Raw genomic sequence first — 144,179 nt, forward strand, 5'->3', positions numbered from 1 at the left:
CAAAACAAAAAGTAATCACACCGTGCTACAAAAGCACCAAAGTAGAAAAATTAGTTCTTACAAGAGCTACCACTGTCGACACGGCGGGCGACACGGAGCGCTTCATGGAGCCGAGGGAGCAACGCGGCCACGGTAAACGAGTCCGATAGCGACAAAAACGAACTAAAACACACAAAAAATACTCCCACGGCACTTCAAAAGTACCAAAGTATAAGAATAACCCCTAGTTTCGGTCAAAAAGACCCTTTAAAGTTGTAAAATACTGCTAAACCACGCTCAAAAGGTCCGGCCAGATGGCATTCGCGATAGCAAGAGACCTCGAAGATGGCGACCGTGGTGGGCGATGGCAGCGAACCTAGCGAGTGACGTCAAGTGAATGTCACCTATAGTATTCCTCCTGTGTATAGTTATTAATTTGCTAAGCTAAAAGACGAGAGGGTGTCAAAATAGTGCAATGTTCCTTGCTTTGTCTCGTTTAAAATATCAATATTGAAATCTCCAGCAAGAACTATGTATTTATTGTTATTGAACTTGTGAAGTAATTGGCTGAATTCATCACATAATATGTTTATATTTGAATTAGATGGTCTAAACCGCGCACACCATGTACGAAACATTAATTTTATTAATGGTCGCAGCACATACTTCTGCGTGTTGGAATGACGCATCATTTTTTTTTCAGACAAGCAGTGGTCATTTATGTATATTTCCTGGGTGTGGATATTTCCTGGGTGTGAAGAGTGGACAAAGTTGCAGCATACGCTATACTCCTGATTGTGCACGTGATCACTCCCTCCCACCTTTTTGCTCCTCCTCTTTGAGGCGTGGAAAGACTCACTTTCTCGTACTTCCCCTCTTGTTCATCAAGGGACGCATTTTGGCCAACTTGCTGGTGTACGAACTGAAGGAAGCACGTGTCTGTGCAGGGGAGTCGATACCGATCCGTCTGTTCTTGGCTGGCTACGACCTGACGCCGACCATGAAGGACATCAACAAGAAGTTCTCAGTGCGCTACTACCTCAACCTCGTTCTCGTGGACGAAGAGGAACGGCGCTACTTCAAGCAGCAGGTGGGGCAGACAAAACTCATGCGCAGTGTACGACGATAACGAGGCATTTGATGTTGATTAGAAGAAATCTGTATAGAAAAAGCCACAAAACGTACACTATTGCGGTTTGTGTGGGTGGGTTTACGGCCAGGGCACGGTAATATAGTGGGCCATTCGTTACGATAAGTCCGATAATGAACTGAAATTTGTTATAACTAAAATTGTTTAATTAGTGAAAATAAACATATGGTTCCAATTAGAAACTTGCTGAGTGTCATCAAAAACCACTGGACTAGTATATTTTAGAAAGACTTAAAACCTGTGGGAAGCACGGGGGCATGCTAAAGTTCCCACTCATGTAACTGGCGCAAAACTGCAAGTGCAAAAAACATTCCAGCGCAGTTTTTGCATCTCTTGTCGTCTGTGTTTTCGTTCCGCTGGCTCTGCGCCTGTTTCACGAGTGGTAACTTCGCCGCACTACCGAGCTTCCCGCGTCCTAGAAATTTTTTAAAAATGAATTGATTTAGTGGTTTTGGATGACACTCAGCAAGTTTCTGATTGGAACCATATGTTTATTTTCAGTAATTAAAAAAGTTAGTTATCTGACATACGTCATCGTATATCATGGTGTAACCATATATCGTAGTGCAACATATCACCCTGTGCGTGGTGCTGTTGGCAGCTCACAGGCTGCCAGACAGAGGTAGAGAGTTCGAACCCCGTTGGGCTTGGGTCTTTATTTGATCAATCTTTGCTTCTTTGAAAACTTCCAGCCTATTCCTGGCTATCATTAATTGTGTGTTCTCGTTCAGAACGTTCCCCTTGACGCAAGATGCGTGGTACCTTTCTTTTTAAGTTGCCTACTAACAAATGCAAAACAGGGAACATAGATGTGGCAGTTGTATTTTTCCCCCGTTTGTGTTGAATGTGCGGCGTCTCGCTAAGTGACATGAGCCGCCACCTGGATCGAGTTGTGCAGTCGTGGTTGGAAGAGACGTGGATGTGAGAGTTCTGACAGAGCGACATGGAAAACACTGCATAGTGTTTTCCATGTCGCTACCTTTTTCAAAGGGCTGTGATGGAATGATGAATGGTCTGGGAGAGTGTGATAACCGGCGACGCTTTTGGGAGCCTAGTACCGTATTTACTCGCATAATGACCAATATGACACGGGAAGGTACTGTGGCGCGTCTCCAGTGATGGAGGCGCACCCACGGCTGGTCCGGGGAGCGCCACAATAACCATGCTTTATAAATTGCAAACCTTTTTAGGGCGCTTTCCGGGTGCCCTTTCCCGAAGGAAAAGCGCCCTATGAAGCTCACTCAGCACGAAAAGCAACACAACCATTCTTAGGCGATATTTATTGCTAGTATTCGGCAAGCACGCTTGGGTATAGTCCGTGACTACGCGTATAAGAACTCATACGAAGTCCAACCCCCAAAGCCCGCTCGCACGGATCAAGTTTTTTTTCACGAAGAGGCTACCAGACACTCTCAACCTACAGCACGGCGTTTCCTCGCTTTGCTGTTCTGTGGTGGATTAAATTAACGCATTTACCCAGAGTTCGTGAAATTAGGACTAACCACTTTCACGATTTCACTGTCCGAAAGTGGACCACAGACAACGGCTTGTTTGTTGATGTCAATGCATCCGATAGGCAAAAAGTGTCCGGGGTTCGGCAATTCCTCGACCCAAGCTTCGTCAAGTGTGCGCGACACTCAGTTTCACGGTTGATCACTTCCGTAACTACCGCAACTACGCACTTGCGGCCATTAGGAGAGCAGCCTGGCCTGGCTTTACTTGGCCCGACCGCTTGGCGGCAAAAGAAAACTGGCTTGATGGCTTGCTTAATTGGACGCAATTCGACACTCGTTAATCCGAAAATTGGAGGTGCGTTGATTACGGGAGGGAAAATAAAAGTCAAAATATTGATGCCCGTTGGGGAAAGTGCGTTTATTATGTGAGTAAATACGGTATATAGGTAAGGTGAGATGTAACTTTCACACTCCAATTTATTTTGTGTGGACTTCCACGGGATTTTGCTGGGCTCGTCCGTTTCGGGGTCCAGCGGCGAAGCGTGTTAGGTGCACCGCATCTCGGAGCCTGCGGAAAGAAACTTGGTTCTTGGAGTTCGTGTCTGCCGCATCTTCACGGAACGGGATTCTTCGTACGTCAGTTCAGTTCAGGGATACATATAAAACTGAAAATGTTTTATCCCGCAATGCTCTTTCACGACATGTATCAATGTCACACGAAACTGCCAGGAGTCAGTCAGTCCTATACAGTGCAATCCACTTATAACCATAATGAGAAAACCCGAAAATGCAATCGTTATAACCGATTATCGAGATGTATCTGGACTAAAAACTGATTGTTTCTAGTTTAGAAACTCTATGAACTGATTGTTATAAGCAGTATATCGTTATATGTGGTATCGTTATAAGTGGATTGCACTGTTATGCGTTCCCTGTTGAAATCTGTGTTTCACTTGTGCCTTCAGGAAATCGTGCTCTGGAGGAAAGGAGAGAAGACCCGCAAGCCGATCCAGCAACCCGACCAAGCCGCGGGCGACGGCGGCATGTAGTCCGCGACGCGACAGAGGCGTTGTGGAGGTTTTTTTGGAGCGCCCCGAGAAATGGGGCAGCCCCTGCCACTCGAGGCAAATGTAGTTTCTATACGCTGTCTACGTACGGTCGCAGACGCTGCGACTTCGAGCCGCAAAAGACTGGTGCAGCGCGGCGAACGCCGAGCCGAGCTCAGTCTTCTTTTCTTTTTTCCCACATGGTGCGACCCGTCTTGCATCGTAGGCGACCGTACGCTTGTTATATAATCTGTAAGTTTGTACAGGATGTTTTTTTTTTTTCTTTCTTGGAAACCAAAAACAAACAAAAACCCCTTCCCTCGTCCTTTAAAAAGAGTGAGATGAAATCGTCGCCCGCTCCTCCGCTTTTCCCCCTGCACCCAGCGGTGTTAGAGTGACACCTCCTACATAACCGGGCTGTAGTGTTTGCGTTTTGTCTGTGGCCTATGGGAAGTCAGCATGGGGCACAGGTTTATTTTTTTTCTTTTTACTTTGGTGTTTTGTTGTTCCTTTACTAAAACATACTGAATGTTATTTTTATTTTTATATACACTTGTAGAATGTATATATATATTGTTTATTTTAATGATTGTGCACCTCTCCTGCTTGAACCCCCCCCCCCCGCCCCCCCCCCCCCCCCCCCTTTAATCTGCAATATTGAAAAAACAAACAGGAAAAAAAGTGCTGCGTAAGCATTCTGTGCTTTGTGTTGGCCTCCAATGTGGGCACTGTAGAAACTCTAGCACTGCTGCCCCATTATCTAGGATGTGTTGGTTATGGTGTCTCTATGTGTTGCCCCATCTCCTGTGCCTTTTCGAGAGATAGCTTTTACGAAGGAAGCATCCGTTGTTAGTGTTTTGGAAAATACTTTTTTTTTTCATGCCCCTTTTTGGCCCAAGACGAGTTCACCTGCACATAGAAATCCACACTAAAAGAGATTTAGACCTTCTTAAAATGGAGGAAGCCCCGCATCTGTACCACACAAAAAATGTCCAATGTGTGAAGAAAAACAAAAAGTATTTTCTAAAACAACTTATTCCTTTAACAACAGGGTCGGCAGAAATGAACATGGACATGGTGGAGGGTTTTGGAGAAAAGGTTGCTTTGTCGTAATACACAAATCACCTTGCTAGCTCTCCGTGAGGGAAGTGTACCACGACCCCAGTTTTGTAAAAGATACAATCAAAAGTGGCTGCTTCCTCTTTCACTCCCTGCCCCTATATTGAGAACGAATAGGAAGCAGTAATTTCTTTGTTGAATTGGAATGCAACGAGGGAAATTGATCCGTGCACCCGCTAGGGTATAAGAAAGAGTGGGTGTTATGACGCCTTTCAATGAAAAAAAAACAATTAGCAAACAGACCCATGCCCTTTCAATCACCCTCAACATGGGAAAGGTGGTTGCGATTGTAAATGTGCTTTGTTGCATTCCGGCAAAACAAACGGCCTTGTGCTAATCCCACCGAAGACAGGCGAGAGCATATTGAATTGAAGTTTATTTGGATTTTCACGGGCCAAGCCTGAAGGGAGTGATCACATTTTTTTCTATGGAAATGGAGTTAGGGTGCAACGTTTTGTGTGTTGGACTTTCTCGGAGGTGTGTAGATTGCCGTACTTGTCCATTTGGGCGACCGGCCGTTCGGTGCACGTTGCGCCGCTCGTGGCTCTCCGAGCCCGGAAACTTCTCGGGAATTATGTGCAGCGTCGAAAAGGCATGACGGGTGCCTGCCTCTCGAAGGGCTAGTGTTGTTGAACCTGACTCAAAATGAAGTGCTCCCATTATTTCGGTCCTCCCTTTTACTAGGACTTTGAGAATGTCTCAATGTGATTAAAGGAACGATTGCTTTTTTATGGTGGAAGCCCTGTCTGAGTACCCTAAGCATCCTTGAACACCCAAAAGTATGATCATGCGTGGCCTTTTTCCCCTATTAAAAGCACAATCAAACATGGTGACGTTCCCCTTTTTCCGAGATATATCTCGGATGAAGAGGCACGTTGCAATTGGCCCCCTTTCCGAGATGTCTCACAAATAGGAGCAAGTTACGACGAGTCCTTTTTCGGAGATTTGGGAGGGCTCGTCGCGATGTTTAGTCGTATTTTCAGTAGGAAAAAGGGCCACGCTTGACTCAAATTTTGGATTTCCCAGGTTGCTTGTGGTGCGTAGATTCGAGCTTGTGCTATAAAAAGAATCTATAAATCATTCTCGAACTCTACTTGACTCAACAACCGACGACACTTCTTTCAGCGATGCAGCTCGTAAAAACTTCCCCTATTGACCACCACGGGTGAAAAAGCCCGGAATCTTCGCTTTGGGGCAGTTTCGGTGCCACCGCTTTTTCTCGGTTTTTTTCTTTTTCGCTTGGCGCGTGTACATATGCGACATTCCAATCGGCTCTTTGGGATCCCGTCCTCCTCGTAGCCTGTTGTACATTGATGTACATACGCTGCCTGTTCTGTAGCGCGCAAAACGGGAGGTCTATCCAAATAAACGACGATGATGCTCGATTCGCTGCAGTGTCGTTGCTCTTCTGGCGCTTTGCTACAAGTTTGTTGTTACATTTGAAACCTCTTAGAACAGCTTGCGAGACAGAAAATTCTGTTTTACGCATCCTATTTTCATTAGTATCTTCGCTCTAGTTAAATGCGGTTGCAGGGTTACCTCATGATGGTGCCAGCGTAGCAGTGTGTTCTATTGCTGTAGGGCAGGGGTTCTCAAACTTATTCGTCCCAGGAAACCTCAGCAAGCCTCAGAAAGTCCCAAGGACCCCCCCCCCCCCCTTGTTGCCAACCAATAATACTGCACAATAGAAGCGTTTAGATAGCGATCAAGAGTTTATTGCACTGACAGAATAAGACAAAATGGAGGACTACGGACAGAATGAGAAGGCAGAGGTGTTAACATGGGGCACAATGTAAAATATAGACTATACATATTGGTGCGAAGGGCGAGTTTTATTATTGCGTATACAAGCGAATGCAAGCACTGTGTGTTTACGCTAACCTTGCGTGTTTCTTTGCTGTGTCCCCAGCACCAACTCGATGCATGGCTCAGTCTGTGGAAGGTTAAACTAGGGACCCAGTTTGAGAACCCCTGCTGTAGGCTTCAGTGCACTTGGCTACAACCAAACCAAAGTGCGTGAAGCAGCTTTTATAACAAAAAATGTACAAAAGCGAATTTTTTTTTTTTGTAGAACTAATTTTTTTATGTATCGTAACTTTTTTTTTTTTTTTTTCAGCCGTTGCTTTTGTAGTTTTGAGTGTAGGCTAATGGCATCTAAAGAAATAATAGAGATCAAGAACCAATGTTTGTGAAGAATATAGCAATACGTCGAGGAGATGTTACTAATAAACATTATACATACATACTTTGATAGAAAAATGAAGCATTAGTCAGCATGTAGATACTGTGGACTATGATCAAAAGGATTGTGCATCCAAAGAAAAGCAAGCACTTTTTTTTTTTATAGTGCTGCATGTTTCCTTATTCACTTGCCCATTTATTTTTCCGTTTTATTCGATTCTGTGGCTCCAGGTAAATAAGTACCAATAAGTAACGTTGAGAGTTAGGCTACTTGATATTCATTGATCACAGTGTAGGAACGGTGCAAAAAACACGAACGGAGCAGAAGAAATGCGCAGACAGGACAAATGTTTGCATGTTTCTAATGCTCTGTCACCGTTTTTTAACACTGACTTCCATTTAACACCGACTTGTAATGTGGAAATAAGTACCAATAAATTGATTTTTTTTTTTTTTGCTAACCAAACTTTTTTTTATGTTTGAAAAAGAAATTTACAACATGAAAAACTGAAAACCGTGGTTAACATATGCATGCTACCCATTTTACTGTTCATTTATATTCATTCAAGCATAAGTGAACAGTCATTAGAAGAAAGAAAATGGCAGATGCTCCGATGGCATGTCGGCAACGTTCTTCGCAAAATCTGCTTCAAGCGTCTCCTGCGCAGCCAGTGACGAACAAACAACAGAAGGTAACAATCCGTTTATTGACACTTAGAAACATGGCAGCAACCATATGCTGCAAATGCAGCAGTAACCAATCGTTGGGACTAGAAATGATGACCTTGCTACAGACCCTTGGGTGCACATCATGCCGACAAAACATTGTTCAAATGCAGAGGATGTTTTCGTCAAAGAATTTCTCACAAAACCGTTCTCTATAGAAGCGGTGCATGACAGACTGAGAGGGATGAGGTTTTGCTCATAAATTCGATAAATTTATTTGCAGATCAATTACTTCAATACAATCGTGTCCTGCTTAAGTAGACGTAAACAGAACCTGTGCCCAATGAAACGGTTTGGATGAAGCATAAACACCCAATTAACTTAATAATATGTCATCCAGATGGACATTCCACTAACAGGATGTGAATGCATTCAAAAACATGCTTTTTGTTTTCTTTTCAGACAAGATGACACAAACAATTTCATTTAAAACTTATGAATGAAGAACTCCAGTGTTGGTAAAACATGTATTTTTTTTACAACCTCCTACGTTGGCACACTCTAGCTGGAACACTACAAGTTATTTACACCTGCTCAGGTGTTTGCATAGGTAGCAGCACATTTCTGGAACAGGCCAACGAACGACGAGCAAACCAAACAAACCACCGAAGCAGTGGTGCATCAGAATGCAACTTGCGAATCGAGCGACAATGAACGTGAGCACTCGTCCCCAAATATATATGGTAAAGGATGAGGGTAAGAACAGGCTGACACAAGCAGAAATGCCGAAGGTACCGCATCAAATCGGGTAGTATTGACAGTCGTCTGGAACACGCGCATTACTTGGTAACCAACCCTGGAGGCATAGTCTGTATTATGAACGCAACTGGAGCAAATACATCTATGCACAATATATTTTCAGTTCACATGGTGCTATTACGCTTTGGCGTTTCCCTGCATTATAATTCGCTCCTACAGTCTAGCAAAAAGTGTGGCTGCACACTACGTGGTGCAGTGCAAACGTAACATTGGCAGTTTCTTGCACTTTACTTTTTACTACACTATAGTAACAGAATGAGGAGGGCAGGACATGAGCGCCCAGCCTCCAGCATGCGCTTTTTTCCTTCCACCATGCTTTAGCTGCGCGCGCCTGGTCGAAGTGCACGAGATGCCGTAAAGAAGTTGGGAAGGTCACGCCCGAGGCGGGACCAACCGAAGTGCCCCCCTACGGTTCTCATTGTCAGTAACTATGGCGGTAAAGAGGATATTATTTGAATTGTAAGAGAAAAAAAAGGCTATTGCTCAATCGTGCTGCGACACAATCTGCGCATGGTTTTCCTCAAGAGGGAAGCCGCTGGATACCGTGAGCATTCTATCCTGTTGGTGCTACATTGGTACTATTTGCGTCTTCGACTTTGTTATGCGAGAACACCCAGCAACTTTGATGTGTCATAGTTTACTGCGGTCGACGCACATCCTCCGCCAAAGGAAAACTAAAATAGAGTGCACCGAAAAAAAAATAAATAAATAAAAAATAAAAAAGCTACAGCAAAACCTAAAATGTTATTGCACCGGTAGCCTTCCTTCTCTAAATAAAATATGGGGAATTTCACATAAGCACTTCATAATCCGTTGAATAAAACGGAACAAATTCTGCGGTACCGTCTGGCGGCTCCAAACAATGCACGTTTGGGGCAAGGACTACTCGGACAAGGTGGAAGCGCATACTATTGTTCCCACTGAGCAGCTGAAATACTTCCAAAGCCATAGTAGCACTACTCTGGTAACAGACAACTCAAGAAAAGCATGCTGTGGCAAGTTCAGGGCAACCTATCTGCCAGGGCAGGCCGGTCAGATTGGGGCAATGGCCGTAGAACAAATCCCAAAGCAAGAAGTGCAAACGTAATAAAAATTCACAGGGTCTCTTATGTTATCCGTAAGACGACTTGAAGGCGAAAGCCCAAGCGCCAATGCATTAAAGACAGACTCGAGTTACAAATGTCGCGGTACACCTCCGTCGTGGTGGAGGGGTGCAATGTCAGACTACTGAACGAAAGGTTGCTGGTTCAAAGCTAGCCGAGGGACGAGAGCGAAAAGTATTCTCGAAGGAATATTAAAATTCGCAGACGTCACGTAAACGTTTTGGTAGCTTTCGTGTCGCTGGTTTTCAAACCTTTCGAGTCGCTGACATGTTTTCGCTCAAGGACTTTGAAGGTCGACTGAACAATGAAACATACAAGGCTTTCGCCACAATAAGCCACATCCTGCATTTCTCGAGTTCTCGGCGTCAGGCCCAAGAAGGTTTACCGTAGGCTGTTTAATGAGGTATTTTTGGGTAACCCCAAAGCTATTAGGGCAAGTCTGTACAAATGCCTCATCATAATGTGTCCTTGGACAGATCAAACGTGCAGAAAGGCTAGCAATAAATACGGAGATGTAAAAATGGCGCAAGCAATTGTGCCAAAATATTATAACTTTTTTCCTTCGATACCTTCGAAAAAAAAACAAAAAAAACTACACCAACATCTGGCACGACGTAATTGTTATTTGTACCTTTCGTATCACCCGCTTCACGATGGTATTTTGCCGAAAGCCGGGGAGGTGACAGGTGAAAGAATGAAGACAACCGCTTGGTATGGTTTCCGTGTTTTCGGTAAATACCGATAAACCCCAAAAATTGCCCCCCCCCCCCCCCCCCCCAACCCCAGTCTCTTCAAAATCGGGGAAAACCGAGAAACCCCGAATTGAAGCTGCCCTCGAATAAGAAAAACCCGAGCTTCACGCAAAGAGTATCTCTTATTTACAGCTTTGTTTTGCATTGTCCCAGAACACAACCCACACGTCTGCTTTGGAGCCACACCTCTTATGTATTTTTCTTGTTGTCGGTACTGGGTCGTTTACCGAGTATTCAAGATTGTGTGCACGTTCCCTGCAGGTTGTGGAATCCTATTTTCTTCAATGTGGGCCCCGACAAATGCAAATTTTTTGCCCGACATTAGAAATCGACACCGAAAAACAATGAATCTGCAGAGAAAAGCATAGAAGAAACAGCACCGATTCGAAGAAACGTAAACTCCACAAAAACGAAACCCTAGCTACAAGTGGTCACAAATAGCAAGGACTAAACTCTGCAGCGGTAAAATGAATTGGATCCATTTGTTACGCTCGACAAGCACGGCTGAAGCCACCCGAGAGAAAAACCTCACTCTAGTTAAGAACAATCTAGAGATTGCACGGCAAACCACCGAGAAGCACTCTGACCAAAGCTAACAAGGCACTTGCGGTTCCGGCGGCACAAAAAGAAAAGCACTAGTTGTTGCGCACCCATGGCATTAAAAGGTCTTCCCAACATCGAAAAGACAAATGCTTAAAATTCGACGGGCCACGCTGTATCTAAAAATCTGCCTGAAACACCCGCCCTACCCTAATTTCGAGAAGATGTCTCGAAACTAAGAACCTCGATGAAATGTCCACTATTGGTTTGAGACTCGCTTTTTTGGGTTAGAACCTGTGTCATGTTTACACGCTGTTATCAATTATTATATCTCCTATTTCTCCACCCTTGGGCTGAGCTCCAACGGCAGCCATTTCAGGCATGCAGGTTTTGCCGTTTTGCAGTTTGGCAAAAAAAAAAGAAAAAAAGATTTAGTTTGTTTCTTCGGCAAGAGCTTTTGTCTGAGTCGTGAAAAAGGTTAATAAACTGACCTAGAAAAAAAAGTAAGTGGCTTGCAGGGTTTCTCGTTTATTAATGATTCCGAATCTTAAAAACTAAACAAGAAAAACACTGTATGCGACAATGCAATGCACTAGGAGAGCACTTTTGCTAGTTTCTGTGTTAAGAAAAAAATAAAATTCAAGTAGAAAAGCCAGTTATTTTTAGAAGCCTACTTAATTATTTTTATAAGCATTCTGCAATCGTGCCAAGTACTTCTAAAAAAAAGTTGCATCAATATCTACTACAGTGAAATATCCTGGAGAGATGTCCCACCCCCGAAAAGTAACTCGCCCCCTATTTTTGGCTTGATTTGCTACTTTTTTCAGAACACTGAAAGATGGCCCACTTTTAGTAATCATGGTGTTAGGGTAAATGGTGATCTCCGCGAAAACGGGGCGAGTTAGCTATGGCGGAAGATAAGCAAACACTGCTGACTGAGTAGGACAGTAATCTTTGCTTAGTTGTTGCTGTGATAACCAAGTTTGGCAGAGTTTCAGATTTCTTATCATCCCTTTATATAAAATCTCTCAGTGACTGAACCCAGGGATCATGGGTTAAATGCCTGCCTCACATGCCACAAATTCCGTACTGTGCTGACAAAACTTCACATCAAGGGCAGAGGCACACAGATTTAGGGCTGAATTATTTCCCGCCGGCTAAATATATGCAACACAATTATTGAGTGACTTTGAGGCCCTAACCAAGATAAAAATGAAAGCTGTAGTTATGATGACAAAGCAATACAGACATAGTATTCATTTTAAAAATAAAAATAAAGCCTGCATATCTGATATAGCTGCCCAAAGTTTTTGCAATCAGGAAGCCCGACTTGCTATGTGTTTTATGACAGTCGGTGCTGCGGTAATTCTTCCGAGAAAAGAAGCTATGCATAGCATCACGAACCAGCCACGCATTAATGCCTACAATGGCCACACATCCATTTCCACCGTGAAGGAAATATCTTTCACTGCTTATAAGCACAGACAGACTGGTGACCGTGCGGAACTCTCTTTACGTCACTATGATGTTGTGGTTTTTTTCCCCCAAAGTACCACAACACCTGGTTAAACAAAAGTGTTCAATCGTCTGTGTTAGACCACAATGATTCAACATTTCAATATGAAGCAGATGCAGAAACGTGGTTACAGTATCTTGACTAGCAATCCTATTATCTATATATTACACACAAGGAGAAGTTAGTACCTAGTTCGTTAGCAATGTGCCGATTTTGCAATCAGTTAAGGTCAAGCCCCGGATTGGGTGTTGACAAAACTGCTTCGTTCACTATAACATTAAGCAAAGTAAGAAACTAGTAAAATCTATTTACAGTTTTAATTTCCCACCCTTCCAAAAAATAAGCAACACAGAAGTGCTTTCAAAAAGAAAAAAATGATGTCAATCTGAAGTAGCTATACCCGTTTTCACATCAAGGAATAAGCAAGTTTTGCACACTGTTCATATGTGGAGCGAAGTACCTAGTTCTTACAAGATTTGGTTGTCGAAGGAAAAAGTGATGCCTTTGGCGTCTGGAACGTGTATGTCTTAAAGGGACACTGACAGAGTATTTATGCTCGCCGAGGTTTTTAGTTATACGTGACATATGAGAGCCCAACTACCCAGAACAGAATTTGCGGCTCGAAATTCAGTTTCTTTTTTCCTGAAAACCGCCGATCGAGACTCACTCTCTTTTCCATGGTCACGGGCCGTTTTCAAAGGTTTAGACACGACCACCAAATTTAATAAAAGTCATAGATCATTGAAGGCACACAGTCAATATTAAAAATAGAAAAAAATATGAAACCCATTTTTTGTGGCTTCCAAAAAGCTGCAAATATGTTGATTGAAAAAAAAAAAAAAAAAGGGGGAGCACAGACAACCGGAAGCATTCTGCGCGTTCACTGCATAATTCTCCACATGGCGTCGGTTCGCGTAACGTGGGACTAGCGGATGGGAGCGGACGACAGGCGTGGGACCTCTACTTCAGAACTGTCGTTCACGGTACCGGCGAATTCTGCCTTCCTTCGAAAGAGAAATTTTGGACTGATCAAAAGAACTGATATTCATCCCGTACAACACGCCCGACCAGCAAGCCAATTGCACGAAGACGGCACGGAGCCGTCGCCCCTTCTCGTAACCGAAGACATCGCTCGTTCAAACGTCAAGCCCGAAGTGCATACTTCGATTTATATACGCACGCGTACGGTTTCTTTACTAGGTGCGAATGTGGCCTATGCGTGGTGCTGCCTGACTTCAAGCCGGGAGTGAATGTATACTGGAGGAAAATCGGCAGCAAACTTTCCGACATACAGTCGACCGGCTGCATTACTACGAACGAAAGAGTTCCTTCAGTAGCTCAGTGGAAAGACGTCCGCTTTACACGCAGTGGGCACGGGTTCAATCCCTAGTGTAAGCATGCCATTTTTTGTTTTGTCAAACATTTTGCGATGTTTACATTTCTTTTTTTACAATTATCACTGAAAAAAAACATTTGTTGTGGACGACACGTCGCTGAACTAAATGGCATGGGATTCTATTTTTGATACCTGCAAACTCAATGTAGTCACTTCCCACAAAAAGCAAGGAGCATATGAATTGTGTAGCGTCCGCTTTCCGAGCTTCGCGTAACTGTTCTACGGGAAGTGCAGCCAGCCATTGATCCCGATCCGTTGATTTTTCGGAAACTTGTGCACTTTGCCGCACAATGCCACTTTCAGATGCAGGACGTGTGATACAGCTCTTCACGCAACATCTTGGGTGTATTCTTTTCGGAGCCAATCACGGGAATTCACCACGGGCACTCGCTACTAATTACCAACACTTAAATGTACAAAACAACTCGTCTTGAAGTACAGAACAGTGAGCGGAACAAACATAACTGCAAAGGAATCGCACGGCAAAGAGGCTGACAAAATGCAACGCATTTCGTCAGCTACGTGCAAAAAATTTTTTAAAAAATCGCACGGTGGGGTGTAGTTACATGACTTCTGCCACTACCTCTCTCCTCTCCACTTCTCCGTGCAGTGCGGGGGTTTCGGTTTCGAGCAGTTGCATCTTTTGGCTTGATAAAAAAATATGCGACTCTGTACCAAAATATTAATTGGGTAGTATTCCGAAACCATATTGAATCACCTGGCAAGAAATGAAAAAAAATAATTTTTTTCATTTCTTGAAATGAAAAAAAATTTTGGGGGTGTCAGTGTTCCTTTAATAAGATAAGATAACATATACCTAATCTACAATTCACCTACATACATCTTAATTCTCTACATAAAGGGGGAAATCAGTAATGCTCTGCGACAAGCAGGACTTTCTTTACTACAATAGTTGAGGTGAAAACGGGTATACTAGACATATCATTAATCTCAAGGGTCGTTACTGAAAACATATGCAAATAACTAACATACGGAATACTAGCGTTCCTCGCTTGTATGGGTGTCGGCACTATACAGTATGTTTTCGTAGAAAACACGCATTCCGCCATCCCGCCACATCGTAACAGTTACAACAGCAGCGCGCTCAGATGAAATGCATCATTCACAAGTCGTTGAAGAGACACCAAAACGGAGTGTCAAGCTGGAATTGAAAACTGCTGCACGCCAGCAATGAAAGAGGCCAGGCTTAGCCACGCCACATTTGAAGCTTTCTCGCGGCAGCCAACGAGAGAGAAAAACTACCGGGGGTGTTGTGACTATGACTACGCTCCTCTTAACAGTACCAAAGGCTCGCAAATATGTGCACGCTGCCTTGACGCCAATAAATATTTACAGTTGGCAGTTTATAGTCTCGCATTACTTCTACTATTCACACACATCACGCAACGTCTTCATTTATAAGCGTATTTGTACATCGTTCCAAAGAGAAAAGGAAGCCTCGAGACTTAATCACAGGATGCCAGAAACGTCTCGTAGTTGCGTGCCGTCAAATAATTGCTAAAAGTGCCTCCCCCAATAAAGCTGAAATTCTTCTCGGTTATAATTCAGTAGCTACAAATAATCGCCTCGTAAAAAGCTAGAATAAAAACTACATCCAAGTTCAACACACTCCCTGCGATTGGTAATAAAAGGTATTTTTTCTCATCTTTCTAAGCGGAGAAAGTGGCGCTCCTGAATTTCGGCATGTATAACACACCAAAAGCTAATCATTGACAGGTTTAGTATTGTCTAGCACAGTACTTTTTGGACTATAGTCCCGGTGTAGTCTGGGAAGGTTTTTCCTTATACTATAGGAACAATGTTCTTCATATGCCTTGTCTGCACATAAAAATATTTTTCGCAGCAAACCTCAACAAATGCCCGCTACACTAGCTCACAAAGAAGCTCTCATCGCACTTAAATCCTAATTAACATATTTTCACAAAATCTGTCGCACCTTGTCACGAAGAACAACCTAAAAAAAACAAAGTATAGTTCACTAGTAGAGAGTCTGCACCACACAAAAACTTAAAGGAAACTTAAGCTTCGCCTGTAAAAGTGGAACACGATAGCGTTATCGGGCCGCGTTTGCATTGCCTTCTCATTCGCTTCTCATGCTCTTCTTGCCGGTAAACAGGAAGTGCGGTGAACACAGTGGCCAAGTCAGTAACGTGTTTGACTCCCAACCGAAGGGTCGTGGGATGAAATTCCGCCTAAAATTATTCCATTTTTTTTTAAGGCAAATGAATTACTTTATAAAGTGATATCATTTTAGACATGCAGTGACCTTTAATTTGCATTACATGTCGCATCTTTCAATCACTTCATTCCATGCGTGACGTCGCGTTTCAAGTGAGCTTTGTTTGAAATTCCCGCCCGAGGTCGTGTGGCTGAGACGTCGTGACACTATCGACCAATCAGGATTTTCGCGTCCGCAATTTTCTTGTCACGCTACCGACTTTTCTGCTTCACGAGCTCCTTAACGCTATCGCGTTAAAACGTAAACTTCTAAATGCACACAATTCGCGGACTATAGTCCAAAAAATACCGTATTACGACAGAATCGTGCCGATACTCTATGACATGGGTTCTCAAACGGGGGTGCTAGGAATTCAGGAGCTACCCTCGGCCGTCCATGTCCTTTAGTGAAGTGTTCTTTCAGCTTAAGCACTACTGCAGCTAATCCGAGCCATCGATCGATGCGTAACAATGTGTCGGACGCTTCCAATGACACGCATTGATGTTTAGGCTCATAAACTTCGGCGCTACTGCACCGCGTCAACGTCGAGACCGGGAGGGGTACCTTGGCTCTCAATTGAGAGAGATCGCCATTCCTTGACGCGACAGAGTTGGAGAAACTCCGCTTTATGTGACGAAAAATACCCTCCACTGTAGTTGGCTTTGAGACGCAGTTGGCACTGAAACCTGATGTTGTCTGTTACGACGAACACGTATAAATAAAGAATAAACTTTGAGTAAAGGCTGATTCACACATTTGCAACTGCTTACGACAGGGTTTGTTAAAACCTCTCGCGATTTCCCATGATGACAGAACGGGGTGGCACCACCTACCGGCTAATCAAACACTTGCGAGTTCCATGTACAGTCGAATCTCGTTAATTCAAACTTGAGGGGGGCCGAAAATTTGTTTGAATAAAGCAAAGTTTGAATTACCGGGAGTTTCCTTCCATAGAGACACATAGGATGGGACCTGCATGTTACTTTGAATTTTCCGCAAGTTTGAATTAAACGAGAGTCGACTGTATTTCTTACTTTTCCTTGCACATCTTTCTTTCTTCACTAGTTCGAAAACGTTTGGCAAAGTTATAAACGACCGTTTCTCATAGAATGTACATTTCATCCCGTGCATACTGCGAAATCTTCGCTATAGGGAAATGCAGTTCTGGGGCAACCTCAAGGATTGAAAATGCGAAATCTAATTTCATAGTAACCGGCTCCATAAAATTTCGGCATATAAGCCGCAAATATTAAGTCTTTCGATAGTTTCATATTGAAACAATGTTTTTTTTTTAAGGTTGGATTTGCTGCCAAAAAGCTGAACTGAGAAAAATATGTTCAAAGCGCTCTAACCTCTACCTTTCTTTATATGTGTGAGTAGTGCCTGCGTGCTTTAGCATTAGTGGACTGAAAATAATTTATAAAAACTAACTATGCAAGTAGACTAATAAAACTTTTTGGGAATACTCTCTAGATGTTGGTGGATGTAAATATGGCATTTTTCAAATCAACCTTTTTGGCAGAAATGTATTTTTTTGGGTTGTTTCCCTGCTTAAGGAAGTACCTGGATAGAATCTATACTTCCCAAAGCAAACTTTCCTCGAAAAAAGAGAAAAAAGTTATTTTTGAGTGCAACATAAAAGAAGCTGGTATCATAATCACTCCTAACTCAAAAAGAGACTTACAAGGTACATAAACATAGCACTAAATCTTTTTTTTTTTTTTTTTTTTTGTCGGGAAGCTTTTTGTGACGTGCACATATCTCGTGCCACAAAACAAGCTAAGCTTCAAAGGAACGGCAATCAAGCCACCTCGGTGCTTAAGAACATAGTCGTCAGTCACCCGAAATTGCGGGAAATGCCTTTCCTTTCCTCAGAAATGTTACAGACACCTCCGACGGAGCAAAATGACGACATCCGAACTCGTTAAACCTGCGCCTCGAGCTTGGGACGTTGCACTTTTTCATTGCGACGTTCGCCAACTGCGCCCCCTCCGCATCAAGCACCAAAAGGCGGTGCCCGGATGGCAGCATAGTAACCCCTCGCAGTCTCGACATCGATGCGGTAAACCGGTACGGAAGTTTCCGGGCCTCGTAAACAATAACGCGCACACGAGAAAATGCTTGGCACGCAGCTACGCACCAGCGAGTGGCTTAGATCTGCTAAAGTAGTGCTCAATCAGGAAATTCACTTTACCTAGTGGCAGCGACGGTCAAAGAAATTCGGCAGCTCGTACAATAACCCACGCTCCGGACGTAGCTTATGTGACTAGCCCCATCCGAGCACTTAAAAAAAAAAAAAGTTTCTGGGAGTTCAGTTTATGTTTATAGGAAGGGTGTCTTCGAAAAGTCCCACAAAACCAAAAGGCTCTCGCTGGAGTGATCGGTCCCACCCCCAACAGTTCGGAGCGGAGACGGTGGCGCCGGAGAGTCGGCGGAGGCGGGCGGCGCTCAGCCCGTGAGAGGGTGCAGGTCCACCTTCACTTTCTCCTTCCGGCTGAGCATCCCCACCGTCGGGTAGAGACCGCCGCGGGGAAGCGCCACTTCCCGCCGACCCACGTTGACGCCGTTGTGCGTGAAGAACACCTGCGGGGGGAGAAGCAGTGGGTCGGTTTTAAAGAAGTACTCCAGCGATTTTATTTTATGGTCGCTAATTTGCCTCAAAAATGGCTCAGCACACCGATAGACACAACTGTACCAATGCCCCTTAATTTGTAATAAAAAAAAAATTTTTTTTTTATGTTATTAAGTTTTAGAGTTTTATTTTTATTGTGTTTCGCGAAACCAAGAGCCCCTACTGGCTACACTGAAGTGTGACGGCAGAAATGGTACCAAGTGGGCAGTAAATCACATACCCAACTGATTACAAGACGTAGAAAGATGTTTGAACAGCAGTAGAGGCTTTATTACACAACATTTCGGGAAGAGACTTCCCTTCTTCAAGTGTGCAGAAAATACAGTTGCAAAACGTTTTTAGAGAAACCAGAGGAGAGAAGGAACATTGGAGAAAGCGAAAGAAAAATATCATATACATAACAGTACAAGTAAAAACACCTAAGCATGAAAAAAACTACTTCAAGTAGTTTTTTCATGCTTAAGTGTTTTTACTTGTACTATTATATATATGATTTTTTCGGGGCAAAGCTCCTTAGGGTCTAGCCCTGTCCGTCCGGCGTCCATGCTCACATCAACTGCCATCCCATCTGTATTAAAAAAAAAAAAAATATGTTTGCGCAGCGGACAGGATTCGAACCCCAATGGATTTCTAGTCCATCGCCTTAACCACTCGGCCATGACTGCAGGACGAGTAGGGGGCTCTGAGATGTGGTAGGAACTCAAGAGATGGGGTTTCTGTCATGGATGAAACGTTGCAGGTAGCCGCTCAACATCTATACAGGAGAGGGCGCTGCGGTCAAAAGCGTATATAATTGCGTTAAACTTTGCATCCATTGGCTTAGTGTTTATAGAAAAGAAGGCGTTGCGGTCAAATGCTCAAATGCGTATATAATGCAGAACCACTGGCTCTGCATTTCACCGACCATAAAGCAGTAATAATGAAGTCGAAATGCAACCCAGAACTCAGCACTACCTATGAGCAATAAAAACAAAAAATCAGCACCATCAGCACTACCTATGAACAAAATCAGTATCATCAGCACCACCAGAGCTTCGCCATAATCAACATCATTCACCACGTGGAGATGCGGTCATTTTTTCTTTCGCTTTCTCCTATGTTCCTTCTCTCCTCTGGTCTCTCTAAAAATACTTTGCAACTGTATTTTCTGCATACTTGAAGAAGGGAGGTCTCTTCCGGAAACGTCGTTCAACAAAGCCTCTACTGCTGTTCAAACATCTTTCTACGTTTACGACTTTCTGGGTGAAGACTTTGTTCATGATCACAAGACGCTTGATGATGGGAAAAGAATGCTTGAAAGCTCATTCACTGACAAGAACCGAACAACGCTCGACATATATTCTGCTCAAAACTACCTGTACGACCTGAAAGTTTGTAGCATTCGTGACGTCGCACCACTGGAGAGCGTGCGGATATCTGAATGTTGGTTTCAGCTTCATCTTCATTTACGGTTTTCTCAATAGCTATTTTGAATTTCGAGACAATAAATAGCATAGCGTGAAGACTAAAGTCCGGGTATTCGGAAAATGCAATTTTTTTTGGGTAGCTCTAAAAAAGCCGGAGTACCCCTTTAAAATCCGTTGAAACGTCGTCAATCCTCTGGCGGTCTGCTGGCTTTTCATAATTCGACCTACTGGCTTTAGCCGCTACAGTCGCCTCAGTGTTCCTTTGTCTGTGCCGAACTAATGGTGGCCTTCTCGAGCCCGATGAAGGGAGAAGAAAATACTCATGAGTGTAGGACATGCGAGGCCTGTGCGTTCGAGATGTCGGTACAATGCGACGCACAAATTAGGTACGATGGCTGTGTAAGCGTTTATTTCGGAGCTAGTTTGGTTCTAAAACCTTTGGATAATGGAAATTTAATCGAGGTGCTTATGGGTAGGATGCAGTGTCTTCGGAGTTCACTTCTCGTAAAATTCGGGAGGGGGTTTTTGAGTTTATTTTTCCCTGAATATTTGAGGTTTATCGGAATAGTTTTTTGTTGGATTTCCAATTCTCTTTCATTCAAAGTTTATTTTACATTGTCCTTAATTTTTCAATATTTTGTTACAATACAAAAGGTCCACAGACAGGCATACCCTAAATTCATCTGTATCGAATGATACTTCTGCAGCTGCATTTGACATTATTGCCGCTGTCATTGACATATTAACTAACGACAAATATTGCGAGAAAGCTTAGCCTTAATAACAGTCAATTTTTTCAAATAACTAAGTTCCTGGACGTGATTGCATGGAAGCATGGAAGATTCAGCTGCCCTCCCTATCCTTCGAAATCTAGAGTTCATAGCTTTCAATGTTATGAAAACACCACCTCTCTTTCTAAGAAGCACAACTACCGTAAAAGACCGAGGGTGCACCCGCCCCACTTTCACGGAAAACTGGACTATTCTAGACATGGCGGTTGTCCTGTCAAATTGGGTGCTTAGCGTATATTTTCCTGAATTCCCAACTTTGGATCATGTTAATAATGGGTGCCTGAACGAAGTGGACGCTTCAGCGGCATTTTTATGGTAGTATGGTCCAAAATGTAAACCTAAACGATGGCTTTGTCATGACCCAGAGGTACCATGACCCATTTTCCTGAACCAACCTCGACGAGCTCAAAGGTAAACCCCCTTTTGTCAGTAGTCCAAGATTTTAAACGAAACTGACCTTATGCTCTCATTAAATTTATTCGTAAACAAACTCTTTTTTTCTTTCTTTTTTTGATTTGGCTGTAGGGATTTCTAAATTTTGAGATTTTCGGACAAATCCGAATTGATAAAAATATACCGGGGAGTGTTCATAAAATTTTTTCGGATTTATCCGAAAACATTGAACCCTACTTCTGGGTCGCCACTCTGTACTGGTCAGTTCTTGTATTCCCATCATTGAAACTTTAAAAAATCGAGTAAGAACCACGAGGTGATTGGAAAGCAAATTTTTATCTGCACGGATGTGCCAAAGTGACGGTGCCCAATGAGATACAGTCTCATGGCTGCCATTAGTTTGTCAAAAGTGAAACTATTTTTTGAGTCACCAGATGGCACTGAATTTTGAAATTTATACACATTTGAAAGTTCCTGCCTAAATGCGTCTACCCCAGGAGGTTCTGTTATCTGGTACCATATTTTCTCGCGTATAACCCGCATCAAAGTTTATAAGGAATCAAAGGTAAAGTGAGGCTTCACGGCAATGCACATGAAGTTGTAGGGATAGTTTCCTCGGAGTCCCTCTTCCCCGGTCTTTCTTAGGCGTTTTTTTCTCCCCACCTTCTCCTTTTTTCGGGTAGCCATTTTTGCATTGTTTTTGCAGACTGAGCAGCTGTGCTGAGCCGTCAATTCGACGAATTGTGCATGTGTTGCCGTCAAAGCATTGCTCCCAAAGGATTCGGCAGCAAGGCTCTGCTCGTTGCCGTTGAATCGTGTTCGATGGCAACGTGCGAGACGTCGTCGCCATAAACGCGAGTTGCTGTTGACGGCAACGATTTTCGTAGTTTCCAATCTTTTCGGCGAAGGATCCGACTGGCTTCAGATCCGTTGTCAAAGAAATCGGAAATTGAGTGGCAGGCTGAAAATTGAGTGGCAGGCGGTGAGAATGGAGGAAGGACGACCTGCAAAACTGCAAGCCATGACTGAAGATCTTTCCGCGGTCCGAAAACTAACGCTTGCCTCGAGCTTCAAAAAGCGCTTACAAAGGTCACCGAGGAGAGGAGAGGAAAAAATTGTCTGAAGGCCTTTCCCATTATTTGGCAGGCTGAAAATTGAGTGGCAGGCGGTGAGAATGGAGGAAGGACGACCTGCAGAACTGCAAGCCATGACTGAAGATCTTTCCGCGGTCCGAAAACTAACGCTTGCCTCGAGCTTCAAAAAGCGCTTACAAAGTTCACCGAGGAGAGGAGAGGCAAAAATTGTCTGAAGGCCTTTCCCATTATTTGGAAAACATCTACAAGCCTTTTCCACTACTAGCCCACCGTTATCTGCAGGCCTTTCCCAGTATTATCCCACTGTTATCTGCAAGCCTTTCCCAGTGTTTGCCCACTGTTATATGCAGGCCTTTTCGAGCATTTGGTAAAGGCTGTCTACAGGCCTTTCCCAGTGTTAGCCCATTGTTAACTGCAGACCGTTCCTGTTACTTGCCAAACATCAGCAAGGCTTTCCCAGTGCTAGCCCACTTACATGCAGGCCTTTCCGAGCTTTTGCCGAAGGTTCTCTGGAGGCCTTTCCGCAGGCCTTTCCCAGCGTTTGATTTCCTCACCTGAACCAGGATGGCGTCGGGGGGCTCCTGCCCAAAGGGGTCATCGGCCTCCCTCCAGCAGTGGCAGCCCTCGTCGTTGTCGCTGTCCTCGTCGGGTCCCCCCAGGGACCAGGGGCTGTTGTCCAGGAGGCGCTCCTCTGCCCCACACTCCTCCTCCTCGGCCACATACTCCCGGGGAAACAGGATGCCGCAGCCCATCACGTCCCCTGCGGATGCCGCACAATGCATCGAGACCACGTCTAGGGACCTGCTAGAGCAGTGGTTCTCAACCATCAATGCTTCGAGGTCCCCTACATACATGTGCACGGCAGCGGGGCTGAGCATGCTATGACTCCAGAGGTGTGCAAATTAAGTAAGGTTCTATTCTTGCTGTGTAACACAACAAATATAGAACCTTGCTTAAAGGGGTGCTCTGGCAATTTTTTGGACTTCCCCCACTAACTATATTTTCGGCATCACAGGTCTTCACCCTTTCAGATAAGCTATTTAGTATAGATAAATTCAGAATAGTTATTGAGCAATCGGCACGTGGAAATGATGCTAAAACCAACATTCGAATATACCCGCGCTTTTCAATGCTGTGACGTCATGGGAAGGCAAGCTGGTGGGTTGAGCAGGCAGTCTAAAAATGGACCTGCGAGGGTGCTGGATCGAGCTTCGAAAGCATTCATTTGGCACTATGAAACTGCTAGTAATCAGTTGGGAACAAGGTCTATTGGTCAAAGAGTGAACCCCTGCCTTCATTTGATGTCACTTTTTCATTGTTGCCAGTAGAGACTTTCACTTTGAAAAACACGGTGAGGACCAAAATAGTAAATTCAATAACTACGGCAAAAAATGTTATGTTGGCCCAATATTCGGGTCACTATTTTAGCACTGTTTGTTAGTTTGTATAGAAAATTTTTAGGCACATCGGGGATTATAAAGAAAACGCCGGAGTGCCCTTTAATTTGTGCCTCTCCAGAGTCATTGGGGAAGGCCATAGCACAACCCAATGACCCCAACGACATTTACATTGTCCGTTATACTTTTGACATTCAAGTCGGGGTCACACTTGTTTCTTTTTAAAATTGGAAAAAATATAAATACTTTAGCAACACTTGACACTGAGATCACATCATAAATTGGAGCTGACATATGTCTACAATTTTTAAAGGGCAACTTCGCTCAATTCCAAAGATTTCAGGATAATGAGGGATTTTATATTAGAAGCATTAGTAAAAGGCACTGAGACATTTGCTTCATGAAAAATGGGATATATATTGTTAAAACAAATTTTAAACTCGAGCAGAAATCGAAACCGAAACTTCGGCTCCGTCCAGCAACATTGACCTCGGGCTGCCAAGAACATGGCTATCACATGAAACGAGACGTCACATGATCCTCTACGCGACGATGGGCGGGATTGGGGCGGGCGTGTGCCAGGCGCGAGTGTCGTCTGCACTGCACTCTTCGCCACGTTTTGGTGTCTGCGACATTCGACGACGCCTGCACAACTGTGGCATACGTCTACGCACGTAGTGCCCGTAATGCGAACGAAACTCCGCAAGACAATAATCACAAATGTTGAGACGACGACGGCAGTTGTAACGTGGGAGACGGCGGTAACAGTGGGACGGCTGTATGACTCCCAAGAAGTGCGCTGCACAGGAGCGTTACGCCGATCACGAGGACACCGCTGAGTGCCGAGAGGAAACGGTGCTGACGTCACCCGTTACACTTGCTTGGAGAAGTCAAAAGAAGCAAAAATGGGCAATGGTGATGACATTTAGATCAATGTTGGCTACGCCCACGCCATAGTCTTGACTGCGATGTTGGTTGCGCCTCAATTCGCCCGCTCGAGTCGGCCGATTTTGGCAACTAGGCGCGTTGCAAAGTTTGCTGGACCGTTTAACAAACATTTAGACAGAACTAGGTTGTAATATTTGACGTGTAGTCTTCCTAGGTGATACTAAAAAAAGCTGCATTGTTTAAAAAAAAAATGAAGCAAAGTGGTTTTTTAAGTTAAACCTATAAAAGTTTACTTTGCTAAAACAAAAGTTCACACGTTTGAAATTTGTGTGGTAGTTAGCAGATACAAAACAAATGCTGAAATTTCATATAGGATGCAATCTAAACTAATTTTTTTTCTAAAATAGGTTTAATTATGAGAACTTGCAAAATGTTTGGTTTTAGGACACCCTGATGCTATGCTATACAAACTATATTTTAGGAATGATGGGAGGAAGGCATTTCAAAGTTACTTGACAGTCACATTTATGTTTAATTTTCGGGAGAATGACCCTTGAACAAGATGGTACAAAATGCTATTGTATTTCAATGACAATCTGTGCAGCGATTTCAGCAACAATTTTTCTTTATGAGAGTAGGCCTACTCAAGAGAAGCACACGAAATGAAAATGCAATGAGAATCACCCTCTCGCATTCGCATTCTTTGTAAAAAATTGCACTCTTCACTGATTTGACTAATTTTTCACCTTTCCCTTCCTCCGACAGATCGCTGATAGGAGCAAAATAGGCAGCCAACACATTCACCTTGCTCCCATGAGTATTGACTGTTTGTATGCATGCCAAAAAACATTACACAATTAAACTTTTCATTTGATATTTGTAAATGAAACCTGCTTCTAAATCATAATAAAATATGGTAAACTCCTGTGACAATTTTAGGAAGACCACACTAAACAGATGTACGACCCGGTTAAAATGAAACAACTGAAAATGCTTTTGGGAGCTTATAGATGAGACAGGCAGCAACTCCCACACATCAATTTATTTCTATAGGCTTTCACACCTGTGGAGGTCTACCACATTTATTCAATTACTCTTGAATCCCGATACACTGAAATTGATGTGGCACGCAAAATGGATAGGTCCAACATTCAATCTAAATTATGCTTTCTGATGCCACTGGCTCTCGTAAAAAAAAAGCAACAAAACATTAAAAAAAAAAAAGGAAGAGAGGCTGCAAGATCACCTTTTTTGCACCTGGGACCAAAACAGGATCCTTCGCCGCTCCCCACGAAGATCTTGCCATCATCTGCGAAAAGCCATACAAATGTTTTAAGTCTTTAGATTTTGTGCCATTTCAAACAGAGATTTTGCCTTTGTCCCTACGTGGATTAGACAGAGGTTCGAAATTCCAAAGGTGTTTATTCATTTATGTTGGCAGTCACGAGGCAAGAGACCACGAGCAATACAGATATATCGTAAAATCCCATAAGGGCGCCCTCCCCCAAAAGATCGCCCATCCCGTTTTTCTGGCTAAATATCTTTAACATAAAAATTCCGAGACATCACCCACCCCCGACTCCCGTTGGACGTCAAGCGATGTCAGACAGGAATCGCGTACCAATGGCGCGATTGGCAGTACCGGTGTGTCCGAGAAGCGAGTTCATTGTGGCTTCCCGTGTTTTTGTCCGCTTAAGCTTTAGCTGTAAGTAACACGCGCGAGTTGTTCCCGCATGTATATTGCATCGTGAAATGCGATTTTGTTGCGTCCGCGATCTGCGGTATTTGTTTCTATGACATGCGGGTTTGTAGCGTAGTTCCGTGTTTTTGTTTGCGATCTGCGCGTGCAATATCGGTGTCCGGGACAGGCATGATTCTAGCGGGTTCCCGCATCTTTATTGCACCATGGAACTTGAATCTGCTGCGTCCGCAATACGTGGTATCCGTTCCCGTGAGATGCGAGTTCTCGGCAGGTTTCTGCAAGTCCTTCGCACCGTAAAACGTGAATCTGCTGCGTCGGCCACTTGCGGTATCCTTTCCCGTGACACAGGAGTTTGTAGCGAATTCCTGCATGTTTACTGCATCGTGAAACGCGAATTTGCTGTGTCCGCGATCTGTGGTATCAGTTCCTGTGTCATGTGGTTTGTAGCGGATTCCCCGGCACTTATCATTAAGTTTTGATAAAGTTTTGCAGTGGCATCCCCAAAGATAGCTCACCCCATGTTTTTCACCATCTGTCTCCTCATTTTGAGTGGGCCACCTTATGGGATATTATGATAGGTTACCCAATATGAAATACAAGTAGAGGGCAATTGAAGACTGATCGGATGCTTAAAATGAACTAATGATACGAGCGTAGTCTTACAAGTATATATATTGCAGAAAACATTTGGTAACAATGTTCAAGGTGCCAAACTTCTTTCATATTTTGATAAAAATTAGAAGGTAACCAGTCGAACCTAGGGTTCGACAAAAGTTTGAGACGTCCCCGCTTGTGACTGCATTCCATCCTTCCCATTATGCGGACAATTCAAACTTCCAATGAATAAATTAGAACTGACTGGTTTCATAAAGTTCCAATTAAATGTACCGTAAAATACCGGGGAAGCGCCCACTCAAAATTTAGAAATAATCGCGAGAGAATGGGGGATGGGCGCTTGTCCGGTCATCAATTTTACATATCAATGTACTGCGCATATTTCCTCAGATCTTACAAATTTGGGAATGGGCGCTTAATGTGGTATGGGCGGATGCGCAGTATTCTACGGTACCCAGGAAACTCGAAAGCACAAACAGAGATGGACACCAACAAGCGCTCGTCAGTGTCCCCTTCTTTCTATCCTTCTTTGTTTGCACTTACAAGTTTCTTGAAAATGCACCGACTAGCCCGACAAAGATTCTCGTTGAATATTTAATTGTAGGGGGCCTTTTACAACATCACGAGCGTGAAGGGGGCTACAACACCGACGCAGTGGATGCGACAAATCTGCCTCCCAAGCAACGCCAGTTCTAAAAAGAATGAGAGCACAGACCCGCGTGGTAGGCGATGGACCCCTCGTTCCACCCCGGATGCCTGTGCCTTGGGTAGTCCTGCAATGAAAATAAACAAATAAATAAACAAACAAACAAACAACAGCCAACTTGAATTGCACCCCTCTGAACTTGGAGCGACTGGCAACTGTGTACAGCGGTACCACACTCAAACCTTCCCGAAGACGGGATGCGACGGAATGCTACTGAATGTGGCGATCCCTGCTGGCGAAAGTGAGGGACTTTTTATACCACATGACCGGCGGGGGCGGGGGGGAGGGGGGGGCAGAAAGTACCTATACTCGGCGAAAACATTTCTTGGCAATGCAGTGGAGAGGAGGAGAGCCCGCGCACAGCTTTATTCAGTGCTCAAAATGGGAGTGGGAATGCGTGCCTGTATCTTTCACTGCATTGCCAAGAAAAGTTGTCGCCGGGCAAGACGTAAGCCTTGCCCGGCCCATTGTTTTCTTTATTTCTCGCTGAATGCGATGTTCCCCCACAAATTACTTTACATTCCACATACACAAATGCGAGTAATTTCACTTAAATTTTGAGCTTGTTCACCCTCTTTATGCACGCCAAAGCGGACTCAATTATTCAATGTGAGGACGGCCTTCAGGCAACCATTTGCCCATCTCGGCATCGACCATTCCGTGCTGCGCAGTCGAGGCTGGCGCAATTTCCACGAAGGTGCATTGCATTGTATTCAGTTTCCATCTATTAAAACCAAAATTATCCTCCACGACCGTCTACATCGAAAGTCGCAAAGCTTTATCTTTGGCTCCACGGGGGGCATCCGTCCAACAAAAACGGGGAGCAGAAAACTGAGCAGCCGAAGGCAACGACACGTCAAAGGCAAAGGGGCCGATGCCACGTTCGATCGACAGCCTTGAAAGCTCTCGCTCTTCCCTCGACAAAGACTGGATTCAAGGCGTACCTTGTGGGCTAGTCCGATGGCAATGCAGCACTTCTCCCCAGGGTCCAGGATCTCCAGCTCGTAGTAGTGGCTGGTGGTGTTGAGGGGGCACCGAGTTTGGGCCAGTCCCACGTCCACCATGCTGGCCCCCCGGCCAGAGTACTCCAGCACCTGCAGTAAGGTGACGCACGTAGGATCGCAGAAAACCAAATGCACATTTATTGCGGCCTTAGTGCGGTTTTCGAAATGCCCCTTTCTGATTGGGGCTGAATAAAAAGAAAAGAGAAACACAAAATAACAAAATAGACTGCACGTCTGACTTTTTCGGCCCTTGAAAGATTGAGCTGTGTATTGGCACCCAATCTTTTAACAATTTTAGACCGACACAATCTGCGTCTCCCAACTTTATGCAAAGAATTGAGATAAGTTGCACATTTTTCATGTTCAATTGCAATGCAACCTCTCGTGAAGCCACACGACGTGCTCGTGTGAGTGTGATGTAACGTGAAATCATGCAACACGATCACCTTACTTGGTTGAGTAACTCTGGTAAATCACGTGACATCCTTAGGTCACACGATCACATCAATGTAGTTTATTAGATAAGACGATTCACAGTGATCATTTGATCACGAGTGTTTTGCTGCGACACGAATACATAGCAATTGTAATGACACTCATCCAAGTTGTTCCGCAGGTGCAGGCGAGCCTCGGACTATGGAGAGAGAGGTCCAAGGTTTCAATTCCTGGCTAAAGGACGGTCTTCTTTTATAAAGACGTCTGGGGCCATTAGCCGGTGAATGCACCCGTTCCTCCCAGCACGTAAGTGGGATTTTGAGGTCATGTGACCAGTTTTGTAGGGGAAAAAGTACCTACCCAGTGCCATTAGCAACTGTTTTGCAAATGGCGTCAGCGAGGATATAGCCGCGTCCCTTTGAAACTAGGCATAAGCTATGACTCCCGTTAGTTGTGATTTGTGAATGGATGCAACTACAATATTCCGGACAAATCATACCCCACAGCCGCTGTGCTGACTGCTGTTTTTCTTTGTTTCATCGTCGTGCTCCAAGATCGTAAGAATCGCTGCAGGGAATCTTGTGTAAACCAGTCCAATGGGTAGTTGTAAACAGCCTATAGCCAGTCGTCAGTCAGTTTGTCTGTCGTCTGCGTTGAATTGCTCCATGGACTAACTAAGAAAGGCAGTGACCGTGACGAGTTATGGGACGTCGGCGCGACATCTTCAAAATGGCTGCACACGCGATTAGTGTGCAATAACTTTGGCAGTGGACCAGCTCCGCATTGCAAGGGACAGCAGCTGGCTGTAAAGAGGGTGTGGGAGGAGCTTCCCAGTGCATTATAAACACTTCAATAGTCGTTGCTGTACATGTTTGGCGGCAATTACACATTTCAAAGTTCCCGCCTAAATGCCAAACCGCATGCGCCACGAAACGTGCTGTTGTCTGTTATGTCTTTCGGAAACAATAAACCTTGTTTATAGTTTCCCTGTTTTGCCTTGCTGGTGTTACTTATAGATCCGAAATTGGACGCTCCGCACATAAAACAGGCGCGAGATGGTCGCTTCGCGTGTCAGCTGCTCTTGTAGTAGCGACAGTCACGATGCCAGCCCTCAAGATTCAGATTTTCAACGCTTCCCAGAATTCAGTTCAGAAGATGAAAGCTCATCATCCGATGAAGAGCCTCTGTTAAATACCTCCCAGCCCGATACCGTCGGTATGTTGCGAAAGCGGATGCGCCAAAATAAAACCAAATAGAAGAAAGGCGACAACTTTTTGCCCTCAATATTCCTATTCAATGTATCTTGATCTGGACGGCTTGCAAGCACCGTACGTGCTCCCGTTCTATGATTAAACGAGCCCTGTGCACTGACTCTTCGTTTGTACTGTGTATTCCATACTATAGTCTGCACCCGGCAAATAGTCCGCATGTAAAATTCTTATACACATCGCACCTCAAAAAATGCTCGCTTCATTATCCCACAAAGAAGCTTGCTGCATACAAAAATCATCACCAACATAAACCTGCCATTTACAAATTTTTTGGCAATTTGTCATTATAATTATCTTAAAAAAACAACAGATCCTCGCAATCTGAAAATGTAAATAGTCCGCAAAGGATAAGGTTTAAACTTCCAGACATGTATAGTTATTAACCCCGAGAGCAAACACAAGCGTCGCTGCGGTCGCCGCGCCCTGATTGGGTGAAATGTACCGTGACCATCAGGGGAAGGACTCCGCTTCGCTAACTCACATCCGGCTCGCTTCCATGCCCCAGTTTCGTGGTTTAGCCAGTGTGTGCCGCAAGCACTTCAAGGAGCGGTACCTCATTTACCCGGTGTACAAGACGCTGGGTTAAGCCGATACCAACGTGCCTTTTTTTATATATTTTATCTTTTATAAGCCCCGAGAGCGAACACAAGCGTCGCTGCGGTCACCGCGCCCTGGTTGGGTGAGGTGTACCTTGACGTCAGGGCGATGGCTCCACCCCGCGATCTCGCATCGGCTCGCTTCCCAGCACCGGTTTCCTGGTTTGGCGTAGTGTGCCGCAAGCTCTTCCAGGAGCTGGACTTCGTTTACCCGGTGTACAAGACGTTGAGTCTGGCCGATATTGACGTGCTTCCGTACATTTTATAAGCCTACTCGTTTCTTTTACTTTTAAAATTCGGTTACAAATCCCGAAAGCTATCGGCGGAGGCCATACCGCCGATGAACAAAATTTCTTTACGAGCTGACACCCACCCATGTTCATAGAACCAAAATTTGAGATTGCGTGCGATCAGAGCATTTATCGCGGCAAAAAAAACTTGTCAGGAAGAAAGAAAACAATATTGTTTTACTTACTGACAAGATATTCACCGAAATATTTTAAGTTTCAGTTTGATGAATAGTGGGCTCAAGTGGACATTGGCTCATAGAAAAGATTTCTTTTTTTTTTAACGTGACCGCATTAGTGCCTACATGACTGGAAAATCTGATGGCATCCATCTGCGGACAAAACAGTGGAAAGGGAAGCGTGCCGCATGGAGAGGAGCAGGGTAGCGAGGGACAATGATGAGAAGGAGCGACGTCATGGGGTGGAAGCCAATGCGCACGCGTATACTGGGGCGAGCCTGAACTTGCAGCTGTGCGAAGCGCATATGCCTCTGTTGGTGCTACAAAAATTAAAGGAAGATCCTCGGTTTGTGTTAAAAGATTAAAGGAAGGAAAAATTAAAGGAAGAATTAAAGGGGAGGGGATGCATTAGCACGAACCATGGGAAACGCCCAACACATCCTCCTCCGGGAAATGACAACACTGACCCCATGGCAAAGCCAAAAAATTGACCGCACCTGCACATGGTGAATGATGTTGATTGGGGCAAAACTCTGGTGGTGCTTGTTTGCATAGACGCTGAGCCGCAGCATGCCGAGCCTTTCGTTCGTTATCATCCATGTCAGAAAGAGAATGTGTGGTATGCAACGTGGTTATATACGCATTTGAGCATTTGATTGCAGCGTCCACTCGTCCATAAACATTGAGCCAAAGCACGCAAAGTTTAACGCGATTATATACGCATTTGCTTGCAGCGCCCTCTCCTGTATAGACGTTGAGCGGCTACATGCAACGTTTTATCCATGACAGGAACCCCAGCTCTTGAGTTACTACCACATCTCAGAGCCCCTTACTCGTCCTGCAGTCGTGGCCGAGTGGTTAAGGCGATGAACTAGAAATCCATTGGGGTCTCCCCGCACAGGTTCAAATCCTGTCAACTGCGCAAACATTTTTTTTTTTTTTTTTCGTTTTTTTTTGTTTGTGAGCATGTGAGCTCACGAGCACGAGCACGAGCACCAGCAAGATCGATGCGAGCACGGGCGCCGGACGGACAAGGAGCTAAAGAGCTTGGCCCCTAAAAGAGGCGGAAAAAATAGAGGAAGCAAAAGAGAAAGCCGAGAGTGAAGGGGTCAGCGTTAGCGTTTCCCAAAGTGGGACAAGCGTGCCGTTTCTCAAGGGTCATGCTGATGCTTTCCCTAAAGATCCACCAATGAACCTTCCTTTAATTTTTTTTTTTTGTATCTTTCAATTTAGGTAACATTGCGCATTCACACTTTCGCATTTTACCACCACCGCTGGCATCGCATTCTCACAGAGTTTCGGCTTCCTGCAATGCACCGTTCACTCGTGCGGGCCGAAAGACCGTGTTTCATTTTCTCGATCGATCCTCGCAGGTACAACTCCTCCCCGTACTCACGGGTCCGTTGAGCCGGACGTCGTGCAGCCTGAGCCAGTCCTCCTCGTGGGAGTCGACGCACATGAGGGCGTCCTCCAGGCCGGAGCCCAGGCCGCAGGAGGAGGGGTCCTGGCCCAGCAGACGTACCCGCTGGGCCCCCTGCAGCAGCACGGCCGGCTGGAGGCCCCCCGACAGGAGGGACGTCGACCGGGCCACCTGGGCAGGCAACAGTGGCTGTGCACGCTTCCCTCTCGGAGAACCGGGTTGTCGTGGAAGCCCGAGAGCGATCCGGCCCCTATGATCCACTTCCCCTCTTTATTCGCCTCCGTACCACTTCTAAAGGCTGGTTCACACACTTTCAGCTGCTTAGGACAGTCTGCCTTAAAAAATGCATGCAAAGAAAAAAAAAATCTTTTTAACAGCCTAGATGGAAAAAAACAAAGTTATAAAACGGATTTACAACAGAGAAAAAAATTAGAGCCATATTTACAGCGCAAAACTAATTTGTAGTTGGTGCCCACGGGAGCCGCCGTGGGTCACGTGGTAGACCTGTGCGCCGTCGGGCGGCGCCGCGGCCACCTCAAAGTCATGCCGCCGCCGCACGCTGAGCGTGGTGTGCTGTCGGTTCAACGCGTTTCTCGACGCTGCCGACCGGCGCACATGTCTATCACGTCTGCTTGCGCTTTTTCAGGAGCTTCCTTTGAGCTGTAAAAGTTACTTATTGATCTTCGTTTTTTCTTTCCCTTCAAACGAAGATGGACAAGTCAATTTTCGAGACCATAGGAAGCTTCCGAAAGAGCGTAAGCACCACGTGACAGATAGCGGCCACTTTTCTGCGGCACCCGTGGGTGCCAACTACAAATTTGTATGGCGCCGTAAATATAGCTCTAAAAATTTTCCTTTTCCGTTGTAAATTCGTTTTATGACTTCCTTTTTCCAACACGGCTGTTTAAAAAAAATTTATTTTTCCTTTTCATGTGATCTTTAGAGCACCATCGAGGGTCATATTTTTTGTTGTTGTCTTAAACAATGCAAATTATAGTCATCGACACACCTTTTTTTTGTCTTAAACGATGCCAGTTGTAGTTGTAGACATGCAATAAAATACAACACAAAAAAATTTCCCCACACAAGCATGTGCCTTTTTATTTTTTGTAGTTTTCTCCCTCTTTTCACCTCCTCGCTTCTTTATTTGTGACGTAATCGATTATGAAATTTACAAGCTTTGTAAGCGACATTGCTATACTATTTAAAAACGGCACTCGTAAAACATGTTTTTTAACGCAATCACAGACGCCCTACCGCCTTTCTTTTTGAAATATTGAGAATTGGTGTTTGAAAGTGATGTCGCCTCCTGGCTTTTTGTCCTACCTCGGAAAACAAGGCAGTGCTCGACACATGTAGCACTCAGGATGATCGGGGAGTCGAGGAATCGGACAAAGTTCTTTTTTCGGTGCCTGAACACCTCTCAGACTTGGAAAAGGAAATCGTCAAATGGTCAAAACAAGGCTGGAGTGTCATGTTGTCAGACACTGCGATTCTGGTGGTTGGGCGTAGTGCGGCAAAAGCACGAGAGAATGCGGTGCCGCGTTCGTCGAGGGCTCCCAACTCCGGCCGCCTAAGCTACCGTGAACAGTCAAGCCGGAGAGCAACCCGCGGCGGAACAACTTTTTGGGAAGCGGTAATTGCGGCGGTCGGGGACACGTTCAGGGCGTCGTCGAAAGGGAGGTGGAGAGGGAGGGCCCACCTCGGTGCCGTTGTGGGTGACGAAGAGGGTGACCAGGGTGCGCCAGTTGCAGTGGCCGTCCCCCTGTCCCAGGTGCACGCCGCAGCCCACCCTGTCGCCCGTGCTGCACACCACACCCGGGACGCCGCTCTTTCCCTGCCAAAGGCTGCAGAAGAGAAAACCCCAGCATCGTTGCTGTTGACGATGATGACTAAACGGGCAACGACTTTAACGTCGTAAGCATTTGCAGCTTCTACCGTAAAATACCAAGCAAGCACCCATTCAAAATTACGAAAGAATCGCGGAAAAATGGGGGATGGGAGCTTGTCCGGTCATCAATTTTACATATCAATGTACTGTGCATATTTTCTCAGATCTTACAAATTTAGGAATGGGCGCTTAAAGGGCAACTCCGCTTGATTTCGGAAATTTTGAGATAGTGGGTGATATAAACGTGAAAAGTACTTCAAAACAACCCTAGACCGTTTGTCTCGTTAAAAGCAAAATATTTTTCGTGCGATCTTGTTATTTACCACAATTGCAAACCGAAACTGAAACTTCGGCACAGCCGGGCAACATTGTACTCTCAACGTCAGTTGCATACGCACCCACGTGGAATACAAGGGGTCACGTGATCTACTAGCGGTAACCCAAGAAAGACGCGGATGCGAGGGGAAGGGCGAGGAGGGAGGAGGGAGGGCGGGCCTAGCCGCGGCGGCGAACAGGCAATGCAAGCAGCAACGAAGCAGGCTATGTAGGCGGCAACCCAGGCGGCTGGTCGGTTGGCACCGGTTGGCAGGTGTGTCAGCGAAACTCATCCCGTACTACTCTCTCGTCCTCTTTTTGTTTCTCTTGTTCTCGTTCATTTTTTTTTTGTCTGTCTCGCCCACTGATCTCTATTGTAGTAGGCTCGCCTCTTTGCTTGCTCAAACGTAGAGCGCGTCCGTAGCGCCACCCGGTAAGCTCTCCCTGGAAAAGAAAATACCAAGAAAAAAACTGCGTATGCAACAGACGTTAGCCACAACGGAAATACAACGTTGGCTGCGCAGCACGTCGCCCGCTAAATTAGCGGATTTTGGTGACTTCGCGCATCTCGGTTTTTGTCGGCCGGTTTAGTGATCTTTTAGGCGGTATTACGTTATAATATTTGACATTCGGTCTCTCTAGATGACACTAAAGAGAGTCGCAGTGTTTGGTAACGACCAAGAATGAAGCGGAGTTTCCCTTTAATGTGGAATGGGCGGATGCTCGTTATTCTAGGGTAGTTTTTCCTATTGTTTATCTCGGCATAAGTGAAAGAGCACGTGCCACCTTTTCCCAAAATATTGCGATTTCGTTGCGTAATTGAGAAGAAAATAAAAACGTTTCGTCCTGACGTGCAGCTGTGCGTGGTGGTCCTCGGAACCATGGTGGACGAGAGTTTTCATGGCAGCCTCTGTCGGAAGTCAACAAAACTATTTCCTCTCCGTCACTACCCCCTCCCCTCCCCTCCCCTCCCATCATCATCATCATTCCCCCCCCCCCCCACCCCCCCCCCCCCCCCCCCGTCTTTCCCACGGAAGAGTCTTTTGTCTCGATTTCTCGCCACGACCTTTGATGATGCCAAGCAGATGCAGCTATCTATTGTAGCCGAATCGGACCTCAAGTCGACAATTGCAAAGGGAGGGCTGGGCACCCCGAAGATAAAAACAGACGTTGTACTCCAACCTTCGCTACGTTTAATTTTCTTTTTTTTCAAATAAAAACTAGAGCATGCGAGAAAAAATGGTTCTTTGTTCTTAATTCTATAGGCAGTGTACAGCAGGGTCCCGAATCTGGGTGAAGCCTCTAAACTGGACCGAAGTTTCGCGCTCACAAAACAAAGCTGGATGGATACGGGGGACGCTGCAAAACCCAACGACATCACTCAAACAGCGATATCTCTAACGAATCAGCGCATTTTTGCAAAAGAAGTGCGCGACTGAAAATGGCTGACAAGGCCGACGAGACAAGTCACGTCACGATTCTCCCATTCCCTCTCCTCCTCGCTACATCCCGTCGAGCTGGTGAACCGAAGGGAGGAGGAGAGAAGTGAGGCCACTTCCTCTCATTCTCGAATTCTCCCGGTAGACAATGATGTCAAAGACCTCATAAGAATGGAAAGTTGGGCGAGTTGGTGGGAATTCATCGTAGGAAACAGCACGAAAAACAGATGAGGGCGAAGAAGAAACACACAGGACAAGTGCTGATTCCGTGTTTTTTGTCTTCGTCCTTGTCTGTTTTTCGCGTTGTTTCCCACAATCAAAGACCTCGCTTGATCGCGCCCTTCTTTTCCAAAAGTATGGCCATCCATTTGAGATATTGAATGATGTACGACTGATGTTTAAGAGTTCGTAGCGTCCCCCGTTCAACGCTTCTGCGGCCTATAATTTGCGAAATCCATATTTCGGTTCAGTGTCCCTTTAAGGGACCGCACAAATCGGCTTGGTAACGTGTTGTGCTATGATTTACCGCAGAGATGCCCAAGGGTAATGGAGGCATCGCATCAAAATTTCAACAAACAAACTTACTGGCATAAAAAAGTAGAAAAACAATAATTGTCTTTCTATACCTGCAGCTCCCGTCTGCTAACCGCAAGCCTTCTGACCGGCGCGACAACCGACAGCTGGCGGCAATTTACGGTAGCTCGGTAGCTGCCAGGTCGCGCCAAAAGCCGGAATCCTTTACGAATCGTAAATGGCACACTTTTCCTGAGTGCTAAAATGATTAGTGCACGATTTCTTTTTTGTTCCCAATAAAACATATTAAATGAACACAAAACAAATAAAACTGACGGTTCGTCGAGTAATTTCGGCTACACGTCCGCTTTTGACATGACCAGGCGGCTGCCGAGCTGCAGCAAGCCGCAGCCGAGCCCCGAAGGCCGCCATCCGTCGGTTGGTGCACCAGTAAAAGTGTGCAATTAGCAATGCAGAAAGCAGAAAAATCCAGTTATTGATTTTTCATTTCTTACTCGGGTAAGTTTATTGTTAGAAATTTTCATGCCACGCCTCCACCACCTTTGGGCACGTCCGCGGTAAATTGTCGCGCGATACGTCATTGAGTTGATTTATGAAGCCACATTAAAGCATAGGGGTAGGAAGCTTCTAGAGGCGACACGACGCTGCCAAAGGTGAAGCAGGCAATGTGGAGGGACACGCCTCCAACGACGACCAAAATTAGGAGACACTCTATTGGACGAGAAGGAGAGCCGACTCAGCTCCAACTGCTGTTTTGGTCACCCCCAGAACCGCCTCCGTGCTTTAAGGGCTTCGTCCGGATTGCCAAAGTTGGAAAACAGCCGCTCACCGTCCCCGGCTGATGCGGCAGCCGAGCGAAAGGGCCGACTCCCAGTCGGGCCGGTCGGAAGAGCCCTCCGTGTCGGCCGGGGAGAGGAAGCCCATGAGCAGGTCCCCGAGCCCGGAGCCCAGGTCCAGCAGCTCCATCTCGAAGTAGCCGCACTCCGTGCTCGCAGGTTCTGCCCCGATGTACAGGCCGGGACGGCTCTCCGACTCCCGGCTGCAACATGGGGGAGGGGAGTCAACATTCTTCCTCTTAAGGCCCTTTCAAATGCTTGCGTTTCTTTACGACTGAGTTGACTGAGTTCTGGGGATCTGCTGCAGTGGGAGAATGTGCTGTCGCCATCTACAAGGTGACCCTGTATCACGATCCTTCTCGAACGTGGACGAAGGGGGCCGAAGCACCCGCCGAGAAGAGACGACACGCAGCCTGGTTGTGAGGGTGGACGATGACTGACCGGAGCGGCGTGCGCTCAACGGCGTTTATTCGGTGCGGTGATCAATGTTGCCCGCCGAGCCAGGCGGCCGCAGACGGGCGGACTGGAGGGGGCGCTACATACTTGTCACACCCTGGAAATGTATTTCACTGAAGTGAAGGTCTTGCGGTATTTCTGAGATCAAATGTGCCTATCATCTATGAGAAATCTAGTGTCAGGAAGTACTTGAAGTATGTTGCACTTAAAGTACTATAGTTCAAGTAGGTTTAGAAAGCTTCCACTTTACTTGTAGTACATTCTACGAGTCTGTACTTTTACTTTACTTCGAGGTATTTTTTTCCGGTACTTTTCGAAGCAAGTACAACTCCCGACTTAAAAGTACATTCCCCAAACTTATTATCATTAAATTTGTATTGCAAAACAATGTATTTTCGACACTAACGAATACTGGGAAGGACACACTACTCTCACCGGAAACGTGAGCGGACGACGCGTCGCTCCGTTGGTACTGGGGACAGCTTTCCCCCATAATAAAAAAAAAACTCGAGACTGATTTTTTCACTTTCAAGCAGCTTTCCTGCAGCCCTTTTGAACTCTCACTACTTCTCGCTCAGTTGGCGCTAGCGAGGAAGTACAATACGTTAGAAGGGGACGCTCCGCCATGAACGGGTCGCTCGCAGAAGCTACGGGGCTGACTTCGCGCTTTCTCTTAGTCACGTTCTTTCTATCGCGAAAGATTGCGTTAAAAGGTACTTATACTGTACTTTAATAGTACATTGTTTTTACGTTACTTTACCTCAAGTACATTGCACCTGCTGCGCTTACAGTCAAACCCGTTTATAACGAACAGCAGGAAACGCTACGATCAGTTCAATATAGCAAGTAGTTCAATATAGCAAAAACCATTTACAACAAACTTCCACAATGCGTTCGTTGTAAGGCTAGAGCTTCTCTTTCTCTGTCATCTCTTCGCTTCCACCTAGTAACAAAATGCTGAAAAGCTTCTTTTTTTTTTTTTATTGGCATGCGTGCAGATTTTTTTTTTTTAGCTCATTTTCTTTTGTAATTTTTTCTCTTTGTAGGCAACCACTTTGCGATGAAGTTATTTTTTTTTCTGTGCGTGCGTGCAGTGTTTTTTTAGTTTTCTTCCTTTCTGAATCGCTTCTCTTTGTTAATTTTGTTCGCAGCTTGAGCTTTTGGAATTTTCTTTCTTTCATAGATAGTTTTGGGGGGAAGGAACAGGCTAGAAGACGATTGTCTGCACGTTTTTGGAAGCCTTCCCGAGGGGAAAAAGTTTGATATAGCCAATATGTTGTTCATTATAAAAAGTACTTTTTTAAATGCATGTTTATTTAAATTTTCCGTGAGTTTGATATTGACAATAATTCGCTGTATGTGGGTTCGTTTTAAATGGGTTTTACTCTACTACTTTACTCGAAGTACATAACCTCTAATTTAGTTTGTACTTTACTTCAAGTACTTTACCCGACGCTGGAGAAATAATTGTTCATTACATTGTCAAAAGTTAGAAGAAAAAAAACTAATAGTGCACACACAAAAAAAAAGGACAGCGTCTGTCGCGTTTACTGCCGGGATCGTCACTGGCGACGGCGCGACACTTCCACGACGTCGTGGGGCGCTAATCGAGGGACTGCTGCTTTCGTCGCAATAAACAAACCGGTCAGAGATGAGTCCCAGGCACCGCACTAACGCCGACAAAAAAATTCCAGGATTCTGCAGTGCCGTTCGTAAAATATAAAATACCATAGTATTAACAATATTTATGAGGTTTCGTAACGGCGGGTTCATAGAGCGCTAGAAGACCTTCCAGACGCGCCGAATTTTCGAGGTCCCCCGAAGAGGCAAACAAGAGGCACAAATCGGACGAGAGTACCAAGCGCGCGCCCAGCCAAAATTTGTCTTCGATTAGAGGAGGATACCCAAGAATGAGACGGCATTTGTGTCTGATCTAAGCGTACGACCCTCCAGCACAAACAAACGGGATGCCCACGAGGCTGGAAACAGGGATGCGTGGCCACGCACCGGAGGACGTTGCCCTCGACGAGGACGTTGCTGGAGAAGAGCCGGCGCATGTCGAGCATGGGACGAAACACCTGTCCCGCGGCCAGCTTGGGCGGCGGGCGCTCCGGGGCGCCCTCCATCCTCAGCATCGGATTGGGTGGCTAAGGGCAGGGCGGACGGCGACGCATCTGCCCCGAGACCACGCGGGCGATGCTCTTGTTCAGCGTGTTTCCGGGCACCCTCGTCGATTCTGAAAGACGGTTAAGTGGTACTTTCTACAACCGAGGCCGGATTCACGAAACTTCCTTTGCACTCTCGCGTCTACTTATGACCAACTTCTTGTGATCTCTGACTACGAGAGGACCTTCATAGACACCGGAGCCACCTATGAGGGCAGCTGGCTGGCTAGCAGACGCTTGTCTGTACGGGCCCTGCTCACCAGTCTAGCCTCGTGGGTTACCCAGAGTACCACTACTGTAGCTCATAAATATTCTCATTCTTATGAAGTGGCCCTAGAGTTCTTCGAGCCAATGAAGAAAGAATAATGTGCAAAAAAAGTAGAAAACACAGTTACCTTGCAATTTTTCCGTGGCTTCCCGATAGATAAGCCACTTCCTTGTTAAGAGAGATCGCAAGGTCTTAACAACTCGGTCGTAAGCAGTTGCAAGTAGGTGAATTAACCTTTTTGGCTAACTTTTCGGTATCCCCTATGCGGCGTCCTTCTGCCTCGCGCGTGAAGTCAGAGAAAATTCTGCGACAGGAGACTAATTCTTACAAACAGTTTTGCAACCATTCGATTGAAATGCTGCTGATGCGACGCCAGTTTTGTCACCGATAGGGAAAAGTTCAGGCGAATCATCCCCCTTCCCACCATGGCAACGCTTCGCTCTCGAAACTCTCGTTGGTTGCGAGACACCGGAAGCTTCTCTCTTTTTCTCACTCTTTTGCCGTAGTCCTGTTTTGTTTCCAAAGAACTCTTTAGGCATACCAATTGTGGCACATCTTAAGAACTTCTGAAGCTACAAACATAGCATGAATGTCTTAAGATGAGACATTTCTGCGCATTGTTCTTTGTTCCCAACCTTTTCTGGAAATAAAGCACGCGGAAACTAACGGCTGCAATCAAGATCAAGATTAAGGTGTTTACTAAGAACAAAGAATGTCTTTTTTTTCTGAGGTACTCCGCACCTAAACATTTACAGTAAAATTCACTTTTTTGAACAAAACTATAACCTCTTGGCTAAAGGCCCGTTCACACACTTGCGACCTCTTAGAACCGGGTGCCTTGGAACCTCTTAATCTCTCTTACGAGAGGACACACAGACACCCCCTATTGGGTAGCAGTGTAAACTTGGCGGCCCGGCATATTTCCTATTTCTCTCACACAATATCCTTTCTTTCTTGGCTTGAAAAACTTTTGTCAACGTTATAAACGAGCCTTTCTCATAGGTATGACACACATTTGACCTCAGAAATCCCGCAAAAGCTTCGCTCTTGTAAAATGCAGTTCCAGGGTCACCGCGTAGATGGCGCCAGCGTGCCAGTGTGTTCTCTCGCTCTAAGAAACTTTAAGAGGTTTCAACAGGTCTCGACTCTCTCGGTCGTACTCGGTTGCAAGTGTGTGAACGGGCCTTAGGAGACAGGCTGCTTATCACCCACGCAGGGGTCATAGCAATGCGGTTGTGGCCATAGTAAAATGCCCCAATGGTAAACATTTTGGCCTCTGTGTCATCGACGCTATTGTCTGGTGGCGTGCCAAACAACATTAACACTTCGGTCCTTATCCGTATAGAAGCATATATATTTGCAAACAAACATGATAGCCAGTAGAACTCTAAAATAAAAAAAAAATGTTCAGACTGCCAGTAACAACCCAGAAAATATGGCACATTGATGGATAGACCAAAAAAAGTTTGGAATTAAAAACAGCGCGAAAAGACGAGGACCAGACAAAGAAGTAACACAGACGCAGTGCTACGTCCGTGTCACTTCTTTGTCTGGTCCTCGTCTTTCCGCGCTGTTTTTAATTCCGAAGTATGCACCAACTCACCCAAGCCTCAACTTTATCAAAAAAAGTTGTGGTTGCCACAATTTGCAGACTGACAGATTTGATGGCTTTTGCTAGTATTGACAATGAAGCTAAAAGACCGACTGACCCCATCTTATACAGCTGACTGCTCACAGACACGATGCAGGCTCGGTTATACCCCAGCAGCTTGAAGTATAACCTCTTTCAGGTTTCATGCATATTCACGAAAGAATGAAACAAGGGGAGACAAATACAAACATGCGAGCCCCTTCATCCTAAAATTCTCGAGCTGAAACAATGAACGGTGTCTAAAGAACACATCTTACGTCCCTGAAGGCCGCTTTCAAGACACGCATCGAGACTGCCTCAGATGGGGCAGTACGTTTCATCTCGCCAAAACAGAAGTGACCATTGCATCAGCACCTTTTAGATAAAATATTATTGATAATAATATTGTTTATTTTATGTACCCCAAAACAACCACGTGGGTCTTCATATTGGTGCAGACAAGATAACCAGGGCTTAGTGTTAGATTTACTTCAGGTTGTTTATTGAAAGCCAGCATGGGACACAAATTAAACAGACATGTTGCATCAGCATTTACTGGGATTTGCGCTTAATTGCTGAGAACACAAGTTCCAGGCGAACGCAGATGCAGCACTGCTGTTTAATCCGTGCAATGGCCTCCGGTAGCTAGAATGTTCAGCCGTCTTGTCTAGAGTTCCAGTGATGAAAGTGGCCATTGAGCTTTTGTAGCAGGCAAAATATTGGCTTAGAGCAGCCACTCATGCTTTTGGATCCGATGCCGACATCAATTAGCGCATCACTCGAAAATAAAAATAAAATATGTCACTAAATGAATTCTTCTCTGATCACGATTGAGGATTCCTCTTTGATACTAAATCATATTACTTATTACCTCGTTTAATGAAAGTGAATAGGATGCAAAACAAACATAACATTATTTTTAGAGATAGGCCTCAGATCCAAGTAGGTTTTGTTTACAATAAGTACTAAAATAAAATGGTTCAAAAATTAATCATAGCACAACACCTCCGTTGAGACAAAGCCACTTTCCCCCTCCCCCTTCTTCCAGATAGTTTATCTAGAACGCAAATATAATTTTAGTCAAATACCGGCAAAAACCTGCACACTCACTAAATCGCGTCCCGCTAAGCATTTTGAACCTACCAACTGACATGGTAACCCTGGAGGAGCACGGGGAAAAGAAGGGACGTAGGACAGACACAAAACTCCCCATGCTCCAGGGTTACCACGTCAGTGTTGAACCAGGTCGCCTGCACCCTTGCTTTAGTTACATGAACCTATCAAACTCAAGATTTGAATATTATACACTACGAAAACAATTACCTTCAAGTGTTATGACAACCTACAGTTGACACTGCACTTTAGCGGCACTGTATAGATCCACATTGTTTTTCTTCATTCTTTCTTGGCACAAACTTTTAAGATTAGAGATTAATCTCCAATCTCAACCGAAGCAGCCTGACCTGCGATAGTACTGAGCATAATTTCCGAACCCATTGTGCCAGTGGTGGACATTAAGTCTACTCCGAACGCCGAGTGACCAGAGCGTACACAAGGAGGTGAGCCTTCATCCTCCACTTTGAAGAAATGTTACCGCTGCGGGTCATCGGGGCATCTCGCAAATTCCACTACATGCAAAGCAAAAGGGAAAAAGTGTGCTGGATGTGGTCAAGTCAGACATTTCCGTGCTGTCTGCAAGAGTACTGCCGGTCACACTAGCAAAGGTGGTACTATCAGAGAAGTTGCATGCTTGAATGGCTCTGACGAGGATGCTGTTAGTATTCTTCACGTGCACGATAAACCGAAGAGCGGTAACTACATTCCGGTTCAAGTTAAAAGAATGCCCCTATATTCTTGGTTGACACAGGGTCAGCAGTTTCATAATGTCGGAACATACAAAAGAAACTTCAGTTCTGCTTATCAGCTCCAAGGTGCATCCGCAAGTTAGTTAAATTTTTCGCAACAGAACATTGCCATAGCAGGCTGCTTTGTTGCTGCTGTCGGTTACAAGGAGCGCAAGGCTTCTGTATGCTTCTATGTTGTCCCGAACGGTCAAAGTAAAAACAAAAGTCAAATTTGGGGATTTTACGTGCCAAACCAACGACGGGCATCTGGCACGCCCCAGCGGAGGACTGAGGATTAATTTTGACCACCTGGGGATCCTTTGACATGCAACCGAAAGCTCGGTTACCACGGCGCCTTCTCCGCAATAAGCCTTTGTCACATTGCGGGCACCTCGGCCAGGATTCGAACTTGCCACATGGGGATCCGTAGGCCAGTGCTCTCGCCTCGGAGCCACCGAGGCAGCTGTTGTCCCAAACGGTACGGACATACTCAGCATAGACGCCACTGCTTGTTTGTCCCTTGAGATCAGCGGTAGCATGTTGAAATGTTTCAACACCACGTGCATACCTTCTGGACTCCCTTGAAACTTAGTAGATGATGTAGCGCACCTTTTTGAAGGAAGTCTCGGTACCGCGTAGAGGTTCGCTCATAAGGTGTAGGAGTGTCAAGGAGTCCAGCCCGTTCCTGACAAACTGCAAAGATTTTCTTTTTCCGTCAAGGACGAAGTCTCTGAAGAGCTCAAGCAACTTCTACAGGCAGGCGCCATCGAGAGAATTGATGCGTCTGAGTGGGCCTCGCCGATCACGGCGGTGAAAAAAAAGAATAGGAAAGTTAAACTCTGCATCGATTTAAAAGAAGTAAACGAGGGCGTTGTAATTGACAACTTTCCGCTGCGTCACACTGAGGAACTGCTACAAGCACTGGTCGGAGAAAAGTACTTCTCAAGCCTGGATCTATCGAGCGCATACCATCAAGTTCTTTTGTGACCGAAAAGCCGAGACCTGATGGTGTTCATAACCTACGATTGACTTTTGAGGTTCACCAGGGTTTGTTTTGGGTTGACTTGGCTCCTGCTCCTTTCCAGAAAATGATGTACAATCCTGAAGGGATGTCAACAAGTATGCTGCTACCTGGATGACATCATTGTTTTTGGAATTACCGAAAAGGAGCACCTCGAGAATGTGCATGGAGTTCTCCGTCACAGCAGCAAAGCAGGCTTGAAGCTGAACGACAAGTGCACCTTCAACGTTTGGGAACTTTCATTCTTTGGGCACGTTGTCAGTGAGCGGGGAGTGTCACCCATGCAAAGCCATGTTGATGCGATTTTCAAGGCTCAAGCACCTACAGACATCACCATGCTACATTGTTTCTGGACATGTTCGACTGCTACGTCAAGTTCATCCCTCGATATGCAGAGCTGGCAGAACCACCATGTGAGCTACTATGCAAGGGTGAACATTTCTGCTGGGCGGCTGGGTGGGAAAACAGTTTTCAGAGCCTGAAGTCCTTACTTTCCCGCGAGCCTCTCCAAATGTTCGACCCTAAGCTGCCCGTGGTCGTGACAACTGAGGCCTCAGCATAAGGCCTTGGAGCTGTTCTACAGCAGAACGAAAATGGAGACCTTGTGACCGTCTCCTTTGCTTCTCGAGCTCCAACACCACAGGAGCGGAAGTACTCTGCTGGAGAGCATGAGGCGTTGGCCTGCATGTGGGCACGCGAGCACTGGCACGTTTTCTTGTGGGGTCTGCATTTTATGCTGCAGACCGACCACCAATCACTGTTGACACTGTTGGGTTTGCAGGGGACTGGCCAACGACCATTCAGGATTGCAAGATGGTATGCTTGTTTGCTTACGTACAGCTTCACCATGGTTTTCAAGAAGGGAGAAAACTTTGTGGCAGATGCTCTTTTGCGTATGCCTCTTGATGTGCCCGGGGAAACCCAGGAAGACGAGGTTGTCTGTGCCATTTCTTTGTGTGTATCGCAGCAAGAGTTAATCAAAGAGAGTTGGCAGGAGAACCGTCTGCAAAAAGTGATTGCTTTGACAACTGGCACCTGGACACCAAGAAAGGAGCTGCATCCTAACCTGGCACCCTTTCAACTTTCCAAGAGTGGAGACCTGCTGTTTTGGGGCGATTGGGTTGTTGTTCCTACCGCTATTACTACGAAGGTTATGGAACTAGCACACAAAGCTCACCCTGGAATAACAACAAAGCAGCGGGCTTGTGACATGTATTGATAACCTAGAATGAACAAGCACATTGAAGCTGTTGTTAAGTCCTGCGATATTTGTCAAGCAGTTGACAAGTCTGCAAAATCCGTGGTACCAATTCCCTACATTCAGTTGCATTTCCATCTGCTCCCTGGGTAAAAGTGGGAATAGACATTGTTGGGCCCTTTTCCAATACTCCAAGTGACTGCCGGTACGCTGTAATACTAATTGATCATTTCAGCAAGTGACCCGAAGCGTGTTTGACGGCACTAGTAACGTCAAGAAAAATTATTGCGTTTTTACAGGCGGTGTTTAGCCGTGAAGGCTACCCTACTGAACATGTCTGTGCTCATAGTCCTCAGTTCGTTTCTTCCGAGTTTAAAGAATTTTTGACAGAATGGGGAGTGTGAGACACCTTCTCTTCGGTGTACCATCCCCAGAGTAATGGATAGATCGAAAGTATAACCATGTGTTCAAGGACTCTGTGCAAGTCAGTGTCCAGGAGCTGCGTCCCCTAAAGGAAGCCGCGGTGGAGTACCTAGGAGTCTACCGTTACACACCTCATGCAGCCACAGGCGAGAAGCCAGCATTACTATTGCATGGACACCATCCAAGGACAAGGCTGGACACTGTGGGGGGCCCGTCCAAGGATTTCTTCGATCAACCAACAAAGGGTCTGGGAGAGCTGCGACGAGTGACTCAATACCAGCAGAAGTACAAGAAGTATATGGATGCCCACTGGGGAGCCAGAGTCAGTGTGCTGAAGCCTGGAGATAAAATATGGGTCAAGGTACCAGGACGCAATACAAAAGGTAGCCTCAGCTGTTCTGCACCCCTCAAGGTGGCGAAATACCTGGGGGAGAATGCCTATCACCTAGAAGATGAGAAAGTATGGAACAGAAAGTGCCTCGTCGTCATACCACCAAGCAAGCACCCATGGCACCTTCTCCGCAATAAGCCTCCACCAGATTGCTGGCATCTTGGCCGGAATTCAAACCTGCCAACTGGGGATCCATAAGCCGGTGCTGGGTTCAAGGATGAAGCTAGTTCACTGCAAATTCGCGTTACTTCGCTCTACGATATTTATTTTCCCCTGAGTCACACTTACTACGTTGCCATTTTTGCAAAAGATTGAATAACAAATTCTTTATTATTAGCTTCTCCACTCCCAAAACGCCCACCTAATGTTCATTTTGGGTATAGGGTGTCGATTCATACTCAGGAATTTCGATTTTTATCTGGAAAGAAACTGCAAGAACAAAATTTCTATAAATTGAAATTGACGTCCCAAAGACAGAGAACACCATGCGCCGACGTGCTTTACTCATTTTGGGGAATAAATAGCGCACCTATTTTATTTATTCGCAAGAGAAGTTCCTACTTCAAACATGACGAACTTTCTCAGCTTTTGGGGGCAGCGTACTAGGGGCAAAGATGATATCTTACCTGCAGTTCAGCCGCTAGCAATCGCAGAATAAAATATACACACACACAAAAAAAAAAAAAAAAACTGTCAGGACATTTTATAATTAAACAAGATGCAGTTGGCAGCCAACTACTCCACAATATTGCAATCAGATCAGTCGTACTGCTGGAGAGCTTGGTATTAAAAAGCGTTTCTTTGAGCGAACTAGGTTGTCAACACCGTGAAGGCGACTGACTCGCGAAAACGCAGCCGCCTCTAGTAAGGACACTTACGTAGCGCGTGCCAGTCATTTAGGAAGTTTGTCTCGAACGGACACCGAATTCGTAGGTTATAAAGCTATCTTACGAATAACGCAGCTGCCTAAAATAATAAGGTAAATATGGCAACGCGTTGATGCAACCCGCCGCAACCATACGACGGCAAAGACGCGAGGTGCTTTGGCGACGATACCAGTGGCGAATTTTAAGATGGTCGCGGCGCTCTCAGGTATTCCAGCGTTTACTCACCGAAACAGTTGTTAAAATGTCACATCACCGCTGCTTTTCTAACTTGACAATTCAACACGGCAAGTAAAGCAGTAAACTCCGTCGGGCAGACAAACAGACGAGCGTACTACAGCAAAACAAGCAGCAATCCGTCTGCTTAGAAAACGCGAAAGTAGGAACCAACGGATTACACAAATAAATAAAACAAACTAATGAACGCGTAGTAAAATATTCAATATAATAAATACATATGTTATTTAGTTTTAATAAATTGATTTGAGAATGCAGTTTTATTTTTGTCACGCATCACCTGTTCTATCGGACACCTGTCGCTTAGCAACGGCATCAAGATGGCCGTGATGAACGCAGGTTTTCTCCGTGTTCTTAAACTGCCACGCCAATTCCATCTCGTATTTGAATAATACAACGATTTATAGCTGACTAAAAGCAGTGATTTTAACGCAGAGATACAAAGGAGATCATATCTGCTTTAAACGCCCATCGTTTAGTTTAACGACGGAAAATGAAATCGATGCCGGCGCGCCATAGAGGAGTCCGGTTCGGTTAGAGAAGTGATCATAGCACCTTCATGTTTGCTGGCATGGGTTGCGTGCACTGTAAACGGTCACCCTTCAAACCCGGTGGCCTAAAATCGAGAAGCTCACCAGAACGAAAAACGTATTCATGGTAAGAATTTACTGTCATTTGCTCAGCCGGCGCCCTTTGACCTCTACTTTTGTTTGTAAACAAAGCTCGCACGTCCCGCCAGCGGGTCCATATCACAAGAGCGAATGACATTTTAGCGAACGGCGACATTTGAGCGAATGGTCGTTTTAGCGAATAACGGGGGCGCGCGTTAACCCATCCGTCGCGCTGCGCTTTACGCCGCTTCGCGGCGACAGTCTGCGGCAACTCATTACAAAAATAATGAACTCATTTGGCCCACCCGAAAACGCCGCTTCGCGGCGTCCGACTATTCGCTAAAGTGTCGTTCGATGAAACGTGGGCGTTCGCTAAAACGTCATTCGATCAAGTGAGTGCCTCCCCCCGCCAGCAGTGTCAACACAACTTTCGTTTTCTCTCTCTTTTCCAGGGACAAAAGAGGCAACGTAAACGCAGAAGACTACACCGTTGAGAATGCCAAAGGTGCCACGATTGTGAAGTACCCGGGTCGCGTCCGCGGTCAGCAGTTCATCATTCAGAACTGCGAGGTAATTTATTAATTTATTTATTTCAAATACTTTCAAAGTAGCGCAATGACTCTCATAAAAAATGATTACAACGTGTATATATTAGTAGGGGGATAGCGATCGAAGTGGGAAGGCAGTTCCAATCATTCAATGTTTCGGCTGTGAAATAACTCTACAGAATACAACATTTTATAATTGGGAATACGCTCTGTACGTGCCGCTATGGCGCCACTGTTTCTCGCGCCATCAGCGCCTCCCGTGGTTAGTTTGGAAACTAATAGTATGTTCCCACGTGGAAGCGGCAGCTTACAAGTTGCCATCTGGCGCGCTTCTGCAACTCAGTAGAATAAATGACTCTGTAACATGTTTGAAAGCAAAGCGTTTTAGGCTAGGAAATAAGCGTTATGCTGTCAATCATTTGTTTTCTGTGGAAAGGGGGATGATTCACTCCACGGCAACCAGCGGGTTGTCGAAGCTGTGGCGATGTGTTTCGCGCAAGTGATTTTATGACGACCGTTTCCATTGTTCTTTTATTCTTTTAAGCTTGATGTTTCACCCAGGGAATTTTTTTACGCCGCCTCAGCCTGCTAGGTTGTTCAGCTTTTGACACTTTTTTCCCCTTTGCTGCGCTTCCGTATGAAAGATGGTATGTCCGCAGAGTTCCTCATCTCGTTGCAGTGACCGATGAGGGAAGGGTGAAATTATCTACGGATACTCATGAACCTATGCTCCGTTTCACCTTCAGTCCGAGTGCAGCGGACGCTAGGAGCCATCCCAGCCAATCCAGCGTGGAGAGAGTGTCATGTGACCTTGAGCTCCCTGTGTCGCTCTGCCCAACCGGCAGGTCACGCGATTTCCTCCCGGCGCTGGATTGGCTGGGATAGCTCGTGGCGTCCACTGCGCTCGGACTGAAGGTGGAACGGAGTATAGGTGAGAATCGCACTCGCAAAGCCAACATGCATGACTAGCACAGCATGGGATTGCGCTGGCGATTTTGTCAACCACCTGCGCCTCTAGCCTGGGTAATACGCAATCATTGGGCGCGTTCAGTAGCGCCTCCCTTGCCTCCGAACTGAGCGACTCGAGTCGGAGTCATCAGAGCGCCTACTGAACGCCAAAAAACCCGCGGCTCCAAACCTGCTTCTACGCAGCTTCCGCTTCCCCCCCTGTGCCAGACGGTCTCCGAATAAACTGGAAGCAGACGATGGCGAGCACGATCGCTTTTATTTGACGCCGGTATTGAAGAAGTCTTTACAAGGTCGTTGAAGAAAAAGCGGGTGATTGTACACATCAGCGCTGCTGTTCGAAGTGATGCAACGCGATCGAGCCCTTCGCTTGGTGGTGCAAAGGCAGCTACTGTTATAAAAGCCGACAAAAAACGTCGTCAGCACACGCAAGATACAGAGCTCAGCGAACCTACCCCACCGGTTGCGATACTTTTATATGACCATAAGTTTGTTCTGCCCTTCGTAACAAACTTCCTATAAGATGTATTCGTATACACACGGGAAGTTCGGCCGCGCTCGGCGATCAAGGTTTTGTCGGCCGAAGCGAGCCTCAGCCAACGTGCACCCCGATTTAGCTACGCAAACAAAACATTAATCGGTATCATGCTCTGTGTGAGTGTCCAACCGGCTTCCAAAGTCGCGTTCATACCCCGTTTTGCTTTGTTGAGTGCAGACAAGACTATTGTCAATATTACCGAGTTTTCGTGCAACGGTGATCAAGACACGGCGTCAAATGAACGTTTGCATTGTTTTTTAGCATATTCAAACCAAACAAAATACGGTCCAATGCATTTTCCGAAAGAGCCTTACCTGAAAAAGATATTCGAACGCGTTATTTGTCTTACCTTGAGCACTTTTCATTAACAAAAGTGAGCAAACCGCGCACCCACGACAGAACGGAAGCAGCTTATCCCGCCATATTGTTTGTTTTTTTCCTCTTTTAGCGCCGGAAATCGTCACCAGTCAGGAAATTACGTCATTTTAGCTCCTTTGACTCTACGTGCACCGTCTCCGGACTCGGTGCTTCGGAGCTTGACTTTGAAGCCCCGGAGTTACGTGCACCGGAAGTGACTTTTGGCCGTCCAGTGAAAGGAGTCAGTGACTCCTTGACTCCGGGGCCGCTACTGAACGCGCCCATTGCATCCGTTGGCAGTGAGCCAAATATAATTAACGAGCTTCTTGATTACTGCTTCATGCTTCTTGACTTGTCCAACAAATCAGGATTGAAGCTCATAAATCAAAGTCTGAAAATGTAGCTCCAACTAATATTTGAAAGGCAACCCGACGTTTCAAAACCAACTCGGTTTCTTCTTCAGGGGTGACTGAAGGCACACGGGACAGCAGCGGCTCCTAACTTCTTTGTCTTCGAAAAAGAAAAGAAAAGGAAAAGAAATTAAAAGAGAAATTAGGAAATTGAAAAATTGTAACAGATCGTTATGGTTGACGGTCATCCCTTCAGCTTTTTCGTCAGGTCACAGAGGCCATGTGCGTGCACAGAGGGCAAAGCGCCCAGGGACTTGTTTAGGTTTCCTGGCGTCTGCTGGATTTGCCACGATTCCAAGAAAAGTCTTCTTTGAAAATGGGGCTCCGTGTCCACCACGTGCGTGTTCGCGAAGGTCTAGGGCAGGGGTGGCCAGGCTGACCCGGCCTAAGAGCTGCAAACAAAAGCACAAAACTTTTAAGAGCCGTGGGGGGGGGGGGGGGGGGGGGGGCAAACCTTTGTTTAGAGCAATAAACGAAACTGGGACTACTTTCAACCCCTGCGAGTCAAAAGCAGTCCAATTATGCGTAAGGTAGCAGTAGCACAGGAGTACCAAACCGCAACCTGTCTTTTCATTTAAGACACGTTCCATGTTGTTTTTTTGGGGGGGAGGGGGAGGAGAGGGAGCAGCGAGCCGCACTTTAGGAAGCGAAGAGCCGCATGCGGCTCGTGAGCCGCAGCTTGGCCACCTCTGGTCTAGGGTATCGCAATGTTCGGCGATGGCAGTGAGCGCAGCGCCATCGCCGAACATCGCGATACCCTAGACCAGGGTTGGCCATTCTCAGCAGTAAAAGCACAAGCAGCGAGTTCCGTCACAATATGTCACATCAGAACACAACACAACACAAATCCCTTCACTTGTACAGCACTTAGAACTAATATATATATATTTTTTTTTCTAAGGATATCTGCTCCAAAAGCCACTTTTGCTGCTCCAAAACAGTGTTTTGGTTGGTCCAAAAGGTGCTCCAAAACGGCTTAAGCCAATCATATCACTGATTCTGTAGTATAAACGTGACTTTATCAAGAGTGTGATTCTGACGTATGTGGCCCAGCTTCGTTGCGTGAACGAGGGCCCACCACTTTTTTTTGCAGGACTCGACCATCTATGTCCTGTACCATGTGAACACAGTTACCATCGATGATTGCATCAACTGCAACATCATTCTGGGGCCTACAAAAGGCAGGTGAGTGCAGCTAAATGCTGGAGGTATTCGTGGCAAATGGTATACTTGAAGTCAGGGTGGTCTGGGAGGTCCCTGAATCCCCCCTTCTCCACACCAATAGACCGATCTCACGAGGAGTTGCGCGACGCCACCGCCGCTGCTGTGCATTCTGGTATCTGTAGTTCTCCCCAGTTTTCCGGCCGCGTCGGCACGCATTGTACGCCCGGCGTTTGGAAATTTTCGGGTTAGCACGAGACTTTTAGCCAGGTGTTGACTCATGGCTTTCAATCGGTGGCCTCACATGTTGTATGCCATGGAGCTAGAATAACAGCACCATGCAAAAAGGCCTCGGATATTATGTCTTCCCGCAAGAAAGAAGCATGGCAAAGAAAGGTCGACAGAGCCAGACAGAGCGGCAGGAAAAATAGCGTTTTACGATTTGTTTCGCGATTTTCTTCATAATTTATGTCCAATTATTGCACGTCAGCTAAAATATGTAAGATTACAGGGCACGAGGCATACAGCGTGCCGAAGTGTTCCGTAAGCTGGAATCTCTCTGACCATTTGCTCCGTAGCGGCCTATTCGTTGGTCTATTTTAAATAGGACCTCCGCACTGCTTTGTGGAGGCCGTTTTTAATACACTTCTTACTCGGCGTATTTTGGTGGTTATAACTGGTATTGGGACGACATGTTTCAAGCACAACTGTGCTTCAAAAGATCAGGACAATCACCAAAAAAGAGCAGCGATTCCCGATATGCACCACTTGATATAAAACAACTTTTTTTCGGAAGCAGCCTTCAGTTGTTGTTTTTTTTTTTCCATACCTACGCGAAAACATTACATAATGCAATTTACCGTAATATCCCGAGTCAACGCCCACCCCCCCCCACCGCCTGAAATTCTCAAAACTTGTGGGGTGGGCCATGACTCGGGTACCGAGCTCAAAAAGTTTTGAAAGAGTTTAAAAATGTGATTTTTTTTGTCTGTGTATAGCGAAGCTAGACAGGAGATTAACTGAACTCAAATCTCAGGTTGGTATCCTACTTGCGACTTATTTTACTGTCGAGCAAAATCCACTGCTTCGCGGGTAGCTCGTTTCCGCCTCCTCCGAGCAAGTGCAATTCGAAGCCATGACCGCTGCAGCCTTCGGTCCGACGTGAATGGAAAAAAAAAAAAGAAGAGAATCATCGAAAAAAAAAAAGAAAAAGAAAAGAAAAATCGCAAGAAGCCACAGTGACCGAGCAAAGGTGACGAAAGCCGAAAGGAAAGCGGGTCCATGCTTCCTTTTCGACTTCGGAAACAAGCAAACCGGCAGCCTTTAACCGACGCCTAAAACGAACCCAGTACAAAAGCAAAAATAAGATGACAAAAGCGAAAACCATAAAAAGGCTCTCTCCGCGGGCGTGACCGTTGCCGCGGAAAGCACGTGCACGCACAAACTCAATGACCTTTGAGTTTGTGCAGTCGCGCGCGCGGCTCCGGGACAACTTTTTGTGGCAGTACAACCGGAGCTGCAGGCGGCCAAAGCCAATTGGGCACTGACGCCGAGTGCAGCCATTGGTTGTTCTCAGAACGCAGCCACCGGTTATGCTCTGCGCCGGCGCCCGGTTGGCTTGTGGGGGGGGGGGGGGTGATGCTTTGGGAAAGGAAAATGACGCTTTGTTTCCAGGCTTATACTGCCGGTAGGTCAGCGCCATGTTGGGGGAAGGGGAGTGGGAGAAAAGAGCTCGAAAGAGGCTTCGATCGCCTACAGCTCTGACGGCGTTTCAACGCTCAACAATAACAACAATGTTTTCTTTTACAGATAGCGCGGCTTTCGTAAGGTGACGCGTAGAGCGGCTGGCTGCGTTGTGGACGGTGCGTCTGGCATGCCGCCCGAGATAAACGAAGCGTGAAAAAATAGGAAGAAAACGTTTGCGCTGGGGTGTACGAGCATATCTTTATTTACTCGTCGTCCTCGTCGAAACCGTCAAATGACGCATCAAGTCGAACAGAATGTTGATGGCTTCGTCTTCCATCCCCTCTCGCTGTTCCGGCTCCAGCGCCGCAGGTGAAGCTTCTTTGGCGGACGCCAGTCGCTCGTTCAGCTCGCCATCTTCCGAGCCGTCAAGCGCAGTGGAGAGGCCGCATCTCTTGAAAGAGCGGTAGACGGTCAGACACCGCGGCCCATGCCTCCGCCACGAAAGTGATGACGTCCTGTCGGGAGGGCTTCTTCAGGTTCCCCTTCGGTGTCATTGCTCCCACTCTCATGAATTTGGCCCATATGCCTCGGAGGTGATCCTTGAATGGCTTTATCCATGACACATCGGCAGGCTGCAGGATTGACGTGCATCCTCTGGGAATCAGGACGACATCGGTGTCCACCTCGCTGAAGGCCTTTTGAGCCGCCCCGGTCTTGTGGATCGGTGCCTGGTCCAACACAAGAAGACGCCGTACGTCATCCCTGTTGGGCCCCCAGACTCTTGTGACCCATTGTGCAAGCAGAGGAGATGTCATCCAGCCATTCTTTGAGCATGTTACTCGCACGTTCGCTGCAATAGATGTTAAGGCCCGTTCACACTCTTGCGACTGCTTGCGACCTCTTAAACCTGGGTTCCTTAAAACTTCTTAAACCAGAGAACACACTGGCGCCATCTATTGGGAAGCAGTGTAAACTCGGCGGTCCGGCATATTTTTTTTTATTTCTCGCGCAATATCCTTTCTTTTTTGGCTCGAAAAACTTTTGTCAATGTTATAAACGAGCCTTTCTATGGGTATTACGCACATTTGACCTTGGAAATCCCGCAAAACCTTCGCTTTTGTGAAATGCAGTTCTAGGGTCACCGCATAGATGGCGCCACAATGTCAGTGTGTTCCCTCATTCTAGAAACATTTAAGAAGTTGTAAGAGATCTCGTCTCTCTCAGTCGTACTCGGTCGCAAGAGTGTGAACGGGCAATGTTTCTAGAATGAGGGAACACACTGACATTGTGGCGCCATCTATGCGGTGACCCTAGAACTGCATTTCACAAAAGCTAAGGTTTTGCGGGATTTCCGAGGTCAAATGTGCGTAATACCTATAGAAAGGCTCGTTTATAACATTTACAAAAGCTTTTCGAGCCAAAAAAGAAAGGATATTGCGCGAGAAATAAAAAAAAATATGCCGGACCGCCGAGTTTACACTGCTTCCCAATAGATGGCGCCAGTGTGTTCTCTGGTTTAAGAAGTTTTAAGGAACCCAGGTTTAAGAGGTTGCAAGCAGTCGCAAGAGTGTGAACGGGCCTTAATCGACGATTAGGAACAACAGCCTAATAAAAGTCGGTTTGTTTTTAAACATATGAATGCAGATAAAAGAAGTGGAAAGTAAAAAAGGAATACAATACCTGGAATTTTTAGCGCGCAATAGGCGCGGGGTGGAATGCGTCCAGTAGGTTCCTTGAGGACGACAAAAGCAGGAAGCTTGATCCCCGCAGCCGCACAGGGCAACCGTAAAGCCCCGCCGCGCGCAACCGGTGTTGGTGATCCGGATGCTGGACTCGTTGATTAAGTTGTTTGTCCTGGTTGCAGGGGTGTCCATCCTCACCATGGTCTGGTCCATGTTTTCAATGTTGAAGTCGGTGTACTCGTTCCGACGCCGAAACGAGTGCACAGCACTCCGGAATGAGGCGATCCTGTCCGCGTAGTCCTCCGGCAGCTTTTGGCTGTCGTTTGTCGCAACACGGAGCGAAACGTTGAAACGCTTCTTCCATCGGGAGAGGTATTGGTGGGAGGCCTCAAAGTTTCCGAGATTAAACTCCCGGGCAAGCTGCCGCGCGTGCTCCTGAAGGCTTCGGTTACTCACCACGCGTCCCGCTGCTCTTTCAGTTGTCAGAAAATTCATCAGGCCCTCGTCGACTTCTTCGCTGAAAACAGCGCGGCCGCTGTGGATGGAGCGTCGGAACTTCTTGCTTCCGTGGCACTCTTGCAGCAACGTTTCAAATTTAGAGTCCCACTCTCGCAAGCGCTTGCGGTCCACGCCGAAGTGACGTGCGGTTGCACTCCCATTCGATCCATGCTTTTGATGCCATTCGACGATCTCTACTTTCCTCTTCACTGTATAGCTGTTCCGCATCTCGTATAAAAATTGAGCAGCACCGCTGGCAGCAACAGACGGTGAGTGGAAATCAGACCTCTAAACCGAAGCTTAAATAGGGTGCGGGCCGGATGAATAACTCGATACTGCGAATGCAAGTTGTTTAGAAACAAAACAAAGCTGCCTTTTATTCTCATTCGTCTCTCTTTGTCGCGAACTCCAATCGACTTTGCACACGGCGGTCGCGGCATTCGCAAAGAATGCCTGTGTGTTTGCCCCCTTTGCGGTTTACCGATGGGCGTTTTTTATCTTTTGGGCGAACACGGACTTTCAGTTAGGAACAAAAGGAAGCGGCGTTGTATAAACATACTCCGACTTTGCGCGGAGTGGTTGCGACGTTCTCAAAGAATGCCAAGTCGGCCGGAGTAGGTTTTGGACGAAGAAAATCGAATCCAAACAAGGCTTTTTGTTCTGAACCACTTGTATTCGCAGTATTGAGTTAGTCATCCGATCCGCGTCCTATTTAAGTTGAGGTTTCACAACCTGACTTATCTTTTTGGTGAAAACAAACTTTTAGTTATGAACTGAAAAAAGAACATAAAGCGGCATTCTGTTATCTCTTTCTTTCCCTCCTACGATCTTTTTTGACCCTATGATCCGCACGTCCAGGCGCTATATTGCAAACGGACCTTCTGGCCTTTTATATTTATTTCTTTTTCGGGAAGGGGGGGGGGGGGCGTGCGGGCAGGAGAGAAAGGATCGGAAACGTGTCTGCTTTTGTTTGCCAGATAAATATAGGTTCACTTTCTTATCTTTATTGTGTTTCTTCTGCACTCGCATCCTCCGATTTTGGAGTCGTGAAAATGCAAAAGGGCGACCTTTCTTTTCTTTTTTTTTTCTGTTTGCCATTTGTGGGGCTCGGAATTGACCTTTTTCAGGTCTGGGCGATGACTCGGTGCTTTTTTTATGAGATTGATTGCCCGAAACAGGGTGGACGTTGACTCGGTGCTTTTTACGAAATCGATATTTTGCCCAAAACAGGGGGGGGATGACTCGGGGGTAGGCGATGACTCGGGATATTACGGTAGAAGTACAAAATGTACTTACCGCCAAAAATGGAACAAACGAACCCCATCCATTTTGTGGTGGTCTATTAGGATGGTGTTACTGATCCATTCTGTATTAGCACCAGTCGAGACGGCACAAAAAAGGTTCCCCCGTCGGGCGACCGTTAGCGTTCGGATCTTGCGCAAACAAAATAAAACTGAATAGAAACTGTGCACGAAAAATCATTTCTACCCCAAGCTTTCAGGTATCTGGCATGGTTGCTTCTTTTTGATAGATGCCAATTATTACGGCGCGTCAAACATGGCCTTTCTGTAGATCAGTTCTTTGTGTGCAGGCTTCTCCCACTGTTCATCTGTACTCTGTCGCACAGGCTGTCAACCAGAATAAAACAACTTTTAGAAAACTATCGCTGACCGAGAAAGTCTATTTACCTCCTCTTACTTGATGGCTGATTAAACATTATACACAAGATTGAGCCCCACCAAGCTCAGTTTTTCATCACATTTGATGCTGTTCCGTGGTGCTACACCGAGCCGATTGTCCCTCGAATTTTCTTGTTCTTTGCAATTGCACTAGATGTTCACTTGTTTGCAAGCTAATTGAGACGTCCGAGAAGTCGAAATGCTCAAGTAGTGGCACCGTTGTTTTTTTGTTTTGTTTTTTCCGCGGCTGCAGTGGGATTACCTCGTGAACGGCAGTGGGCTTACGCGTTCACGAAGACAAAGAAGCAGACGACGACGAAGCAGACGACAAAGCGATTCTAAAGCGATGAGACGACTGAAACTGCTTTTCTGGACTTGCTGAGGAAAGTAAGGCATCACGAACAACACAATCTTATGAAGTAATAACATGCAAGAGAATCAAGGCATGCCAAATGATAATCTATGATGATATACGTACGCGCAGCCGTATGTAGCCGGGAAGGGATGACTACAAGTAGCATGGCAGCGGCACCACTTTCGGAATACGCGCGCCTGCGCAGTTCGCTTGGTGACATCGGTCTATTGATACGGATGGTTGGTACCAGAGCCCTGTGGCAGTGGCATTGGTGAAATTAGAGCTGACCTCATAACGGGACACCCCACCTTTTTCAACGGCTCGGTCTTTGCAGAGGTAACCAACCATCTGAAGACAAATATTTCATCAACACTCGTAATGCAAGTTGCGCGCTCTAGGGACGTTTCGTCATTCACGCTGCTTTGTGATGACAGTCTGCGGCGGCTCATTGTAAAAACGTTAACCCACACGCCGCTTTGCGGTGACAGTCTCATGCAGCTTATTACAGAAAAAATCTAATCTGAGCTGTTGATGAAACATCGCATGTCGATGAAGCAATCTGTCGATGAAAGGTCGTTCGATGGACTGATTGCCACCGGTCGCGGCGGGACACTGCCCTGGGTGTCGCTGACCCTTGTGACGCCACTGGTTGATAGTGGGCACTTCCGCAGTATCATACGATAGTCAAAATGTATAGCATGATGTAATACACAAATGCACAATGTGTTTTTAACACTTTCTGTGTTAAAAACATGATTGGTCATGCCCAGTTTTACTTGGGGATTGTGATCTGTTGCAAAGAGCACGAGCTAAGGCAGGGCATCCTTGCAGCGTGTTCCTGAGGAAGTGCAGGGACTGCCGACTGGCAACGGCCTGCCAGCAGCTACGCGCTCGCGACTGCTGCCACCTGGACCTCTTCCTGAGCTGTGCCACTCAGCCGTCCATCGAGTCCTGCTCCGAGATGCGCTTCGGCTGCCTCTGCCTCACATACAACCAGCTGGAGGGTGAGTTGTAATGCTGGCAGACTGTAGCCAAAAGTGGCAAGCTGCTGTTGGTGGTGTATGTAAGTGGCGAGCTGTAGCCAATAAACGGTGAGTTGCATTTGGTTGCGAGTTGTAGCCAATAAGTAGTGAGTTGTACTTAGTGGCGAGTTGCAAGCTTAGTTTGAGTTCTAGCCAATAAGTGGTGAGTTGTGCTTAGTGCTGGGTTTTGACCAATAATTGGCAAGCTTTAGCCAATCAGTCATGAGTTGCACTTGGTTGCAAGTTGTGAAATGGTGAGTTGTGCTTAGTGCTGAGTTGTAGCCAATAAATGGTGAGTTGCTCTTAGTTGTGCAACATGCAGCCAGAAAGTGGTGAGTTGTACTTAGTGCAAAGTTGCACTTTGTTGTGAGCTGTATAGCCAATTAGGAGTGAGTTGTACTTAGTGTTGAGTTGTAGCCAATAAATGGTGAGTTGCACTTCGTTACAACCTCTAGCCAATAGGTGAGTTGTACTTAGTGCTGAGCTGCACTTAGTTGCAAGCTGTAGCCAATAAGTGGCGAGTTGTGCTTAGTGCTGAGTTGTGGCTAATAAGTGGTGGGTTATATGCTGAGTTGTAGCCAATAATTGGTGAGTCGCATTTAGTTACGAGCTGTAGCCAATAAGTGGTGAGTTGTACTTAGTGCTGAGTTGCACTTAGTTGTGAGCTGTATAGCCAATAACTGGTGAGTTGCACTTAGTTGTGAGTTGTAGCCAATAAGTGGTGGCCACGGGTATAGCTAGTACGGAGTAGTAGCCAGTAAGTGGTGAGTTGCACTTAGTTACGAGTTGTAGCCAATAAGTGGTGAGCTGGACCTAGTGCTGAGTTGCACTTAGTTGGTATCTGTAGCCAATAAGTAGTGAGTTGTGCTTAGTGCTGAGTTTTAGCCAATGTGGTGAGTTGCACTTAGTTGTGAGTAGTAGATAATAAGTGGTGAGTTGTACTTAGTTCTGAGTTGTAGCCAATAGTGGGAAGCCATAGCCACTAAGTGATGTGTTGCACTTAGTAGTTGTGAGTTATAGCCAATAAGTGGCAAGCTGCTGCAAAGATCTGGTGAAATGTATTTAGTGGTGAGTTGTAGACAATAAGTGGTGAGTTGTTGTTCTGAGTTGTAGCCAATAGTGGAAAGCCATAACCAATAAGTGATGAGTTGCACTTAGTAGTTGTGAGTTGTAGCCAATAAGTGGCAGGCTGATGTTAATAAGAGAGGAGCTGTGGTTAGTGGCACCAATGAGTGGTATTTCTAGTTGGTACTGCATCTTCCTTGTCACAATCTAAACCCTGAGACAAGAACAAAACATTGTCTTGCTCGTTATTTTATTTCTTCTTGCCTCAGGGTTTAGAGTAGGGGTGCACAACATGGGCTCGTGTGCACTTCCTGTGCGACCCGCGGACATAGATGTGCCGAGACGGCCACCAGTGCGATGATGCCAGGTATTGAAAACCTGCGCAGTTCCCAATAAACATTTTTTTGGCCCGCGTCATTTTTGGGTTGTGTGCCTCTGGTTTAGAACATGATGTTTCCTAGCCAGCTCGCCTGCATACTTTCTCTCCTTGCAAATCTTCCTTGCGATTATTATAAATCACAAGAAAAGCTAATTCAGTTAGAAATCTGTGAGCTATATGTGAACACACGAGATGATCAAGTGACAGCTGCAGTGTTATATAGTGGTCAATGTCGCTAGATGTTGCATATTTACGGAGTGGGTCCTCGTGACAGAAAAAGTCGCTTGAAAAATAAAGGAGATGACTGCGGTGTTCTGAAACCGATACACGTCTCCATATTGTCTCGTCAGCTCCAGAGCCTTAGTTCATAACAGTGGCGACAAGCCAGGACAATGAAGACACCCACAGCGAGGAGGATTTTTCGTCCATCCTAAGAGCACACCAGTTTGCAGGTTTTTCAAAGATGAATCACCAGCTGCCAGATTTTTGACAAAGACAAGGACAAATGGAGTACGTACCTCATCAAGGTAGAGGCCTACTTTGAGGGCAATGAGGTTAGAAATGACGCAAAGAAACAAGCATTGCTCGGAGCGGCACTAGGTACAAAAACAGTTTGAGTGCTCTGTGGAAGAGTGACTAGATGTGGACTACGATCTAAAGCCCAACGAAACATCTGAGAGCTTTAGAATTTTCAATCGTTGTCAAAAAGAGGGAGAGTCGATTTGCGAATTCATGGTCGAAATCAGCAGAATAGCGGATAATTGCAATTTTTCGGCGATGTTGGACAGAATGCTGAGAGACAGGATCATCTGTGCCGTTCGGTCAAAGAACCTTCAGAAGCAACTGCTGTCAAAACGGGAACTGAAATTAGCAGATGCAGAAGCGCTAGCCGTAGTGGCTGAAGTTGCAGGATTGGATGTCAAAAGAATGACTCGACACAAACCCTCGGAGGTCCTCAGGATAAAGGTCCAAGGAAAAAGGTGCGAAAAATTTCGGCCACGACAACATCACACGAGGGTTTGTGAGCGCTGTGGAAGACGGGAGCACGAAGGTAACAGCTGCCAGTGCAAAGGAACCATATGTTTCCACTGCGGAAGATGTGGTCACTGGGCCCGGAACTGTCAACATCCTGGACAAAAGAGGTCATATTCTAGGCCGCATGTGCAAGCCAAAGCACTAGAAGCAACAGAAAGCTTGTTGGAGGAAACGGAAACCGAAGACATGCAGATATGGAGCATGAAGACCAAAACTGTGGATTTGGTTCCAGCAGTGCGGCGCAAGTTCTGTTGGGGTGGAGTTGATCTGCTGATGGAAGTAGACACTGGATCACCTGTCTGTGTCATCTCGTGGGAGGTCTACACTCAACAGCGTGAACACTGACCGAGGCTTCAAGCATCGCAATTGAAACTATCCTACTACCTAGGAAAGATACCCGTGCTGGGTGAGCTGCACATGCAAGTCTCATATTGAGGCACCCTAGTAGACTGCAGTTTGACTGTGTTGAACCAGTGCAGACAATGTTTGTGTGGACGTGATTTATTTTCAAGCTGAACAAAGCCGGCACCAGGCAATGTCGTGCCGCTGAGTAGCAGACTAGTCAATGTGGAAGATCTGGAGGCGGTTCTCTGCGAGTTTCAAGATCTATTTACTCCGGGCATCGAGCTGACACGGGACTACCTGCTCGACTGCACCTAAAGGAGGGTACTACACCGAAGTTTTGCAAGGCAAGACCGCTTCCTTATTGCCTGAAAGATAAGGTTTCAGCAGAACTTGACCGATTGTTGGAAGTTGGAATTATTTCACCGGTCACTCGCTCAGACTGGGCTACACCAATCGTCTCGGTGCTGAAGAAGGACGGCTTAGTGCGCATCTGCGGGGACTTCAAGGCGACCCTAAACCCTGCATGTGAAGTCAAGCAGTACTCCCTGCCACGCAACGAGGATCTGTTCGAATGTCTGAACAGCGGCGATTGTTTTAGCACCTTGGACCTACGAGATGCGTACAACCAAGTAGCCCTTGACGACGCATCGAGGAAGATGGCTGTGATCTACACACTTTGTGGGCTCTTCTGCTACAACCGCTTGCCTTTCGGAATATCATCGGCACCGGCGATATTTCCCCGGTTGATGGAGACCATGCTCCAAGGACTAAAAGGCGTGCAGGTATACCTGGACGATGTGATATTGTCCAAACAAGCTGATGGCAATGCCTTACAGTTGAGAGCACTTCTACAATGATTCAGGGATCACGGTGTGAAACTCCGGAAAGAGAAGTGCAGGTTCAATGAACAGGAGGTTACGTACCTTGGACACCATGTAGATGGACGGGGCCTCCATCCACTAGAAACGAAAGTGGCAGCCATCATGCAAACACACTGTGGTCCAAGAACGTAAGCCAGCTGCGGTCCTTTTTGGGGATGCTGACGTTTTATGCCAGATATATTCCCAATATGTCAACCTTGTTGACAAACCTCTACAAATTGCTGGAAAAGGGAGCTCGCTGGACGTCTGGTGAAGCACAGGATGAGGTGTTCCAGAAAGCAAAAAAAGCCCTCAGCTCGGCAAAGGTGCTAACACATTTTAATTCAGCAAAAAAATTGCGTCTAGAGTGCGACGTTTCACTATACGGCATCAGAGCAGTCCTTTTTCACCAAGAAAATTGAGAAGACAAACTCATTGGGTTTCGATCAAGAACTATCAGCCGCCGAAAAGAATTATTCTCAATTAAAGCGAGAGGCTTTAGCTCTGATCTTCAGCGTAACGAAGTTTAGAGGTGACCTGTTTGGCATGGGTTCACCCTGGTCTCGGATCAACAGCCACTCCAGGGGTTGCTGAGATCCGGCTGCCTGACTCCCGCTATGGCTGCGGCACGAATTCAACGATAGGTGCGCTTTTGGGAAGCTACCGCTACAAGCTACAATACAAGCCTGGCCAAAAAATGCTGAACGCAGATGCCCTGAGCAGACTACTGCTACTGGCAGTAGCAACAGCAGGAACAGAAACAGGTGCTAAAGGTGAGCTTCTCGAATATGTGCTTGCTATGAAGCAGTTGGAGAAGGGTGTCGTGACAGCCAGGGAGTTGAAACAAATGACAGCTACAGACTCAGTGTTAGCGCAGGTCGAGAACTACATCATGAATGGATGTCCCAAATGTGAAAAGAGCCTAGACTCCAACTTTGAACTGTTTCGCAGAAGGAAACTAGAGCTGTCGGTGGCACACGACCTGGTATACTGAGGCCATCTCGTCATTGTGCTTAGGGAGGTCAGGGGGCGCCTCCTACAACTTCTGCACGAGAGTCATCAGGGTGCGTCGGCTATGAAAGCGATAGCAAAATCTCAATTTTGGTGGCCTGGACTGGACAAGGAAATAGAGCATACGTCAGCGACGTGTGATGCCTGTGTCAAAATGTTGCCAATGCCAGCGTCAAAGGCACCAGTTAACTGGCCCGAAATATACGAAAACTGGTCCAGAGTGCATGGTGATTTTCTAGGCCCCTTTAAAAAAAATAATCTTGGTAGTGGTCTATGCACACAGCAAGTGAATCAAGGCCGGTCCCGTAAAACAGGCCACAAACGCAAACACTATGTCGTGTTTGCGAGATGTGTTTAGCCACTTCGGGATACCCCGCACTTTGGTATCGGACAATGGTACACCTTTCACCAGTGCCGAGTTCTTGAAGTTCACGTCAAAGAACAATATAACGCACATCTGGACCGCACCATTTCACCCACAGTCAAATGGTCTGGCTGAACGAGTGGTAAGAACTACAAAAGATGGGTTGAAGAAAATACAGAACGACGACATGACAACTAGCCTGGCAAGGCTGCTTTTTAATTATAGACGGACACCATCAAGCTCGGGAAAGTCACCATCTGAATTGCTGCAAGGTTATCAAATTCGCTCGCGACTTGACACATGTTTCCCATCACACTCCACAGCATCTGCACTATATGCAGACTGGACGATTCAACCTGGGGACTTGGTGTACGCCAGAAACCATGGGACAGGAAACGAGTGGATTGCTAAAAAAGTTACGGCGACAACGGGAGCACGCATGGCAACAGTCGAAACTCTGTCCAAAATGCTAGCACGCCATGCTGACCAACTACGTCAGTGGCCGCCAGACAACAACAAGGTCATGCCGGCTCTTCTATGGCTGTCACCAGGCGCATCAACCAAGTCGAAGGATCATAGTGACGCCAGCCCACAGCAATCACCGGATACTTTGAGTCAGGTCTGTGAGAATGCACCCCAACGACGCTCCAGTCGCATCCGGAAGCCAGTCCAGCGCTTTCAATGTTAAGGGGAAAGGAATGTTATATAGCAGTCGATGTCGCGAGATGTTGTATATCTATGGAGTGGGTCCTTGTGTCAGAAAAAGTCATGTGAAAAGTAAAGGAGAAGACTGCAGTGTTCTGAAACCAATACATGTCTCTATATTGTCTCGTCAGCTCCGGAGCCTGAATTCATAACATGCAGTGACAACAAAAAGATACTATCTGTTTTTGCAGCTGACCTCAAGAGTGCGAACCTGAGCGCTTTCAACAACAGCTGGAGTGAAATTCACGACTTCACCCCGAGTGAGACGGGATGCAACTGGTCTTTACTCCCACAGGTAGGCCAGCATGGGGATCTTCTTCAGGTCTCTCTTCTTTAGAAAAACAATAGTCTTTATTTATGAACGGTAGACCGTTCATAATTAAAGACCATAAAGAACCTGAGTTAGACCCTGTCTTCATTGTTCCCAGTAGATGGTCACTTAAAACATACTTCATGCTTCACTGTCCTGATTTCTGACGATGTAAAGATGTTTTGTACAATGTAAGGATATGTTTTCTGGTCACCCTTGTTGAAAGCGAGCCAGCAAAAACAGATTTGGGGGTTTGACGTGCCAAACCGACGAAGCACATCTGGGTCTAGCAGAGGACTGAGAATTTGTTTTGATAAGCAACTGAAATCACGGTTACATGGCGCCTTCTCCTCAATGAGCCTCCATTGGATTGCGGGCACCTCGACTAGGATTAAAACCTATCAGCTGGGGCATCCGGAGCCACCAAGATGACTACTAAACCAACCAAATACAGGGTGTGGCAACTTGAGCTAGCCCAATGGTAGGCCGGAGCAGCCATGCGGAGAGCCCCAGGTACGTTAGAGGGAAGCTGAGGGAGTTTTTAAGAAAACTGAGTTGGGGCAGACTTTTGTAAGTTTCTGTCCCATTGAGTTTGATTACCTTATCACACCTAAATTGAGCAGAGCGAAACACAAGCCACTTTTATTTTGAAAAAAGACTTGCAGCAATCGATGCAGCTTGTGTGGTGAACCTCTCTGCCGCCTTTTATCTGCCCAAAGCATCGTGACATCATCATGGGCATCTCCGAACCATCTGAGTGGCGAGCAGCTTTGCGATTAGTTGCAGTGGCCCAATCGCTGGCGTGCTTCGGTCGCTTCGGTGGCTGGAACAGCTAGGGCATCCTGTCAGCGCCACAATTGCATTGGATGTCACATGCTCTTTGCTGGCTGCTCTGCGAGCACCCACCAGAGGGGCTGTTAATAATGAAAAATACAGCTATCAATCTTAAAATAGAAACACGTGATTGTCGTTTACGGATATTGTGGATCATATTCAGCCTATTTTTGAGCACGACAGGTATATTTCAGATTTTGTTGAAGTATTCCTTTAAGCCATACTATGATATTTAAAAATCCTAAACATACGAAGTGTGCGCCATGCACACCACTATCACTTCTGTAAGTTTGGGAGCTCTAGCTGATATTGCCACTTTGTGGTCCTACAGCAAGTGTGCTTCCGTGGCATCATGCCATTCAGAGATGCCGTTGCAGGCAAAAAAAGCATTTCCTACAGAACACTTGTTTTTTTTTGCTCACAGCCTAGGTTTTTTATAGCACTTCTCTAGCTTCTCTTCTGGTAGTTCCTTTTAGGGCTTCCAGCACACATAAAATGTGCACCCTGACTCAGGACAACCTAGGAAGCCATGACGATGCTCTCTATCAAGCACCTGTCAATATCCTGCACCTCAAAGATGAAACGTTGCTGTAGGAGCTCAAATCAAATGACCCCATATTATTCACAGTTTTCACTGCTGCTATTATCCAAAAAGACAAGCAGCAGAAGCAGCTAAATCATGCAATTGAGGCTGTCTTTTTAGCCATCCCCAATGTCACCGGGGGGGGGGGGGGGGGGGGGGGGTTGGCATGGTTAAGAAGTGGCACTGCCGCGCATATTTTTTTTTTTTTGTGCGGCAGTGCTGCACAGAAATTTGAAGTTGGTTTTTGTTTCAGAGGCGCGTGAAAACCATCGACCACGGGCGATCGATGGCTTAGGGGTGTGGTACGAAAAGAGTTAAATAAAATTTTCGCTTCTAAACGTATTGGATAAATCTGATTTCTGATATCGTGGGGAATATGACATCTCGCTCGTTGGAGTTATATGCATAGGAACGATTTAGAGCACATACTTTTTCCACCTGTGCCGGAACGTCATCCCCAGGATGTCCGGATGGAGGACTTCCTGCCGGTTCCATCCACGGAGCACATGGAGCACTCCCCTTCGATGCAGCTGAGTCTGGACCCTTCCGACAGCGACGTTCCCAGGACTGCCGGCCCACACTGTCAGCTGGGAAAGCAGGTGGGGGCCGAAGCACGCACTCACGACTGCTTACAACCATGTGCCTCACAACCTTTTGTGACCTCTCATGACAAGAGGTCATAACGACCTCTCACGATGCAACTTTCATTAATTTTCTATTTTTTTCGTGCATCATTCTTTCACTACTGGTTCGAAAACCTTTGACAATGTCACAAACGACCATTTCTCATAGATAGTATGTACTTTTGATGTCGCAAATACCTCAGAATGCAAAATGCAGTTCCAGGGTCACTTCGTAGATGGCGTCAGCGTGTTCTCTCATCATAAGAGGTCACAAATTTCGATCATTGAGTACGTTGAGTTTGCATCATAAAAAGGTAATCTCAAAATTCTCTTTAAAGGCTAAAAAACTTGAGTTAAAAGCATACATATCTGCTGCTACGGGGAGTTATACAAGTATTGTGCACAGTTCATGGGACTAATATTTGAAAACGAGCATGTTGGTGAATAGATACGAATACATGCAAGAATAAAACAGGACTAGGACAGAAACAGGACTTCTTTTGCAATGCAGTGGGGCTTATTGAGGTGTCTTGGTTAACTAAAAAAGCAGGAGAAACTCACGAAATTCGCTTTGGAACGTGAGCGTGATTAGATGACATGAGATCGGGGCAATGGATTAATCCACTAAGGAATTTGTACAAACATATAAAATCTTGCTCACGTCTTCTTGAACTCAAAGTAGAGCAACTGTATCATCCCAAAAGTCTCCCATGTGCGTAATAAACCGTACAACCATTATAAGGACCATCAAAATGAGAAAGAAATTCTTTTGAGCGCTTTTTATTATCACTTGACTCGTACACCCTATATAGCTCCAGACAGCAGACAACTTTGGAGAGTAGATGTACTCTACAGGCTGCAAACTTTGAGATGTGAGGTGCCAATATTCATAAAAATATTGTGTTTAAAAACAAATACAATTTATTTTCAACAAAAAAAGTTTTACGTTGCTGAATGCTCAGTCTTCACCCATATATAGTGCTGGCAGTTGAGAGCAGATGTCAAAGTTTTAGTGCTTGCCATGATTTAATTAAAAAGTTAGAGTGAATTTTTGGCAATCTTCGCTGAGGGAATGGGGCCCATTCCTGGTAGCAGACATCATTCCTCTCCACATATTTTCAAACTCCCCTTGCTGCCATTTCTTTGTTAAAATAATGCTTATAACTTGTGATTTAATAAGAGTAAGTTCTAAACCTAGTCCCAACCTCTGTTCGACAATACATAGTTCATTTTTGCAGTGAAAAAAAACAACAAAAAAACGCTTAACTTTTCTTCCAAAAATCCGGTTACGTTATGTAATTGCTGACGTCTCATAGGCATCACTAGAATGTTTGATGTCTTTGAAACGTTGGGAACATCTTTGAGATGTTTGTGGGGTGTTGGAAATGTCCGTGACAACATTCGTGGTGCCTAAAGAGGTTCCCAAAACAATTAAAACTTTCTGCGAAATAATGAAGACATCCACGGGACACCGGAAAAATCTTGGAAGATGTCTTTAGAAGGTTCCAACAGTGTCTATTAAATGTTAAAGTGTGGAATGTCTAGAATGTCTGCAGAATTTTGGGTATATGTCTTTCAAGTGTTGGGGACATCCATTGTCTGTACGAGTTTGCAAATGTTTATGAAGCATTGAAGACATTTGGAGGACATCTGCCATATATATTTAGGAAGTTGGGGATATCTGTGGAACGTTCGGGATGTCCGCAGGATGTTGAGGCACATCTTGGACGTTAAATTGAAAACACTGACTACAAGCATGAGAAATTCGGAACTTCCATATATTCGTAGTGCCCATTGGTTTCCAGACATTTGAGGGGGACTCAGGGTGCATGCAGTTGCACGCAGTGTCATCATGAACGTCATAATTTTACGACGAAACTCTCTTTTACGTTTGCGTGCCAACAGAGCCGTTACTGAAAAGCGCGCATTATATTCAGCTGCCACGCTTTACTTGCAATTGACTCGCATCATTACCGAGGCTCAGTGTCGCCATGCGTATAAACTAAAAGGCAAAAGCAGCACGTAAATCCCCCTTCGATACTGTAGTCACAGACAGGGGCCGCATTCCAAATCTTACCCGAATGGATCCGAGCTACTTCGGCAGATCATGTCACTTGACAAGACAGAGAGAGCAGCGCTGGACATGGGCAAACTTTGGACTTTGAACTTTGGAACACGAGCAAAATGAGATTGAGTCTGTGCTGGAGGTCGGGACGTTCTTGTCTTGTGGGTGACTGCTGAGCGCATGATTGGGGCTGAAGTTCTCAAGCGTGCTTGCGAGGGTTTGGTGGCACTACGTAGAGAGCGAGGCAGACCTCTTCATCCGTACCGTCACTTGCAGAGATGCCTGGTTGTCTTCTTCTCGGACGGGCAGTCGTCGCAGAGGGCGCTGTACTTCGTGCACGAGATGGAGAAGACGCCGGTACGTACTTGTTCGGTGCCCAGGATTCAACCGAAGTCAAATGCAAAATAAATTCTAAATTATGTTGCTTTTTTTTTTTTCAATGTTCTCTGCATTGTTAGAAAGCAAATGTTGGATCCATTTGTTTTCTCTTTCGATTTTTAGAGTTTTTACCTTCTCTTTACAAGCCTGAATGTTTTCTGTGATTTAGTTTTTTTCATGCCTTGACAAATCTTTAACAATTGATTCTTTTATAATGGTAATTCTACCATTACAGGCTTCAGTTGAGCTAGTTGGTACCTATTGGTGAAAGGCAGCTTGAACTTGGAGAAACAGCGAAGAAAGCGCGTTGTCGTTTTGGCCCGTTTTAGTCTTTCTTTCTCTGTTTCTGTAAGTTCAAGCGACCCTGCACCAAATTCTTTAGTTTCATTTTTTTTTAGAGCTCTTTGTCAATCTTTTACACTTTTTGGCAAGCAATTGTGAATGGTGCTTATTCTATTATGTGCAATATTATTGTACATAATACAATAAGATTTTCAATGCATCTCGCTTTTCTGTTTTTCTTTCATTTTTTCTTATTATTTTCGTGTTTTGTTGTTTATGCTGCGTGAAAGTCCAGGCCAGGCGCGCGTGTGAGTGCTGCAGTGTTTGCAGTCTCCGCCAACTACTTTCTACCATATTTAGTGGCTCTTGGATGCTCTATTCAGTAAGCTCCCGTTTGTCGCGACCTTTGGTATTAGCAGAGGTGGCGGGAAATTTCAACTCGAGCTTAATTTAACATATTTCTGTATATTGAATTATTGATATATTGAACTACTTTACGATCCCCTCTGAATTCGATATATTTGGGTTAGACTGTATAGAAGAAGCCTTTGCAATAAGTGAAACATGGCATGTGTGTGCCTTATTTTTTTTTTCGCAACAGTTGGCAAGTTGTTGTGTGTGGTGCGGAGCATGCAGTTGTGGGTTCATGTTTAAAACTTAAACCAATAGAAGGTGTTGCCATTATTGAATATTGTGATATTTTCCCAGTGGTCTACTCGCGTACGTCTTACCACGTATATACGAGTGCTTCGCTGCAGTGAGTGACCACCTTTTTTTTCTCATTTTTATTCTTTGACCTAAATGAAATGGCACAATGTTATTAGTCTGCCCAAAATAAATGTTACGATGAAAAAAAAGTTATATTTCTCTTCTTTTGATCTTTTCTTCTGGGTAAAGTGTCGCAGATTCCCAGGATGGTTTCACAACTGTGATCATCGTTCCACCGACGCGAAGTGTCTTTGAAAGTATAATCGCTTATAATACTGAATACAATAAAACAGAACACGATAGAATGATTTTCACCGTATTTAGTCTCGAAGAGTTTTTTGTATGAAGATGAGAAAAAAAGCTTATAAAATACCATCTGCATACTTTTTTTTTTTTTCATTCACGCTTTATTTTATGATGTAACATGAATGTATGGATTGCAGTTCGGATACGGTTCTGAATTTTCTTGAAATGGTTCGGATGCAGATACAAACTATGTGGATGTGAATGCAAGTGGATGCAATAATTTAAGACCATTGCAGATGCGGTTCGGGTGTGGACACAAAGTCTGCGGATGCGGATGGTCAAACTGTTATCCGCATGAGCTCTAACCATGGTGTGACTAACTTGGGCAGTGTTGCCTGGTTACCAGATGGAAATAATAAACATTTGTAAATTAATGATTGCTATTACTGGAGCTCTAAAAATCTCGAAACTTGGTTAACATACCAGTAGCCCAGGAGTATTCCATTTGAAGAATACTGTAAAACCCTTTATTTTTGCAGCCCTTATTTTTTGCGGATCGGTCAGCGAGGACATAATCGCGGCCACTGAATTTGGCGAATTCCAGATGCCCTTAATTTTTGCGAATTTTTGAATTCACGAATTTTAAGGGTTTACGAAAATTAAGGGTTTTACAGTATTCTGCCCGTCTAATTTTCGTTTCCCTTTATAGGGATACTGAACCGAAATTTCGAGCGCACAAAACAAGGTTAGACGGATAGGCGGGACACTGCAAAACCCAAAAACATCACTCATACAGCGATATCTCCAATGGATTGCCATATTTTCGCAAAAGAAGTGCGCAATTGAACACGGCCAATGAGGCCGACGAGACAAGTCACATCACGATTCTTATTTTCTCTCCTCCTCGCTACATCCCATCGAGCTGGTGGACCAAAGCGTTAAGGAAAGAAGCGAGGCCGCTTCCCCTCATTCTCAACTGTTCCAGGAGGATTGCGCCCTCCTTTTCCAAAAATATGGCCATCCGTTAGAGATATCGATGTATGAGCGATGTTTTGAAGTTCATAGCGTTCCGTGCAACGCTTCTGCAGCCTTAATTTGCAAAATCCAGATTTCGGTTCAGTATCCCTTTAAAGGGCAACTCCACTCAATTCCGAAAAATTTAGGCTTCCATGTGATCCAAATTCACAAAGCACTACTAAACAACTCTATGTCTTTGGATTCGCGAAATGTGGAATATTATTTGTGTAATCCTAATTTAAACATCAGCAGATACCGAAACCGAAACTTCGGTTGTGTCAGGCAACATTGGTCTCGGGTCGTCAGAGTCATGGCCATGTCACGTCGAACCACGTGGTCTTGTGACGTTCGGGAGGGAGCGAGAAACAGGACACGCGACACAAGCAGGTCTTTTTTTTTTTTTTTTTTTTTTTTGATTGGACGCGGGCACGTTGCTTTGCATGGCGTGGACGGTGATGGCCCGGGGGAGAGGGGGAAGGGGAGAAGGGGAGCGGAGAAACAGACCGATAAGCGCACAGGGCAGCGCAAACTAGCGCATCCTTGTTACGGTAATCACGTGAACGCCCGGTCAGCCAACACCGGGAAGAGAAACTCATGACGTCATCGTTCAATTTCGCTCTGAGAAGTAAAAACAAGCAAAATCTGAGAATGACGTAGTCATGCCTCTAACGTAGTGGTTCAATGTTGGCCGCTCCAACTCCGTGGCATTGACTGCGCTGATGATTGCGCCTCGCGTCGCACGCTAGAGTTGGCAGATTTCGGCGACTTGGCTCGCTTGAAGGTTTGCTGGCCAGTTTATTAAATATATAAACGGAACTAGATCGTAATATTTGACATGGGGTCTTCCTATATGATACTGAAGAGGGCTACATAGTTTTCTAAATATCAAAAATGAAGCGGAGTTGCCCTTTAAGCACCAAAAACCTTTCCAAGGTTCTCTCCTCTCCATCCTTAGAGAACATAAAAAAAAGAACTGAATGCTGAAGGTTTAGTAAGAATCAGTCAAGTTGTGTAGACTTAGTGTAAAATGTCAAGTTACAATCGGGGAAAACATTTGGTACTACATCAGTACTGCTATTAGAAAAAGTGCCTTAATAAAACGTTTAAGTTTTTCGTTACTGTAGTCTTACTCTAAAATCTTGTATCTGGATATATATCTACCGTACAGTACCGAGGAAGTGCCCACTCCACTTTCACTGAAAACTGGGTTAATCTAGACATGGCCACCTGTCCGGTAAAATGGGGCACTTAACGTATAACTTGCAGAATTCCCAAGTTTGGGAATTGTTAATACAGTATAGACCACTTACAACGTAACCGCTTATAGTGCAGGACCGGGTATAACGCGTTTTTTTTAAACCACCAGTTCACCTCCCCTAGAACTCCATGTAATTACATACGGCTTAAAATGCAGGCGCACAAAGGGAAATACCGGTTATAGTGCGGTTTTTGGCACAGCCCGCCGACCGCGCCGACGACCGGAGCAGCGAGCTCGCTTCCCTGTGCGACACTAGATAACGGCGCTGACGGCGCGAGCCGCAAGCTGCACTCGCGGGGCAAGGAGGTTGCTCGAAAACGCGGGGAGAAGCGAAGAGAGAGGCTTCAGTTGCCATAGCGACGAAGGGACGCACGCACGAGTCGTTCACGTGCGTGCGTCCCTCCGCTGCATTGGAAACAAAGAAACAAACAACCGCAACGACAGACCAATCACAGGTCGAGGAGAAGTGTTCGCGCGCGTTGCATATTGGCTCTCTCCTTTCCCCCCCAACCTCTATTGCAACGCTTCTCCTCCTCCGGTCGCGGGCCGGCTGCTTCTGTTCCGCAAACATGGCGTCGGTTGTGATCGTCGTCGTAGACGGCGTCCATCTCATCGTTCCGTGTAAAAGCGCTATCCTTGACTGTGAATTTTCGTCGTGTGGCTATGATAACCCAGCACGTACTACAAGGGAAGATCCACCTACTCGTGCGGCGATGTCGTGGCGGCGCTCTCAAGACGCCAGAAACGCCCGTGTCGTCGTGTTTGTTTACTTCGACTACAGTGGTGCTTTCTAAGCATTTGTGTCCTCGAACATCGCCCGGATTTCTTATTTGGCGCATTTCATGCGTGTGCTCATGTTCAAGGTATTACTGGCGCGTACCATATAAAGGATGCGAATTTTCACGCGTTTTCATCACCGGAGAAAAGTGATTAGGGTTAGCAATCCTGAACGCTCGCAACGTCCGTCCACAACCCGCGACGCCGTTAAGGCTGCGCCAGGCAAAAGCCGCTCATTTCTTTCAAAATGTGTGACACACTTGAGACAGAACTGTACTAGTCTGATGAGATAAAGACTTTCCTCAAACTAAGCTTTATTTTTCATCTTAACATAAAATAAATTCTTTTACAAAGGTAAGTTGTCTGATGGCATGTATTTTGGCCTGAAAAATTGATGTTTTGGTTATAGTGCGGTACCGCTTATAGTGCGGATTTTCGCGACTCCCGAGACATACGTTATATGCGGTCTACACTGTAATGGGTGCTTGAACGATGTGAGTGATTCTGCAGTATCTTACAGTAGGTGAAGAACCATCATCTTGTACTCAGGAGATGTGTCTTCTGATGCCAGTGCCAACAGACATGCTTTTCGGCGGCATTCTCGTTCATTTGGATACAGTGCAATCCACTTATATAACAGTATCACATGTAACAATGTTTTGCTTATGACGATCAGTTTCTAGATTTTGCATTTTTGCGTGGGGTATACAATCAAGATACAACAATAATCGGTTGTAATGATTGCATTTTCGAGTTTTTTCTTTATGATTATACGTGGACTGCACTGTATTTTTATATAGGTTCATTCACTTATTTGGTATTGATATTTCCCCTTCAAAATAGTATAGTAGTCAGCTATTCCAAGTCAGTTTATGTTTTGTACAATCTTTTCCACATTGCTGCCTTCATTACATGAGCACCTCAAGCCTCTGTACAACTACTGGCATCACAAGCTTATCGCAACTTTATTTCTAAACATGTGTTGCATGTTTCAAGCATAAGGAGAAGTTTCTGAAAATCATTTCGTTGTCCCTGTAACGCAGAACATCCTGGTGCAAACCAAAGAGGTGACGCTTGACAAAGCCACGGCAGAAAAGATCTTCCGAACCAGTTCCTACAACGCGGTCATTGGGAGCGGTGAGTTTTTGTCTTTTGGTTTCTCACGGTTCAGGTTTCAACCACCCTCAACTATTTATGTGCGCAACGCATTGAGCCTGAAAATATGTCTGCAGGTAACCTAAGTAACGTAATAATTCTTAGCCAAACCGATCAAATTTGAGTGGCTTGTTTATATGTTTCTTTTTCGTCACATCAGTACTATCGCTACTACGACTCTTGTGGCTTTTTTTTTTAACATCTTGTTGATGTATAATATGATTTTTCTGTTAACCTTTTCTACTGCTACTACACTTCTGGGGGTGCGGGACCAGTCAAGCTGTTTTAACAGCTTTTTTCCTAAGCCCCCACCAACACTGTTCCTCATTGTTGGAAATAAAGCTATTATTATTATTATCATCATCATCGTTGTCGTCGTCGTCATCATCATCATCGTCATCATAATTATTATTATTAAATTCAGAGTAGCCATTTTAAAAACTGCACGTAAAACCGACGTCAGAACGAACATTAAAAATTTCTCGCTCTTTTTAGTGGCATGACATTACAGCAGGCACGAGCAGGCACTCTAAGATGTGTCTTGCTCATTTTCTTCATGCTGCTGAGTGAGTGTTGGTGTTCCACGGCGTTCATTTCACCTCATCAAACTTTTTGTAATCACTAGAGGCCCGTTCACATAGTTGCGTTTGCTTAGGACACCCTAGGACCGAGCTCGTGTGATTCCTTACGACGAAAAACATGCTGGCACGCTGGCACCACCTATGAGGTGACCTTGAAACTGCATTTGACTAGAATGAAGGTTTTGCAGTATTTGCCAGATGAAATGTATATACCGTCTATGAGAAATGGTCGTTTTATAACATTGTCAAAAGTTTTCAAGCAAAGAAAGAAAAGAATGATGCTCGTAAGGAATGAGGAAATATATAGAAACCAAGTGTTTTACGGCTACCCGACAGGTGGCCTCAGTGTGTCCCCTCGTCCAGAGCCATACATGGGGAGAGTCTGGCCAGTGGGTGTGGCGACAAGGTGCTGGAGAGGAGACAAGGTGCTGGAGAGGATAACCTCCTTGGTAGAACCTCTATTTCAGAACTGTCGTTCGCGGTACCGTCGAATTCTGTCTACTTTTAAAAGAGAAATTTGGGACTAATTAAAAGAATTGGTACTCATCCCGTACGACACGCCCGACCACCAAGCCGATTTGGACGAAGACGTCGCCGAGCCGCCGCTCCCTTCTCGTTGCTGAAGACATCGCTCGCGCAAACGTCAAGCACGACGTGTCTACTTCGAGTTGAAGATGCACGCGTACGATTTCTTTACTAGATGCGGATGTCGCCAATGCGTGGTGCTTCCCGACTTCGACCCGGGAGTGCTTTTGCTAGAGGAAAATCGGCAGCAAACTTTCCAACTTAGTTTATCGGCTGAATTATTACTAAAGAAAAAGATCCGCCAATGAAGAGATGCCCCAGTAGCTCAGTGGGAAAGACGTCCGCTACACACGCGGTAGGACCAGGTTCAAACCCCCGTGGAACCTTTTTTTTTTTTTTTTTTTTTCAAACATTTTCTGATGTTTACATATCTTGTTTCTTACAATTATCGCTGAAGAAACAAACAAAAAAATAACAAACAAATGTTGTGGACGACACTTCGCTGAATTAAATGTTATGGGATTTCCTTTTTGACACCTGCGAACTCAATGTAATCACTTTCCACAAAATGCAAGGAGCATATAAATCAGGTAGCGTCCGCTTTCCGAGGTGCCCGTATATGTTCTACAGGAATTGCAGCCAGCCATTGGTACCGACCCGTTGATCTTTCGGAAACTCTGTCGCACAATGCCCCTTTCTTTTTCGGACGCAGGACATGTGAGCCAGCTCTTCACGCAACCTCTTGGGTGTATTCTTTTCGGAGCCAATCATGGAAATTCACCACGGGCACTCACTACTCATCTCCAACTCCTCAATGTACAAAACAACTCATATTGGAGTTCAGAACAACGAGCGGAACAAACATGACTGCAAAATGATCGCACGGCGAACAGTTCCCGTACGCCGCATGTCGTGTCGTCTGCTACAAAGAAGAGAAAAAAAAAAAAAAAAAAACGCACGGTCGGGTGTAGTCACGTGACTTCCGCCACTTGCACCTCTTCTCTCCACTTCTCCGCTCTCCGTCAGGTTTCGGTTTCGGTTTCGAGCAGTTGCGTCTTTTGGCTTTATTAAAAAAATACGCAACTCTGTTGCAAAATATTAATTGGGTAGTCCTCCGACACCATAATGAAGCACCTGGCAAAAAATGAAAAAATTTTTTTGGGGGGTGCCAGTGTCCCTTTAAGCCATCGAGGAATAACACTATATCATTTTCTTGCCAGAGCCTACCAAATAAAAAGAGAAAACTGAAGTTTTGATGTTGGTCCCTTGCATTCTGCTATGAATTCCGCCAAGTGAATGAATGAAAATGGCGGCCCTCCCTGCTCGGCTGTGAGCAGCCGGGAGTTCACGCGCATGCGCTCACGCCTCTCGCTCTGTGCCGCAGGCTGATTGGCTCACTCGGGAGGAGGGGCGTTACGGCAGCGAGATGATAGACTGGCCAAACTCTCCCCATATTTTTAAGAGGTTGGCACACGGTCTTCAGCAGTTGCAATTGTGTGAGGATGGGTCTTCAGGAATAAGTTCTACTGCTCAAACAGTGAACCCGTGCCTGCCACTAGCATCACTTTTTTAATGTTGCCAATAAAACCTTTCGATTCATAAAAAGAAAGGTTGAAATAAAAGTGAAAATGAAGTAACTTTGCAAAAACAAAGCCATTTTTACATAATAATTGAGTTACTGGATCAGCCATATCTACTGTGCTAAAAACACTGAAATGAAAAATAAAAAAAATTGTTTTTGAAAGGCAAAGGTGGGACACGCAATCTTTTTTTAAAATTTTTCCAAGAAAGAGAAAATGTTTTGCGCAATATTTACGTTGTTAGACGCAATTTAGGTGGGAGGTCACAGCCCGCTTTAAGCCCCACCCACCGACCAGTGGCCCCGCCCATTACTAGTGGATTGGCTTGGCTGCTCAGCCAAACACGCCAACAAATCTAGCTTCTTCCTTTCACGACATCTGGTGCGTCTAGCCTGGCATCTGACACCGCCTGCTAATCTGGCGAGCAGACGCGCGCAGCCTCCGGCATAGTTTGCTAATTACCACCGTCTATCGTCGTCTTCAATGCCAGTAAGACGCAAACATGAAAGCTGCATTCGGCATCCATTTTCGTCTTTTTCTGTGTGTTATTCCGGCCCCATCTAGAAACCTCTGCAATGAAACCGTCGTTCTAGCGTTCTATCATGCAAGCGCCTGTTCATGTGCGGTAAAAGACGACCAAGTGGACAAAAAAAAATCAACAAATAAATATGCAGTCCTTTCAGCTTTTCGGCTCTTATTCTTTTCGCGTGACATCTGCGAGCAAGGTGGGCGAGCGTCATGACGCACAATTAAAACGCAACCTAAAATTACTCGCTTGGCAGGCCAAGTGCACTGCAAAAGTTGAGAGCTTCTTTCCTTACGAAGCGAAATGACGGGAACATACCTAGACAAACTTGATGCGAGCCAAATGCCCGAATGCCTCCAGCCAAATGGCTCGCAAATTCTTACCTGTGTAGGCATCTTCTCGGTATTAAAACCATGGTTGCAATCATGACGGTTGCACAATTCACAGAGCATGGAGGCTGCTTTTACGGGAACCAACGTCTTTATTCAGCACCAATGCTCGAACACAAACTAATCAAGACAGATCGAGCAACATGGTTGATGGACAGTAGACGTAAGCCAGTCCCGCAACGAAAACAAGTACCCGCACAGCGCTTCCGAAGGCGCCTACTTGCGACAGTGGTTTGCTGCAAATTACTAGGTCGGTTGAGATCTTTCTCTAAATACCTTGGTGAATGCAGAACAACTCGCACTCATAAAAATAAACGAGCTTCCGCAAACGTCGACAGCCTTGTTTGTTATCGTTTGAAACCGGAGCGGAAAGGCAATCGCGGGATATTTTTGAAAACAGTAATGACTTTGTCTACACTTCGTTTCAGCTTCGGTCCAGACGCAGCCAAAGCTACAAGCGCGAGCTCCGGGCTTTCAGCATCCCTGCCAAGCACGCGCGCTCGTGCAGTGCAAGCACTGTTCTGGGCCACATGCTCGCGCTTGTAGCATCGGCTGCGTCTGGACCGAAGCTGAAACGAAGTATAGATTATTTGTTTCTCAAACATAAAAATATTGTCTATAAAAAAAATATTATTATGCCACATAGAAGCAATTTTACAGCTAACAATCTATGCATCAGTTATCTCCTTAACCAATGAAAGCTGGAAAATGGAATGTAAATAATTACTGTGTTTCTGCACGGGGCCTAGGGCAGGCTACCTCCACCTACATTGAGTTTAACAGCGTAAATATTGAGCAAAAGGTTTTTGTTTTTTTCTGTTGGAAAGTTTACAAAAGAGTGTGTCCTAAATAAGCTTTTTTTCTTAATTTTTTTTTTATTTCGGTGTTTTTTTAGGGCAATACTGAGGCAAATCAGCGACCACGAACAAGAACGGCGGATTACTCCTTTAACGACTCTCATATGACATTTTGCGAATCTACCACATTGCCATACCAAATCGAGGTTTTTTATCTTTTTGCCAGGTCCTGTGATAGCTCTGGAGTACACGGGAGATGCCTGCCTCAGCTCGTGCCAGGAGGTGGCCAAAGCCATAGCCACGGAAACTGGCTCCACCGGATTGGTCTACGTCTCGAGCCAGGCCAACTCGGCTTTGCGTCAGATTGAAGCGGTTTTTGGAGCTGCCACTTCACGGGGTATCCAATAGGCCTGCGTTGTTGGTTTTTGCCACCATTACTAGATCGTCTCAGTTGTGGAACTCTCATGGAGGGGAATATCTCCCTCTCCCCCTCAGGTCTGCCACCTGTCGTCTGGAGCACCATCTGTGGGCTGCGTTTCAAAACTGTGTGTTTCACAGAGTACAGTGAGGCACCGTCTTGAAGCTGTGCTTCAAAATCTGTGTATTCCATGGAGTACATTGTAGTTACCGTAGCAGCTGTCCCCAGAACGGTGTTGCGTCGAACGGCAGGAGGTGGAATTTTGGGGAAGAGGGGGGAGTAATGCTCGTGAAAGCAGCGTCTATGGGCAGTTCCAGAACCGAGTTGATCTAGAGTAACATTGGTCTTCACTGAAAGTCAATTTGTCCTAAAAGACTTGTTTGCAGTGCGGATATATATTGATTAACTAGTCAAGCACAATACTTGCATTGGTATGGATGGATGTTTTTTTATTACACCTAATTTATTTTGTTCCTGAGAAGCCCAAAACCATTACAGATGAAAATTATCTACATTGATTAATTTGGATAACTTGAGAAAAAAAATTATGTGTAGGGACAATAATGAAAAGCTGCATGAGTCTCAGCTTGTATGGCATCAGATCATATTTTTGCATTATTCTGTATTTTGGGTTCCTGATTTTTGGAGTTTACTTTTTGCGAAGTTCAGAGGGTCTTTTTCTGAGTTTGTTTTTGATCGCAGCTTAGGCGTTTGTTGGCGTTTGCTTCTGTTAAACTCGGTATCCTCACAAGTTTGGTGCTTACAAAAATGGTTCAATCGACTCTTTTTACCCATTTTTTTTCCTGGATTGAATTTTATTTGTTTTACAAATTTTTACATATGCAGTTCATGAAGTTGAACAAGTAGTAGTGTCATGTAGTAGGAGACATCTGCAAAGATACAATTTTGCTTACAGAAACCTGGCAGAAGCTTGTTCCAATACTGTGGGCCTCATCAGTATTTGTTTTGCCAGTAAATCACATTGTTAGAGAAAGTTCAAGCATTGTTTCAGAAGTTTTTGGATGAATACTGTTCCAGAGACAATGCTAGCAATGATTAAACATCACTCATTGAGTCACTGCTACAGCTGTATTTGGGTCTAACATTATTCATACCGAAACTCTGCTGAAGTTTTCTCTAATATGCATTCCATTGAGCAGCTGTTAACAAACAAATGTCACTTTTGTCAAACAATGCATTGTCAAAAACAAGCTCTTGCTGACACCCATTTCGGTGTTACCCTCATTGTCCACGAATTACAATCAGAAACTTGAGTAAGCCCGTAGAGTGATTACAGACCCACTAGCCTATGACGATTTTGTAATAATTGAAAAAGCAGACTCTAGCAACGACATAAATAGGACGTTCACGAGATATTCCACTAACGTCCTACAAATGTTGATAGGGTCGTGTGATGTCTGGACATTCTCAAATAACAAGGCTTGCCTACCCAGCTCTGCATACCTTGCACTGCTCAGTTGCAATGCACACTAGTGCTCTGAAACAAAAACAACTATGTCATTTTATTTTTTAAGTATGTAGGAGCCATACAGGGAAAAGCGTTGCTCCGAAGTTTTCTACGGTCCATACATTGTGCTGCAAGTTTTGGCCGTTCAGGCAACAAGCAATATTGTGTACACTTGGACATCCTGAACTCTCAAAGTGGTACTGAAAAAAAGTAATGACACCACCAGGTGCTGCTAAACTTTGTTTCACTGTAAGTCGGAGCACAGTCAACAGTACGAGTCAATCGACATAATCAAACGGTGCCAAAAGCGCAACGTCACGGTGTTTGTCGTTTTTTCCTGCATACACCATCAACTAGCTCAACCAATCTAGTCTCATGAATGCACCGCGACATTGCGATTTTAGCCTGCGAGTCTGCGTTTGTATCTTCTACTCTTTGACCGCATTCCGACTTATAACGAAATGAAAGTTTAAGCCACGTATCCATAGCATGTTCAACCAGTAGATACATGACTGGTACTGTGCGAAATGCATTTACATACTGTTCAACGGCTACAAACATAACAGAACCAACTTTACTTTTGTTAATTGTCATATTGCGTAAGCAGTACAACGGTAACTTGGCCGGCGCCTTGTATCATACACGTGCACACTTAGTTGTGAGCGGGCTTTTTGAATCCATTTACAAATCAGTGGTGCTTCAGCCTACAGATTGCTTTATAGCATACCTCCTTTTGCTGGTGCTTATGTCGAAACAATGCAAGTGCACGTGCGTGCGTTGTGATATTGTATGTAGCTGCGTGCCTCGTAAATAATGCCGGACCGATTTGTCAACATTTGTGCCATCGGTCTCCAAGCTTCGATGCTGTGAACCCAATAAAATTGCATAACTGCGTACGCTAGGTTGTCGTGCGTTGCATTTGCCATAACGGAAGTGGAGGTTTTTCTCCACTTCTGGTTTGCTTCGCGACATTTTTTTTACCCAGGGGAAAGCTTGTGTCCGTCCTTGGACAAAGCCTCGGAGCGCGCTCACGACGTGGGCTCGGACGTAGCCAAGGAGGTTAGAAGTACTAGGAGAGGGCCTGTTACAATATTGGTGAAGCCTAGTTATAAAATGTTTAAACGATGAAAATAATCCCTGGAGAAGAGGAACAAAGGGACAAAGGACAAACACAAATCTCCAATCACAAATCTTGGAGATTTGTGTTTGTCCTTTGTCCCTTTGTTCCTCTTCTCCAGGGATTATTTTCATTTTCGTCATTATTGTCCAGCTCGCTTGCACCTTTGCATTTAATTGCATTATAATAATTTAAACGATGTTGTGGCCAACGTGACCGCAGATCTCTCTGGCAATTGGTGCATGTGACATGTCACAAGTGAGACGGATAGTTGATAGTAGAAGGCATATTAACGGCATTAGCGAACACGTATGAGGAAGAGAGAAGGGACAGAAAAGAGCGCCACTCACAACTGTATTTACAAAGATGAAGAAAAGAAAGAACATCGTCCAGCTCCCCATAAAGATGAAAAAGGAAGAAGAGGATTTCTGCTTCCTCTTCTTCCTTTTTCATCTTTATGGGGAGCTGGACGATGTTCTTTTTTTTCTTCATCTTTGTAAATACAGTTGTGAGTAGCGCTCTTTTCTGTCCCTTCTCTCTTCCTCATACGTGTGCGCTAATGCCGTTAATATGTCTAACTACCAACTAGCCCAGTTATCAACCCTTTTACAGTATATTGATAGTAGAAGGATTTTTTGCAAGCTTGCGCGTGCTCCGTTCGGTAGGTTTTATCAGGGACTGTGGTGTATTCTAGTACACCATCGCTAGGCGAAGGCTAGCTACGGTCACGTGATGTGGTCACGTTGGGCTGGGCAAGTGAGGAGAGTAAGGAGGAAAATGAGAAGGAGGCGCGGCGTCAAGGGAGCATGGCTTGTCGAGGCTACGTGGCTGGCGTCATGCCCTCTCCTACCCTTCTATCCTCCTTGGACGTAGCCACTCGCACACCCTGCTGGGTTGGATGGATGGTTGTTAACGGCTATACCCTTTGTTACGGGTGGTAGCTTGTGCCACCTAGCCCGAGTCTAAAAAAAACAAACATATGATTCCTCCAACCCTTCTAAGCCAATTTTGTCCCCCTAACTATCACCAAGTGGTGTGGGATATCACCAGGAAGTCCTTTGGGGGATCAAGCAAAAAAAACAAAATAACATCACCCCCACCACCTCCCCCCGGCAAGGGAGTCGCCAATGGCGAAGGGTGTTTCCAATGCGTTCGCTGTTGCCAGTCCCCAATCTTCCCAAAAGCAAGAAAAGAGAGGGGAAAGTCGCTGTGCGTTTCATGTCCTCGACAAAAACATACGCACACGCCGGGACTTCCACGCTTTTTGAGAAGCATGTGCACTTTTGCGGTGCACGACACTCGCTGCGTCCCGTGTGGACAGCTGTTTAGGAGGTTGCTTTTACAGCGATAGCTGTTATCAACCCTTCCCACCACTGGAAGTGACATCCGTTGTTGTCGTTGTTGGTGTTGTAGTTGGCGTTGTAGAGTGTCTGTCGCCAAATGCTGCCAGATCCTCGAAACAGATCGTTCGCTGCCGGCGGGAATCGAATCTGGGTTTGCCGTGTGTGAAGTGGAAACATTGCACTGAGCTACACTACATCCCCACAGCGTTAACACAAATGCACACTGCACATGCTCGAGAAAAAAGAAAAAAAAGTTGATTACAATTTGTTGTTGTAGCACTGCCAATGCCAAGAGCTCATGCCGGGAGACACACTTTTGCACTCTGGGTCAGAAAAGGTAACAACTGTGTTGGGAACAAGACAGATGTCTATTTCGTTCACGCACCCCACGGAGCGCGAGCGTGACGCCGATGCCCAACAGCATCGTTGCGACGTGTCGCAGCTGTTGCTGTGGCTGTACTGTAGATCAACATGGGACTGTTAAATATTTCTAACGGCTCTTTGCTCCAGACCAGTGCTTCTCAACAATTGATTTTTCGCAGACCCCTTGTGGATCGGTGAGATGGTGGAGGACCCTGTTTGTGCTGAGGGGAAGGGAAAGGTATAGATTAATTTTGATAATGATTTACTAAAGGGATATAACTGAGGGTTCGTGTGAAGTATATTTTTCATTGACACGCACATGAGAAAACTCGTCCGAAAATTTGAACGTTTCTTCTCAATCTGAAAAAAATAAAACTTTTATTGCGAGGCTTGACCGACGAGGCAGGGCTTCGCAGACCCCAATTTGAGAACTGCTGCTCTGGGCTAATTGTTTTGCGAACACAGTGATATGCAAGGTTTTTGTAGATGTCTTTGGGCAGTTTTGTTCGTCGTGCTTGCCTAGAAATGAGGTAATTCAAATGTCAATTTTCAAGGATTAGCGAGCGATTAAAAGTAAGGGACTTTCTTCATATCATGCATTCGTACAAATAGTTTCTTCGAGGCAAAATTCAGCATTTTTATAGGAGTGCCTGGCCTGAACCGTGTACGCTGTTCCAACGTACAGGCCAGCACGCAATCTCCTATACCTATGCTTCGAATCGACGCAACTCAGCAAAAGGCACATGCTACGACCGCCGTGAGCCAGAAAAAGCGTGCGATGGCAATCCACACCAACGGAGCATCGTCGCATAGTTTGCTCCAGTGTCCCAATTGGCTCTTGGCAGCCGCAGCCTTCGCCTTTAGCCATGTTACGCCGAAACGGAGCATGGACGCCCGGATGACCTCGAGGCAACCAGGCATCCTGGCAGAATAGTAGATCCGTTTCGAAATTCGGTTTTGGGAACTTTGATCACTATCATCACCTCGCTGTATGGCATCTGTGCCGAATTAATGGTGGTATTCTCGAGGCAGACGAAGGGAGAAGTTGAAGATGCCACCAGGCAGAGGATATACGAGGCCGCAAGTTTGAGACGTCGGTACAGCTCGACGCACAAATTAGATAAAACGGCTGCGTATGCGTTTATTTCCCGGCGTGATCCAATCAATCTGTTGGCGTAAGAATGGTTTAAACTCCTTTTGGTGGCAGAAATTTAATCGAGGGCTTACGAGTCGCCGCTTTGGAGTGGTCGGTTCTTATGAGGGTCGTTTGATAAGTTTGGTAAATTTCGACAAGATGGAGCTACAATTCGTGCGACAATATTACGGCTGGCAACTATGGCTTTTCAAACTAGATTGGGCCCAATTTCAGCCACACGTGATGCGTGGTTCACGCTCGAAAAATGTTTGAAGTGGGCACTTTGTCAGCTACCACGAAAATGGATATAAACGAGTTTCGTGCGGCGATCAAACTATTTTATTTAAAAACGTGGATGGCTGCACAGATTAAAGCGGAGTTGGACGAAGTTCACGGGGGTTTTGCACCAACGTTGAAGACGGTCTATTTCTAGATCAAAACATGGCCAAACATCCACCGAAAATGAAGTGCTCCGGACGCCCAGCCGAGGTCACCACGAAGGAAATCGTTAAAACAATTTGCAGTATCCTTTTGGAAGACCGTTGAGTGAAAGTGCGCGAGATTGCTGAAACTGTAGGCATCTTAACTGAATGTGTTCACAATATGCGGTACAGAATACTGGACATGAAAAACATGTGCACAGCAGGTGCCAAAACTGCTTACTGTCGACGGAAGATGCACCCGAAAGGACATTTCAATGCAATGTTTGGCGATGTTGAACCGCAATCCGAAGGAGTTTTGGCGTCGATTTGTGACTGTGGATGAAACTTGGATCAACCACTTGACAACCGAATCGAAGCAGTGGACGTCTAAGGAGAGAGCACCGAACAAGACGAAGACCGTCTTGTCAGCTGGAAAAGTGATGGCCACTGTTTTTTAGGGATGCCCAAGGAATTACCTTGGTCGACTACTTGGAGAAAGGTAAAACAATAACAGGGGCCTATTATGCAACATTATTAAATCGTGTTAAAATAAAAAATAAAAATAAAACACTTCAGATAGGCGCACACAAATGCTTTTTCACCGGGACAATGTGCCAGCCCACAAATCGATCGTTGCAATGGCAAAACTACACAAATTCGGCTTCGAACCGATTCCTCATCCCCCCTATTCTCCGGACTTAACACTGCGCAACTTTTTTCTCAAAAGTTCTTTTTTTTTTTTTTAATTATATTTTGCATGTATTGGGAAAGCCTATTTTTCCGACAGAATGAATAAAGCCAAGACTTGCTGGACCAAGTGTGTAGCCCTCAGCAGAGACCACGTTGAGAAATAATTTGTGAAAAACAGTAGTGTTAATCCTGCTTTTTTTACCATACTTATCACACGACCCTTGTAAGTTTGCACCATCGAAACTGAAACAAATTAAGAAAGAATTGAGGTGATCAAAGAGCCAGTTCTCATCTGCCATCAAAGCACAAAAGTGATGATGCCCCACAAAAGAGTTCCATGGTCGCCATTAGTTTATCGAAAGTGAAACTGCTTTTCAAGCCACCAGATGGTGCTGAATTTTGAAAGGGCCTATTGAGTATGATTCTAAAGTGCTTAGACTGGTTTGCAAATTTGCGTGGCTGCCACTTGCAACCGTTTACGACAGAAGAATGCAGCTGGTGCAATCTATCAGGTATACGAGGAACACTTAATGTTTTCGTACATATTTCCCTTTTTTTTTTCACGCATCACTTTAAATTTTTGCTTAGGAAACTTTTGACATTATAAGCAACCACTTGTCGTAGATCACAAATGCTTCAAAACCTTCGCTCCAGTGAAATTCAGTACCGGGGTCACCCCAGAGATGGTTAAAGCATGCCAGTGCATTCTTTTGTCGTAAGAGCTCGCAAGAACTCAGTCGTAAGCAAACACAAGTGTGCGAACGGGCCTCAACACTCAAATACAGATGTGTGGACCGGTCTTTAGTTGGGTCAAAATGAGCTTGCACTTGAGCATCCAACGAACCGCCGAGCAAAAATGCAACCCCCGAACCACCCAGACTCTGTCGAAGGACTTTGTCGACGAAACAAAAAACTCAAACAAACGCCACACCGACTTGCCGGTTGTTGAGAACTTCTTTTATTTTTTTTTATTTCATCTTTCCATTTGTTCGGGCAGAATCGCACGCCCAGTCCTCAACTCCACGGCCAAGAGAGTTTCGCTATACAGTATGTACAAAAGCGCATCCACACCGATTTAGTATCTCACAAGGCGCTCTTTTGCACTCGTTTCTGGAAGACTACGCCCTACTGAAATCAAAAGGAAAAATAAAAAAAAAGCTCCGGGAGATCGAGGCGGCAAACGAAAGAAACGACGACGACACAACTGGCTGGCGATCTCGAAGCCTACGGCGGTCACGCGACTCTCGATAATACCGTGGGAGTATCTTCTTGCGTTGTTACCCGTGCAGCAAAAGAAGCAAAAAAAAAAAAAAAAAAAGCGAATGGCACACGATTTTGGTGACGTCGAGCCACGCACCAGGCACCCCGTCCGACGTTCGCTCTCTAAACTTTTCTCCTGCGTACGGCGGTGGCGAACTTAAGAGTGCGACGTCGGAGACGTGTTCCTCGCTGCTGCTCTTCAGCCGAGCCTCGATTCAAATCTACAGAAACGACACAGTCCTTGCCACGTAAAAACTATCCTGGTAAATACTGTCCGCGACCTCGGTTCTACTCTCAATAAACTTGACTTCGAGCCACTCCTCGCAACCAAAGCGGCTCTCAAGAAAAGACCCAAGTAACACTCTTCGAAAGAGGGGAAAAAAAGAAAAAAACGTGGACAAGGTACGGTAGATTTACGACAATCAAAGCAGTTGTACGGGTAAATTCGAGAGACGTCTCCTTAGTTCGAAGAAGACGCGGTGGGAACTTGGCGTCCCGGCAAAGCACCGAATTTCAAGAGGGGCTGAAAGCGCTGGGCTAGGCTTGCATTTCCGCGCCAGCAAACGCTGCGAGTTCCGGCCCCGTTTCGGTGTCCGAAAGGGAATAAAAGAAATATAAAAAGACCCGTTAAAATAGGAACCGGCGGTGGTGCGCGTTTGCGGAACCAGCGTCGCAGACGTGAGAAAGAGATTAGAGTCGCACGCGCGGTCTTGCGACGCGGGTCGTCGGTCGGAAATAAATAAAGTCTGGAAGAATGTCTCGGAGGGGAAGATGACGAGAGGCGGCGGCGGGGAACGGTCGGTCACTGGGCTTTTCCCGTTTGCGAAGAGTCTGATGGCAGCACGACGCATAGGCGAGGGGAGGAGGAATTTTTTCTTGCTGCCAAGAACCATGCTGCAAGGAGGACACTCCGGACAACACCTCCTGCAAAGATGCGAAGCTCTGCGGTAAAACAAAAAATCTGCGCTGACGAGGTACAAATGAGACAGAGAGCACAAAGCCGAATCCGGCTTCTCACCTGGCATACAAATAAAACTTTGAACAGAAATGAATACAATTACAACCAAGACTGTGACTCCATGAAATGATGTGACATTGGCCCTCACTTATTTAAGTGTATCATACCATATTTTCTGGGCTATAGTTCGCTCCCAGTGTATAGCCAGGAGGGATACATTTTTACCGAAAGAAATCTATGCACCTGGTGCATAGCCTAAATGTAAAAATCTCGTTCATAGAGTTTGAGTTTGATTGGGCTTTTATGGTGCAAGGGCTGCTGAGGCCAAAAAGCGCCGAAGAAGGAAACTATAACATTGAGGGTAAGCAAGAAAAAAGGACTCTAGTGGTCAGGGTTAAAAGTAAAGGAATGAGACAAAACTGGATTATGTCACACACAGCAATGGGCATGAGTGAGAAGCTTTGAAGTTCTCAGTCAATGTAGAAGACTAATAGCATCTAGAAACTTAAAAACCTGCTTGTAAGTCACGAATGGTTCACCACTTAATAACAACATTGGGTGTCATGGAATGTGCTTTCTGTATAACTGTTTGAAGTGAGATTGGCGTTCCTGTTCACAGAAAGGGTACTCAATTAGAAAATGGAGAACGCTTAGAGGTTCATCACATTGCTCACACAACGGGGCATCCTACCCATGGAGGAGGTAACTACAAGTCAGATGCGTGTGGCCAATGCGTTAACGACACTGTATTACTTCATAAAACCGTCCTTGGTGCTGGGCGCTCACCTATTCACCCAGGTATGGCTTAATGAGATGCAGTTTGTTGTAGATCTCCTCATTCCACTCGGCTTGCCATTGTGCTTGTATGCGAGGCCTTACAGAAGGGCAATAGTCCATGTAAGGGATTCCTTTAAAAGGGCCCTGCAAGGACTCTTTTACTGGTTTTTAATTTGCACCGAACCTGAACGCACTGATTGTAGTACCTTAAAGGGAAGATGGGGCACTTCTACATTTGAGAAAAAACGCTTGAATTGCGTTCATTTGGCCTTTAGATTAACATATATCAAAATTGTATTTCAATGCGACGCGCCGTCGAGCCATACGAGCAATTTCAAAATAGGACTGAAGCCCCGCCTCCCTAGCCTTGGGCAGCCAAAAGAGCCGTCGATGACGTCACGGACAGCGACTGTCTTTCGCGTTTTTCTCGCGTTTAACAATACTTACGCAGCAAATGGTTTGGGTATTCGGGTTCACGGGGTAAAAATACACTAGAATTCACTTCTAACTCATTTTTTCCAAGAAGCTCCGTAGCTTCCCTTTAATAAAACTTTTCCTTTCTCGAATTTCGCTTTATTTTAAAAGTTATAGGCAAATTAGAATTACAAAAACAAGCAAAAAATAACTATCGCGCGCTTTCGGCAATGCGGGTCGCCCTCGTAGGTGGAGGAGGTTTCCACGTCGTCCGGTTAAAATATGACGCACTGATATTTGGTTACTCTCTCCGTGCCCGCTGGCTTGCCCGAGCCCCAAGAGACGTGGAAACCGCAAAAAAGGTAGACGCTTAAATATGATTGCAGGGCCCCTTTAAGCGTCAAAAAGCGCGGGCTCTCTTTTCCTTCTTGTAATTTTTCTCTGTCGCCGCTGACGGTCTGGCTGCCAGAGTCAACTCGTAAAACTTAATTCTTTTTTTTTTTTTTTCAGTGCGCAATTTTTTGGGGGTGTGACGTTTAGTTATGTTGCTCTCCGGAGCATGCTTTCGGACACGCGTTTTAAGCGCAGACGGCAGCAGACCATGCGCGAGTTCTTTGGACACTAAAAGGAAGTTTAATTTTAACCGTTTTTCTCTCCTTATTTTAATTCAATCATTCGGATAATTCAACCAAATTTCAAGGACCCGTCGAGGTCGAATTAACGAAAGTTTACTGTAGAAACATAGCCTTGCCAACTTTCCTGTTTGGCTTTTCTTCGGACGTAGCGTGCACGGGCCTTCATTTTCCGAAAGGATATGAGGTTATCCCCAGTGGGGTATCGTCTCAGAATACCCCAAGCCCGATTTTTTTTTCTTGCGTGTCTCTTCACATTCCGAATTCCACCAAGGCTTTGGCCTCCTAGAGAGAAATGGAGATGTCTGCGGGCTGGACAACTTGGCTGCTGCTATGATGTGCTTGATTAAAGGATGATTGAGTTTGTCAGTTGTGAGACTATCCTGACGAGAATATGCTAAAAGCGATGCCTGCTTGAAGAGGCCCCAATCAGCCTTGTCAAGTTTCCAACGAGGAGGGCGTGTATAAATTAAAAGCGGGGCTACACTGCAGGCTAAAAAAGTAGGAAAATGATTGCTTGCACGTGGATTGGGATCCACACTCCAGGAAAAATTTGGAAGTAAAGTAGCTGAACCAATTGAAAGGTCGATGGAAGTTGATGACAAAGATGATGGACTAAAATAGGTTGGCTGGCCCATATTAAAAAGACAAAGACTTTGTGTGGTTAAAACAGACTCAACAATTTTTCGCCTGACATCCTGACGTGTGCTCCCCCATAAAGGGTTGTGACAACTAAAATCGCCCATCAAAAGGAAAGGCTCAGGAAGCTGGTCTAACAGCGAGTTAAAATCTGAACATTTCAAAGTAAAAGCAGGTGGCAGATATAAAGAGCATACTGTAAGAGCTTTATGGTGCATGAACCGAACTGCCACTGCCTCAAGTGGTGTGGACAGTGGAACCTCTGTGCAGGGAACTTCTCTCGGGAGAACCACCGCAACTCCCCCAGAGGAACTGACAGAGCTCGGACGATCCTTGCGGAAAATCTGGTAACATCTGAGGAAATTGGTACGGCTGGGACACAAATGAGTCTTGCAAGCACAGCACTCTTGGCTTGTACTCCTTCAGAAGATGCTCTACATCGTCCAGGTTTCTTAGAAGGCCACGACAGCTCCATTGTATGAGTACTGAAGCCATTTTAGGGACAAAAACCGGAGCACATGGAAAAGTGAGTCACTTTTCACTTCGGAAGAGTAACAAGTTTTTTTTTATTTTTGTTTCTTCGTAGTCTGCCACTCCATCTCGTCCTGGTCAGAACCCAGAGCCGATGAGGGGGCAGACAAGGCAGCGCCAGTGTTCTTCTGAGCCCCGCAGGCAAACTTGCCTGCTGGCCCGGGAGGGCCTGTGCCAGGGGGCCCCAATCCGCGGCCACAACCAGAACTGGGTGGAAAAGTGGTTGATGTATTGGGGAAGGGTTCTACCCTGTCCATCTGTTCCACCTCTTTTCCTGACAGGGAAGCTGCATGCGACCCACACAGCTCCTTGGTTGCTGGCTACCTCTCCAGTAACTGAGGCCGAGGGCCTCGCTTTTTCTCCTCCTTAGGAGAGTGGCCAGTGTTGACACGTGCAGTTGGTGCTGGCCTGTCCCGAGCAGAGGAAGCAGCTAAAGCACCTTCTCCGCGAGAAGAGGAAGCCTGCTGACCCTGCGCCACAGTCTTGAAGGGAAGGTCGGGCACGGCTATTGCCGGCCCGTCCTTGCCCAGGGGAGCAGCATGCTGCTCCTGTTGAGGGGATGGGGCCCTTAGGTCGGCTACCAAGATCTCAGGAGAGACCTGGGTGGCCCTAGTCTCCAAGCGTGGTGCAGGGCCCCTGCGCACTACCTCGGCGTAACCTCCCTTTGAAAGGAAGGACAGCTTCTTCTTAGCTTCCAAGTAGGGAATAATCTCCTTTGCCTTTAGGGAAAATTTTTTTCTTGACTCCAAAGGGGACAGGTGCGGGGGTAAGCTGAGTGGGGCCCACTGCAGTTACTACAGCGGCTTCCACATTTCACACAAGTTTCCTTCCCTCGGCAACTGCGTGACCCATGCCCAAGGTGTTGGCAGCGGAAGCACCGTTCCGGGTTGGGGACATAGGGACGGATGCAACACTGGAGGTAGCTTGCCTTCACAGTTTCAAGGAGGGTGTGTCTCGCAAAGGTCAAGATCACGTGCTTTGATAAGGTTTCCTTGCCATCCTTCCGGAACATAATACATTTAACGGCGATAACACCGCCATCTTTCAATCCTTCCAGGATTTCTTCCTCGCTAGCGTCGAGGAAGTCGTCTTCAGAAAGGACTCCACGGATCGTGTTCAGCCTCCAGTGAGGACTCGCGAACTTCGACTATGCTGGTCATCTTGGAGAGTGCCTCACTTTGAACTTTCGTGTTTACTTTGACAATAAGGTCGCCGGAGTGGAGTTTTTTGCTTTGTATGAGAACGCAATGAGGTTTTCTAGCACCTTGGCTACCACAAAGGGAGATAATTTGGACGCTGGTTTGTCTTCAAGGTTTGAGTGAATCACAAAAAACTTTGTAATTGTTCACATTACAGGAGCTTTTCCAATGACTTGGGGCTCATGGCAAGGCCTCTTGGAAGCCGGCCTTGAACCGGGTTTAGAGAGGAGGGGCACCATATGAAAGGCAGGACCTTCAACATCTGTAGCGCACCACCCACCACGAAGTCCAACGAGGGGATAGGTAACATCTTATAACAGGTCTGGCTTGTCTGAGTATGTTACTCTACCAGTGCTACTAGGATGCTATAACCGAGTGTGGGTCAAGAGAGAGTTCTGTCGCCACCCAAGGTTAGCCCTTACCGCCAAAGAAGGTGGAAAATGAGAAGAAGGAGGTTAAAGATAGGAAAGGAGAAGAAAGGCGACTGACTGATTTATCCTGGTCGGGCCAAGCCAGGACACCTGTCTACAAGAAGCAGGGGCCAAAGCGCTGTATTGCCTTGCCCGGGGGGCCCCGAAGGGTCCAAACAAACCCCGGGCTCAGCTCAACCACCAGGGTCCCCTTTTCTCCAGACACAGGTGAAGTCACGCACAGCCAGGCGTGGGTGGGCGAGCCCACATGGCTCGGGGTGCGTAGTGACGACACTCACCAAGCACCTGCTAAAGTAGGTGCCCCCTGCGTGCGGATATGGTGACCCACATGGCTGGGGTCCGTGGTGACGCTACACACCAAGCACCTAAGGTGCAGGCACCCCCTGCGGGGCTCGGGGTCCATGGAGACGCCACTCTCCAAACGCCTGCTTTCACAGGTGCCCCTTGCAGGGACCGTACATAGAGCAGAAGTGCCTGCTCTATTAGCGCATGAAGAAGCTTGAATCATAAAGAATTGGTCATTCGCATAAACCCTCATTCACAAAACCCCTGCTGTCTCCTCGTAATGAACGTTTTTGAAAAATGCAACTTGGTATAGTCTGCACCTGCAGATAGTCTGCACCGCGTAACATTGCAACTTGTAAATGTGTATAGTCTGCAGACTATTGTCCTGTAAATAGAATAGTCCTTAGCCCAAAGCTAGAAAATAAATTAATATAAAGCTTCAGCAAGTGACAAGATGCTAAATAAAATTTTTGGCCGCCACTGTAAAAAGAGAGAATTACACCTCGACTTAAAAATATTTACGTTCTAACAAATATGGTAGTTACTGTGACAACAAGTAGCACATAATGCTGAGGCTCAATCAGCTTAAATTTGTGTTCTCTGCTCGGGGACAACTTTTCTGACCATAAAGCCAAGGCTGTGCGCGCCCGTGCAGCCAAGCACCTCGAGCACCGATTAAAGCTGCGCATGCGCAATCTCCACTACTTCTACAGTGTCCGAAAAAGCAACGACTGAGTGCAGTCAACCTAATTCCAAAAAGCTACAACTGAACCAAGAATGTAACTGCGGTAGCTGCAATTTCATCGCGACTTAAAGTAGTTTATCGCTAAAATTTTAACTAGTATCATATTTCCCGGCGTATAGGTCGCAGTTTTTTGTCAAAATTTCATTTGGTGCATCTTAGTATATGCATTATATTTTTCTACACGTACAAACATAAACTGCGGAAATTTGCCACGGGGGTTACATTTCACGTCCCATTTGTTCACGAGAATATTGAAACTTGCTCTCGCTTGCACGTACAATATGTTGTGATCGTATCACACGTATGTGGGTTTTTCTACGTAGTTTCGCCGCACCGACCGTACAACTCTGTCGGTGGGACTTTCGTCCGGAAACAGCTATTTATAAGCAATGAAACTTACAGACCGGAAAATACGGCAAAATTAACTTTGTGTAGTTCTTTACAGCCGTGACATGGGCGAACCTGTCTTCCCACGGTGGGGGAAGGGTCAAGAAAGCTCACCTGCAGCACCGGGGGAAGCTGGCGTTGAAGTGGGGAGTGGGCTGGGCTGCCCTAGTCATCGTCGTCCTCGTCGTCGTCTTCTACCCTCTGGCTGCCTCTCTTGAGTGCGTTGCCCTCGTTGTAATGAAGTTTCCTTCGTAGCTCGAACTGCCTGTCTGCCGCACCACGGGGACGGCGCCGGAAAGGGACCGGAAGGCAACCATGAGCCAACCTGACTTCAATGCCACAATCCAATCCAATCCAATCCAATCCAACATGGATAAACTGAGTTCCACACATGTAATCTGTGCGGTTTTGTCGGCAATACTACGGTGCCTGAAAAGCGTTTACGACTGGTGTGTTCAGTGTCGATCCAGTGTCGACATGATCGTAGCGGAACAGCACAAGAAACATACTTAAAGGGGCACTTAGACCCCAAAGGTCACATTTCTTGTTGTTGTCTAAAACGATGCAAGTTGTAGTCATAGACACACAAAAAAATACCGCAATGCAAAAAAAAATAAAAAAATTTTGCACGTGCACCTTTTTGTTTTTGTAGTTTTTCTCTCCCTCTTCTCACCTCCTCGTTTCTCTTTATTTGTGGCATCAAAAATTATAAAATTTAGAAGCTTTGTAAGGACCATTTTTATAATACTTAATGATAGCATTCGAAAAACATTGTAAGCAGTGATAGAGTGCAGGCGAGCTGCTAATTAATTGACACCTTGTAAACCCTGAGATGGGGAACGATAAAAAAAAAAAAAACGGACGAACACAACAAAATTTTAAACGCAGCTGAAATTTATTGATATGAGCACACCAATTGGTGTGCTTATACCAATAAATTTCAGCTGCGTTTGACATTTTGTTGTGTTCGTCCGTTTTTCATCGTTCCCCATCTCAGGGTCTACAAGATGTCGTAAAATATTTCTTTTTAACGCAATTGCAAACACACTACAGCCCTCCTTTTGAAATACCCTGGCTGTTTATCCACCCTTGAAAAACATGGCGGCGCTGGCAACGCTCGGCGGCACATGTAGCACTGAGGATGATCAGCGAGTCAGGGAAACAAAGTTCTCTTTTTCTAGGAGCCCGACGACCTCTCAGACTTCGAAAAGAAAATCATCAAACAGTCAAAACAACTAGGTTTGGTGTTTGTGTACTGCAGTTTCGATTGAGACTCTGCCGAGGCAGCTTTCCACGCAGAACGGGCGCAACGCGGCGCCTCACGTCGCTCACAAAAGTCCACTGCACATTCTCTTCGGCCTCGCACCGTTTCAAAAAGGTTGAGATTGCTGAAAGAGCCCTAAAAGAACTTCAAACTCGAAAGTGAAGCGTCGTCTGCTCACAGCGAAAGGCGGCAAGCAAGAAAAGCCGTTGATCTACCGACTGACGCAGGCGAACACAAGATTTCAGGACCCGACGGTTCAGAGGAGTGAAAGAAACTTGAGTTGCTGTGGTTCGGAGGCGTGAGAGAAGTCGAGTTGCAGAACGACTCAATCTTTGAGGTCACTGCACTGGCATGGATCATACGGGAACTTCAAATTCGGCTTTGAGAAATTGTCTTTTTACTTCACAAATACCAGGTTCCCAAGTTCTGAACTTTGAGGGTAATTCCCAGGCATCATTTTCATTGTTATGGATAATAAAAAAAATAAAAAATTTAACCTGTCAGTGCCCTTTTAAGGCGGCTGTGTTTGCTGCATCTTTATGTTATGTGTTCAACTTTCACACGGTTATGTTGCACTAGACCCTTGCCATAACCCAGTGCCACTGTGCCACCAACGAACTTAGACCTGTTTGGAAGAAAACCTGATTGTTTCTGAAACATTTTATTTAAAGCATGAGGTGCTTTTTAATGCTACCCCGCATCCCAAAGTTTTATCCATCCATCCGTCCGTCCGTCCGTGCATTTCCCGCTAAATCTAGCGGGGAAATTTATATTACGAGATCTATACACAAATTCAGTTTCTCGGCTAAATTTAGCAGGAAAATTGATGTCACGTGACCTGGCGTCACGGGACATACAAACCAATTCAGTTTCCCCGCTAAATATGGCAGGAAAGTGGCATCTACTGACGTCACGCAATCATACACCTCGGGGAAATTGACGGCATGTTACCTATGCGTCAACTCAGTTTTCGCGCTAAATTTAGCAGGGAAATTCACATCATGTAGCCACATCATCAATTCAGTTTGCCCGCCAAATTAAGCAGGAAATTAACGTCACGTGATCATACACCAATTCACTTTCCTTGCTAAATTTAGCGGGAAAATATACATCACATGACACATCAATTTTCTTACCAAAACCCTATAATGCATTTCATGCATTATAGAAGTGTGAAGGTATAAGTCGCTGCCAATTTTTATTATCATTGAATAACAACATACGAAACTTTGTTCCCCTCTTGTATAGGGTGACCCGCCCAAATATTTGTAGGGATCTTTTTGTTACACACATAAACTATGCATCGTCAAACGCCCATTTTCTGCCCAGATATTGTGCTGGTGGTCCAGACAACGTGCCAAAGTTTCAGAACAAACCGTTATCTCATTCAAAAGTTAAAAGCGACTTTTTGAAATTTCCAATCAGAAAATGGCAGCTGACGAAGCCCTCAAATACATAGAGCCGAGCGGCGCCAGTTACCAAGAACGGGCCCCATTTTCAGAATAAGATTTTCAGAAACTCGCTTATAACTTTTTAATAAGATGACGGCTAGTTCTGAAACTTTGGCATCTCCTTCGGACCCCTAGCGCTGCATTTTGGGCAAAGAAAAAGCACTCAAAGATCCGTCGCCAATTTTTGCAGTGAAAACAACCCTGCAAATTTTTTGGAGGTGACACGCTGTAGTTTTTTGTGTGTGTGTGTGTGCATGCGTGCGCGTATAGGTTATATGCACAATTCATGTCAGTGAGCATTGTTGTGACGTCAGAGCCACCACATTAGTGTCTTTGCCATCTTCCGCCTGTAAATAGGGCACACCTGCATTCAGTTTGGTTTTCATAATATTTTGTCAATGCATTTCTGTATTCAGTGGGTCGTTGTTTAGTACCGGAGCAACGAAGAAAAGTAAGATGGCCGCAAGATTGCAAAAAATGAATTGTCGGCAATGAGATCACGAGACTAGTCGCTGAAGCAATGAAATGGGCCATCTTGATAAGGGAACGGTCCTCGTCGAAGTCACCGTCATCACGTTACGTCATACGTCCCGTGTTTTTTATAATGACCTCACACATGACGTCACGAGGGTAACATCATGACGTTACCCTTGTGACCCTCGTGAGGGTAACCCTCGTAACCCTTGTTAGGCTAAACCTTATTAGGATAACCTTCGTGACCCTCGTGAGGATAACCCTCATAACCCTCATGAGGGTAACCCTTATGACGTCATTATGGGAAACGTCCCATAATGTAACGCAGGGTTCCGACGACGGCGACAACGCCACTCAAGCCAGAAACGGGCGCTTAAGAGCTGCGCTCTAAAATAAATTATGCACCCCCCATTGCACATTTTCCACCCAAATGTAGCACTAGAGGTCCCAATCATATGCCAAAGTTTCAGCATTAACTGTTGTCTTATTCAAAAGTTATAAGCGATTCTCTGAAATCATTGATGAAAAAAAGAGGCCCATTTTTGCCTGTTTTCGGTAACTGGTTCTATTAGAGTTCCATGTATTCGAGAGCACTGTTGGCTGCAATTTTCCCATTGAAAATGTAAGAAAATCGCTTATAGCTTTGGAACAACATGACGGCTAGTGCTGAATCTTAGGCATGTGGTTCGGACCTCTACCGCTACATGTGGATAGAGAATTAGCGTTCGGCAAGGCATAGCTTATTTTTGCAATAGAAAACAAAAAAAAACAAAAAAAAATTTTTTGTATGTTGAATATGCAGTGCGAGAAATGGTCATTTATAACATTGCCAAAAGTTTTCGAACCAATAGAGAAAACATTTTGCACAAAAAGCAGGAAATATACAGAACTCGCGAGTGTTCCACGACCACCCGACAGATGGTGCCAGCATGTTCTCTTGTCGTGAGAGATCACGAGAGGTTTTAACAAACTCGCTTGTAAGCAGCTGCAAATGTGTGGACCAAACTCAATTATAAAACCAATTCAACTAAGTTCAATTTGGGGCAAGCGAGGGTGGTGTCCCCAGTAGCTGACCGGCCTCTATAAACAGCAACAGTCAGGGCGGAGACAATGTGCCAAAGAGCGTGCTGCCCACTCACTCCTCTCCTCCATGTCCTTGTCCGTATCCTGACTCGGGTCCGGGGTCTTGAGGGCCTTGGCAGGCACTGTGCTGCCCATCTGGATCCTGAGAAGCAGGGACGACAGCACGCGGGAATGTTGTGAAATTGGGCCACGAAAGCTAAATGCAGGATTCATCCAAGAGCCTGAAATTCTCTTTTCAAGCCGAAGCAAGATACAACGCAAGAGAGCTGCCTAAAAATAAAAACTAGGAAGAGCGTTGCACAAGCACCCCACAACAATGCACTCATCTCCCGTCCAGTTGGGACAAAAACGACCCAATCGAAATTCTCGTGCACGGGCTTTGCTTGTTCTAGGTGGTGTTGATTGGGCAGCTGATGTAGGCACAAGTGGACGAGGAACCAATCAAGTATTTTTTCTCAGTATTTCTGGCGGTCGCTGACAGCAAGTTTGCCGTCTGCACGATAAGGGCATTGCAGTTTATGGCATTGCAGTTGGACTTAGCCATGGACAGAGAGGAGGGCAGGGACAAACACGAAAACGGAAAAACCATTTGAGACAGGAGACGCGGACTCGCCTCTCGGCCAGCAGGGCGGGGTCAACGGCCGGCCGGTCGTCCGCTATGTCGTAGCTGTAGGGCGTCTTGGCCTCGTCTATCTTCATATGGCCGTAGTCCTTGCCCGGAGGATGCAGCGTTTGGAGGACGTTCATCTCGTCGAACTTCAGGCTTTGGTGGCTCCTGGAACGAGTGCCACGATGTGGCGCACGGTTAAAGGTAAGGCGAAGCGCAGCATCCACCTCAGTCGACAAAATGCTGTTTGCTTTGAAACACTTGTTGCGTGGAGACAAGATGGCTGATCAATTGAAGGAGAAGAGCACTCTTATCACCACATGCCATTGGCAAGCCTCATCCTCTCAATTGTGGAGCCTAACCCCAACAATTTGTCCTTCGCTAAAAAAATGCCTCGGCGATTACTCAGATGACTAATATGGAGGGCACCGAGTGATATCTATTCTCATCGCGAGCATTCCGTTAAGCGTAAATTCGGCTTGCTGCATCAAGTGTGGAGTGCAGCTATTATTAACCCTGTTTGTCTAGTCTGCCTTAGGATAGACTGAGCACTGTAGTCATCAGCAACAAAGCAGTGAGTCACCTTTAAACCACGCTTCACCCGAATGCCATTTATTATATGTCAAAGTCAACACAACCAGGAGATAATAAGAAACAGTGCAAAAGGGACAGAACACAAAGTAGAAGGACACAGGACATACGGTGACCAACAACCAAAGGTTTACTATAACTTGTTTCTTCTACTTTGTGTCCTGTCCCTTTTGCGCTGTTTCTCATTATGTCGTTCAACCAACCAGCCGAGCAAGGTATCCTGTTACAACCAGCGCACACTAGAAAAATGACTGTGCTTCATTTCTTGAGTGTCGCACTATTACCACGACATGCTTTATGAGGTGCCTAAATTTCATGACACGTCTAGACGCCATTTGCTTCTTGACAACAACAACAATGCAGCATGTTCACAAACTTGTTACTTAGTGTCCAGTTAGAACATAGAACATAGCTTTATTGGTGATAGGAGGGCTATCTTAGGATTTACAGGTCTGTTGTTTCCCAAACAGGTCTAGTGGCATATGAAGGCCACATTTGTCCCACTAAACTGAAAAACGGTGTAACAAACAGTAAGGACTTTTGCAAGCTCTAAACAAACCAGCGCTCAGTGTACAAGAAGTCCGATTCTGGTGAAGGTGATGGCAAGAGCAGAATCCAATCTGCCTCTCATGAAACGAGCAAGATTGCATTTGTGGATGCTTCATCTGCTGATGTGAGCGGAGAGCATGGTTCGTCTGCTGCGAAGCATCATTTGCACACAGAAATAAAAAGAAGAAATTACCGTACGTCGACTGCTAACGGACCGAAAAAAAAAGCTGACTGTCTGCTATGAACGGACGAGCAGCGGAGCTTCCCAGAGAGCTGATTCAGCAGGCGAAAATGGCGGTGGAAAGCACTGGAGCCCCACCTAACACAAGTTTTTTTTTTAATAAATTTATTTTCTCTTTTTCTTTTGCTATGAACCGAATGCTGTGGCGGAGCGAGATCAGAAGTGGGCTGAAATTGTGATCGTCTGCCATTTTACTCTGAAAACCGTCGACAATTTGTACCTTGTTTGCAAATCTAAAGTTATTCTGCTGCTGTAAAAAGCTAACGTTGACTAGTGGATGAAGGAGTACTAAGGACAAGCACATATGAGGCTGTGAGACCTTTCTCGCTATCTCTATATTGGTGAGGCGTTCTCACTAAAATATTGTCTGATTGTCAACTCACGGATGGGTCAAAAATGTCTCATTGGTCGATAAAGCGCAAGCCGTGGCACAACATCCAATCAGCAGCCGAGAAGGCTCTCGCTCTGTCCTTGATCGAAGTCGGACTCAACAAGCCTTCAATCTCCATCTTTGCCCATTTCGATCTGGATGAGCATCGTACCGGCGTCCGGTCGTGTATCACTACTGCGTGGTGCATGTTGAAGACCCCAGGCTAGCAGTCGTACTGCACTGGCTCAATTGCTTGTCTACAGCGAAAAGACAGGTCGCCCACTGAGGCAGACTAAGTGCCGGCTGTCGGAACATACATACGCCACAATTACTTTACCCCAGGAGTGATACAGGCAAACTGACGTCACAACAGGCCGAGAACTGAACCTATCAATTGCGAGCAATCACCGGTGGGGGAGTCGTTAACGAGCGCCACTGTGTTTGGCGACGGGACTCACTGCCTGCGCTCGAAGCTCCCCACCGGTTTGAGGATACCGCGGGCGTCCGGGGCCTGTCGTTGTTGTTGTTGGGACGTCTGGGGTCTCGTGCCCGACGGAGCACCCCTACGCTTCCGCTCATCGGCCATACCATTCAGCCGGCCGCCCAAGGGGCCCGTTGATGGTCCCCATACTTTCGTGTCCGCCGCCGCGAGCCACAGGCTGCGCTCTTCTTCTTTGCCGTCAGTTTTGCCGAGATCGTGACGAGCGGTGACGGACGCGATGGGGGAGATCGGCAAACGAGCGTGTTATGGTACCACAGCTCGGAGCATGCGCACCAAAAGCTCGCGCTGCGGTACCCGGGTTTCCTGGGCTCAATCCCCACTCCTGCCCGTTTCGAACTGAGTGAGCGTCGTACCGCCGTGCGGTCGTGTTTCACTACTCCGTGATGCACGTTGAAAACACCAGGCCAGCGACAGTACAGCACTAGCTAGATTTCTCATCTACAGCACTAGCTAGATTTCTCATCTACAGCAGAGACACCAGATGCTGACGACTAATCACCCAGTGGATCGCGCATGTAATGACACGTCAGACTCGTTTGTTTGACGGACGCGATCTCCTGCCCGTAACCCTGGCACGACCTTCTATCTCGCGTCAGTGTCGCCCGACACCGGCCAAGTTAAAAGACACGCCCGTCGTGGAGGCGGTGGATCACTTCAAGATTTTCTCTCCGCGTAATTCGAAGGACTCTTCGGTAAATCTTAAATGCGGGAAAACGCCTTCTCTCTATAGTTGTTGTTGCTGTAGCTGTGGTCTTTCAAAAGAAATTCTGATGGAGTGGCAACTGTTGTTCTCGGGCCCGGTATCAGGAGCGAAGTTTGCCCGGAGCCTGTCGGTACTCCCGGCGGCGTCGATTCAAGGCGCGTGCCGAAGAGGCGTTCTTTGAAATCGCACTTACTGTCGTCGTCCTTCCGTGTATTCGAAGCTGGTGGATGGTTTTAATATTCCTTTGGCAGGTTTCTTCGCTAAATGCTCCGCCATGTTTAGGAGGCAGAAATTAGCTGGTTACTACTGCGAGCAATGGACTGGTGTAACAAGTACAAGCTGAGAAAACGCAAGATAAAACGGTGGTGGCGTTCAAAGCGGCGCTACTGGGTGAATGAAGGAATGGTAATGGCTATACCATATGTAACGGGCGGCAGCTTGCGCCACCTAGCCCAACATTTTGTCATCCTTTTTTTTAAAAATGTGTATGAATTTTTGTTATAACAGACCATGCGTTTATTGTAATAACTATGTAACAACCCCCCCCCCCCCTCTTTTTTAAACTAAATGTATTGCTTATTTTTATCTGTGTTTTTTTTATTCTTCCCTAGATCTCTTCCACCAATCTTCCAATCTCGTCCATCCATGCCCGAAAAACCCAGTGCACCCCCCTCCCCCCCCCCCCCCCCCCCCAAATCCGTAGTCATCCCCCCCGCCCCCACAAGAGGGTGGGACGAAGCCCCGTGCACCTTAAACTTAAATGTTCTATGGTTTCCCTTTCGCGGTTGCATACGTCGCACAGAGTGTCTACTTCTTGGAATTTATAACCCTATACGTTTTAGTTCGCAGCACCCCCGTTCTAGCTTCAAACAACAAAGAGCTCCCCACTGAATTATCATACAGCTGTTCCTTCTTTATTTCTTGTTTTTTTGCCCTGTATATTGTTAAAGCTGATTTCCCCTGCATTCTCTCTTCCCACAATTTCCTCTTTGTTTCCTTTACTCCCTTTTCTACTGATATGCTCTGATCGGCTCCATCTCGTCGAATGTATTTAAATCTCAGCTTGCGGGTTCGGTTTGTCCACTTAGTGTTTAGACTTTTCATATATAGATACTTGTACACTTTCGCTGGCCCACCGTGTATCCTCAATTTCAGTTAGTCTTTGTACAAATTTTACTTTACTGATCGCTTCTCTACTCTCGAAAGATGCCCGACCCATATCCCCCTGTACTCCCTCATTTGGTGTATTCCCATGTGCCCCCAATGCCAACCTACGCACACTCCTTTGCTGTATCTCTAAACCTGCCCGGATTTCTGACCTCATACACAATACCGCATTGCCAAATGACAGTCCTGGCACCATGACTTCCTTCCATACACCCCTAACGACTTCATATCTATTATAGTTCCATAGTGCCCCCGAATCTCGTTTCCCCTTCTTTATCCGGAGGGCAAGTTCGTCTGCTTCTTGCGCAGGGGGTAGCGGTGACGTCAGAACGTCGAGCCCTGATTGGCTGATCGCGCCCCCCTATCTAAGCGTCGTCTGCTCCTTCGCAACGTCGTCTGCTCGCAACGTCGTCTGCGTCTGTCTTACCTTTCCTGCGACTTTCGGAAGTGCAGAGGCCAGATTTACCAAACGATCTTACGCCAAGAATGTGCATAAGACAAAACTTAAGAACAAATTCGTATTCACGAAACGAAATTTTCGTACGTTTTGCGCAGGTTACGACGAAATCCTACGACAGCTCCGAAGCTGTCTTACGTACTTCTTACGATCAAATCAGCATGGCCGACAGCGTCGCGGTCGCGACGACCCACGGACGTTTATTTTTCTACGTGCGCTTCTCACGCGTCCCGACTTCAAGCAGCAAGAAAAAAGTAAAAAGTGCTTGAAAAAGACCACGACGAACAAGAACGCTGAATCCACAACCCCCAGGAAAACCTCCAACGGCCACGATTCCACTGAACGCGACCAAGCGAGCTCGGCCAATACTGGCTCGACAGTTAGGCCTAGCGGGAACTCCGCGACTCGGCGACCGTCTGCCCACGACCGGCTGGCGTGCTGAATGGAATATGCCCGCGCGACCCTTGTGCACCCTTCTCGTATTATACTTTGATCGCTGACCTCAATTTTAGATTAAGAGGTCAATTTCTTCCTCTTGTTATCTCCTTGTTTCCCGAGGCAACGGTGACTCTCGCCGGTGAAAAAGCGGTGAATCTCCGACAGACGCAGGAAAGGTAAAGCAGCCATCGCTTTGACTAGCAGACGTAAAGCAGACGACGTTAACTGCGCCAACCCGCCGACGCCGTTAAAGAATGAGGGGTCTCGCCGCACACAAAAGGAGGGAAAAAGTATTTGGAAGGGAACTTGCGGACACTAACACGCTCGCTCTCTGTTCTTAGCAAACAAACCTCGGCGCCTCGGGACACCTCGCCAGTGAGTCCTTTCATTTCCCTTCTTGATGCGCGTCTGCTAGCTGTTAGACAAAAACAACGTACCGCTCGAGTTATTTCGTCTGCCCTCTCTGAAAGGAAAGGTAAGACAGACGCAGACGACGTTGTGAGCAGACGACGTTGCAAAGGAGCAGACGACGCTCAGATAGGGGGGCGCGATCAGCCAATCAGGACTCGGCGTACTGACGTCATCACTACTTCCTTTCTCATGCGCAGAAGACTAAAATGAGCCCACTTGCGAGGCGTATTACATTATCTTCATGGTCATGATCAGTGGCACTGTACATACCACTGATCGTTGCACTGATCTCAATGACAATTGCTGAATCGCGCATCCCCGCTCCGCGGGTGCGGCCACCGGACGGCCATCTTGCATGGTAAATTTTTTCGTTTTGCTAGCGTTTCGCTATGGTGGCTAGAAGCCACCATAGTTTCGCTGCCGCCGTTCATTTTCCAAGATGGCGGTTATAGTGAGGGTCGGAGATGCGTGCCGCTGTTGAGCCTGTCTAGTGTCCTGGCTTCACTGAGCGACACAAATTATTTCTGGTAATACGAGGAAGCTAGGGTGTTATGAGCACAGGTCACCTCTTTACCCTGAAAACAAGAACGGTGTTTATCATATAATTAACGCAAGGATGCGCGTTTTAATTCTGGAGCGAAACCGAAACTAACCTCTATTTTGGATTTAATTTCTCGATATAGCTCTTAATTTTGGGATTCTTTCATAACTCAAGATGTGTCTCACATCGTAATTATTTAGTTAGAGAAGTTGTTCGCGGGAACTTTATTTCGTGACATACATTTCGATCCAGGCTATTTGTAGTTGTTGAAGAAATCAGTGCTGATATTTGTGCGTTCTTGCTGCCTTTTCTCTCTAAGATAATTGCCATGGGAAATAATGAGCTGCGGCCGCTTTTAATGGCTTTTGGGTATTTATATGACTAATTGGTTTAACATTCTTCCCAGCAAATTAATAATATAGTTCACATTTTTACAATATGTCCACAAAACGTATACATTAATAAACGCCGTTCTCACTGCAACAATCCAAAGACGGAGTCCGAGTCGGACAGCTGAAGAGGTGTGTGTGTGTGTGTGTGTGTGTGTGTGTGTGTGTGTGTGTGTGTGTGTGTGTGTGTGTGTGTGTGTGTGTGTGTGTGTGTGTGTGTGTGTGTGTGTGTGTGTGTGTGTGTGTGTGTGTGTGTGTGTGTGTGTGTGTGTGTGTGTGTGTGTGTGTGTGTGTGTGTGTGTGTGTGTGTGTGTGTGTGTGTGTGTGTGTGTGTGTGTGTGTGTGTGTGTGTGTGTGTGTGTGTGTGTGTGTGTGTGTGTGTGTGTGTGTGTGTGTGTGTGTGTGTGTGTGTGTGTGTGTGTGTGTGTGTGTGTGTGTGTGTGTGTGTGTGTGTGTGTGTGTGTGTGTGTGTGTGTGTGTGTGTGTGTGTGTGTGTGTGTGTGTGTGTGTGTGTGTGTGTGTGTGTGTGTGTGTGTGTGTGTGTGTGTGTGTGTGTGTGTGTGTGTGTGTGTGTGTGTGTGTGTGTGTGTGTGTGTGTGTGTGTGTGTGTGTGTGTGTGTGTGTGTGTGTGTGTGTGTGTGTGTGTGTGTGTGTGTGTGTGTGTGTGTGTGTGTGTGTGTGTGTGTGTGTGTGTGTGTGTGTGTGTGTGTGTGTGTGTGTGTGTGTGTGTGTGTGTGTGTGTGTGTGTGTGTGTGTGTGTGTGTGTGTGTGTGTGTGTGTGTGTGTGTGTGTGTGTGTGTGTGTGTGTGTGTGTGTGTGTGTGTGTGTGTGTGTGTGTGTGTGTGTGTGTGTGTGTGTGTGTGTGTGTGTGTGTGTGTGTGTGTGTGTGTGTGTGTGTGTGTGTGTGTGTGTGTGTGTGTGTGTGTGTGTGTGTGTGTGTGTGTGTGTGTGTGTGTGTGTGTGTGTGCGTGTGTGCGTGCGTGCGTGTGTGCGTGCGTGCGTGCGTGCGTGCGTGCGTGCGTGCGTGCGTGCGTGCGTGCGTGCGTGCGTGCGTGCGTGCGTGCGTGCGTGCGTGCGTGCGTGCGTGCGTGCGTGCGTGCGTGCGTGCGTGCGTGCGTGCGTGCGTGCGTGCGTGCGTGCGTGCGTGCGTGCGTGCGTGTTTTATATAGCAGAGCGGTCACGCATAGGAATTTATATTACATCCAGTATTTGACTGTTTTTCCATCTTTATAACGATGTCAGAGTTTTTCATATGCTAAATAGAAAACAAACTGATAACTTTCTGGAAATACTATTACGGTTAAACTGTTTTTGTTGTGATCGTAGCGTTAATTGGGGGCATACATCGCCGCGATTTGTATTAATAATATTAAAATTCAGATATTTTAATACGTAATTTTTTAAGCTCCAATATAATTTGCTGCTCATGATCTAATTTGAAACGCACGAACAAATATGCCAATCAAAACTGTGCTAAGTATCATCACTGGTGTCAATTGCAGCAACTTTAATTACCGAGAAATAAAATAAAAATAGTAAAAAATAAATGAAAACATTCTAGCTAATATGAGACATTCATGTAAAATTAGATTATTGTGGGTAAAGTATATTTTGCTCTCAATGTCGCGACATTTAACGATCGGCATAACGTCCCAAGTCGCCGCCAATATCCTTCCAAACCAAATGCCCAAAAAAAAAAAAGTTTTTTTTTTTTTTTTTTTTTGTAATATACCAATTTTTTTACAGCATTTAGTTACTTTCATTTTTACGCTCCGTCGTTTTGCCAATCTCAGCCTTTCCAGTTCGAAGGAACGCCTACCTGCTTGCACGTCTGCTCACTGCAGCACGTTTGGTTGGCGTTGGAAGCCGGTGAAATAGTAGTGAGTTTTAGTATTGCGTACACGAGCGAACACAAGCGCTGTGTTTGCGTTAGCTTTGCGCGTTTCACACTGCGCGTGCGTGGAGCCCGAAATTGCGGTCTTAGATGGCGCATGGCGATGAGGCGCACGCACAACGTGTCGCACGCAACTCTAAAGGCTAGCCCACATGGCGCGTTTTTCAGTGCGTCTAGACGCGCGTCTCGGTTTGGCGCGCGCGCTAAGCGGGACGCGTGCGCCCAGTCAAACCACACGCAGCGCTACCGCGCAGCGCTTCGCGTCTGCGTTTCCGAAGCGTCTGCCCAACGTAGCCAGACGCGCTTAAGAAACAAAAGCAAACATTAAATAGAAATCGCGCGGTAAATGATGGCTACATGCCGTAATATTTAATTTTAGTAATAGTAAGCACTCATTTTTATTACAGCAATCGCAATCAAGCTCAATTTCACTAATTTTCATCCTTTTTAGTGCGTACGCCTCATCCACGTTTCGATACGCCATTGGCATCACCATCGCCCGCGCCAAAACATTTACAGCTGGCCGCTGGCCGCTACAGTGGTTACGTTGTTGCGGTCGTTGCCGGTAGTATTAATTTTGTACCTTTGTCTCTCGGTGTCCTTGTATTCTTTACATTTGGCCTGCGAGAGTGCAGGACGCTTTTGTACTTCGCTAGGTCCTCTCTGTTCCGCTGAAGCAGCGTCAGCCTCTCCCGCGGAGCAGAGAGGATTCCCCTGACTTGTGTAAAAGGTATGATAAACTGATATCCGCGGGGGGAAGGACGTATAACTACCCGTGTTCCCCCTGCTGCTAGCGTTGGCGGGGCCTAAAAGCCGTTTTTATTTAAAGGGATACTGAAGCGAAACTTGAAATACACCTATTATGGTCAGAAATAGGTTTAATATGATCAATGATATTCATAAATCATAATCGCGCGTTTGTATTTTGAGCGGATGGCTATATTTTTCACCCTGATGGGCCCGATTGGGCGCGCGCTCAAAAATCGGCCATCGGAGAGCGCGATGCGTCTTGGGATATTGGGCGCATTCGTGACGTCACTTGTGCCGGTCGGGAAAGGCTACGGCGTGAATGTTGTGGTTACGAGCGTTGCCACTTGGTGGCGCGTCGACGATTTACGACCTGTGACAACGTGGCCGTTTGAGATGTGCAAGGGCTGCACGCACGCTGCACCACGGGACCACGGCAAGTCGGCAACCACGGCAGCACTGACAAAACCAGCTCTGAGGCCGGATTCTCAAAGCGAATTCACGACGAAAAAAGTGCGTACGACAAATTTGAGAGAAAACCCGTGCTCTCGAAACGAAATTGTCGTAACCTTTGCGCAGGTTACGACAGAATCCTACGACAGCTCCGAAGCTGTCTTACGCACTTTTTACGATCAAATCAACAAGGCCGACAGCGTCGCTCAGTTACTTGGTATCGGCCACCAACGGACATTTATTTTTCTTCGTGCCCTTCTCGTGCGTCCCGACTTCAACCAGCGAGAAAAAAGGAAGGAGTACTTAAAACAGACCACGACGATCAAGAACGCAGGATCCAGAAACACACGAGTAGAGCTACAACAGCCACGATTCTGCCGACCGAACGAGCTCGGCAGAATATAGTAGGCCTAGCAGCAACATCGACTCGGCGCACCGTTGCTCCGGCGGTCCTTGGCCAAGACCGTCTGTCCATGACCGGCTGGCCTGCTGAATGGAATATGCCCGCGCGACCCTTGTGGACCCTTACCGGATGAGTAGTTTGATCCCTGAACTAAATTTCAGAGGTCAATATTTTCCCCTTGTCATCTCGATCTCCTTGTTTTCCGAGACAGCGGTGACGAACGCTGTCGTCGAAAAGGGACTCTAATTGATTCTATCTCCTTGTTTTGTGTGATATAGAGCTCAAATAAACGCCATACGGATTACCTTGGCAACTCGGTATGTACACTCTGTTATTAGTATGCCATTTTTATTCTGACTCGACGCTACGTCAGTGTCGAGCTATAGCAGTTCGTGGGAGCTACGCGACATCGGTCTAACCTTTCTTTGCCGAGTGTCATGTCAGTATCGAGTTGCAATCGTAAAAGATCGGGCCAGAAGCGCTTACCGAAACGCGGTCTAACAGAGCGAATCCAGCACTTCGATCAAACGCGCGTGTCCGCTCCGAGTGTGAACAGGTATTTGGCATTTGCGTGGCTCTTGCTGACACCCTCGTAGTTCAAACATATCCTTTTTAACGTCGGCTTGCAGCTCGCGACTCGCAGCAACTAATACCGGCCGTGCCAGAAGCATGCTCGGGCCGTGTCGTGCAAAGAGCCGCAACGAGAACGAGCTCACTGTGGCTAACTACGCTTTGGCTTTCTCCGCCAAGGCTTTGCGAACGCGTTCAGGCCTAGGCGAATTCTGCCGGCACGCCGTATTGCCGCAGAACGGCGCTGCTATTTTGGCACAAGTGATGTCACGAGAACTTCACCCCATCCACCAGATGAGAATTTGAAATCGTTTAATTATGTTTAAAATTAGTTCTCCTGTGTTTTACAGCGCAATATTTATATTTCCGAGGTGGTGCCTGTCCCTAGCCCATATTTATGCAAGAAGATCGGCGCTAAAATTTCGTTTCACTACCCCTTTAAGGCCGCGAGCGTGCAAATTTTGTAAACTCCGCGCGCGCGGGTGTTTGTGTGTGTGTGCGTGCGCGCGTGCGCTTTGCCTTGGAATGGCACAGGGCTGCTACCCGTTTTTGTGTGTATCTTTCTGTTTTGAGTGTTTTTATTTATTTTCCTTTCCCGTATCCCTTTCCCTACTTGGCGGCGGGCTAGCAGGCCCACCTGCGTAAGGGTCTCGACCTTTTTGCCTAGCCTCGCACGCTGCCGAGTGGGTATCGCAATATGTGCAAATAAAAAGTATTATTATTATTATTATTATCGCCTTCGTCGCGAGGTCTGTGGCGAAAACTACAGTCGTACAGTGGAGAAAATTCAAACGCTCCATGCAACTAGTGAACACGGCGGTTCATTGGTTGTTGCCTTCTGGACGCAGCGCGAGACGCGACGCGTGGACGCAAAATATCTGGCTCCTCCAGATACGCCGGGATGCGCCAAAAAACGCTGCGTTTCGTCCCGGCGCCGGAAGTGACGTCAAAGCGCAGGCGCAGACGCGACGCAGACGTGGAGAGAAGCGCACCATGTGGGCTAGCCTTAACGCAAACGCACACCGCTTGCGTCTGAATTCTGTGCGGAATACTAAAGCTTTCCAGTAAGGTGCAATCCCATACCGGCTGTAGCACTACGTTGGGACAGTGGAGAGTGTTGTTTGCATCCGGAAATGACATTTCGCGAGCCAGGATCGCGAGCAGTCCCGCCGTGCCCGCTGAACAGCAGGAGAATCGGGGGACCCTCACCATGGCCTCCAAGATCCCGAAGCGCGCGAACGCGTCCGCGCGCTAAGCCACCATACGCGCGCTTCGGGATCTCAGAGGCCATGCCCTCACTAGAGCGCTTCCCGTTTCCGCCGCGGGAGGGCGAGCGCCGAGCTGGAGACGAGAATAGTGATCACGGAATGCACCGCTTGCCCTGCGACGGCATCGAGTGCTGCTGCTCAAAACACGGAAAGCCAAAAGCAAGGGGGAAAGAGGTGAGCGGGAGTCTAAGCGAGGTCGTAGGAAACAACGCCGGTTTGTCTATTTGTTGGGATTTCCCAGTAGAATCATTGGAAAGTATTTCGAAGGATACAAAGGCGGGCGGAGCCATAAACTGTCACCTGGACCGCACATGGCCCTGTAGGTCCCAACAGAAGTCATGTTCAAGGGCCATTATCGCTCTGCCTACGTTCTCAGCCTTGGTGGCAAATGTTACCAGGATGACGGAGACGAAAAAAGTGCCCCAACAATTCTGCTGCTGAACCGAACATGTGCAGCTGAGCCTGATTTCAAGACTTCAAAAGAGACACAATATCGCAAAAGAAATCAATCGTCGATTTTTTTTTCGTCTTCCGAACCGCGCTCTTCAAGTTGAGAAGATCCAGGGATCGAGCAGCAGCGGAAGGATCATCCCCAGCCGTCCAGCCATCTTGATGACCTTCCGACCGCTTCTAGCGACGTCCATCATCCTTCGTCGGAACAAGAGGAGCAGAACAGTGAACGCGGCGAGTTTTCTTCGTGGGTAAGACGAGACGAACTTTGCTGTGCGTCTACTTGCACCACATCGGAGGGAAAAGGCGATCTTTCAGGTTAGTTGGAGATTTTCAAATAAGACAGAGTCGCCGCGGCAGCCGATACTGAACTCTTTCTCACTGAAAAAGTACAAAGAGGAGACTAGAAGCTTTCAATCTGACTGGTGTAGGTTATTTTCCTGGCTAGAATACAGCACCCAAGCTGATTCCGTTTTTTGCTATCCCTGCACAACGTTCTCTACCAAAGCGAATTAGAAATCCACGTTAGTCAGCTGTGGATACAGTAACTGGAAAAAAGCTCTGGACAAGGAATCTGGTTTTAAAAAGCACGAAACCTCAGTAACGCATAAGTCATGTCAAGCTTCGTGGGTTTCCTACATAGAAATGAAGTCGAGAGGACCAGGCGAGTCAGTCGCAACAAGTTTGAGCCACGCGCATTGCAGACAGGTGCCAACAATTTAGATGTACGTTGCAAAAGTGGCAGATCTCCTTAGAATTACCGCTGTACAGGGCTATATTGTAGGCGCTGGGTGTACACAAGTTTTGAAAACGCAGTGCGATCCTCGTCGTGGTTTTTCTGCTGACAAACTTGCGCGCGTCCAAGATAACATTTCTTTTAATTTTTTTTACCGACACATTTGTTTAGAGTTTCCAATGTTTTTCATATGATCTTGAGATTCACTGCGACAAACAAAACGCCACAAAAATAATGAGGTTCCTATTATACTCTATGGGATTAATGATAGAAGAAACAAAAAAGGGAATTTTATGCATACAAGAGAAAGAGTATGTAAAAAATGATATCCAATAAAAACGTTCGATCTAAATTTCGATTGAATGATGTCTATATTCAGCGCTAAGCCATCCTCCATTGCATAAGTATACTTTAGGCAAGATTTGTGCTCGTCAGCAGAAAGATTTCCGCCTATTGCGACAGCTTGTTATGATAGTAGACATAAACAACTAAAACAACCCCCCCCCCCCAAAAAAAAAAAAAAAAAAAAAATTCTGGCGCTGCCCTTGATTGGGCGAGTGGTTGCGTAACCTATACCGCACCTCAGAAACCCCGCCGGGCCTCCGAGATGCGCTCTGCTTCGGCCTTTCCAAACGCTGGGCTCGCCTGCCCAGCAGAAAAAGCGAGCCGAGTCAGTTCTCTAAGAAAGGGTAAACACACAGGCGAGCTGGTGAAAAACTTTAATTGTAACCGGAGACACGGAACGATAAAAAAACGGACAAAACAACAAGTCTCAAACACAACTTCTAGTTTATTTGAACAACGACCGCTCTTAGATACACTTCAAGATCCACACCGCTAAAAAAGAAACACCTCCTTTCCACCAGGTCACCGAAAGCCAGACACTCAGACAGATCCAAACCAGCCATCTCGACGACCTCGTCGGGGTGGCTGGTAAACTCAAGCACAACTTTTACTATTCTTCGAAAACCCCAAAAACAGGACTTTAGAGATACACACAAGAAAAAAAGAAAGAAGTTTACGATCCCCTGTAAGGCCGAATTAGAGCGCAGCTTTTGAGGAGGAGGAGGGGAAGGTACGGAGAGGAGGATATGCCCCTCCTCCTCATTCGTACCCTCCTCTTCTCTCCTGCTCGCCTCCCGTTAAGGGGGAAATTTTCCCGCTAAATTTAGCGGCGCATAGCGGAAAATGTTTTCCCACTAAACTTAGAGGGGAAATTTTTCCGGTATATATATCGGGAAAATTTTTCCGCTAAATTTAGCGGGAAAAATTTTCCACTAAATTTAGCGGGAAAATTTACCCATAATGCAACGCGCGGTGACGTCACCTATGACGTCACTGGTGACCCTCGTGACATCACACGTGGCGTCACGTGTGACGTCATCGTGGGAAACGTCCCATAATGCACCGCGCGGTTACACCGACGGCGACGTTGACGCCGCTCAAGCCGTAAACGGGCGCCTAAAGCGCGATCCAAACCAACGCTTCTTTTTGCGCCTGTAGGTCGTGCGGCTGCGGATGTGACGCATTCCGCGTCGTTTTTGCTGTTTCCGGGCGCGCTTTCTGAGTCAGAAGCGTGCGCTTTGGTTTGGACGGGCCAGCTACGGGCGGGGGCGCACGCGCGCACGCAGGCACGAGCGCACAAGCAAAGTGCAACAGCGACAGACTGGCCGGCGAGAGAAAGAGAGAGGGAGAGAGATCGCGTTGTCATGTTGGAAGAGAATAAAAGGGGGGGGGGGGGGGGAGGAGAGGGCAGCCAGACGGCGAGAAACGCGGAGCCGGAACTAGCTTGCCCTCCACCGATTGGCCGGTACACAGGCGCGGCCTGCTACGTCACCGCGCTTTTTTGTGCGGCTTGAGAAAGAAGTTGAAATCAACCAACTTCTTCGTGCGCGCCCGGAAGGAGCGAAGAAGCGGCGCGACGTCACGAAAATGCGTCACATCCGCAGCCGCACGACCTACAGGCGCAAAAAGAAGCGTTGGTTTGGATCGCGCTTAATGGTACGTTTACACTTGCGGATCCGCCAGCGGATCCGCCCAGCTTTTGCCGCTGGGGCGAAACGCTGGGCGGAAAACGCGGCGGCGAGCCGTTTAGGTCCGGGATCTATTTCTGCCGCCGAACGAGGCGTTTCGCTGACCGGATGTGACATTCTTGCGCAGCGCGACGCTGCCTACGTCACGAGTACGCGTTCTTCCGGGAGCAGCAACGCCCGGGAGAGAGAGCCGAGGCGGGACCTCTCGCGCCTTCTCGTCATATTTGACGAGACGTTACGGGAACCGCTGCCGCAGCCGGCGCTGCCGCCACTGCTCGAAGGAAATAGATGTAAACACAACCAGCTCGTCGCCGCCGCCGCCGGGAGCGGATCCGCTCCCGCGGCAGCGGATTTCTTTTCAGGTGTAAACGTACCATAAGAGCTGCGCCCTAAAAAAAAAACAAAAAACGCTTCATTTCATTATCCAATGCCAAGGACGGTGTGCTTACAAAATTCCCTCAGAACTCTCCATCCATTTTTTTTCTTTGTGCAAAATGTGGATGACAGTCATTAGTCTACAACATGTTTAGCGATTTCTGAGTACTGAGCCTTATCTTCTACTGCCCTTTTATGTTCCAATTGAAGCCTTTCATTTAAACAACGACCAGTTGGCCCGACATTTATGAACAACCCACACCGCAACGGAATGTCCTACACGGGCGGTTATCATTTGAACCCGTTCTCCTTTCGACCTTCTCCCTCGGCCCATCTCAAAACCACCATTCTCAAAAAGATCTTCTCTCTACGTGTCGCATTCGGCCCTTTCCCGTTTTGTTCTTCGCATTTCAACCCTCCTCATTTGAGTCCGTTCTCGTTTGCCCTTCTCCACTTGGCCCTTCTCAAAACAACCATTCTCAAAAAGATCTTCTCGTTCTGGCCCGTCGCATTTGGCCCTTTCCCGTTTCGTCTTTCGCATTCCAACTCTCCTCATTTGGGCCCGTTCTCGCTTCACCCTTCTCCCCTGGCCCTTTCCAAAACAGCCATTCTCAGAAATATCTCGCTTTGACCTGTCACACTTGTTGACTCTTTTCCTACCAAAATCGTTTTTTAAGGTAATGTTAATAAATACATTGATATATTTTGTGCGTATGTGCGTGCCACGCTACAGGCACACTTTCTCTGCTAAGGATTTTTTAGCAGTACGTCGAGGTCGTCGTGAAAAGCTAATAGCTGACAATAAAACAGACCAACTATTTATCGCAGCCTGATCATATTCCGAAATGTCACGTTGTTTGATGTCTCTCGACATTGGGACAATGCCGCCACTTCTATTATGCAGTGGTTCTCAAATGGGGGTCTGTGAAGGCATCCTATAGGGTCCGCGAAGCCCTGTCTCTGCAGTCAAGCACGGCAATATTAGTTGTCTTTCTTCACGTTGAGAAGAAACGTTCCAATTTTCGGGGGGGGCGGGGGGGGGGGGGTACTCTCGTGTGTATGTCAAAGAGATAAGTCTACTTCACACTAGCAATTATTTATATTCATTTATTAAATCATTATCATGATAACCTATACCTTTCTATTTCCCGCACCCCAAACGGGGTCCCATCATCTCTGCCTTTCTACAAGGGGTCCGCGAAACATCAATGTTTGAGAACCACTGCTATTATGTGCGCTATTTCCGTTCAAACAAAGTTTCCAAATCAAATGTTCATCGCTTTTTTTTTCTCGTTTGCTTAGAGGAGGGGAGGCAGGCGTCATTGTACGATTCTCAGTGCGTACCTCTACACATAACATATATCTGATGGTATGTTGGGGGCCCAAGCAAGATAAGGCTCCTCAACAAAACCGCGAAGGCATAACGAGCATGCCGAACTAGTGCCATTCGGTCGTAGCGCGAACGGGCGAAATGAGAATGGGTCCAGTTGCGAAAAATACAATTTGGATCTTATGAGAAGGTTCAAACAAGGCGGACCAAATGAGAATGGGACGAAATGCGCACGGTCAAACTGCGAATGGGACGTTTTTAGGTAACGGGAAAAATGAGAATGTGCCCAGTTGCGAAAAACACGATTCGGATCTCATGAGGAGGTTCAAACGAGAAGGACTAAATGAGAATGGGACGAAATGTGCAAGGTTCAAATGCGAATGGGACGTTTTGAGATACACCCGTCGTACACCACCCCTACCTGGCAAGTTACATCTGGGCTTCTGTGTTTTATCTGGCCCCCCTGCGACCCGCCCGAAAATGCGGTTAACCTTTCTAATTAGTGCTGAGCTTTGAAAACTAAATTTACACTGAACATCTTTGCCACTGATATAAAGTTATGAGAGATTCCATGGTAGTGAGGCACACACAACATTCTTCACAACTGGTTTTTCCTCAATAGCAGGATCAAACCTTTCTAACACCTTAAGCACAACTCTAACAATTACATCCTGGTGATGGCCCGCTTCCACAAGACGCAACTTTTGCAACTTAACAGCCTCGCTACACTTCTTAGCCGTCTCTACCAACCTATCCTCGAAAGCACAAATCAAAATGTCATCTACATAGCGACGGACAGCGACTGCTCCACTCGGCAAGGACCGCACAACTGTGTCAACGTAAACATCCATCTCGTTAAAAAGAAAAAAAAAAGACGCAATGCACGATCTTTTTAATAAAAAAATAATCATGAAAGTCTACAACAGGGGACTCTAAATAAAACTCTAAAATTAAAAAAAAAAAAAAAACTGTCTACATTAATCTTAGAGGCAGACTGAAACTTCCCCAGATTATCATCACACCACCTCCTGATTTCTATTAACAGCTACAACTTATCCATAGAGTACTTACTATAAGTCTTTGATGTCTAAAGTTGTTACATCACACCTTTTGCCTTGATGTGGATTCAATCGTTCAACCAATTCCTCAGGGTTCTTCAGTGACAACGGACTGTTGAGCTCCACTTTTGTCAGGCATTTCTGAATCAAAACCGACAACACCTTCTGCCAAGCTCCATTTTCGTTCACAACCACTCTCACGGTAAAACCAGCCTTATGGTCCTTCAACAGAAATGCCTGTGACACTCCCCCTAATCTCTTTATCACCGTCGGAAATTCACACTCCTTGAGTACTGCTTCCACCTTCCTTTTTGCTTTTTTCAGGTCCCCCACATACGGCTTAAAAAGTCCATCAACTGCTTCAGAAGCTTTTGCTCCGCCTTGAGTCAAAGGACGTAGTGGTTTGCGTCACCATGTCGGTGTTGACACTTGGCGGAACTGAATTCGTGCTTGAGCCTCCTTGATGTTGTAGTGAGGCTGCAGTTGCTGCGCTGGGGACAGTACCTGATCCATCGTATCCATCGGTGTGTCCCTAAGCTCCACAAGAGCAAGATACAGGTCGTTGCCTTCCTTCAGTGCCTTAGTCAAGCTGTTTTTTGCTGTTTGAACTGACCTTTCTGCAAGTCCATTAGACCGCGGGTAATGAGGAGAACTTGGGTTATACGTCACGTCCCAACTCTTGAGAAACCCTTTGAATGCTTCAGAGTTGAATGGCGGGCCGTTGTCACAGATTTCTTCTGGAATGCCGAATAGAGCAAACTTCTTCTTTAGAACTGTGATTACTTTAGTCGCAGAAGTGTCCCCCATCTGCTCTACCACAACGCACTTGCTGAAGCAGTCCACCACAAGTAGGTAGGTGGCACTGTGGAGATGGAAGTAGTCAATCGCGACGATTTGCCATGGTCGTATTGGAAGCCGTCTGTCTTCCAGGGGTCCTCGCTGGATCGACCGCTGGTGTTGCTGGCAGAGTTGGCAGTTGGAGACCATTCTCTCGATGTCGCTGCTGATTGTTGACCAATACAGGGTTGCACGCGCCTTGTTTTTAGTTGCAACGATGCCTTGATGTGCAGCGTGAAGTCGTTTCAGAGCGTCGTGCTGACAAGGACGAAGAATGACGAGTCGTCTTCCTCGAAAGATGAGGCCATTCGATATGTGCAATTTATTCTGACAGTGCAGTGCAGAACTGTTATTATTCTTAATATTCTTCTTCTTATTATTATTACTATTATTATTATTATTATTATTATTATTATTACATGGTTTGACCAGTGGGTCAACTCTGGGATGTTTCGGCCATCCACTGCGAATGTACTCTGCAACTTTCTGAAGTGCTGGGTCTTTTTCAGTTGCAACCAGAAGCTCCTATAGCTTCTGTGTTGAGGCGGTATTCAAGGGTGCTACCCTACACTTTTCTAGGTCTGATGTCTCTGCATGGACCTCGGTGTTTGGTGCACGTGACAGGGCATCTGCAACTGTAAGATGTCTGCCTGGCACATACACAAGGTGCAGGTAATTATTTGGAGCCGCAGAAGCAGGCGTTGTAGTCGGGGGGTAGTAAAGTCCAAGTCCTTTTGGGGAAGTCCAATCAGTGGCTTGTGGTCGGTGTGCACTTCCACAGGTCTGCCATACGTATAATAGTGAAAGTGCTCGCAGGCAAAAACTACTGCGAGAAGTTCTTTCTCAGTTTGCACGTAGTTCTTCTGAGCAGGTGTGAGCGAAACTGATGCATACGCAACCGGTTGGTTGTTTTGTAGGAGCACAGAACAAAGTCCATACGCATTTGCGTCTGCTGACACGATCACGGGTTCTTGGTCGTTGAAGAAGTTCAGTACTGGCGCCTGCGTCAGAAGGCTCTTCAGTCGGTTGAAGCTTTTTCCATGTTAGCATCCCAAACCCATGCCGCATCGTTCTTGAGCAGGGCTCGCAGCTGAGCAGTTTCCTCACATGCACAGGAGACATATTTTGTCAAGTAGGTAACAGTTCCTAAAAAAACCGAGAAGCTCTTCTTTTGTTGTGGGAACCTTCATAGAGGCACTTGTTTGCAGCTTCGCTGGATCTGACCTGAGGCCCTCTTGCGTGAGCAAGTGTCCCAGGTTGCAGAGGCTCGGGACAGCAACCTTCATTTTGGAGGTATTGAGCTTCAAGTTGCGCTGTCGTGCTACCTCCAGTACCTGTTGAAGCTTTCTGTTGTGCTCTTCGATGTTTCTGGACGCTATGAGGATGTTGTCAAAATAGGGACGAACATTCTCAATTCCTGAGAAGATGCCGTCCATGGCTCGTTGAAAGAGTTCGGGAGCACTTTTGAGCCCAAAAGGAAGTCGCAAAAATATGCACCGACCCCACGGCGTGATGAACGTGCACAGTTTGGAGCTGCGTTCATCAAGTGTTAGCTGCCAAGACGCTGACTTTGCATCCAGAGCTGTGAAGACTGCAGTTGCTCACGTTGGCGAGGAGCTCATCCTGTGTTGGTATGCGGTAGTGTTCGCATTTGATTGCATCGTTCAGTTGTCGGGGGTTCAGGCACAGCCTTAACGTGCCATCTTTTTTTGAGACAACCACCAGGGGCAGGACCCGGTCTGTTGGTTCTTTAACCTTTGTGATAATCCCCTTGATTTTCATTTTTCAAGTTCATGCTTCATTTTGTCTTGAATGTTAAGAGGGATGTTCCTAGGAGCTGCGACGGTGGGCACTGCATCATCTTTGATTGTGATAGAGACTGTGCCAGGTAGCTGACCAATTCCTTCGAAGACATCCGAGAAGGAGTCTAGAATAGCCTGCGTACTGCTGGGTGGAAAATGATCTTTTCTGGTTGTGCCACTGGTCTGCCCACCGTTCACCGATTGCACACCGTTGAGGCGAGTGATCAGCTGGAGATCCTGGCATGCAGATGCCCCAAGGACTGGGACTACATCTTTAAAACTTGTTGTTGGCCTAGTTGGTTCATGATGCAGTCTAAAGGTTTTTTTTTTTTTTGCGCGACACAAGGGAACAATCAGAAGCGAGCAGACACGGACAAGCTTGTCCGTGTCTGCTCGCTTGTTATTGTTCCCTTGTGTCGCGCAAGAAAAACAAAAAAAAAAAAAACAACTTCTAGATTACATTTTTCTTCGTCACCAGGTATGTGAAAGTATGGCTCTTGCTTCTGACGAGTGATCTAAGTTTGCATTCATCCAGGATTGGCAGTCGACTGCCGTCGTATGTAGAAACTCTGACATTGGACAAGGTAAGTGTTGCCTGCTTTTGGCACTTTACGAGTGTGCTCTGGGGAATACCGTTCGCATCAGCTCCTGTGTCAAGCCTGAAAACAACATCTACCCCATTGATGGTAATGGTTTCAGTCCATTCAGATGCTGCGTGGAGCTTCTTCCCGGTCACGCTACCAAGGCAGACGACGGGTTCGGTATCCAAAATAGACACTGCGTTGTTCTTCGAGCCGCGTCCACGGCCTCTCTGGCGGCACATTGAGGCGAAGTGTCCGAATTTCTGGCAGGAGTAGCAGTTTCTTCCATACGCAGCTCCGTGGTGGATAACGGGTTCCACATCTTGAGCATGTACGCTGAGCGGGTTGAATATGTTGAGCAGAGCCGCTGGTCTGTGGCTTCGTGCGACGCGTGCTGGTGCGAGGTGTGTGGCTTTGCTGTCTTCCACGGCGAGAGTCGTAGCGAGATAGACGATCCACCGTTTGCTCTCCCTGTTTATCCTGGACGTCGCGAGCAGATTGCTTGGAGATTTCGGCAGCTTTGCATGCTGATATAATCTTCTCTAGTGTCAGTTTCGGTTCTCGGAAAAGTCGCTGCCGCAGCGCATCGTCTCTGATGCCGACAATGATGCGATCGCCGACCAGGCGCTTCTCTTGTTCTCCATACTCGCACTTACGTGCTTGTAACTTCAGCGCTGTCACAAAGTCGTCGATTATTTGTCCTGGTTGCTGCACCATCGTGTTAAACACTGCTGTTGCTTGGGTCACGCTTTTGTACGGCGTGTACAAGTCGTCAAACTGCTGAAGGATCGCCGCGACGGAGTGCGATCCGTTTACTTCGGGAAACGTTTGCTGGATACGACGCGCTGCTGCTCAGAGGACATGAAGAAGGAGTGCTTTTCTGTGAATTCGATGGCCGTTTTGTAAATGGTGAATGCTGCGCACCAATCTTCCCACGCGACGGCTGGGTTGTCGCCGGGCTCGAAAATCGGTGGAGGTTGCAAAAAGGCGCTTACCATCGTGGCAGAGGATTGGGCGTCGATTAAAAGGTTAAAAGGCGCGAACACACAGGACGAAAAAAGAGACACGTACGACACGGACAGGTGCCTGTCCGTGTCGTACGTGTCTCTTTTTTCGTCCTGTGTGTTCGCGCCTTTTAACCTTTTAATCGATATGAACCAACTAGCCCCAACCAAAGTTTGATTGGGCGTCGTCCGTTGTTGCGGGTGCTTTTAGCACCATGATATGTCTTTCGGTTGACACTTTATTACGAGAACGGGAACGAGGTCGGGCAAATGGCTGTTGTGCGGCGTAGGGTTAGTTGAGTTGCTCACGTGAGTGTAAAGGCCGGTTCCTGAAGGAATACAAAGTGCCATAAAGGGGGTGCCACCAATTATACAACTCTAAATACATAACAGCCTTATCAGGGAAAGAGTACATGACTGCATTCAGACGGGCTTGAACCGATGTCATGATGACTTAATTTTAAATGGCACGTATGTTTTTTTAGCTCGACTTTTAGCTGCGAGTGGGCCTTGTGTTTTTCTTCTCTCATCTCGGTCCTTGTGTATTTTCGGCGCTTCTAAATATTTACGGAGCCTACGTGGCCCCCACATGGGCAAAGTGGGCTGGGGCAGCCCCTGCAATACTCCCGTGGGTCCTACCTCGGAGGGAAAATTTCAAATAGTCGTGAGCAAATCGAGAGTACGACAACTTTTACAGCCGGCGCAGCACCCCAGTGGGTCCCCCTCAGCTACTTCTGGGCTCTGCGGGAGAACCGCGTGAGCATGCCCAACTTGGGCTGCTCGTGAAATTCCCCCTTCGACCCCACCACGGCTACGCGGGGTCAAAGTTAGCACAGAAATTGGCTCTACGACGTCAACGTGCAATGCTCCCGTGGGTTCCAACTAGGCTTTACAAGGGCAGAATTAGCACAGGTGGGCTCCACGGGGACACAGCGTGGTCATGCCGTGGGCTCCGCGGGAGAACCGCGTTAGCATGTCCAACTTGGGCTGCCCATGTAATGCTCCCGTGGGTTCGACCTCGGCTGTAGGGGGGCAGAGTTAGCAGAGTGGTAGCCTTCACGGGGGCATGCCCAACTTGGGCAGCCCATGCAATGCCCCCGAGGGTCCCATCTTGGCTGTACGTGTGCAGAGTTAGCAGGGGGGTGGGCTCCACCGGGGCATGCCCAACTTGGGCTACCCGCGCAATGCCCTGTGGGTCTCATCTCGGCTTCACAATGTCAGATTTAGCACAGAGGTGGGTTCCACGGCGGCGCAGTTTGAGCTGCTGATGCAATGCCTCCGTGGGTCCTACCTCGGCTATATACGAGGGCATATTAAGCGGATAGGTGGGCTCCATATGGGCATGTAGAACTTGGGCTGCCCATGCAACGCCATCGTGGTTACTACCTCGGTCCTACGGGGCCAGGATTGGCACGGAGGTAGGCTCCACGGACACCGCGTGGGCATGCCCAACTTGGGCTGCCCAACCTGGACAGCCAAAGGATTCCATGGAATTCCCTCGCGGGCATTGCATGTAATTCACATCTAACTCGTTTTTTTTTCAAGAACCTCTTCAGCTTTCCCTTGACGCTGCTTCGTAGCTCAGTGGTAAGGCTGGTTTCCACCAGGAGCGTTTCCTTGCATTTTCTTACGTTACGTATAAGACTCCGGATCATGGGTGCCTCGAATGGCGCGTGCTAGTCTGCTCCTTGAATTGGTTGCCACGCTTCATCCGAAGCAGATATGTTTCTGTGGCTCTCGACGTAAGCCGACGTAGGCTTTCGTAACATAACGCAAAGTAAGAAAGGTACTTTGTGAACCGACCTTAACACAAGTTTGATTTCCGCGGGCGGTGGGCGACCTTTTTTAAAGATCCCAGCGCGATAGCGTTAAGGAGCTCGTGTTAGAGAAAAGCCGATCTCGGTGGCGTGGCGGGAATATCCTGATTGGTCGATAGGATCATGACGTCACAGCCACACTACCTTGCGCGGGACATTCAAACAAACCACAACGCTGACGTGAAACGTGACGTCACGCGTGGAATGAAAGTGATAAAAACATGACATCCAATGCAAATTAAAGATCGCCGAATGTCTCAAATAATTCCAGTTTATGAAGGTTTAATTTGCCTTAAAGAAAAATATGAAAGAATTTTTGGCGGGATTCAAACCCACGACCGTTCGGTTGCAAGCCAGACACGCTATACTGACTAGGCCACGCAAGGCACGCTTGCACGGCGAATGAGAAGGCGATGCAAAATGGGCCCGGTAACGCCATCGCGTTCCACTCTTAAAAGCGAAGCTTAAAGGGACCATGAAATGATGTTTCAGCTTCTTCCTCCTTAGCTTTACTCAACTCATAAGCGAAATGAGAAATCACGCGGCCGTGAAGTGCTTGGGCACCGGTACGATCCAAGCTTCTACCGTCCTTCTTAAACACAGCATGAAACTTGTCATTCGCAAGCAGTGATAAGTGCCGTCACTGCGCTCATTGGCCAGGAACGCGAATTAAAATATTGTCACGGGTGGTGACCAGAATAACAATAAATAAACAGGAAGAAATAAACGTTTAATGAACTTGTGCCAAAAATAAAAGGATAGAAAAGATAATAACAGAGCGTCGCGGGTGTCGAAGTCGGCGTTACAGCAGAGTCAAACGCTGGGGCGAAACTGACTCCGCTCGCCTTGCGGAATCCCTTATGTACCCTCGTGGGTTTCTGGATCGTTCGGCGTTGAAGGTTCGGTGTGTAAAACATTCTAACTTCGAATCAGCAAGACGGTTCTCGAATTCACTAGAACATCAAATTACACTGTCAACAAAAATGTGTAGCCGCGGCCAGGAATCGAACCCTGTCCTTCTGCGTGGGAGGCAAGCGCGACAACCGTTAGGCCACGCGCGCGCTGCCTACTTGGCCAGCTGCGCGTGCGGCATTACTCCCCCCTTTTAAAAGTGCATCGTCCCGATGCAACCCAAAAACAAAACGAAGCAAATAAAACAGAACGGTAAACTAAAGGGTCATTTGGAACACATAAGGCCCACAGTCCTATCGAGCGTAGTACGCCTTCAGTCGCACGACGTGGACGACCTCAGGTCGTGGTGTGCGGCGTGACGATGTTCGTGTTCCGTCGGGCATCACCTCGTATTTCAGCTCGCCGAGGCGACGAAGTACCTTGTATGGTCCAAAGTACCGTTTCAGCAGTTTCTCACTGAGGCCGCGGCGACGGATGGGCGTCCACACCCACAGCCTGTCTCCGGGCTGGAAGTGAACGTCCCTGCGACGAAGGTTGTAGCGGCCCGCGCCGACGCGTTGCTGGTCTTGAATCATGAGTCGGGCGAGCTGGCGGACTTCTTCGGCGCGTTGAGCAACCGCCTGGGCGTCGTCGCTCTCATTGTCAGATGGCTCATGGGGCAGCATTGCGTCCAGCATGGTCGTTACCTTCCGACCATGTACCAGCTGGAAAGGTGTGAATCCAGCGGTCTCTTGAACCGCCGTATTGTAGGCGAACGTGACGTAGGGCAACACCTCGTCCCACGTCTTGTGCTCAACGTCGACGTACATAGAGATCATGTCGGCGATTGTCTTGTTGAGTCGCTTCGTCAGCCCGTTGGTCTGCGGGTGGTATGCGGTGGTACGACGGTGGCTGGTGTGACTGAGCCGGAGAATTTCTTGGGTCAGCTGTGCCATGAACGACGATCCGCGATCTGTAATCAGAACTTCGGGAGCGCCGTGCCGGAGGACAATGGAATCGAGGAAAACGTAGCGACTTCAACTGCAGTCCCCGAAGGAAGGGCTTTCGTTTCTGCGTACCGCGTGAGATAACCTATGGCGACGATTATCCAACGGTTTCCCAGGGTCGACGGCGGAAAAGGACCAAGTAGATCCATTCCAATCTGCTGGAACGGTGCAGTTGGCGGAGGAATTGGCTGAAGGAGACCTGCCGGCTTCGTCGGCGGTTCCTTGCGTCGCTGACACTCGTGGCAGGATCGGGTGTAGAGGTGGACGGTTTTGGGGAGCTTGGGCCAGTAATACTTTTCACGAATACGGGCCAATGTCCTGCTGTATCCAAGGTGTCCGGACGTCGGGTCGTCGTGACATGCTTGAAAGATCTCCTCTCGAAGGTCGGTCGGGATTACCAGCAGCCACGGCGAGTTGTTGCCCCCGAAGTTCTCTTTGTAGAGTACACCTTGTCGAATGGCGAAGGTTGGCAGGGCTCGTGAGAAAACACGGGGCACGGTACTCACGCGCCCTTCCAGGTGCTCCATTAAGGCGCGCAGCTCCGGATCGTCTCGTTGACGTCGTGCCATGTCATCGGTGTTCACTGCCCCTAGGAAGCACTCGTCGTCATCGTCGTCGCTGCTGCCGGGAGGTGTTTCGACAGGGGCCCTGGACCGGCAGTCAGCGTCGCTGTGCTTGCGTCCTGACTTGTAAACCACAGTCATGTTGAACTCTTGTAGCCGGAGGCTCCATCGAGCGAGGCGTCCTGACAGGTCCTTGAGGTTCGCAAGCCAGCAGAGCGAGTGGTGGTCCGTGACTACGCGGAACGGGCTTCCGTACAAGTACGGACGAAACTTCGTAATTGCCCAGACGACCGCAAGGCATTCTTTCTCAGTCGTGGAGTAATTTCTCTCTGCCTTGGACAGTGTCCGACTTGCGTAGGCGATGACTCGCTCGGTGCCTTCTGGTACTTGAACTGGTACCGCGCCAAGTCCTGCGTTACTTGCGTCAGTGTGAATCTCGGTGTCCGCATCCTGATCGAAATGTCCAAGAACCGGAGGCGTCTGGAGTCGTCGCTTGAGCTCGTCGAATGCTTGCTGCTGTTCCTCGGCCCATTCGAACCTCTCGGCGTCCTTCGTGAGGTTTGTGAGTGGTGCGGAAATCCTTGCGAAATCCCGAACAAAGCGACGATATTAGGCACAAAGTCCAAGGAATCTTCGTACGGCCTTCTTGTCTGTCGGCGCTGGAAATGACGCGACGGCGCGAGTCTTCTCTGGGTCGGGGCGAACGCCTTCGTTACTAACCACGTGACCTAGAAACTTCAGTTCGTCATAGGCGAACGGACACTTTGACGGCTTGAGGGCGAGTCCGGCGGTCCGTATGGCTTGAAGAACAGCACGGAGTCGTCGCAAGTGCTCGTCGAAGTCGCTGGAAAACACTACGACGTCATCGAGGTAGACGAGACAGCTATGCCACTTCAGTACTGTCAGTACGGTGTCCATGACACGCTGGAAAGTTGCTGGCGCCGTGCGTAGTCCGAAGGGCATCACCTTGAACTCGTACAGCCCATCCGGAGTGACGAAAGCTGTCTTCTCTCGGTCCCGTTCGTCGACTTCGATCTGCCAGTAGCCGCTCTTGAGGTCCATCGATGAGAAGTATCGAGAGTGGCGCAGCCGGTCTAACGTGTCGTCGATGCGGGGAAGTGGGTAGACGTCTTTCTTCGTCACCGCGTTCAGCTGCCGGTAGTCCACGCAGAACCTAAGCGTTCCGTCCTTCTTCTTAACCAGTACGACTGGAGAAGCCCAAGGACTGCTTGATGGCTGGATTATGTCGTCGTTCAGCATCTCTTGGACTTGCTCCTGAATCACCTCCCTTTCTTTGACGGAGACTCTGTACGGCGATCGATGCACAGGGCGCGCGTCGTCCTCGATAACGATTCGGTGCTTCGGAACGGCAGTCTGGCGCACCCTCGACGACGTCGCAAAGCAGTCGCGGTACTCGGTGAGGAGGTTAATCAGCTGCCGTCGTTTTGGGCCCGGAAGCTTAGGGTCAATGTCCAGCTGCGCTGGCGACTTACTGCCTTGCTGAGGTGGTGATGATTCTTCATCAATCGCGGCGATTTCGGCGGAGTTCCGAAGTTTCTCGACGTGGCCCACAGCGGCACCTTTTGTGAGGTGTTGCGTTTCATTTCGGAAGTTCGTCACGAGGACCACAGTCCGCCCATCCTGAAGTTCAACTACTCCTCTTGCGACGCCTATTCCTCTTCTCAGGAGCAATTGAACGTTGCCTTCCAGGACAACTTCGCCGCAGGTAGCTGCATCGGCCACGACGGGTACGACAACACTTGATCGCGGTGGCAGGTTCACGTGGTCGGCTGCGACTCGGATGGCGGCTGACGCTGTTTCGGGTTTCTCTGAAGGTGGCACAGGGGTTCGCAGCGTCAATCTGTTTTCACAAAGGTCGATGACGGCGCCGTATTCAGACAGAAAGTCCATGCCGAGAATGACGTCCCTGGCACAGTCTTGTAGAATGACAAATTTCACAGGGCACGTCTCCCCATGGATCTTGACGCGAGCGGTGCATCTTCCGACTGGTGTGATGAGATGCCCTCCGGCGGTTCGTATTTGAGGTCCATCCCACGGCGTCGTCACTTTTCGCAGGCGGCGAGAGAGCCTCCCACTCAAGACTGAGTAGTCCGCTCCGGTGTCCACGAGTGCCGATGCGTCGAGGCCGTCAATAACAACGTTTAGGCTGTTGGACACCGTTGCAGGGACATCGGTACGATGCTGGGCGTCGGTATACAGTGGGAGCGCTCTGGCGTTCTTGGAGGCTGTTTGCTTCCGTCGTTTTCGGCAACGTCACCTCCAGGCGTTGCCGCACTTAGTTTTCCCGGCGACGCAGGGGAGATAGGCTCTCTCGGCGGGGTTGTTGCGCTGGGGACGCTGAACGTCGTGGCGATGGGGAGCGGGCTTCACGGCGGAGAGACGACACTGGGAAGGGCGAGTGTCGGAGGTACTCCTCAATGTCGCGAAGGCGTTCGTCGTATCTTGGGCGCGGGTCGCTCGGGTGGAACCCGCGCAGCCCCAGTTGTCTGTAGGGGCATCGACGGTAAATGTGGCCGGCTTCACCGCAGTGATAGCACAGGGGTCGTCGATCCGCTGTCCTCCACACGTCGGTCTTTCGTGGCGCTGCCTGTTCCGGGTGGGCGTGCGCCCGATCTTCCTGGCGTCGGGGAAACTGCGGCGCTGAAGGTTCACGTCGGGGTGGCGCGGTGTACGGGTAGGCAGGGGGCGGTGGTCGTCGGGTAGCTGCGGCGTAGCTCAGCGTCGGTTGTTCGGGAGCGGCGTTGACAAGAGCTTGTGGCTGCAGCGCCTTCTGAACTTCTTCCCGGACAATCACGGCGATTGAAGGCGAATCCGGGCTTGCGGCAGCAGGAAGAAGCTTCCTGATTTCCTCCCGCACGACGTCCCGGATGATGTCGCGGAGGTCCGGGCCGGTGCAGCTGGAAGTCGAGAAGGCAGCGACACCGGGAAGTCGCTGGTAATGGGAGGCCCGTGCTTGAAGGGCCCGTTCGATGTTTGTGGCTTCCTTGACGAAATCTTCGACGGTGGCTGGGGGGTTGCGGACAAGGCCTCCGAAGATGGTCTCTTTCACCCCTCGCATCAGGAACCGCAGCTTCTTCTCGTCAGGAGCGTTTGGGTCGGCGCGGTTCATGAGGCGGAGAACGTCCTCGACGAAACTTGTGACACTCTCGTTTGGCCCTTGGCTTCTTGCTTGAAGAAGTTCCTCGGCACGCTGACGTCGCTGCTGGCTGGCAAACGTGCGTCGAAGTTCCGTCTGGAAGTCTTGCCACGACGAAATGGACGCTTCGTGGATCTCGAACCAGATGCGTGCAGTGCCTTCCAGAGCGAAGTAGACGTTCTGAAGGCACTGCTCCGGAGTCCAAGCGTTATGGCGAGCAACTCGTTCGTAATGTTGCAGCCAATCTTCGACGTCCTCGTGGACCTCCCCGTGGAATGGCGTCGGAGTCCGCGGTGCGACGGGAACGTATACGACGGCGGCGGCGGACGGGTTCTGCGACGACTGGTTGTCCATCGTCGGCCTCGTTGGCTGCCTGGTCCGGGGTGGCAAAAGTCCGTGTTCCGGGGGTAGACCTTGGGTGCGGCGACTGGTCCGAGTTTCAGGTTCCGCGTTGAGTGGTCTTCTCACCGGGCTTGGAATCGGGCTTGCACTGCGGGCCCTGGGAGGGGAACGCTGCACGGGCATGCGGTACCCCGCACCTCCACCAAAATGTCACGGGTGGTGACCAGAATAACTATAAATAAACAGGAAGAAATAAACGTTTAATGTGGCAAACTTGTGCCTAAAATAAAAGGATACAAAAAATAATAACAGAGCGTCGCGGGCGTGGAAGTCGGCGTTACAGCAGAGTCAAACGCTGGGGCGAAACTGACTCCGCTCGCCTTGCGGAATCCCTTATGTACCCTCGTGGGTTTCTGGATTGTTCGGCGTAATAGGTTCGGTGCGTAGAACATTCTAACCTCGAATCAGCAAGACGGTTCTCGAATTCACTAGAACATCAAATTACACTGTCAACAAAAATGTGTAGCCGCGGCCAGGAATCGAACCCTGTCCTTCTGCGTGGGAGGCAAGCGCGATAACCGTTAGGCCACGCGCGCGCTTTTTTTTTCTTTATGGTGTAAAAACACACATAGCACAACAAACACGACACACAAGGTTAAAACTCCAAGGACCCTAACTTGGACCCGTTGGCGGCGCTAAAGCTCTCTCATGTCCACCAGCTTATTCAGCAGGCCAATCCACTCAGGTGGGGTCTCAGTTTTTTCAAGAACACTTTTTACCTGAGTTACAAGCTCGAAAAAGTATAATCTCGCCGATTTTGGTTGCACCTCCGCGTGTCGTACCGCTAAGCGTGACCGCCACAGACTGTACAGCCCTAGCGCCATAAACATGTCATATGGCACATAATCCCTCTTCTCTATTGGAAGAAACCTAATTGTGAAATGGTCAACGCATATATCTTTTTTCAGGGTTCGCTGTAACACATCCCAAAAAAAGACAGCATCCCAACAGTGCACGAAGACGTGTTCGATCGTCTCCGGCTGTCGGCAAAGCAGGCAGTTTAAACCCCATGGGACGTACAACCCACGCTCCTGAAGCCAGACCTTTACTGGCAAGGTGGAGCTGTGCAGCCGAAAGAAAAAAGTTTTGACTGCCGGCGGCACACACATTCTCTTAACACGGGCTAGTACATCTCGTCCAGGCCCTGAGATGTACTGCAGACGGTACATTGGCACAGGAAAAAGTACATCAAGAAGGTCTCGCGTCAGTCTTTTACGCGTGACAGTCGCCAGGTATTCACGCGAAAATCTTACATTCAAAAAATAAAAAGAATCAACAACCTCCTTTACGAAACCAACTAGTTTTGCCGGTGGGCCAAACTCTGAAGTTATAACAAAAGACGGTAGGGCTTCTGCTAGTCGGGTCTGTATCATAACTTGCAACAGTGGGTTCTGTTGATCCCTCAGGAAAAGAAAACGAGAGACAGTTTTCCGAACAAAAAGATGGCCAAGCCCGACGCCTCCTTTGGATACACGGCGGAAAAGGTTATCACGACACATGGGTTCACTACCCCGTAACCAAACAAACAGCGCAAAAACTCGGTGCATCTTCTGGATGCTGCTCCTCGAGCACCACATGACTTGCAGAACATACCATATCTTTGCAGTTAAAAATACATTGCACACAGTCGCGCGAGTAAATATGGACAAATTGCGGTTGCGCCAACAAGATGTCTTTTTCCTGAGGTCTTCGACGACACTCTCCCAATACGGTTTTGTGCTCTTAATGTGCTGCAAGGGGGCTCCCAGATACTTGCACGGAATCGTGCTCCATCTTATTCCTTCAAACTGTGCTGGCGTTGTAGCCCACTCACCATGCCATAATCCAGAGCATTTCTCTAGGTTAATGCAGCCCCCTTTCCCGCACAGAACGTAGAGCACAGCTTTAAAACTTCCGTAACACTTTTCAGAACAAAAAAGCGCGATATCATCCGCGTATGACAATACTTTGATTTCAACACAACCCATAAAAAAAACCGGTCACGTTCTTGCTTTGAATGACACTTAAACAAAGTGGCTATAAGTACAACGAGAACAATAAAGGTGACAAGGGACATCCCTGCCTAACAGAGGACAACACAGGTATTTTAGGTGTTAAAGAATTGTTTACGACCAGTTTAGTGGTGCACCCAGTGTACGCCATACGTATCCCGTCATATAAAACTTTCCCAACATTCGCCCTTTTTAGAACAGCCCAAATAACATCATGGTGAACACGATGAAATGCCTTCTGCATATCTACTTGGATCATTGCTACTTGGCCGCCTTCACTACTAACACACTCTAATATTGATCGCGCTACATGAATGTTTGACTGTATCGATCGGCCCCTAATCCCACATGTTTGGTGCTCCCCAACTAATTCTTGAATAACATGCTGCAGTCTACTAGTTAAAACGCGCGCGAAAATTTCATAGTCAACATTACACAATGTAATGGGTCGATACTCAGTTACTCGTCTTGCCTGCACAGTATCGGGCGTCTTTGGTATCAGCACAGTATGCGTCTGTACAAAAGAAGGCGGCAAAGCTTTAAGAGAATACGCTTCACGAATAACCTCTAAAAAAAAAAAGGCAAAGTACATTTTTAAATTCCTTAAAAAATTCTCCGCTTAATCCATCAGGCCCTGGTGTTTTATGAGACGACAAGCCGTCAAAGGCACGCTCAAGCTCTTCGAGTGTGATTGGCTCTTCCAACTGTTCTCTTACATCATCCGATAGCTGCGGTACCCTCTCCAGTAACACTGCCACACTCTAAGAAAAAAGGGAGGAGAAAGGTAGCAAAAGCGACTGTTCCTCCTCGTTGCGGACAAGTTGCCCAGAGAAGGGAGGAACGGCAGCTCAGATGAAAGGAGGCGGGCGAGTTCCTCCTTGTTCAGTTGGCGCAGGGGTAGAACATCGCGCTACTGACCAAGTGGTCAACGGTTCGATCCCCAGAAAAGTGGGCTTTTTTTTTTTTTTTTTTTAAAGTTTTTTTTTTTTTTTTCTTTTTGTTTACCAAAACACATACAAACAAACCCAGACCGATGAAAGGAAAATTAAAGTCCTTATTATTCTCGGAGACGTTTTCCTCCTCCAGGCAGACCGGAGAAAGCTTTCACCCTCCCGACCCATCTTCTTTCGGTTTCGTTTTTCGAGCACATCGCGCACGTTGTTTAATAAATTAATGTTGAGTTGATTGAGCTTCAGCGGCAGCGAAGGCCGCCTGTAATTCCGTCTTCTAGTCCAAACGTGCAGAACATTTCGGTTGCATTGACGTTTTTACCACTAATTTTATCAAACGAGCTAACGAAGCCGCTAGAAACAGCGAAGTTCCGGAGCAGTGCCAGCAGCGCTACATACACTGGGTAAGACGGCCGTTTCCAATTTGCGGGACACACGCGGAACTACAGCGACTACAGCCTGCTACAGCAGCGAAACCACGAGGAACTGTGTCGACGTTTTCGACGTTTTCGACGTTATGGAAATCGCGGGAACTGCGTCCAAGGAAGGCAGGTTTTTCTGCCGGCTGCCTGGGTGCCTTCCGCGCTGAGTTCGGTTCCGTCGTCCCGTGCCGAGTGCCAACCGGCGTTCAACGTGATTCTTCTGCGTGTCAGCAACATCGTCAACGTGGTTCTGTATTTCTTCGTGTCAGCGACATTGTGATGGCAGTGTTGTGGGTTGTGAACAGAAGACTGGAATTATCGCCGATGTGACCGTGTGTTCGCGTATCAGTGCTGTAACAACAAGATGAGATGACGTAAACTGTCTGGCATTGATGCCGCTGGTCGGGCCGTTATCGGAGGGGCCGGGGTGTCGCAGGATGACATTCCGCTTTACATTAAAGCGTTTAAAACCACTTGAGGGATTAGGTGCAGTCGATCGACGTGTGGATAGTCATGTTGGAACGCTGGTCTGAACGGTAAGCTCCTATCGTACAGTGGCCAATGTGACTCGATCCCCGAGAGCGATTGCGCTCTGGGGAAAAGACAACACTACGAAAGTATGACGGAAAGTACGTATATGTATAATGGAAGTTTAGCATAAAAAAAAAAGACAGGCAAAATCGAAAAAAAAAACAACAAAAAACGCTATCCTTTAATTTACTGTTTAAATATATTACGGTTCCTGTAGAAACTGCCCTCTAAGTGGCGCGCTGGGATGAGCGCTATAAGTTTTCGAGCTCGCAACGGCGCAGCTCCGTACACTTAACAGTTGTCGCAAGTCGCGGCTTTGACTGCATTCAAGTTGATCGAAAAACGATTTCTGTGCCCGTGAAGCATCACTTCCAGCTGAGTGGATATCCGCTCTAGAGAGATTAATTCAAGACGGCAGTTGCAGCTTTGCGCGAACAGCACAAATAGAAAAACGAACACCACAATATAAATACTGGCTACGAAGGGCCATGCGGGAAAACAAACTCATGGCTTGGAACCACATTGGAGCGGCTCGATTTATTGGCTTTCAAATAATTATGGCATGATCGAGCGTCTTCTTTTTAATAAGAGATTCATCCCTTGAGCCATTAAACATAGCCCCAGATGTATGACATTGCTGGAAAAAAAATGAACATGTTCGGAATATTTTTTTTTGCTTAGGGAGTCACCGAAAAATTCCGTACGTTCAAAACGACCACTATAAAAGACGGAAACGCAGGGCTCGGTAGTAGTGATCGGGATAGTGTGCTGTTGTATTGATGTTTGTATGTGAGATGCCTGTGTATGCGTTCAATAAATGTTGACCTGATGTTTGTAGTGTGCGAACGTGTCTACATGTGTTAGAGATTCCGTAGGAAAGGAAACGAAATTGTGGCGTAAGGAAATAAAAATATTTTTTTGTAAAACATGAATTGGGCGGTACCTAGCGCCACCTAGCCTAGCTACGTGCGATTACTCTGCTTGACCCTGCCATCTGGTGGCAAGCGATTTAACATCCTTTTACGCTACGCGGCTACGCCATAATTTCGTGTTACCGTGCTGAGATAAGCCAAGAGGTTGCTTCGGATTTGCTTTTTTTTGAGAGCGGCGTTTGGTTTTGCGGGCGAATGGTTTTCACTCCTCCGTGATGTGCGGTTGACGCAACGGTTGACGAAGGAATTGTGGCTCGAGGAATAGCAAAGGTAGGACATAAAGTGCGCGAACTGAGTGCCGGTTGTCTCCGTTGAACATCGCAGTGCTGACGATGAGAAGACTGAGTGACTGCATGCTTTCGAAACGTAAGTTTCTTTACCTGCAGGGGTAAAGAAACTTCGGAAATAAATACAGTTCGCGGAAAGCTCGTGTTACGTTTTTATTTCCTGCTCCTCTCGCTTCGTGCAATAGACTTAGTGTTCTCGTTAAGCCTTACCGAGCTCGATTTGCTCGATTCGTGGCCGCCATAATGAGATGCAGTCGACGGAGGAACTTTTCCTCCCCTGCTTAAGGGACGAACGTTTCTCCCTTTCTGAAGGAACATATGTGTCAAGAGCGTTCCTCCCTTTAGGGAGGACTATACTGACCCTTTTTTCTAAGAGTGCAGCTTATCTTCGTCTACAATAACATTTACACCACCAAATAGTTGCGAGTAATAATCAGTGAAAACGCATTCAATAAAATCTGTATCACTGCTCGTGGCTCCCTCATGGTAAATAGCCGGGATTTCTTTACTAATTGCATGTTTCCGTTCTTCGTCTAGAGCCCTCCGCGTGGGTTACTCACCTAACAAAAACTTTTCAGCACGTGCTCGCACAATTGCTCCGCGGTAGCGCTCCTGATGGAAAGAGTCCAGCTTCGCCCTTAGATTCTTTATTTCTTCCTCCACTGCACCCGGTCTACTGTTTTCAATTTTGAAAAGTTCGTTTAAAGACATTTGCAGTGCTTTCTCCGCTCTTCTCGCCTCACGCTGTAAATACGAGGACCTTTCAATCGCTATTTGCTTAACCTCTTCCTTAAAGTATTCCCATTTTTCAAGGAGACTTGTATCTTTCCTTGAGATCATTTTGTTCAGAATATCGCTAACACCTCTGACAAAGTCGTCATCCTTTAGCAATGTGTTGTTGATTCTCCAAAGCTGCCAATGAAACATTTTCATTTGCGATTCTTTTTTCCCAAGCGTCACGCTCACTAAACAGTGGTCTGTAAAAAAAAAAATGGGCGTCACTTTATAATCTGCTGTCCTGCTGATAACCTCAGTTGAAACGTAAATGCGATCTAATCGCGAGTGGGATGCCCGCTGATAATACGTAAAATGAAGCCTGCCTCGGATTGCCCTTGCGCGCTCTACATCTTCAAGACAGTGCTCTTGCAACAATTCGATAAGCATTTCTGCGCTGATATCTCTGTTTTCCTTTGTCGATGCCCTATCTTCCGGGCTGCAGACGCAACTGAAATTACCCATGAGAACGACGACCTTATCGCACTGCAAGTACGATTTTAAGAATTCAAAAACTGTTCTTTCATTAGCTCCGTTGGGTGCAAAGACACAGATAACACGCCACTCGCGATTAAATAAGATAAAATCGCACAGTATGAATCGGCCTCGTTCGTCCAAGATACGCGCAAGTCTCGCAGCGGCACAGACTTTCTAAGAAGCAAAAAACATCCCGCCGACATACCTACGGCATGGCTTACACACACCTCATAATTGCCTAAAAGGGGGCATAGCGCTTGTTCTATGTCGCTATTCGAGGACATTTTCGTTTCCTGCACAGCAAGAAAGTCTATTTGGTGGTCAGCGAGTAGGCGTTGCAGTTGGTACTGATTTTTTCGCGAGTTCAAGCCACGTACATTTAATGTTGCGAACCGAATCGGCTCGCGAAAATCCAGCGTGCTCGAGACGTAAGGCGTCATACGACGTGATCGTAATAATAGCCCTCTAAACAGAAGCTAATAAAAAAAAAAAACAGTATCGCTTAACAAACGTTTTCACAGCAAGCCACTCACTGTGGTTTGCCTTTCCGACGGTCATCAGGCGAGTTCCGAGGCTTGACTTGGACACGAATCTTTTTCAATCCAGCCTCGTGTTCCGTCGTCGTGCCGGTCCCTTCTACTTCTGTGTCTTCCATGTATGGCGTTGAGTCCCTCATTCGTTTGACAGCCTGGCTCATCTCGACGTCGACATTTGGCACCGGAACCGCGGGGCCTTGACTTCCGCTGCCGTCGTTGCCGTCGCTCGGTGGTCTTGCGTCAGGTGTCTTCTTAGTTTTCTCACCCGTTCCTTCTGCGCCTTGCATAGCTGTCTCAGGAGCACTCGTTTGCGCATCAGGGACAGGGAGTCGGACAGCCTGTGGGCCGTCCGGCCCGGCTCCTTTAAATGGATGAGGCACGGCCGGCGCGGACGCACTGACTGCCTCTTCCGCTTCGGCGTCGTCCATCATGTAGTCTGTCTGGTCCTCTGCCTTGCGGTCACGGGCCATTGTGGCATAGGTCCTGATGCAGTCCATTGCCTCGTGGCCATAACGGTGACAGTCCGCGCAGCGGGGAACACGGCAGTCCCGGCGAATGTGTCCCGTACGACGACACCGAAGGCAGAGCGGCGCGCGTCCTGGCACTACAACGAGCACCTTACACCCTTCCAGGCGAAGCTCGTGGGGTAGGCTGTCAACGGTGTAGCCTTCTCTGAGGGTCAGGCGTACACTACGGGTGTTGGATTCAACGGCCTCAAATCTCCTTTCCCGGAAGAGGTCTCCGGTGATCTCGGAGACCTTGCCATAACGCTCCAGCTCCTTTTTCACCTGGCAATTCGGGACGTCGTACGGGACCCAGTGAAGCTTGACCTTCACGGCAGTGTTCGCCGGGTCGATGACAAGGCACCGCACCCCCCCCCCCCCCCCCCCCCCCCCCCCCCCTTTGATCGTCAGTTCCTTGGCGTCGACCAGTTTTTGCTTGGCAGCCAGCGAATGCATCCTAAACATCCAGACGTGGTTCATCTGGTGGGGCCCGGCACTTGCCAGGTCTTTCAACACACCCAGCCGCTCGAGTTCCTGACGAAAGTCTTGCACCCGGTAGGGCCTTCCTTTTACATCACAATGCAGGAAGACAGCATTGGTAATCACGTACCCGGTTGGCAGTTGAGGCAGAATAATCTGATAATCCGCAGCGGTTACAGGGACAGACGTACCACGGCCTGACGCGGCCGTTATCACCGCTCCGTCGGAGCTCATGTTATCACAACCGTCTCGGTCGAGCGTCGGAAGTGGAATCAGGCCACGCGCGCGCTGCCTACTTGGCCAGCTGCGCGCGCGGCAATATGCATTGACGGATTAATTGTACGAGCGCCTGCTGTAACGCAGTGCTCATATCCAACGCAGCTCCCTCGCCCGGCCGGGAGAACTTCCGTCTCCGGTAGAAAGGCATACTTTACGTCAAGGCCACGTGATTTCACATGTTGGTGGCCGAGTCCGGTCGAGTCGAGGAGCAAAGCAGACGTGAGTTTTCATCTTTTTTTTGGGGCAAAACTGGAGGCAATAGACGCTTTACACAAGCGCCAAATTACAGCCGCCATTGCTGACCTTCTCTTGCCTTACCGAGATGCCGAGCAACTGAAACGATAGTTGACGATCCTCTAAAAAGGCCGATGCTTTAGAAAAGGACACAGCTGAGTCCAATGTGGCAATAACCTGGCCTGCTATGGTAAAGATGAAGTGAAATAAACAAAATAAGAGGAAACAAAAACTGAAGGTCAGTTATGGCGGCGTCCATGCGCAGCTACTGCAAAGAGTCTATAAAACGAAAACAGATTCCTGCTCCATCCAGGTTCTATGGACATTCAAAATGAAAAGACCGATCTCACCAGCCAGTTTGACAAAGCCACCGCTGCCGCAATGCGTCGAGGAAACTTTAGTCTTTTTGCACGTGCGAAAATATCGTTGGAGATCTGCGTGTGTAAAGCATGAGACGGCACGAGCCCTTGCATGCATGACCGTCTTCCTCCTGTGAACTGAAGTTATGGCGGCGTCAGGCATGCGCCGAACGCTTAGGGAGATCGGTCTATTGGAGTCTTCATCTGGAAAAAGCTGGACAATCATTTCATAGCGCCTTCAAGCGTCCTCCAAGTCTTGCAACATCGGACACGGATGCCCTACGTCGCCAACTGCAACATCAACGGATGTCAATTTCAGTGGTGGGAAGAGACCATAACAGCTATCGGTGTAAAACACTTAGGGACAAAGACAAAGAGCACAGGTACTTCAAAAGTGTGCTGTCTGTCCCATCAAGTAGAGAAGTTGTGCTCACAATAATGAAACGCAACTAGGTTGTGAGGAGAAGGGGCACTTTACAGAGTAAGGCAAACAATTTCAGTGAAACGCGACTAAAAGCACAAATACAGCGCATTCAGCAAGGCACCGAGGACGCGTCGAGTTGTAGCCACTTTATGGCGGCCGCGTCACGATTGGAAGATGGCAGCGCCCATGCGACGGAGGCTGAGAATGTCTATATAAAAGACAAGTGTATGTGGTCTGTGCGTGCCACAGTCTGTGTTCCATGGTCTTTGTCAGCATGATCGGGCTTGCGTGATTTATTTTATTTATTTATTTATTCTGTTTGCGACTGGCAGGGCTGTGAAAACTTATGGGGTACAGGTTCCCACTCATCAGGCCCATAAAATGCTCAACTAAGAAGTGAAAAAGAAAGGAAGTTCGATTAGAGCCACTAAACATGCTAAGATTTAGAGTAATATGACCCTTCAGGCGTTTTGGCGCTTAAAGTATTTGTTCCCAGTTATTAGAATGACTCTGACGTGAACTTTCCCCCTATTTTGAAAAAGTGAAAAGAAGTATACTTCTCGTGTTTTCTCGCTAGTTATATATTTTTTTCTTTCCTTTTGACTAATGTGCGTGCGCCCCCCCCCCCCCCCCCCCCACACACACACACACACACACACTAATGGTGTATTCACACGACGGAGTTTCTTTGCGAGGAGAAGAAGAAACGTCATCGAGTTTTGAGATCACGTGCTCCGCGTCACGGATGTTCGCTGATCCCCCGAGCTCGCGGCGTGCTCGACCCGAGGAGAATCTGTGACGGGCCTACAGAATATCCGCCGTTCCGTCGGTATCCGTCGGAGCGGTCGGGCCCCCTCTTTTGTCCCTCCGCTTTTGGGGAGGGGTAATGAGGAATAGCTTCCAAGTGTGGGGTGCCTTTTCTTTATTATATTTTGCCTGCCTTTTTGTTCGATGAGCCCCCGAAAGTCGCCAGCAGGTTTGAAGTGTAGGGTGTCTTTTCTTCATTACTTTTTCTCTGCCTCTTGTTCAATGAGCCCCCGAAAGTCGCCAACAGGTCTGCGGAAAGAAAGACTCCGGCGACTCAACTACATGCGACTCCGTCGTGCGAACGCTCGCCTGGATTTTCTCCACTGCCTCCTGCTTCTCGTGCCGTTTCCTTCTCTCAGCGCTATGACGTACTCGGTTTTCTCCGGGGATAAAGATCTCTCGTGCGAATACACCATACGGCTGTTTTGAAGCACAATGAAACACACTATTGATCGATTAGTTTGAAATCATATAAAACAAATTTCTGTCCTCAATGATTGCTCAGTGTACGCGAGAGAACAACTCCGGCATTTCCTACTCTATTGCAGGTTCAGAGAAGCAGGGCATGCTCTTCGCACAACGCCCTTCACTCTTTCACTTTCGAAAGACCTACCCCTCCTCGCCTCCTCGCCTTCTCCTCTCCAGCGTTCGTGCTTCTAAAGTTGAAGGATTGGAGTGGCTTTGCGGAAGGCGCTTGTTCCGCTTTTTTATACCGCAGCCAGACTTGAGCGCGCCAGTCATTACAAGCAATTAAATTACTTCTATTCGATTACTTTTCGGAGTAATTTATTAATAGTTTGATTACTTTTGTTAAGGAGTCATCATAACAGCTTCTAGTTTGCCCTTCCCTTTTTGATGGGGCCCTTAGCTTCTGCAAGATTCGCACCCAGAAATTCTCGAATCAAGTCTGGGACAGGAGGATGGTTCACCGACACTGATGAATCGAGAAAATAAGTAACTTATACTTCGGGGATTCTAATCCAGTAATGAACAGTATATATATATAAAAAAACGCGTTTTCAATTTGACAGCAAAAGGTCTGTCTTTTTGAAAATCCGAAGTATTGGAAAAATAACATTATTTATTCAAGTATGGGTCAATTAAAATTTGTTTTGTAAGTAATCAAGTAACCTAATTCAATACTTTTTAACTAAGAAAAGCTGATCAATCCTCTCATTGCCCCTTTAAGCGTCCTCCAAGTTTTGCAACCTTGGCGACGGATTACGTTTCTCGAATAACGTGTACAAGAATGCCCGCAACAGGGTATATAGCATTGTATTAAAATTCAAGAAGTTGCATTTTCGAAATGTAACTATCGCCAGTCGCGCCCGATCTGAACTGAGCAAGCAAATGGCGGCGCCTAGATAAAAACCGGCTAATAGAATGCCGACACTCTATAAACCTAGCCCTATTAGTGACCCCGGAACCGAGTGTGCACGCGGAAGTGCCGTGGTCGCTGAACGTCCAGGCTGAAGCTCTGGAAGGGTATTCCGCTACGAAGGGGAGACTGGCTCGTCGCCTGGACTCAACGCGGCGCCTTCTCCGCCAGCTGCAGCGCCCTCCTGCGACAGGTTTAGGCGACGAAAGAGTGGACGTATTTCAGAAATGGCAGGGAAACGGTACATACATGGCCTGTACGTGACGCCATCGTGCCGTACCGATGGTCATTCATACAGGGACTATTCACCAGAGGCTAGAGCCGATACCGCCTATACACACCGAATCGTAGTAAAAGTAGTCCGGCTCCCCGCGGAACGTTATCAATTTCTCTTTTCATGCGTTGAATTAAGATATATGTTTTACATTAGCTTTATAAGATCGTAAAATATATATCTTACATTAGCTTCATGTTATTTTAACAAGACGTACACGTTTCAATGCGAGCGTTCGGCGATGCCTAGTTTATTTTTGCGGTAAAAAAGACCGTGTAAATTTTCTTTTGTGACACCCTGTACTTCAGAGTCTTGGATCACACACTCGCGACTGCTTAGGACCGGATTGAGAGGCTAAAAACCGGTTCTTAAGCCTTTGGTGACGGCTTGCGACCAACTCCGCAGCGGCGCAGCCGGTCATTAGCTTCCAGAAAAGGCTTAAGGGAACCACGAAACAAATTTTGGGCTGATATAAATGAATTTAGATTGGGATTTTACTAATAACATATCGTTTAGTGCGAGAAAAGAAAAAGACGGTCGAAGGTCGAAAGCGTGCTTTTCGGTATGAAATTTTGAAATATAGCGGACTATTTTGTACCTCCCTTCTTCCAAAAGCTCTTTCCCTTTTCACCGTGATACATCCGCTATACCCGAAGCACGTTAGTCGGCTACTCCGTTCACCCTTGAGCTGACAGTGTGGTGGGAGCTAGGCGCTTGCCGGACCAATCAGCCGCCTTCTTTTCATCACCTAACCCTGTTCTCTGCGTGTGCGCACCATAGTTATTCCAACAAACACTAGAGGCTCAGCAGGCGCTAGTGTCTACGGAACTTCCGATTGCAAATTAAAGCAGACAGCAAGCAGTCTACTTTTCCAGTCTTCCTGTGCATTCCTATGGGAAAACGTACATGATATTTTTCTCTTCCCCAAGGAATAATAGAAATCATCGTAGTTTCTTTACTCCTAACGGGTTCTATGTAGCTTTATTCACATTTATAAAAGTGTAATTTATTTAATGTTTTTTCTTTTACTACTGAGCGATGTTTAAGTTAGCAAAAATTAAGGCTCAGGTCTATGTTGTAGAGCACGATATGTCAACACAAGCTATCAATTCAAGCAAAAAAAAAAACAACAACAACAACATGAAAGACGTTTACAATTGTCTGTAGCGACGAATTGGAGCGCAGCTCTTGAGGAGGAGGAGGGAGAGTACGGGGGAAGGGTATACGCCTCCTCCTTCCCGCTAAATTTAGCGAAAATATTGGCAATGTTAAATATGCGATAACGTCATACGTCACGTGACGTCCCTTGTTTCCCATATTGAGGACACATGTGGCGTCACGAGGATAACGTTTTGACGTTACCCTCGTGACCCTCACGGGGATAACCTTCACAAGGGTTACCCTCACGGGGGTAACCCTCACGTGGGTTGCCCTCGTGAGGGTTACCCTCGTAAGGGTAATCCTAGTGAGGGTTGCCCCCGTAAGGGTGATCCTCGTGAGGGTAACCCTCCTGAGGGTTACCCCGTGAGGGTTACGTACGTGAGCGTAACCCCCGTGAGGGTTGCCCCCGTAAAGGTTACCCAGGTAAGGGTAACCCTCGTGAGGATCGCTCTCGTGAGGTTAACCCCCGCGAGTGTTACCCCCGTGAGGGTAACCTTTACGGGGGTAAGCCTCACGAGGCTTACCCTCACAGGAGTAATCCTCGTGAGGGCAATCCTTACTCGGGTAACTCTCACGGGGGTTACCTTCACGAGGGTCATCCTGAAGAGGGTAACCCCCGTGAGGGTTACTCTCGTGAGGATAAGTCTCTTGAGGGTTTCCCTCGTAAGGGCGCCATCGTGCGGATAATCCTCGTGAGTGTTTCCCTCGTAAGGGTAACCCTCATGACGTAACGTGTGACGTCACACGTCCCAAAATGCATCGCTCGGTTACGCCGGCGCCGAAGGCGACGCCGCTCAACTCGCAAACGTGTGCGTAAGAGTTGCGCTCTAAAAGAACAATTAAAAAGTGCGTAGGGTTTATTCAAGCTGTAATAGCATTCAGATGACGGAAACGCAATGTCTTACTAACGCACAGTTTGTTACTACTCCAGCACGTGTTCTTCGTTCCATAAGTCCATGCTTCGTTCTTGTTGTCTGTTTTGATCGATTGATTTGACATACATTAGCATGTTTTTGGTGTTTTGTCAAGCTGATTCACTCTGCGTGCTTCAAAGCATTGACTATATGCGTAAATACGTGGCTATAATAGCAGTCTGTAATGTCAACACGCGTTACACATGTGCATTCGGCTATTTCAGCGCAGTTTTCAACGCCACACATTTCAAAGAAAAACGCGTTAACTAACACATAGTTTTGTACATCCGATTGTAAAACGTCCCAAAATTTTATTGTGTCACAACACTAAGCAGAATTTGCTCTTATAATCCAGCGCGAAGGGAAAACACATTTGTGTTTTCCCATAGGAATGCATTTAGGCTGTTTGCTGTCCGC

General features: G+C 46.9%; 3 protein-coding genes across 4 annotated transcripts; 1 reads left to right on the plus strand and 2 right to left on the minus strand.

The window, feature by feature from the left end:
* Positions 1-18,264: 18,264 nt before the first annotated feature.
* Positions 18,265-48,394, minus strand: LOC120848537 (SPRY domain-containing protein 3-like). Its single transcript, XM_040220531.2, has 10 exons — positions 48,300-48,394; positions 40,255-40,483; positions 37,785-37,994; positions 34,479-34,623; positions 32,753-32,947; positions 28,529-28,678; positions 27,594-27,651; positions 25,808-25,870; positions 22,831-23,036; positions 18,265-18,543 (listed from the first exon to the last, which is right to left on the minus strand). Exons 2-10 carry the CDS (start codon positions 40,380-40,382, stop codon positions 18,409-18,411), a joined length of 1,290 nt encoding a protein of 429 aa, XP_040076465.1. The 5' UTR covers positions 40,383-40,483; positions 48,300-48,394; the 3' UTR covers positions 18,265-18,408.
* Positions 48,395-48,639: 245 nt separating this feature from the next.
* On the plus strand, positions 48,640-80,908 carry LOC120848538 (protein XRP2-like). Of its 2 annotated transcripts, XM_040220533.3 has the most exons (10): positions 48,640-48,965; positions 49,372-49,489; positions 52,832-52,923; positions 59,631-59,803; positions 65,777-65,880; positions 67,774-67,911; positions 70,277-70,357; positions 75,710-75,803; positions 76,739-76,827; positions 80,446-80,529. In XM_040220533.3, the coding sequence occupies exons 1-10, from the start codon at positions 48,868-48,870 to the stop codon at positions 80,452-80,454; spliced, it is 996 nt and encodes a 331-aa protein (XP_040076467.1). In that variant the 5' UTR covers positions 48,640-48,867; the 3' UTR covers positions 80,455-80,529. The 2 variants fall into 2 exon arrangements, with proteins under 2 accessions (XP_040076467.1, XP_040076466.1); XM_040220532.3 differs by lacking the exon at positions 76,739-76,827 and having other exon boundaries at positions 80,446-80,908.
* Positions 80,909-95,552: 14,644 nt separating this feature from the next.
* On the minus strand, positions 95,553-103,592 carry LOC120848540 (protein phosphatase inhibitor 2-like). Its single transcript, XM_040220534.3, has 4 exons — positions 103,462-103,592; positions 100,319-100,480; positions 99,762-99,847; positions 95,553-95,702 (listed from the first exon to the last, which is right to left on the minus strand). The coding sequence occupies exons 1-4, from the start codon at positions 103,542-103,544 to the stop codon at positions 95,599-95,601; spliced, it is 435 nt and encodes a 144-aa protein (XP_040076468.1). The 5' UTR covers positions 103,545-103,592; the 3' UTR covers positions 95,553-95,598.
* Between the last annotated feature and the right edge of the window lie 40,587 nt (positions 103,593-144,179).

This window comes from Ixodes scapularis, unplaced genomic scaffold (assembly GCF_016920785.2).
Source record: "Ixodes scapularis isolate PalLabHiFi unplaced genomic scaffold, ASM1692078v2 ptg000658l_1__unscaffolded, whole genome shotgun sequence".
Taxonomy (NCBI): domain Eukaryota; kingdom Metazoa; phylum Arthropoda; class Arachnida; order Ixodida; family Ixodidae; genus Ixodes; species Ixodes scapularis.

Coding starts and splice junctions, on each gene's coding strand:
- LOC120848537 (XM_040220531.2), bottom strand. CDS start 40,382: ATGCTGAGGATGGAGGGCGCCCCGGAGCGCCCGCCGCCCAAGCTGGCC. Junction 34,624..37,784: donor TGCCGCATCAGCCGGGGACG/GTGAGCGGCTGT, acceptor TCTCTTCTGCAG/CCTTTGGCAGGGAAAGAGCG. Junction 27,652..28,528: donor CCATCGGACTAGCCCACAAG/GTACGCCTTGAA, acceptor TTTTCATTGCAG/GACTACCCAAGGCACAGGCA.
- LOC120848538 (XM_040220532.3), top strand. CDS start 48,868: ATGTTTGCTGGCATGGGTTGCGTGCACTGTAAACGGTCACCCTTCAAA. Junction 49,490..52,831: donor TCATCATTCAGAACTGCGAG/GTAATTTATTAA, acceptor TTTTTTTTGCAG/GACTCGACCATCTATGTCCT. Junction 59,804..65,776: donor CACATACAACCAGCTGGAGG/GTGAGTTGTAAT, acceptor CTGTTTTTGCAG/CTGACCTCAAGAGTGCGAAC.
- LOC120848540 (XM_040220534.3), bottom strand. CDS start 103,544: ATGGCGGAGCATTTAGCGAAGAAACCTGCCAAAGGAATATTAAAACCA. Junction 100,481..103,461: donor TACACGGAAGGACGACGACA/GTAAGTGCGATT, acceptor CACTCGTTCCAG/GAGCCACCAAAGCCTGAAGT. Junction 99,848..100,318: donor CCCGCCCTGCTGGCCGAGAG/GCGAGTCCGCGT, acceptor CCTGCTTCTCAG/GATCCAGATGGGCAGCACAG.